The sequence below is a fragment of the Mesoplodon densirostris genome, chromosome 6 (genome assembly GCF_025265405.1).
Source record: "Mesoplodon densirostris isolate mMesDen1 chromosome 6, mMesDen1 primary haplotype, whole genome shotgun sequence".
Classification (NCBI taxonomy): domain Eukaryota; kingdom Metazoa; phylum Chordata; class Mammalia; order Artiodactyla; family Ziphiidae; genus Mesoplodon; species Mesoplodon densirostris.
The window spans coordinates 118,960,761-119,104,471 of NC_082666.1; the positions used below are offsets into that span (position 1 = coordinate 118,960,761).

A 143,711-nucleotide genomic window follows, 5' to 3' on the forward strand; every position below is an offset into this window, starting at 1 on the left:
CCGGGCTCAGGTCGCAGTTCTTGTAGGAGAGCTCTTTCCACCTTTTCCAATAAATGTTCCTGCTCCAGCTGAGGCCAGCGTTGGTGTGCCGGGCCCGCCAACACAGATGGACTCAGAGTTTCCCGGGTTGAGTGTCCTTTGGCGCAGCTGCCACAGTGACAGAGAGCTCCTGAGCTCACCACAAAGGCTCCGAAGTCTGGGTGGGCGTCCCGGTGACACGCGGGACCCAGCAGGGCAGAAGCACAATTATAGCTCCGTGGGCCTTCCAGAGCATCCAACAGAAATGCTTGCTGAACAGCAAATCCCAGCTTCACATACAGTCCCATGGGAAAACCTCTGACAAAGGCCTGGTTATGTAACTGAGACGGCAAATAATTAGCACAAATGCTCCCCAGCAGAAGCAGAAGCAACACCCTCTAAGGCCTGAGTCATTCTCCAGAAGGAGATTGCAGAGAAAGTGGCTTGCCTGTCCCAAGTATTCGGAAAGGACTTTGCTCCCGAGAACAGATTTAATTGAAAATCTTTGGAGGACACCCTGCCGAACCAAAGGCCTAGGGATCTACCCGGGGTGGGTGGGGGAGAAGGGGTGACAAGTCTTTCTTCACTTCCTGGGAAGGTGTGGGGAGACACAGGGGACAGGAGTTTATGGGCCCCAGGCACCCGCACACAGAAAGGGGACGCCCGTGCTGCTGGCTGGCCCATCAGGCACTTTTTACGGCAGGTCCTCCTTGGGCTCCCTGTGGTCAGCACATAGCCGGCTCTGGATAAATGGTGTAAAATGAATACATTTTTCCTGCATCTCAGGCTCCGGGCCCTCAGGGATTTCCAAAGGACTAGGGGAAGATGTGGGTCATCAGGACGGAGGGGAGGGGGGCAGGCAGACCACCTCCCCCTACGAGGTCCCACCTGCCTCCTTGAGTTAGCCACCACCCCCGGCTTCCTTTGTCTGAATCCAGGAGATGTATTTCTTCCAGCTAAGGGTTAAGCCCCAGCTCTCAGCCATGTGGAGTGAGTTCCCGCATAGATTATAAATCGGCGAGGGCTTCATAAAAAGCTGCTGAATAAATAGGCTATGCTTTAAAGGCCCTTAAATGTGAATTTAATTTTATTCTGCAATTCGCCTTTGGAAATTTGCTAAATGCCAATCCGTGCATGTGTACGGGTGGCCGCCCTGAATCGATGCATGTGTAGACATGATACAGCCTCAGGGCAAACTTCAGAGGCTTAACTCTGCACACGAGCCCCCATCCGCACCCTACCACATTATTCATGCTGTCTTTGGCAAGGCTGTCTGAGCATTTGACTTTGAACCCAGCCCGGAGATGAATCAAGGCCTTCAGAGTTACCCCTGGTCTGCTCCTGATGCCATCAGCCCATGTAAGCCACGGGCAAAGGAGGCCTCACTAAAAGACCAGGCCCCCTCAGCTTCCACAGGCTGGACCGGTGGGGATTCAGCCTCTGACCTTCTTCAGAGCAAACTTCAGGGACAGTGCCAACTGCTCGACACAGCCTCTGGCGCATTTCTACCAGGCACAGGGCAAAGAGCAGTGACCCAGGCTCCCAGGCTACAGTTCCTATCCCAGCGCAGTCGCTCATGGGCTGAGAGATCCCCACCTCATCACTAAACCTCTCTGGCCATCAAGCTTCTCTCAGAGAATCCATATGAAAACCACTGCCAGCCTACTTCACAGTCCTGAGACGATGAAACAAGATCACGGTTGTGAAGTAGCACTTTGGAAACACAAAGCTACATGCCTGCACCTCGGGTAACTACTGCAGCTTCAAGACAGCACGAAGCCCCGTGCTCGGAGGGCCCATAACCCCAGGCCAGGTTCAGTCTGTCCCCAACAAGGGTCTCTGCCTATGGCCAGGTGGAGCAACATGGTGACGGGGAAGGTGTCCTTGCCCGATGTCAGAAGTCCAGGGTGCCAGCCAGCCTGGCCACCCAGCACTTGCCTAGACCCCAATTTCTTGCACTGTAAAATGAAAGTCAGACCATCTGGCCTCAAAGGCCCCTCCCAGATCTCTGTGCTAAAGACACATGGAACCAGAGCAGTATTTGCCTGGACAGTTTTTCTAATGGTGTCAGAAGTTTATTTGGGGATTTGCAGAGCCAGTGAGCCCAGTCCTGAGCCAGGTGGTCAAGATAACCCAAGAGGAACATCAGGCAAGGCGCCTGGCTCCAGGGGCTAAAAGTCAAGTTAAAACACAGGACACATGGGGCACATCATTCACAGCACCGGAGACTTTTCTGCACTCATCATAAAAATTTGCTGAGCACTTCCATCGGGCCAGGTACTCTGTTACACACTTTACTTATGTGGTTTTGTTGCATCTTCCACAACCCCACGATGGAAATTCTATGACCTCCATTTTTATGAATCAGACAACAGAAGGTTAGATGCAAAGCAACTTGCCCAAGTTCACACAGCTGTTAAGGCACAGAGCCAGAAAATGCACATCCTGCTTCTCTCCAAAATCTATGGTCCTGAGCACAAGGCACTTGCCGGCTGGGGTTGGCAAAGAAGGCTTTGTGGAAGAGGAATGGCGTTACTTATTTGTTCATTGATTTATACCCCTCACCCCATGTAATTCCGAAAAGCTTTAAAGTTGTGTTTATAATAAAGGTGTGCAATAATCGTAAAAGATCAAACCCCAGAGAGTAGAAAGAGAAGATGATGTATCTGACATTTGAACTAAAATGTTCTACTTAATCATGTGTTCATTCATTCATCGCTCCATTCTATGAGCATTTATTGAGTATCTTGTAAGGTCCAGATCCAGATCCTGTGCAGGGCGTACTGAGCTGAAGGACACACTCTCTGACCTCAAGGAACTTAAAGGGGGATGAGTGTGTGTGTGTGTGTGTGTGTGTGCATGTTGAGAGAAAGGAAATGAGACAGTCAGCCTGATAATGTTCTGTAGAGAAAGCACAAACACCAGGAGCACTGAAGTCAGCCTCTTTCCCAGACTTGGGGAGTCAGAGAAGTTCTCCTAGAAGGATGTGTAAGAGAGGTTGGCTAGTCCAAGTATTTCAGACATTAGAGCTCCTAAGCACACAATTTAGTTGAGTTCTCTGGCAACCAAAGCAGAAAGGGGAACTACGATCCATTCCACAGTAGTCTAACATCAAGGGAGCCTTTATTTCCCTGTACTCAAGTCTAAGGTCGTATGTATCCATATTTCAGGGACATGGCCTATAATGGGCAGTGTCTTCCAGAATGGGTTTGCAGACAGTGCAAACCTCCATTAAGTGGCCGTGACTTACAGCAATCTCCCAAGAGAGCCGAGAGCAGGACGCTGGAACGTCACCCAGTGCACAGGGTTAAACAGGGAATCAAACTAACGCAGTGCCCCTATGTGGCTTTCCAGTTCCCAAACTTGGTGCTGCAATTGAGCACAAGAATGTCGGAGCAGGCAGTGAGAAAACCAGGAAATGAGAAGGGAACCTATTTTTTAAGAGCCTGCTATGTACCAACCCCTGCACTAGGCATTTCATCCAATACCTCCAACTCTTCAAAGTGGCTTCCCAAGGTCACAACGCTGGAGCTTACTGTTGAAGGCCTGGAAATTGAGCTGGCCCGGGTCGAGACAGCCCATCTTCTCAAGTTGGCCACCCACAGCTCTTACCCACTCCGCTCATTCTAGATTCTCTGACACCTGGTCCAAACCACTCACCTGATGGAAGAGGAAACTGGGGCTGACAGATGCAAGTGACCTAGACCAGGAGGGGGACCGCTTGCCTGACTCCCTAACACATTTTCCTCCCAGCCTTGCTCATCCTGGCAGATCAGCCAGGCTAGAGCCCCCACTAACTGCTACTTCTCAGCGATGAGGAGCTTTTTAGGACCCCTCTGCCCTTTGCCTGCCCTCCATCTCAAAGGCATGGCCACTTCTTACAGCTCTGAGGGCCAGACACAGAATTCTCCAAAGAAAGAACACATCCAGGACTCTATCCAAAGGAATGCACTGTCCCAAAATCCCATCCATCTTTTATTAGGAGAATGCAGTGTCCCAAAATCCCATCCATCTTTTATTAGGAGACAATATCCACCCAGCGCAGGGAAGCCAAGAAAAGTGAAAGGGGAAATCCTTCCACCAGCCTGCTCTGTGGATGCTCCTCTCTTCCCATGTACACTTCCTCTGATTTCTCTCTGAGTTCATGTGAAAATAGCTAATGACATTTTTTTTTAAACACAAGCTTTATTATTATTATTATATATATATTTTTTTGCAGTACGCGGCCTCTCACTGTTGTGGCCTCTCCCGTTGCAGAGCACAGGCTCCGGACATGCAGGCTCAGCGGCCATGACTCACGGGCCCAGTCACTGCACGGCATGTGGGATCTTCCCGGACTGGGGCACGAACCCGTGTCCCCTGCATTGGCAGGCGGACTCTCAACCACTGTGCCACCAGGGAAGCCGCTAATGACATTTTTAAAAGGCAATTGAGGGACTTAGCTAAATTCCTCACTAGTTGCAAATTATCGCAGGAAGAATACCTTCATTGGGGCCATGGAGGGAAATGGCCCTGGGCGGGAAGGCAGGCAGACAGACAGCAGGACCCACCGGCTGAGTGGGCTTTCTCCCAGCCACTGCTAGGACAAATCGTGGTCCCCGTGGTCACCTGAGACCACAAAAAGCTGCGTGGATGGAGGGCCAGGCCAAAGAGGCAGCGTTCCTACAGTCCGGTCATTTCTCTGTCCACTTCCTGTGATTTGCTAGTCAGTCGGCTTCCCACGAAGGAACTCAGGGTTTGGTTCAGAGAACTGTATAAGAGGAAAAAATTCCACCCACACTCTGTGTTCTGCCAGCAAGCAACTTCTACATGTGCGCACATATATATATATACCCACTTGTGTACACGTATCCCAGGGGACCTCACTGCAGCACGAGAGCATCAGAAATAGAAAACATGTGTGACCCCGCAGTCGTGACACCGCCAGAGCTGATCCACTGAGCTCCACTAAGCATCCTTTTAAGTACAAGATCGTCAGCAAATTTAGAAAACTTAAGACCCAGGGCTGGCCATTCCTGGTCCCTCCCTTTTCCTTTGTCTTCAAAAGTCAGCATCTTAACACATATATATGGAATCTAAAAAAAAAAAAAAAAAAAAAAAAATGGTGGTTCTGAAGAACCTAGAGGCAGGACAGGAATAAAGACACAGACGTAGAGCATGGACTTGAGGACACGGGGAGGGGGAAGGGTTAGCTGGGACAAAGTGAGAGAGTGGCATGGACATATATACACTACCAAATGTCAAATAGATAGCTAGTGGGAAGCAGCCGCATAGCACAGGGTGATCAGCTCGGTGCTTTGTGACCACCTAGAGGGGTGGGATAGGGAGGGTGGGAGGGAGGGAGACACAAGAGGGAAGGGATATGGGGATATATGTATATGTATAGCTGATTCACTTTGTTATAAAACAGAAACTAACACACCCTTGTAAAGCAATTATACTCCAATAAAGATGTTAAAAAAAAAGTTAGCATCTTTGTGACTCCTGACCACAGGGAGGTGGAGGAACTTTGGCCTCTGACCCCAGCCCTGGTCCCTGATCAATGTTCCTCCATTGGCCAGGAGGATGATTATCCCATAGAGGCCCTCACCCAAATGGACTTTTCATGAAGTTGTATTTGTCCACCAGAGCACATTGGAATCTTCCCATTTTATCGTTCTCCTGAGATTGTATGTTTCCTCCCCATTTCGAGAGGCAGCTGTTGGTCTCAGTTATAATGGCTTGGTGATTTTCAACAAGCTCCCTGTCCCTGGGCTAATGGCCTTTCTTAATCACATACCTGAACAAGCAAGACTGGGTTTCCCCTTTCCTTACCAGTAGTTCCCACTTAGTAAATAACAACCCCCCACCGGACCCCGCTCCCCTTTTCTCCCTCTCTAACCAGCCTCCTCCTTAACACTTCCACGCTCAGGCACGTGCCCTGGGTTGATTTTTCCTTACTAAATTCCCAGCATATTTACCAAGACATCTGGCCGCAGTGCAGAGCAAGCATGCACTCTTGGTGCAAATTCAGAAAGAGACTTGTAGAAGCCTGGCTTGTCATTTTTTTTTTCCCTAGGAGGTTGAGGCTGGGTAAACCAGGACATGAGGTTATTTAAAGGGACAGGATGCAGAAATCCAGATGACAGTCGGCTTCATTATAAGGTAAGCTTCCCGCAGAGGAACTCAGCTGAACTTGTTTAAACAGATGTCCGAGTCTCTCTCTGCTACCAAGAAGTTCTCCCCACAGGGTTCCCTTCAACATCCTCCTCAATTCCGACCAGGCTGAGATCCACGGTGCTTTGATGGCTGAACCAAAATTCTCTTTGTTCTACCCAACAGAACAGAGTTTGCTGAGCAAATTATTTCTTTTAAATGAGATTTCAGGGTATGTATGTAACCGCCTAAGAGAAGAAACCAAAGGAGGATCGGACTAGGAAATAGAGTCTGGATTTCTAGCCTCAGCCTTGCTGCTGAGGACACACTGTGTGGCCTGAGATACTATATAGTCTCTGGACTTGCTTCAACAAGGGAAAAGTTGTCCCAGACTCGCACTCTCTGGGCTTCTGCTTCAATATACTAATTCCAGATTTCTGTTCCTCATTTTTTCTCAGTGTTCCACCTGCACACTCTCCTGGGACCCATTGAAATTCCATATCTACTTTCTTTCAGTCAATCAACAAACACTCGCTGAAGTTCCTCTCTGCCAGGCACTGTAGTAGGTGCTAAGGACATGGTGCTGAAAACACAAAAGATGAAGATCCTGTCCTCTTGGAGTTTACATTGTAGTAGAAGGAAGTAGATAATAAATACCCAACACACACTCTGCACACACATGAACATATATGTGTATGTATGGTATAGTGGATCTGAAGGTGATAAGTGTGATAAGCTTTGAGAAAGTAAGTGTTCAAGATGGGAAGTCCTGAAGTAGGGGGCAAGGAAGCGTGCCTTGGACAAGGAAGATCTCTTTAATTAGCTGACATCTGAGCAGGGAACCTGACGGAAGGAAGGGAGGGAGGGAGATGGAACAGCCACTACAAAGACGCTAAGGTGGGAGCCAACCTGGTGTGTTCAAAGAACAGCAGGAGGCCAAGGTGGCTGGAGCAGAGTGGGGGCAGGAGGGAACAGTTGGACAGGAGGTGAGAAAGGCAGCCAGACCAGATCCTGGGGACCTCCCAGGCCATTTCAAGGCCGACTTTAGATATTAGACTATATTTGTTAAGCAAGATTCTATAGTTTCGATTTTTTATTCATTTAGATGAGTCTACCTTAACTCCCCAGTTAATTCAAATGAGAGGAACTTGGCCCCAGGTTGTAGAGGGATGCAAGAAAATGCACAGTGAAATCTGAAGAGGCTAAAACTAGGGGGGAAATGGTAATACTTGAACAAACCACAGGAGCAGACGAGGCTGCCTAAAATACTGATGTCAACCTCATAGTTTCTGCTCTCAACTCCATTCCCTGGGGAAGGGACAGTGCCCTACAAAGGGGCTGGACCAGACAATGGGGAGATGCAGACGCAATGATAGCGACACGGAGGCCAGTTCAGGGACTTTGGGTGGATGGTCCCCCGAGATGCTGCTCAGTTGGATCCAGCCTCTGAGAGGAAGAGCAGCCTGACCTGAAGCAGAAGACTTGGGGGGAGAAAGCCTCACTTCTCCAGGGCCTGCAAAGGCTGAACAAAAATGCCTGCACCAGGGCTTCCCTGGTGGCGCAGTGGTTGAGAGTCCTCCTGCCGATGCAGGGGACGCGGGTTCGTGCCCCAGTCCGGGAAGATCCCACATGCCGCGGAGCGGCTGGGCCCGTGAGCCATGGCTGCTGAGCCTGCGCGTCCGGAGCCTGTGCTCCACAACAGGAGAGGCCACAACAGTGAGAGGCCCGTGTAACACACACACACACACACACACACACACACACACAAAATGCCTGCACCAGAAGGTGACAAGGGAGAAAGCCAGCCAGGCAGAAGAAGGCTCAAAAGGAAGTGGATGAAAGACAGATTTCCTGGAAGAGAATGATTCCAAGTGTGCACCAAGCTGAATTCCTAACAGGACACAGCCATGGGGAGTCAGCTAACCTCGGGGCACAGCCAGGGCCATACCCAGAGCCCACCTGCCAAAGGTGGAGGCTCTGGAGTCACTTCAACAGTAAGGAAAGGTGTCTGAGGCCACAGCCCTGGCCTGACAAAGAGGATGAGCGGCAGGGGGGCAGGGGGGCGGGGGAGATGGCAAATTCTCTGGGGGAACAGCCCCCAGGGATAGAAGTCAGAGGTCCTGCAGATGATGAACAGAACCTAGGGGGTCTCCGGGAGCACCCATCTCCCACCGGAAATCAGTCACACGATCAGTTACAGTTATTCAGATGGAGGTGGCACCCCCAGTCCTCTCACTGTCCTGAGCGTATCAAATTTTATGCTGAGGATGTGGATTCCTGAGTCTACATGGAGATGCCCAGGACGGGGCCAGGCTGAGCTGTCCCCCTGATGCGTGGGGAAGAAAGCCCCACCCTGCTCTCTGAGTGGGGTCCCTTTCCCCCCGGCGGACTCGGGGCGGGTGATGGGGTGGAGTGGAGGAAGTCCTGCCAGCCGACGCCCACAGAGGAATGCGACCCATAGCGCTAGCTCAGCCCCACCTCCACTCGCGGCAGGGAGGGACCCAGCAACTGTAGCTGCTCCCCAGATTGCCCAGGCTTCTTCTAGGCCTGTCCTTCCACAGCTGCCCTAGGCTGGACAGAGAGGCATGGGTTTACGTGAGTTTGAGGGGTTAGCGAGGGGTCATCGCTGTCCCCTAGGATGATGGCATCTCTGGACCATTTCCAATCATCAATAAAGTCAAGTCTCCTCCATTTGGGAGAGAAGGTGATTTCAGCAGCCCCCCAGGTAGAAATGCTATAACTCTGCTTCTGGGAGGCAGGCGTTTTCATCCTTCATGTCACTGTGGCCTCACACTCACCCAGCTTTCTAACACAGTGAGAATTAAGAGTGATTTCAGGTGACTGGGGCCCCTGAAAAAAAGGCCTTTCGGGCTTCTCTGGTGGCATAGTGGTTGAGAGTCCGCCTGCCGATGCAGGGGACACGGGTTTGTGCCCCAGTCCGGGAAGATCCCACATGCCGCGGAGTGGCTGGGCCCGAGAGCCATGGCCGCTGAGCCTGTGCGTCCGGAGCCTGTGCTCTGCAACGGGAGAGGCCACAACAGTGAGAGGCCCGCGTACAGCAAAAAAAAAAAAAAAAAAAAAAAAGGCCTTTCATCTTCCACTGAGGATAAGAGTGAAGAATGGACTGGGCCAGTGGTTTTATCCCACAAGGATTTGTTTGGCCAACCAGGCCGGACTCTTGTTTTGAAATGGAGAAGAGTGTGAGCCTCGGGCCTGTATTTTAAACTGTCAAGTTCCCGCATGTGGGTGGGCGGGGGAGGAGAGGAGAGAGGTCAGTCCACCAGGCTCAGGAAAAATCAAGGGGGAGGTTTTCCTGGAAGCCTCTCTTCTGCCTGCAAGAGCTTCAGCACCCTGAATCATGCTCACGGTGGTAACTATGCAAACTCCTCCTATGGGGACGTTAGATGAGAATTAGTCACTTCTGCCTGGCGGGTCCCAGTGGAGGAGGCTCTGTGACCTCTGACTGCCCAGCAGGATCCAGGTTAAAGCAGTGACTAGAGAGCACCCTACCCAGGGAGGGAGGCCAGGGCCGGCTCGGTGGGTGCTCCATGTGGCCGACGGATATGAACTTTCTGGGAAACACTGTTGTCTGAAAAGAGGAAATGGGGCAAAGCACGAGGGGTACTACTGTCAGCCATACCCAGAATGAGACCCAAGGCAGCAGTCTGCAGTTCTGCATAAGATGGTGGGTGAAAAATTGGAGCAACCAAGCAGGGTGGCGGTGTTTATTGAAAGAGAGATGAATTCCGCCTCCTTCCAAGTTATTCTGTGCCGGGCTGGTGAGTCCAGAAATAACTGGAAGTCATAGAATCACAGAATCCTACTGTGGACGGGAACCTTGGAGATCAGCATCTCTGACCCTTCCCTTTGTAGACGGGGAAAGTGGGGGCCGGCCAGGTTAAGTGACTTGCCGACAGCCACGCAGGGGCTCTCAGAGCCCCACTGCCCTGCTGGACCCTCTCTGCATTCACATGTGAACTTCTCCCCTCACACCCCTGGAGCGGCAGCTTCCCTTGCCCTGGACCACAGGTCCTTCTGGCGCCTTCCTGCAAACCAGGGAATGGGACCCCCTCCTTACGGCTCAGGTGGATACACGGATGGATGAGTTGAGAGCAGCTGAATTGCAACCTCATATGCCCTCCTGGCCCGATGCCCCTGTACAGAGGACAACTTCAAAATCACCCGGGCAGCCCTCATGCTCCAGACCACACCTATGTTTGTATGGCCCACAGGCTACCTGGATTCTCCCTCACAGCCCCTGCCCAATGTGGGGCTTCTCCTCCCAGCATCCTCTTCCCCCATCTCATCTGCCTTTACCTCCCTGTAGCAATGGCAACCTGCCCTCTCTCTTCCTCCGACCCGTGGATGATTTCAGTCCCACAACCCGTCATCACTTCCTGCCACCAAAGCCCTATGGTCAGAGAGCCTGGGATTGAGAGCTTGGTCTCAGAGATCATCTAGAACAGGGGGGTCAACTCCAGCCTGGGCTTGTTTTTGTAAATCCAGTTTTATCAGAACACAGCCAGGTCCCATCACTTACGTATTGCCTCTGTTTTCAAGCTACAGTGGCCGAGTTGGTAGTTGCAACCAAGACGCCATGGCCCATGAAGCCTATCATATTTATTACCTGGCCCTTGAAAAAAAATGTTTGCCAATCCCCAATCTAGAGCAACATTTCCGAGGCTCAGGGAAGTTCTGTGACTTAGCTAGGGTCGCTAGCTGATGGGTGGCCAAGCCAGAGTTTGAGCCCAGGTCCCCTGACACCCTCTCCAGGTATACCCCAGACTTCAGGAGGAGAGAATATGGACTTGAATATGTCCTCAGACTCCCGCCTCATTGCCAGCCCTTTTTTCTATCGGGAAGTCACAGGGGAGGCGGTTCTGCTCACAAAGCATCAAGATGACTTAGAACTCATTCCCAAAAGCTTGGGTTGCGGACCTGGGGCTCCCTCCCTGCAGAGAGTTCCTCAAAACCCCTGGGGGTGAAGCTGCTCTGGTCTTGTCTTGGGCCCCACCAGGGATGCCACGCCAGCCTGCCTGCCCCAGCTCCCACGTCCAGTCAACGCGTCCTGGTCTCAGTTTTGAGCTGGCACACCCACGGCAAAGGCACACCTTCTGCCTTCCTGAGTGGAAAGGGGGTGGCGACTCAGACAGCGGACTCCAGGGAGCATGACATTTGGATGTTCTGTAGCCACTGTCCTCGGCGACTTGCAGATCAAATCAACTTTGCTTTACATATAGGAGGAAGTTTCCTTTTTTCCCTTGCCTCCCCCCAGCCCTCGTTTTTTTTTTTTTTGCGCTACGCAGGCCTCTCACTGTTGTGGCCTCTCCCGTTGCAGAGCACAGGCTCCGGACGCGCAGGCTCAGCAGTCATGGCTCACGGGCCCAGCCGCTCCATGGCATGTGGGATCTTTCCGGACCGGGGCATGAACCCGTGTCCCCTGCATCGGCAGGCGGACTCTCAACCACGGCGCCACCAGGGAAGCCTCCCCCACCTGCCCTCTTAACTCCACTTGGCAATGCTTCCAAGAGCAAAGTCCAGGGGCCTGATGGTGATCATTTCTTGTTTCTGCCACAGGAAATCGTAAAAACATCTCAGGACATAGAGAGGAGGAGGAAGAAGGGAGAAGCTCCAAGGGCAGACCCCAGCACAGCGCCTCCCGCGGCCAAGAGGAGGAAACCTGGCCGGCCAGGCAGGAGCTGAGAATCTACAGAGACCCAGCGTCATGTGGCCACTGGGCGAAGGTAGGGGCGTAGCTAAGTGCCAGGCACTTGGCAGGGTATCCCATTTAATCCCAACACCGTTCTCAGGAGGCAGGGCTGCAGCCCCATTTCACAGATGAGAAACTGAGGCTCAAATTGGACATGGTCACCCAGCTGGTGATCAGCAGATTTGGAATTCAACCCCAGGTCTTCCTCACCCCCAGATGTACCCTCTTTCCCTCCCTGGAGCTGCCACAGCCGGGCCCAGCTGGGGCTTGGGGATGAAATCCTTGGAAGGACTCATGAGAGCAGCGTTGGGCAGTCCTGGGAAACCTGTGTTGCCAAACAGGGCCTGGGGTGCAGGGAACTGAGATAACAACTCTGTGTCTGATCTCAGAACAAGGCAGGGAACCAGCCACGCAGCCCACACACCAGGGCCGCCCAGGGCCAGGGAGCGGCCCGCTGGATGCCAAGTCCCCTGAGCCCCTGAACCAGCCTCCTTGGATCCCCCACTGCCGCTGTGCGTCTCTTCTAGGCCTTTAGCCCAGTCGAGTGGTCCCAGCTGCATTGAGAGGAAGGTGGCAGGGCAAGAGCCAGGCAGGAAGCTGATGTCTGGGTTCTGGGCAGAACCACAATTGCCCCAGGCTGGAAGCTTCCCCAGGGAGGGCAGAAGTATCCCTATAGGGTTTCAGTCTTGACAACATACTAGAGCTTAGAAAACAGGATAAGACAGCCTTGTAGACAGATGCATATCCCAGATCAGCAGTCCCCATGGGGCTGGTGGCAAAAAGAAAATCTCATTTTACAGACTGCTGACTCTGCAGTAAAGGCACAGTGGGCCTATACTTCATGTGGATGACTCTTCCCGAAAGAAGGCGAAAGTAATTTCAGATCTCTGGTGGCCCCTACCAATCTTGTCTCAATTCCTTTCCTGCTTCTCGCCACTTATCTGTCCCCCTTAGCCTAATTTCAAAGTGTAGGCTCAAATGCCTTAATGTTACCAAGATTCATTCAAACCATTAAACTAACTAGCATTAAGATAGTGAAACTTTATTCTTCCCAGTTTTATTTACATATTTTGAGAGGATCATGGAGAACAGGAATCATCTCAACCAAAGGAATGAATATTTAATGGTAAAATTTCCTCTCTGTGATACCTGGGTGGGGAGATGTTTTAAGGCAGAGTAAAGCTGCCCAGCCTCTGTTCCTCCTTCATAATGCCACCTCCATTTCCTTTGGGGAAATTTTCTCTCCCCCATGATGCAAGCCAAGGGCTTATCTCCCATGAGGGAGGCCAGACGTGACATACAGCCTCCTCTCCCACCCAAGTGGGGCAGGAGGTAGGCACAAGGCCCCAGCTGAGCCAGCTGGATGACAATGGTTGGTTGTCGTTCATCACAGAGACAGTGGCACGCTGACCCTGTAGACTGTGCTTTCTGTCCCTTCAAATGTCCTTTGGTTCCTGCCCGAGCCTCCCTTGGTCTTCCCATCTCCCACTGACTCTATAAGCCAACTTCTCCCAAAGCCTTCTAAGTGAATCAGTCGTTGCTGTTTGCAAAGAACATGGATTGCCAGCTGAACGCCACAGCTGTTCTATGTTGCTCTACCCACGTAAGGCCAGCGGTGGCTGGGGAAGAGGGCGGGCTGGCTCACTGTCCCTCCATCAGAGGCTGGAACATAGCACACCAACCTCATCACCACCAGGGACCCATGTTCCTAGTGCGTGTGCAGCCAGGAACAAGAGCCACTGGGGGGACCCAGGATTGGGAGAGAGAAGCATCTCATCTCCCAGGGGTGACAGGATGGGATCATGTGCAGCCCTGAAGGTCATGCTGACACAAGGACCATCCCTTCTCCTGGCAGTCTTCCCTCCTCCCTCCTGCTGTGCGCATACTCACGCATACCCTGAACACACACGAGCCCACACTCGCCAGCACGCGGGCACGCACACACACGTGCACGTGCACACACACACACGGCCAGCAGGCATTCCCCTAGTGTTCTCTGAAGGAGAGCCTCTCCAAGAGAATATGGCAGGCCCAATGTCCGGGCAGAGCCTGGGTGGCAAACGGAGAAAAAGAGAAAAAGGATGGACCACAGTTGTCTTCCTTCTCTGCTGGGACCCAAGAGGCCAGGTCTCTGCCTTCACAATCACATACCTTAAAAAAACCAGGAGTCCCAGCAGGAAGATACCACCCACCCTACATAAGACAAACTGTGCCACCTCACAGGGCCACCCAGGCAGCCTTCTAACAAAAGCATCCGCAAGATGTGATGTCAGGTTGTCTCCACCCTCCCACCCCCACGGCTACGTTCATTCTCTTCCAGTTTGGGACCAACGGGGGGCATCGGTGCTAATTGGGAAGGGAGGGAGGCGATGACAGGTGAACAGCCCTCAGGCTCAGCACAGCTGGGACCTCAGCCCCACCGTCTCCTAACAGAGCTCTATCACCCACACCGAGGACACATGACAGACACACGTGTGCACACGCGGACACACACGCTCTCCCAAGGCCCACCAGGAGCCCCCGGGGAAGCAGCCAAGAGGTTGGCACTGGGCCAAGAACAAAATAGGGGCAAAGGCACAGCCAGAGTGAGGCAGAAGGCAGACTGCTTCCTAGTACGTTTATTGGAGCCTCTGCTAAGCGTGATATAGATCAGGAACCCTCTTCCGCTGCCCAGTCAACCCGACTGCGGCGGGGACCCAGGGAGCCAACCTCCTTTGTTTCCCATTATAGACAACATTATTAAAAAAAATAAACTTTACAATAATACATTTTCGCTCATCTGTGAGGGTACTGTTTCGTTAGTTTTGTTCCTTAAAAAAAGGAATGGAGGGGGAACCACACGATATATGTATACGGACGTGTATATACATATATGTTGAGAAAGGAGCCGTGTTATGTACATACAGTGTGTGTACGTCTCAGAAATGAGGAAAGAGGAGAGCGAGGCAGAGAGAAAAGAGTTGGAGAGAGTCGCAGAGACCAGAGTGTGGTGCAGGTAGACGGGCCACGGTGGTCTTCTCTGCCCCTCTCAGCGCCAGCCCCTCCCTCCCAAGGGAGAACCACCAAATGGACCCAAGAGAAACCAAGGGAGTGGACAAAAAATCATTTCTCTTTGATTTCAAAACTCCTGCCACCAAGCAGGAAGAATCAGCCTCGAGGTGGTATCCAAGTTTTGCTCCCAACCCCCAACGGGATATCCCAGGCAGGCTGGGCTCCCAAGCCCCCTGGAACTGCCCAGCCTTCCACCATGTGCTACAGTGGAGGTCAAGGGGGCTCAGCACCACAACCCTCCACAGGTCAGATCCAGCCCTCAGAGAAGGGAGGTGAAATAACCCCCATCCTTGAAGCCAACTGGAGGTGCTGAAGGTACCCAGCTGGACCCCAAGGGGGGCAGCCTCGCTGCTCTGCTGCCCGACGCCCCCTGCCGCCAGCCCCCGGCAGGCCCCCGGAGTGGGGAGCTTGAGAAGAGTGGCAGCCATCCTGCCCCAGCCCATGTCCCCTAGGCAGTGGGGATGTCATCCTGGTCTCTCATGTCAGCAGGGTCCAGAGAGGAAAACACCAGAAGAAAGTGAAGGGCTTCTCTAGACCCTTGTGCCCTCCTCAGCACTGGGTTTCCCCTGCCAGGGGACCTCTGGGCCAGCTCTTAGGCTGCCCGCCTGCTTGTCTGTTTGGTTTAGAAAAACTTCTCCAGAGAAGAAACCTGGGAGGAGACAGGTTCAGAGACAAGATGGGAAAAGACATTTTTTTTTTTGCAAGGTGTGTGTGTGTCTGTGTGTGTTTCCATTTTGTCAGGCGGGTGTTCTCGTCCGTGTAGCTTTCGGAAATCTCCCAATGCGATTCCCAGAGCCTACAAGGCCAGCTTCAGCATCAGGAAGGAGACAGCGGTCAAGGCAGCCGATGGTCTGGCTCTGCGGGGGCCTGAGTTAGGTTTGACCACCCTTTTACTCCCTGGGATGATATTGGTCGTGAGCTGTGGCCAGGCAGAAGCGGGAACAGAAGCAGAGAGAAGGACAAACGAGTCAGTAGGGCTGGGATCAGGCAAAAAAAAAAAAAAAAAAAAAAGACTCTGGAAGTGGAGCACTAAGGCCCCTGCCCTCCTGGTCACCCAGGGGACCCTCTTTCGCAGAGCCAGGCTTCCATGGAGCTGGGCTGTGCCTCAGCTGACTACTCGGGGAACAAGGCAGCAGCCCCCAGGGCAACCGGCGGCTCTCCCTGCCTGGCTGACGCAGACCAGCGAGGACGGGGATGGTATAAAGATCTAAAGGAAGAAAGTCCCGGGGTCCACAGGACCTGCTTCTGGAGAGGGGAAGGTGGGGGGGGGCGAGGGGGGAAGAGAGAAGCTCCGTTCTCTGGGTTCCTAAGTTTGTTGGAATCCCTCCTCCACTGTGGAGCCTCCGCTGCACACCCCTGTCTGAACTCTCTCTCCTTCTGCAGACTCTTACACTAACTTTACTTCTCCTCTAAGTTATCTGTATGCTATACATATACATAGTCACAGATCTACTCCTGTGCTGGGGTTCCTTCGAGGAAGGGCCCACGTCCTATGCCATGATTCCACCGCCTCAATGTCACAGAACCAGCACAGAACAGGCTGCTGCGGACACCTGTCTTAAAGAGTCAGGAAGCCTTGCCAGGACCCCTGCTCAGAGTAGCTTCTTGCGTCTCACCCAAGAGACAAGTAAGGGCCCTGGCTGCAACATCTACACCCACCCACCCTCACCCCCAGCAGAGTGAGCACCTACCCAGGTCCAGGTGGGCCAGAAGCTCAGCCAGCCCAGTCCATGCAATGGAATCTGGGAGCTTCAAGTCCAAGGCTCTCCTGGAAAACAACCCACTCTGGCCCAGCCCCCGGCACCCACCCCCACTCAGGCCCTCACTCACCTCTGTGAAGCACATGCTTAACTCTTTGGAGTTATTGGCCTTCAGTCCCTGCTCCTGTGGGAGAGAAGGCGCTAGTAAGGATGGATCACCCGGGCTGGGTCTCTGGCCGGGCTTTGTCCCATGACTCAGATGAGACGACACATTCCGTGGCCCTGCCATCCGCCCCTGACATCACAGTGTACATGCAAAGAGCACTGGCAGCACAGAGACCTTTGCCCTTCTCTGACACTCTCAGTGGTTAGGGCTCTTGAAGAAGAGAGTTCTAACTCTGCTCTCCAGCTTACAGCCTAATAGAGTAATAAGCTGCTCCCGGGTCTGTCTACTATACTCAGAGTTCCTCTTGATGAGGCAGGGACCATGTTTTCTTTCCTTGTATAACAGCAGCTCAATAAATGTTATACTCAGTTACTGTTTGTTAACCATGATTCATTAATATGTCTGTGAATGAATGAATGAATGAATGAATGAATGAATGCCACAGATCAGAACTAGCATCCCAGTGCCAGCTCCAGAAATATCATGAGTCCTCATTGGGCTCATGGGGAAGAGAGCTGTGATTGATTAGTGATGTCTGCCACTGGGGCAGGTTAGGCAGACATCTGGCCATGGTGCCAGGTGTTGGCTGTTCCATCCTAAACAGTTGTGTGGCACCTGGGAGCTCTGTGGTCCAGGTGAGGAATGAGGAAGGAAAGCTGGCTTGGTGATGACTCCAGGGTTTTCCACCCCTGGCACAGCCACCTGGATGAGGACCAGAGGGTATGTGTGATAAGCAGCCCTTTGTTGTCATCCTCATAATAGTGATCCATGGGAACCAGCTGGGAGATGCGATGTTTCTAAACTGGCCTCAAATGGCTCTGGCCACCAGAAGCAACTGGGAAGCCCAGGAAATTATGCCTAAACCACTGCTCTTGGCCAGAGGTATTAATGATGCCTTGAACATCACAGGCAATCTACCACCCAGGGCATCTGGTCAGCTAAACAAGGCCCCAGCTGTCACACAAAGGCCCCAGCCAAGAGCAGAGTCACTACCGAAGGTAGAAATGTGATCATGGGGACAATGAGTGCAGCCAAGACAGAATCAAGGACTCAACCAAGGAGGATCCTGTATAAGACCTCAGCACCAGTGACTCTGGGTGCCAAGATCTAGCCCGGCCAAGCCACCAGCCTGCATCCCTGCAGAAGGGTGTGTGCTCGGAGGCCCTTGTGGACCCAAGGACTGGATTCCACTGCCCAGGACCAAGTGCAGCTCCAGATAGGGCTGTGGGAGGTCACTGCCTGATGGAGCCTGCCCACCCCACCTCAGAGGCTGCGCTGTCACCATTAGCTTACACCTGACTGCCCCCCACCATCCTCACTCGGTCACATCCCTGAGCAACTCCCAGCCCCAGCTGGGTCCCCACCTATGACATCCTGTAGCCTGTCACGGTCTGTGCCACGCAGCCCAGCACCTACATTTCCTGGCAGGCTTTCCAGGTCTAACTGTTGCAGGTACAGCAGCTGTGTCTCCGCCCCCTCCAGGGTCCCTGTCTTCTCCCTGGCGCCCCCTCCCACAGTGCTCACTAAACAGGAGGCTGTGTGGAATCACAGGCAGACAGCTGGGGATCCCGGTCCTCACCCCCTTACCTCAACCAAGAAGCTCCATTTTGACTTGTTTTATATGTTGGAGTTATATACAGAATTATTTTTAAAAATAGTCTGTGCCTTAAAAATAAATAAGCTTTTGGGCCCGTGAGCCACGGCCACTGAGCCTGCGCGTCCGGAGCCTGTGCTCCGCAACGGGAGAGGCCACAACAGTGAGAGGCCCGCCTACCGCAAAAAATAAATAAATAAATAAATAAATAAATAAATAAATAAGCAAGCTTTGAGAAAATAGCTAAACTAGATGACCTGTTGGCCTGACCTTCTGTGACAGGATGCCAGCTCTCAGGGAACCCCGGGTCCTGGACACAGACCTGGACACAACTTAGCCTGGTCAACCACACAGAGAGGAGCCGTGGGGGGAGGAGGTGGGATCTGAACGCTCAGCTGTGGAACCGCCTGGGACTTGAAAGTCTCCTCTTAAGAGGGAAGACACAGGAGGGGGTGTTGGCAAATATTAGATGGGAAGCAGGAGGAAGAGGAGAAGGAGGAAAAGAATAGAAGTAAGAGGAAATGACAGGAGGGATGAAGTAGAGAAAAAAGGGAAAGACAGCACCCAAGGAGACAGGAGCACCAGGTAGGGGAGAGGGGGAGGGGAGGGAGGGGGGAGGGAGGGAGCATCGGGGGAGGGGAAGGAACAGGAGAGGACCCCTTCATCCTGTCCTCTGACCCATATTATCGTGAGAGAGGGATGCCACCTCCCAGGACCAGGGCCAAAGGAATCCGACCCACTGTGTGGTCTTTGACAGGCCACAGGGACCTGGTGGGGGAAAAGGACTGGGCTCCATGAAGATCAGGACAGGACCCCTCCCCATGCCCCTTTAGTGACCCACCTTGGATCCGTCATCCACAGCACTTGCCCAAGCCCTTCTGAACCAATGGCATTTCCATCTGGCAGGCTCCAGGGCTGACCTGCCACACACTAAACACGTGCTGAGTGGCCAGGTGACACACTGGGCTTCCTCTCACTGTCCTCAAGTACTTCCTTCAAGTGCTACAACATCCAGCTTACAGATTTTTGTCCTCAGAGACCCATCCCAGCCTTTCCTTTTTAGACTGCAGGGTCCTAAGCCTTGGTGCCCATCCCCGTGGAACAGCCCCCTTGATCCAAGGAAGGACCCCAGAGGCCAGAGCCCAGGGCTCCAGTCTTGGTTCAGCCACTGACCCCCGGCAAATCCCTTCATCTACTGGCACCTCGGTTTCCTCATCTATACAATAGCGATAGTCAAGCGAACCTGACAGATGCACCGTGAGATACATGAGACCATGCATGTGGCGCAGTAAAGCTCTGGACAAGTATAAACACCCCTTAATCCCCAAGCATGATGCAGAGCGAAGCAGAGTTTGCATCCAGTAAACTCCCAGGACTGGGGCTGCAGGGTGAGTGAGACCCAGGTCAGCTGGTAGCCTGGGGCTATCCTAGCTCTACCCTGAGAGCTCAGCAAGCAAAGCCAGGGAGAAGTCTGGGCCCCCAGTGGACCCCTCCACCTGACTTCCAGAAAACACAGAACAGACAGCGAAGGGTGAAGTCTGCAGTCATCTCTCCCAACAGCAAGCCCAAGACCTCTCCCCCAGTCCTGGGCACACAGAACAGTGTGGGTGTTTGCCAGTCAGCCAACCTTTTCTGAAAGTGGCAGATGGGGGAAGTGCATAGAGAAAGAGGTTCCACTACCTAATGCCCAGGCCTTAGGCTCCAATTCACCGTCTCCTTCACCATTAACTCCCCCACCCCACACCATTCCCCGCAGGGTGTTCCAAAGATGAATGAGTCACAGCCCTGCTCACACCCAGATGAGAGAAATAAACATCCACAAGGTCACCTCTACCCCGGTTCAGCAAATGGGAGGGGAAGAGGCTCTGTCTTCCCCAAGCCCCCCACGGTGCAGCTGTCCTCTGAGGTCACACAACCCCCAAGACCACCTTTGATGCCTATCTCACACGATTATCTTGGTGGCAGGAAGGGAGGATGGCAGCAAAGACAAGGTTCATCCTTCTAGAAAGTTCTCCCAGAGGGGCCCTTTGCTCAGAAACTTAGGAGGAAATTATCGTCTTCCTCCTCTTCCTTGCCACCTCTGTCCACACTCCCGAAACTGGGTCTGGCATGTCCAGGTGCCAGGGACCAAGTCCAGTGTTGTCTCTATGGGAAAACCTCTGGCCGGGGCTGGCAGGCCCTCTCCTGTGTCCCCTGCTTCTGTTCCGGGCCCCATCCCCAAATCTCAGTGGCCTGCACACACCCACCCCCCGTAACACACCTCGCCCTCCTCCACTCCTCACCATCCCCTAGTACAACCCCTCTTTTCTTACCTCTGATGACCATGGACTATCACTGACTATTGCAAAAATCTCCTAACAGGTCCCCCAGTCACTCTCCCTCGACAACCAATCTCCACCTGCTGTCAGATTATCTTCCCAAATCACACTTCTCATCACGACATCCCTGTTCCAAAGCCTTCAGCGGCCTCTCCACACTCACCAGTTCAACCTGAAAATTAGGTTTGACTCCCCACCCGCTCCTTCCCATATCAGAGCCCTGCGTTCTCCCAAACGCATGGCCTGTGCTCCTCTAGGTCAGGGGGAAGCAAACATTTTCTGCAAAGGGCCAGAGAGTAACAATTTTAGGCTCTGCCGGCCATAGCATCAGTCCCAACTTAACTGTGCCTGCAGCACGTGGACAATACATAACAATAGGGTGTGGCCCGTGTTCCAATAAAACTTAATTTCTTCAAACAGGCAGCAGGCCAGATTCAGCCGGCAGGACCCGCCCCCCTCCTCAGCGGCCCTGTGCTGTCCTGACTCCCCATCTCTGCTCCCTCCTCGCCCACCCCTCCCAGTTCTACATCTCTGCATCTCCGTGTCCTCAACTCTCCCTGTTCCTCCAGGCCCAGCAGCAGGGTACACCTGGTCCCTGAGTCCTGTGCTTCCACTGCCAACCCAAAGCCGCCTCTCCGCTCTGCGTCCATAACGCCTTATCCAGCCCCCTGGCGCACCCATCACCCCCTGCCCCGTAATTCTCTGAGCGTGCACCCTGTCCCTCCTGCTGGTATGAGGACCAAGGTACCGGCCTCATATGCTGGTCAGCCTCAGTGCCTGGAACAGAGTGACGTGTGGTAAGAATTTACGTTGAATAAATGAGGGAATGCACGGACGGATGAATAAATGAATGACTACAAGGGAGAGCCAGAGGGAGGGAAGAAAAGAAGGAATGCATCAGCCTCTCAAAGCTTTGAAACGAGCCGAATTTGTAAATCAGAAATGTATGCCTAATAGGCATACGGATACACTGACCAGCCTCTGGGTTGCATGCTCTGACAGCTACCGGCCTGCATGCTGAATAAGAGACCCATCCAAGGAACAGGCAGGGGGCTGAGGAGACGGACGTGGCTGCCGGCTGCTGAGCCTGTGGCCAGCATGTGGTGAGGAGGGTTCATGGCAAGCCCTCCAAACTCATTTTTAATTCCCCCAGATGTGATGGGCACTAGCAAGGGGGAGAGCAGAAATTGGCTGGTGGAGACAAGGAAAGCAAAGGAGATTGCGTTACTAGGGCCCCGCAGCACTGCAGAGGGTGATATGACAGGGTCCCGCAAACTGGTCCAGAGCCAGTTTTGGGTTTTTTTTCCCCCTATACAGGGGCCTCTCACCGTTGTGAGAGCACAGTTTTTTCTGTTGTTGTTGTTTTTTGGGGTTTTTTTTTTTTTTGCGATACACAGGCCTCTCACTGCTGTGGCCTCTCCCGTTGCAGAGCACAGGCTCCGGACGCGCAGGCTCAGCGGCCATGGCTCACGGGCCCAGCCGCTCCGCGGCATGTGGGATCTTCCTAGACCGGGGCACGAACCCATGTCCCCTGCATCGGCAGGCGCACTCCCAACCACTGCGCCACCAGGGAAGCCAAGGACACTGGAAACAAACCAAGTCCAGGGAAAGTGGGAAGCCACTGCCAGTCTGCCCCGCCCACGCTGCACTGCCCCGGTCCAGGCCCCATCTTATGACAGAAGAGCCTTCTAGACAATCCTCCAGCATCTTCACCTTCTTTACCTACTTCTTTACCTTCATACCTCACGGCACACAGAGGGCATCCATGAGAGGGAGGAAAGCTGAACAGAGTTGCCTGCGAGCCACAAAACAGACCGTTTTCTAGAACAAAAAGCAGGAAGTTCCCATAAATCCAGGAATCGGGAACTCTGGGCTCTTTCTCTTGACCTGTGTGGAGCACCCCCTCGCTGCCAGGCACTAAGCACTCGGTTATAAGGGCTCCCAAGGCGGGTGATGCGGCCCCTGCCCTCCAGGGATGCTTGTCTGGTGCGGGGAGCAGAACACGTTGTGATGGGGGCTGAAGGGAGGCAAGTGGGAGCCCTAAGCAGGGAGAAGGCAGTTCTGCCAGAGCAGAGTCAGGAGACCACCCAAGAGGTGACATCCGAGGAGGATTCAAAGGCAGAGAGCTGGAAGAGAAGGAAGAGAAGGGAAGGAGACGCCCTTTGCCCGGAGGAACTGGCGAGGCCGAGGGCCAGCATCTTGCTCAGCCTGGCCCTCGGGCCTACACCAGGGGTGCCTGATGGGCTTCAGAAACAAAGGACCTTGGATGAGGGCACAAGATTGATGGCCTCCTGTAGATGCCTCGCTTTAGGGACCACTGGGAAGGGGGGGCGGGATTCACACAAGGGGTGTGTGTGTGTGTGTGTGTGTGTGTGTGTGTGTGTGTGTGTGTGTGTGTGTGTGTGTGTGTGTGTGTAGCAGGGACAGAGGGAGACGCTGTTCTGCAGATTCTGCCACACTTTCTCCAAGTTCCAGAGAGCCCCAGGCTGGCAGGCCCACCCAGAGAGGGGACCACAGCCAGGACCGGAAGCATAGGAGAGCCAGACTCTAGGGAGCGTCAAGGACCACAGACACAGGGCCAACTCGGGGTCTGCCCAGCTCCCGGCTGCTCTCTGGTACCTAAGACACCCACATTTCTGCTCAGCAGCCCCTCGGTGGAGACAAGAGTCCCCCAATTCCAGGCCCCGCCCCACTGTGGGAAAGTCCTTTGGGGGAGCGGATTTGGAGGAAGAGTCAGCACAGCGCAGCCAGAAGAAAACTGTCCAGGAGCCGGGGGCCGGGGGTGCTGTGGACAAGTCACTGTCCTCACTGGCCTTCCATCCTTTGGGATTTGGGAAGGAGCTCTCAGAGGGCCCACGGATGCTAACATCCTGTCACTCATGTGAGGTCCCCACCTGGCTACCATCTCTGGGTCAGTGAAGGAGGTTCCTAAGGCTTCCCCCCGGGTCCACCTGTGGATAAGGAGGGCAGAGGAAAGTGATCTTGCCTCTCTCTCCAGGGGTGTCTGGGGTGTGCGGCCTTCCTCTCCCTCCCTCCCTCCCTCGCTCAGCTCCCTGTCTCTGCCCTCACTCGGAGACTCCCTTCTGTGGCCATGGGTTGCTGTCATTCCCAAGGGCCCCACAAGGGCCCCCACAGAGCCCTTCCAAGCTAGCAGAGCTGAGGGAGGGGGCACGGGCTGGGGAGGGACAGACCACCCACACCAGCCTCCAGCCAAGCTGAGGGCAGGGACGCGGGCTTATTCCCTCTGCATGCCCAGCACCTGGCACAGAGTAGTAGGTGCTCATTTAAAAGACCGCAATTAGGACTTCCCTGGTGGCGCAGTGGTTAAGAATCCACCTGCCAATGCAGGGGACACGGGTTCAAGCCCTGGTCCAGGAAGATCCCACATGCCACAGAGCAACTAAGCCTGTGCGCCACAACTACTGAGCCCACGAGCCACAACTACTGAGCCCATGAGCCACAACTACTGAAGCCCACGCATGCTCCGCAACAAGAGAAGCCACCGCAATGAGAAGCCCGCGCACCGCAAGGAAGAGTAGCCCCCGCTCCCCGCAACCAGAGAAAGCCCACGCACAGCAACGAAGACCCAACACTGCCAAAAATAAAATTAAAATAAAGAAATTTTTAAAAATGAAAGAATAAAAAAAATAGAGGACTGTAATTAAAACAGAATCAGAGGCACTTCCCTTTCAGTTTCTGTAAGAAAGAACAGGGGTATGAGGGTGATGGTGGGTGGGTCCCTCTGAGGGTCTGCTTCTCTTCCATTCCTCCTGGGAGGTCCGCCCCTGCTGTCCCACCAAGAGTGACTTAGTGATCACATCCGAGTGGACGGACCCTGGGGCCAGGCCTGGGGGAGCCCCCTGCCAGACAGCCCTCCAGGATTCAAAACACCTATCACGTGTGTAAGGTTCCTCACATAAGTCATCTCTCATACAGATCGTGTGTTAACCCCACTGGAATCAAACCAAGTGTAAGACAAGCCCCCAGATGGTGAGTCTACAGAAAGCCAGGCTGGGGCTGAAAGAAACCAGGCGATGGTTTAGCAAACCACTGAAGGGAAACAGCGGGGGGCAGGGGAAGGGAGTCTGAGTCATCAGGCACTAAGGGGGCTGCGGTGGGCATGAGACCAGGGCTTTGAACTTCTCCACGCCCACAGTGACTCTGTGGGAGTCTTAGGAAGGGTCCACAGCCCCTGCTGAGTGGGCATCTCCCCGGTGAGCCAGCCCCAAGGGGCTGGGGAGGAAGGTTGGCAGTGCCCAGAGGGACCACGCCAGAGCCTGCTCACCTGACAGGTGGCACAGCCCTGACCTGCCGAGCTGCCCGCCACTCTAGCATGAAATTGAGCTGGCAACCATCTGTGGAGTGGCCCCCGAGCCCCGCCAGCAGCCGCTGAAGCGAGTTGAGTGTAATTAGGAGCCACCCAGGGGTGACACGGGCACCTCAGCCCAAATCAGGAGGGGCGGCCTAATGGAGGGGAGCGGGGCATGGAGGGGCCCACGCTGGGCCTGACCTGAAGGCACTTGGAGGTCAGCTGTTACAGCACAGGGTGCCCACCGGGAAGGGAAGGGGGAGTGGGCTTCCCAGCCAGGACAGGCACCAGCAAGGGGTGCCCGGGGCGACCTGGACACCTCTGCCAGGCCCCATCCCTGCTCAGGTCTCATGCCAGCACTCTGAAAGCCCACTGCTCTTCATCTCTGGCTGTATTGAGGTTATATCGACCATCAAAAATTGTATCTATTTGTGAATTCCCTGGCGGTCCAGTGGTTAGGACTCTGCGCTTCCACTGCAGTTGCCCGGTTCGATCCCTGATTGGGGAATTAAGATCCCTCAAGCCGAGCGGTGCGGCCAAAAAAAAAAAAAAAAAATTGTATATTTTTAAGGTGCACAATCCAATATACATAAATATTGTAAAATACTCACCACGAGTCAATCAACACATCCATCACTTCACACTTCTACCGTCTTCATTTTTTTACTTTTTTTTTTTTTTGCACTGAGAACACTTAAGGTCTATACAAATTTCAAGTACACAGTACAACACTGTCAACTACAGTCACATCACTGTAACCAGTTCTCCAGGACTTACTCATCTTGCAAGACCGAAACTTCATAGTGAGTGCCCACTGGCGATCCCACGAGCCCGCCCCACTCAGACTGGCGTCTTCATTGCCACACGCAGCCGGGCCTGTTCCCCCGGCCCCCAAACCTATGCTCACGTTGTGCTCCCACCGGCTGGACTCCAGACCCCACCCCTCCTTGGCAATTCCAGCCCCAATTCCTGCCTGAAACATCCCCTTATCCCCACCTGCACACCCTCACTGTTTCCCCCCTCCTCTGGTTTCCCTGATATTCTGCACAAGGTCTTCTTTTAAACTCTTTGTTCTATAGTATGAGTGTGTATATGAGTGTGTGTGAGAGTGTGTGAGAGAGAGTGTGTATGAGTGTGTGGAGGGGGGCTGCGTTCTGATTAGAACCAACATCCTAAGCAAAGAATCTACTGTCGCAAATGGTGTAACAGCATGAGGATAGCTCAGCAGAGAGAAAGGCTGAGTGGGGAGCCCTGTGATGTGTCTCCACAATGCCACCCACGTGGTGTCCTCTTGTGGCACTGACCGCAGCCCACGTCTGGTGCTTGTTGAACTGTCTGACCCTCGACAAGACCACAAGGACCACAAAACACAGGACTGCATCAGCCTCATTCACCAGTGTCTCCCTAGCATCTCACATAAGACGTCGAACTCAGTGCATGCATGACACACGTTGGATGGATGGATGCATGCATGGATGGATGCATGGATGGACGGATGGACAAACAAATGAAAATCACAGGTTTTGGAATCAGATGTAGGTCTGAAATCTTATTCCACCACTAACCAGCTGTGTGACCTTGGGTGTGTCGCCTAACACCCCTGGGCTAGTTTCCTGCGTGTAAAACAAGAATCCTAACAGCGCATGGTGTGAGAATCAATGAACTAGGTAGAGTCTACTAGCGCAGTACCCAGTAATTAGTAGATGGTTAGTAAATGGTAACCATTCCATTTCTCCGGCACCCCCGTGGTATCTAGTACAATCCTGTGACAGAGTAGGTGTCTGATACTTGCAAGGTGATACTTAGTGAATTAATCATGAAAAACTAGCTCCCATCAGCTCTTCCTACCTCTTGGGTCCTGATCCAAAGGGAGGAACTTGAGTGCCCCATCCCTGGTCCCCAGGCTGTAATTTCCCACCTCGCCTCTGGCATCAGGTGCTTCTCTAAGCCCTCAGACTGCCCCGGCTCCATTTCCCCAGCGGCAGAGCTGCATCCCCTTACCTGGAGAGATGTGCAGGTAGTGATGACGCTGGTCCCCAGGCTGGTGCTATCACTGAGGTCATCTGGCAAAGAAGGCGTTTTCTCTACCCGAGGGGCCTGCGTGGCCTGGAACGAGGGGTTTTTAGGGGACAGGTTCACATCTGTGCCATTGCCAAAGGCCTGGATGGCGTTCCCTGTGGGGAAAGAGAGCAGGGAAGCACAGAGAAATCAGGGGCGCCTCCATCACTCTGCCCCTTGCCATCCCAAACTTGACCTTCCCTGTGACAGCCCAGAGCTGAGGGCGGGGTGGAACTCGTCCAAACTAACTTGGCTGAAGCTCCCTTTCAGATAGCTACCAAGGTCTCATATCGAGAGAAGAAAAGAGCAGGTAGTGTATATATGTCCATGCCACTCTCTCACACTACCAGATAGCTAGTGGGAAGCAGCCGCATAGCACAGGGAGATCAGCTCGGTGCTTTGTGACCACCTAGAGGGGTGGGATAGGGAGGGTGGGATAGGGAGGGTGGGAGGGAGACGCAAGAGAGAGGGGCTATGGGGATATATGTATACATATAATGGATTCACTATGTTATACAGCAGAAACTAACACATCATTGTAAAGCAATTATACTCCAATAAAGATGTTAAAAAGAAAAGAAAAGAAAAGAAAAGAGCAGGAAGGAAGTTGAAAAAGAGAAACCGGAATAAAGCAAATGTACTAGATGCAGAATGAAGAGGAAAACAGGAGAAGTGGGGTGTGGGGAGCCGGGAGGCGAGGGGCAGGCAGTGTCCACGCAGTGCCCACCTTCTCTGCAGCATTCAGTATTGCAGACCACCACACTCACGTGGCCCCCCGATGTAGTTCCCTCCTCAGGTGGCCTCATCCACCCCCCACTCAGTCAGTTACACTAATCCACTCAGGACCAACTAATGGGACCTCTTGGACAAAACTGCGTCCCCAAGCCAAGAGCCTACATGAAGCTCCACCTCCAAGTCCCAGGTGCAGCTCAAGCTCATCATGTCACCACCTGAACTAGGCACCACTCCTTCCACTGCAACATTGCCTCCCGCTGCATTTCCAGTCCTGACGGTGACATCTTTCTCCACCCAAGTCCCCCAAGTCAGAAACCTGGGTTACTCAGGACACTTCCCTGACCACCCGCTTGCCATCAACCAAGCCCACCTCCCCACTCTACCCACCGCCGCTGCTCTGGATCAGTGGGTGCTGTCCTCTCCCGAGAGCGCCTACGACAACCTCTAGCGGACTCTGTGTTGGGTCACCTGTGAGAAGCACATCCTTACCCCCACCCGCTCCACACCGGAACCAGAGAGTGAGCCTTCCGAAATCAGATCTGACCATGGCACCACCTGCCGACAACCCTTCAGCGAGCTTCACACCACCTCCACTACCTGCAGGACCCTAAGATCCAAACGCCTTCAGATCTGCAAGGGCCCTCACCAGGAGGACTCTCTCCACCTGTCCAGGTGACCCTGGGCATCCTTATGCTGTGTGGCAAGGCTAAGTGGTCTGCAGTTCCTGAAACCCACCTCTGCCCAGAGAGGACTAACAGGCCCTCCCTGCCCCTTCAGCTGACCGGTGGCCAGTGATCCCCACGTGGGTCAGCTTCTGAGATGCCTTCAGGGGGCCCCTCCTCCAGGCTGACTCGGGCAGCCCCACCCTGGGCTTCTGCAGACCCCTCTGCAGACCTCCACCCTAGCACGGTTCCTCCCCCACCGTACTGTGATGGCTGTGACCCCCTGACGGTGCACCTCCTTCAGAGGGTGGGTGAGCTGCTCAATGACAAGCACTGTGACTTCCATCTCTAACCCCCCAGTGCTGTCAGAAAGGCAGGATGGACAGGTGAACGGAAGGAAGAAAAGAGGGCAGGAAAGGGGGAGGAGATCTCCAGGTGGGTGTGGATAGCGAGGGTGTCAGTCTAGAAAGACCAGGCAGGCAGAGCTGTGGCTGACCTTTCCTTCTCTCTAGCCTTCAGATTAGGAGTTTGATGAAACTCCAATGCCAAGGGGAAATCGATCCTTAAAGGGAAAAGTGACAGATGCTAAGACCTCACCACAGGGCTGTGCCTGAAGGAACCTGGTTGAGACTGTCAGGATAACAGACCAGAAACCTTCGGCCTTGACTTGACATAGGTGGAAGGCCTCCAGTGGCCTCCGGGCAGCTCCGGGTGAGTCTCCAAGAGCACAAAACCCATGGTCTCCGCAGGCAACCCCCCTGCTGGAGAAGCCCCGCAGGCATCACTGGCCACCCCACAGGGAAGGAGGGAATGGTCAGGCAGAGCTCCAGGGCCCCCGGGGATAGGAGGGCTGGGGGTGGCTGCTGGCTGGGGAGGACGTGGCAGGACTCACGGAGGCACGGGTTCTCGGTGAAGTCCCTCAGGAACTTCTCACACTCCTCCTCCATGTTTCCGCTCCCACGACAACTGCACCAGGGGGACACCACGATGCCAGTGGGGCTGGAGTCCACGTAGTTGGGTGTTATATCGAACCCTAGGCAGGGAGAAAGGGAGGCAAAGGAGAGAGGAACAGTAAGGCTTCCCCTCGGGCCCCCAGACCCCAGGCCCATCAGAGAAGAGGCTTCGGACACCCCCCTCCCTCCCATCCACCTGCCCCTCAACACACATATATCCCAGCTCACATTCCAAACCACGGGGGTCAGCAGGGGCCATGACATAAAGGACAGACCAGGGCGGCAGAGGGGATACCCAGGAGCCCCCCACCCCCGCACCCGAGAGTACGGGCCCTCACTTTCTCTTTCGCCAACAAGCAGAGCTTGTGTCCTCCAGTCAGGGAGGCTAAGGCTCTCTCTTGGGTTTGGATCCCAGTGCCAACGTTGACCAGCAGGGTGAACCTGCACAAGTTACTTAGCTTCCCCAAGCCTCAGTTTTCCCATCTGTAAAATGGAGCCCCACCCCCTGCCTAGTAAGGGCTGCCGTGAGATTTAAATAAGACAGTCCACGTAAACTGCTTAGCACAGCGTCTGGATTGTTGCACAATGAATGTTACCCTTTCTTCTTATTTTGGAAGCTCCTAAGGCCCCTGGGGCCTCCTCCCCCATGATAAAGCTCCGGCTCCCATCACAGCAGAGAGGGGCCAGCTCAGGCTGTCCACTCGCCGGCCCTGAGCTGAGCCACGGTCCCTAACTGAGCTTGGGGCAGCCGGAAGCCACCGAGAGCCCGGGTGGGGGCGGCTTACCGATCATGCCAGCATAGGAGCCCAGACACGCCTGGTAATTGTCGGTGGGGCAGCCGGTGAGCGTCCGGTAGGAGGCACGACAGTTGGCGTGGAAGTCCGCCAGCCGGGACCTGGGGTCAAGAGAAGACCCATCGGACAGCAAGTTAGTCTGGCGGCCCTCCCGCTTCCCCGGCGGCAGAGCGGCTCCTCCACGGCCTCCCAGGGTGGGAAGAAGCCAGGAAGACAGAGAGGAGGAAGATGGAGGGAAAGAAGCTTGGAGGGCTTTAGGCTAGGAGCTCCTTGAGGACAGGACTTCCTGGAGACCCAGGCACCCAGGTTAGGCAAGGCCTGCTCTGAATGGGTCTCTCCGTCAGAGGAACACAGAGGGAAACCGGGTGGGTTTGCTGAGAATGCCTTGGACCCAGGCAGGAAGGCCAGGCCCTGCTTCCTGCTCAACCCACTGCTGGTGACCTTTCCCAAGTCCTCCAACACAGCACCACTGCCACTCACAGAATGAGTACAATAATCCCCGCCCAGCCACTTCATAGAATCCGTCTGGGGGTCAAAGGGGACAGCCCCCAGGGAGGTTAAAGAAAGAGTCCCCATAGGACGAGACATTCCCTGGGCATTCCTGACCCATCTCTTCTGCATCAAATCAGAGCAAAGCCTCCCCTGCCATCCCTCCACCAGCTTCCCCATCCTGCAAGGCAGAATCAGCCTTTTCTTCCTCTGGTGATGTAACCTGTCATCATCCGTTCCTCTCTGTCAGTGCAGATAAAGCTGCTTTGTAACCACCTGCACACAGCTCTGTGCTCCCCACTCGACCATGAGATGCCTAAAGGCAGCTGCTGTCTGACCCGGTCTGTCTCCAGCCCCCAGCACCTGGATGCAGAGGTCACAGGGAGCCCAGGGCACCCAAGTCCAACCTGCACAGCAACTCCCGTTCCTTCTTCTTCCTGCCCTAGCACCCTGGCCCCGGGCTGTTACCATCAATCAGCCCAGGCCACCGCCCACCTCCCCACCCACCGGGGCTTCCTATAGGCGAGTGCCCTTTGCCACAAGGTTCTCGCCATCATATCCCAAGTGTCTCACAGCAGCTGCAGGCAGCAAGTACCAAGGTCTTGTTCACTGGTGTTTTCCCAGTGATGGGCACATAGTAGGACCTCGACAATATGGGCTCGGTGAGAACACTACAGTAGCCACAGGAAGGACCAGAACCCAGGCCATCTGCCTCCCTGCCCAAGCCCTGTCCATACCGTGAGATACCTCACAAAGCCATCCCAAAGGTCACCCCGAATTCAGCTCGCCTGCTTCTCCACTGGAACTCTGTCCGTATCAGGAAGGAGCACATAGACAGAAAGACAAGAAGTTGAGAGAGACCAGGACAGCCTAAGAGGAACGCTCTCAACACAGAGGTGGCTCCTTGGGTCCCACCTGGTTTGCCTGGAGGCCCCACAGTCCCGGGAGAGGGTGTTTAGGAGAACGAGGAAGCTCTCCAGAGTGATTTGACCCCAAAGAGACCTTGAGTGTCCCTGGATCCCTGCCCGCAGAGGCAGCGAGGTGCTGGAGATGGAAGGTGAGCTCCCAGCTGAGAGCTGGGGGCAAGGTCTCACTTCAGCTCCGCCCCATCTTGCTGCGAGACCTCAGATGAGTCCTTGCTTCTTGGGGACTCATTTGCCTTATTTATCCAAGGAATAAAAAGTATTTTCACAGTCAGGGAAGATGAAAAAGTTCTGGAGACGGATGGTGGTAATGGCTGCACAACAATGGGAGTGCACTTAAAGCCACTGAGCTGTACATTTAAATATGGTGGAAACGGTCAACTTTATGTTGTGTGTAATTGACCACGATAAAAACGTGACTTAAGAAGAGGCCCTTTCACATCCACCTTTTTTTTTTTTTTTTTTTGCTGTACGCGGGCCTCTCACTGTTGTGGCCTCTCCCGTTGCGGAGCACAGGCTCCGGACGCACAGGCACAGCAGCCATGGCTCACGGGCCCAGCCGCTCCATGGCATGTGGGATCCTCCCGGACTGGGGCACAAACCCGTGTCCCCTGCATCGGCAGGCGGACTCTCAACCACTGCGCCACCAAGGAAGCCCCACATCCACCTTTTATCACGTAATCCTCACAGAAACTTTGCCAAGATCTGCCAAGCAGTTGTTATCACCATCCTCCTTCACAGAGGAGGAAGTTGAGCCTAAGAGAAGCTGAATAACTTGCCCAAGACCCCAGAGCTTCTGAGCAGCGGAGCCCAGACTCCAGCCCAGAACCTCAACGATAGGGCTACCCCTTCTGGCAGGTCCTCCACCCACATCCTGCTCCTCTATAAAAGTATCTTGTCCTCATAGGAAAAGAGAAGGAAAGTGTCTCCGCCCTCCCTCCTGCCTGTAAATCATACCCTCTATCTCCTCACCACCCAGTCCCCAAAACAGGGAAAAGCAGCATTTCCAACCTATCCCCCAGCCCCTGCAGAATGACACTTGGTCTTGAATGGCCAGACCGGAGTCTGTCCTGCTCCATGAACTAGCAAATGAATGAAGGTCAATGAGAGATGGTCTCTGCCCACACCCCGGACCTCCAGAGACCTGTCAGGGGGCCAGGAGGGGACACAGACTTAATAGGTAAAGGAGACTGGGAGGCCAACAAACCAAAATCTCTAAGCAGCTATCGTGGGTTGAATTGTGTCACCCAAAGAGCTAGGTCCGCATCCTTGGTACCCGTGAACGTGACCTTACTCAGAAATAAGCTCTTTGCAGATGTAACCAAGATGAGGTCACCGTGCATTAGGGTGGGCCCCCAATCCAGTGTCTTGTGTCCTTATAAGAAGAAGAGAAGAGACACAGACACAGAGTGAGAATGCATGTGAAGACCAAGGAAGCATTTGGAGTGAGGCGTCTACAAGTCCAGGAATGCCAAAGATTGCCAGCAACACCAGAAGCTAAGAGGAAGGCACAGAACAGATTCTCCCTTCAAGGCTTCACAGGGAGCACAGTCCTGCCAACACCTTGATTTTGGACTTCTGGCCTCCAGAATTGTGAAAAAATCAGTTTTCAGACTTCTGGCCTCCAGAATTGTGAAAAAATCAGTGCCACCCAGTTGTGGCACTCTGTTCCAGCAGCTAGGGAAATGAATACAGCACCTTCAAAGATTTCACTGTTTGTTCTGGCCAAATGTCTCCCTCCAGAAGGAGCCAAGGGGCTGTGGCCAGGCCCTGGAGTGAGGAGGACCGCAGAGGGGTCAGCGTGAAGCCACATCCGAGCTCCTGCAGGGTGTGGGGCTGCGAGATGACAAGCAGAGCTGCTAGGGACCATCTCCTCCCAACCAAAGAGACGTTCTAATAGGATCTCTTAGCCAAACTACAGGAGTCCATTCTAATGTCATTTGATCACACAGAGAGCCCAAGCCCCTCCTACCACCTCCCCAGTGCTAACAGTCAGTGCAGCCCGTGAAGCCCTGTCTGCCCCTCCAGCCACATGGACTTCATCTACCTCTGTATTCCAGCTACACATACAGTCTGGACCAGTCAATTGCATACTTAATTGCATACAGATTAACTGATATTGCCCTGTTTGCTCTCTCCAACTGGAGCACACATCCCCAAAGTGGCAGACTCTACTGATTTCTTCATCCATATCCTCCAAAACCCTTTGGGCAAGTGGTAGATATCCATTCATGTTTTCTCCAAATACGTATTGAGGCCCTGCCATGTGACTGACAGACCATGTGACTGACAGACTAAGGATGGGAACGGCACGCATGTCAGTGCCATGTCAGGAAGGTAATTCCAGCTGATGGGGTCAGGGCTCCACAGAGGTCAATGCCGGCTCACCATCCCAGAGGAGCGTGCCACCTGCTGCAGCAGACCTGAGAGCCCAGCTCCAACCTCCCGGAAGCTCCGCTCCCCACCCTGCACGCAGGGCCTTACCTCCCTTCTGCAAGGCCGGTTCTCCAATCGCTGACATTAAGAACCTCAAGGGTCTTGCTGTCCTCACCATCCATGAGGCATCTTAAAATATCACTGGAGGGCTTCCCTGGTGGCGCAGTGGTTGAGAGTCCGCCTGCCGATGCAGGGGACGCGGGTTCGTGCCCCATTCCGGGAAGTTCCCACATGTCACGGAGCGGCTGGGCCCGTGAGCCATGGCCACTGAGCCTGCGTGTCTGGAGCCTGTGCTCCACAACGGGAGAGGCCACAACAGTGAGAGGCCCGCGTACGGCAAAAAAAAAAAAAAAAAAAAAAAATCACTGGGTCCCAGGCTGGAGACGGAGGGAACGTGTGAAAATGGGAGTATGATGCCCGCCGAGAGAGACAAGGTCATCCAGAGAGAAGGGGTGGGTAAAGGAAGTAAGCCAGGACATGGAAAGTGAAAGAGTTCCAACACCAGGTGCAGTGGAACAGTGAGACCCCTCAGTGAGGAGGGGAGGGCAGATCCAGCTGCTGGGAGAGACGGGAGCAGCTGTCACACAACCGCATTCAGTCTACGGCTCGCCTGCTGTGTGACCTTGAGCAGGCCTGGTGTGTCTCTGTGCTCAGTGTCCCCAGTTATCAAAGGGGGTGGGCTGTGCCTGCCTACCTCCCTCACGGGATATGTGGGAGAGCTGGGGCACAGAGTGGAGACACCGTCCTTATCTTTCTTCTCTACCCAGATGTCTCATCCCCAGCACCATGCCTGCCACAGACAAACGGGGAGTAGCTTTTCCTGTGTCTGATGTAGAAGAAAAATACCTGTTCACCCCTCCGAGGCGGGTCTGGACCCCACACAAGGCAATGTGAGCCTATCGGGGAGAGACAGCTCCCTCTCTCTCCCCACCAGGCTCCAGAGTCACCCTGCCGGACCGAGGTGAACAATGGCCTCCCTGCCCCACGTCACTCTCCATGCCACGCCGAGGACACAGGAGGAGCAGCACAGGCCCCTTTGCCAGACCTTGGACGACCAATGGCCATGGCTCACGGGCCCAGCCGCTCCACGGCATGTGGGATCCTCCCGGACTAGGGCACGAACCCACGTCCCCTGCATCGGCAGGCGGACTCTCAACCACTGTGCCACCTGGGAAGCCCTCCTGCCCTTTCTATATTTTATTGGAAGCCAACAGATTCCTTTTTAATTTTTCTTAAGGTAGTTGGGTCTCTGTCACTTAAAACAGAAAAATTCTTGGGAATTCCCTGGCAGTCCAGTGGTTAGGACTCCGCGCTTCCAGTGCAGGGGGCCCAGGTTCTATCCCTGATCAGGGAACTAAGATCCTGCAAGCCACGTGGCACGGCCAAAAAAGAAAAAGAAAAAAAGAAAAATTCTTCACTACTGCTTAGCTTTGCTCTCTGATTTTATCTGATCTTCTTTGTCCAAGTTCAAAGCAAATAAAAAAGGCACACACTGAAAGGGACACACACCAAAAACCAAACCCACAAAGGGTCTATCTAATCCACGTGAAAGAGACAGGATCACAGGAACACTTCAGTGGGAGTAACTTGGAAAACCAATGACAGTACAATTCATGAAGGAAGACAGACCTGGCCTTGGATTCTTTCCTAGAGAGGAATGGTTCAGATGGGTAAGCCACAGAAAGCCACGTAGCTATTGAAAATGACAAGGACATAGAGGATACCAACATGTGAAAATTTAAACATGAAATCATGTTAAGGGATAAAATGCAGGAGACCAGATACTTTATGCACCCTGGTTGCGGAACAGGGGAACATGGTGAGTGTGTGAACTGACACGATCCAGAATTAAATTTCAAAAGATGCTAATAGAATACACTGTTTATTACGTGCTCTTTTAATAAAGCTGCTTTAAGATGGTAATTATTTCTTTACATTTAATGGAATGAGGCCCCAGGAATCCTGCATTTTTATGAACAATGATTTCTCGAAGGCTTTGGTTAGAGAAAATGTTATTGGTTCCAGAAGCATCAGCAAGTGCGACTGACCCTAGATCCCAAAAGAAAGAGGCTGAGAGAGAAAAGTTACCCATCTCAGAGCACTGGCCCCTCACTCCAGGGCAGCTCCGAGTCCTAGGAGCTTGCAGGTGAGAGAGCTTGACGCCACACTGGCAGATGCAGACCGATGCCACACTGGCAGATGCAGGTCAGAACCCTTCTGGACCTGACCAAGAGTTCAAGGCAGACTACTGCAAGGAGAAATGTTTGCTCCCTTTCCCCAGGAGGTCCTGAACTCTGAGAGAACCCCACCCCTCAACAGAAGGAGGGCCACCCGTGAGGTCCAATTTCTGACATCTTGTCATCCTGGTTGGATCTGAAAGTTGGCTCAGCTCTGTGGCCTGGACAAGGTCATTAAACCTCTCCAGGTTTCCTCATCTGCAAAACGGAGGTTATAATAGTACTTACCTCCTCGTACAGTGGGGACGAGGATTGTATGAGCAAATGGATGACGCTGCCCCCTCAACCCCTGCTACACTGTTATCGAGATTAGGGGACTGCTGAGCATGGGACACTGTGTAGAAGGCATAAGCTCTCCCTTCAGGCCAAAGGAGTATAATATCTGTGATCTATTAACAAGCATCTCCTGCATTTACCCCGAGTCACACAAAATACTTCCACTAACACCACCACACTTTACCCTGACAACAATTCTCTGAAGTTAGCATGATTATCCCTGTTTTACAGGTAAGGAAATAGAGGCATAGAGAGGTTAAGTAACTCACTTAATAACACAGCAGCAAGGCACAAGACTTTGCTTCAAATCTTAGCTCCAAAGCCAGTGGGTCTTCCCCGCCACCCCACTGCCCCCACCCTTACCCAGCCCTCTCTTTTCTCAACCCACTGCTCCCTCCCCTTCTCCCAGCATGTGGCAGCCGCAAAAGGAGAAAGGCTTATTTCTCTTCCGGTGTCATCCACGGGAATCAGTGAGGTGCTACTTTCCTCCTTGGCCCCCCTTTTCCATCCAGTCTGGAGCTCACTCAGCATCCCCTCTCTCCTCCCAGTGAGCTATGAGGGCATCCAGAGGAAATGACCTGGAGATGACTGTGGTTGGAGCCACTGGACCCCAGGTGACCAGAAGCAATCAATTAGACCCAGGCCACCATCAAAAGTCTGGCATGCAGGCTTCCCTAGTGGCGCAGTGGTTGAGAGTCCGCCTGCCAATGCAGGGGACACAGGTTCGTGCCCCGGTCCGGGAGCGCCCCACATGCCATGGAGCGGCTGGGCCCGTGAGCCATGGCCGCTGAGCTTGCGTGTCCGGAGCCTGTGCTCCGCAACGGGAGAGGCCACAACAGTGAGAGGCCCACGTACAGCAAAAAAAAAAAAAAAAAAAGACTGGCATGCCAACCAGAGTGGCCAACAGAAGCCTGCTTCAGGAGAGGATTGGGAGGGTCTGGATGGGACAGAAGCCAACCCGAGCCCACACGGATCTCCCACCCAAGTCCCAGAGATGGGAGCCAAGGCCACATCCTTCTTCTAGACACCACCATGGGATATAGCCCTTCGTGTTCTCTGAAAACACAGGCAGATGGGCAGATGCCCTTTTCCCCAATTTCCCCCCAATCCCTTCACCTAGGTTCCAAACCTATTATTAGCTGGTAAGAGGACAAAAGAATTAAACGTATGCATCATTTGATTTTAATTGAAGGACTGTTCTATTTCATTGAACTGCTAAGTAAGCTGAACAAGAGATTGTGTTTACATAAGCAAACTCAGAGTCACTATAGACTTGCTGTCACGTTAAGTCAATACTTATGAAGGCTCTCTATTTAATTATTCAGTGAGAATTGACTTATTATTGTGTTAAGAGTGTAGTTAGCCTTGAGCTAGGTAGCCAGCCAGCTGAAAGATTTCTTTCAACTTTCTCCAAATGCTGATATGGCTCCTGCTGGTGGTATGAGGTTAGTTTCTCCTCTCTCTCCCTCCCCACTGCCACCCTCCCTCCTGCTCCAGAGCAAAAAGCTCCAGGTCCACCTCCTTTAAGTCCTTTAAGTCAGGGGTAGCAGGTGATCCTGTGGCGGCCAGGAAGCAGGCAAGACCCCCATGGCCAGTGGTCGGCCTCTCACGTGGTCTTCCTAACCCCAGGGATTAGTCCTAAGATTCTGACACTTGAAGTCTCATGAGCTAAGTTCAAGCACTTTCAACCTTTATTCTTCCCATTCCAGAAGCTGAAGACCTCCCCCTCAAAGACCCAGATCACTCCCCACCTTTGCAATTCCCCTCTCTCCCACCTCCACAGAGTGTTTCTCAACCTTCACAATCCATCCAAACCCTACGATTTCACGGCATATTGTTACAGAGATTCAGATAGGCTCTGATATCAAATCATATTTCATAAAACATAACATACAGAGGAAAATCCAGCCTAAACTACAGACCAGTACGAGGGGCACAGTGACTAAAAGCAAAATCCCAGGCCTCAAACAACCTGGGTTCAAGCCCCAGTTCTGCAAATCACAAAGGGGACAAGCTTGGGCAAGTTACCCCACTGTGAGAACCCTCATCCAGAAGAAAGGTCTAGTTATTTCTGGGAAGTGTCACTGAGATTCCCGTACAGCACCTAGAACTGTGCCCAGCACGCTGGCCTCCGCTTTTTGAGGGACTTATTCTGACTCTGGTGACTATGGCCCCACTAATGCCCCCAAAGGAGGACTTCCTGGGTTTCAAGAGCCCGTCATTTGCCACCCTGACCCTCCCCCATAATCGGGAGCATGATGACCTCTCCATCTCATTTCTCCCCCTCTTCCTCCTCTCTCTCGCCCAAACCCTCGTAGCAACAGCATATGGCATGAGTTCCCCAACCGTGATGCTCCATAGAGCCTCACCCCACAGGCTCCTCCTGCCAGGACTGCCTTCCCCCGACCACACGCTCCTTATCTCCTCTTCCAGTTCACCCTTCCAAACCCAGTTCAGGAGGTGTCGGCGCTTCCAGAAAACTTTCTGAGAATGATGCCTTGCCCCAACTCTGAACGTATTTCACAAACACCAGTTATTATGTTTTCCCCACCAATCATATCATAACTTACATTTTTTGTATCTGTTTCTCCCATTAAAGTATGAAATCTTTCAGAACAGAAATGACTTTATTCATGTTTGAATCCTCAGTGTCCAGAGTAGTGCCCAACACTGAATACAGAGCCTTTTGGGTGGAAGGGGGAAGGGAGGGAAGGAAGAAAGAATGGATGGATGGATGGATGGATGGATGGATGAATGGATGGATGGATGGATGGATGGATGGATGAGTGGATGGATGGATGGATGAGTGGATGGATGGATGAGTGGATGGATGGATGGATGGATGAATGGATGGATGGATGGATGAGTGGATGGATGGATGAGTGGATGGGTGGATGGATGAGTGGATGGATGGATGAGTGGATGGGTGGATGGATGAGTGCATGAGTGGATGGATGGATGGATGGATGGATGGATGGATGAATGAGTGGATGGATGGATAAGTGGATGGATGGATGGATGAGTGGATGGATGGATGAGTGGATGGATGGATGGATGAGTGGATGGATGGATGAGTGGATGGATGGATGGATGGATGAGTGGATGGGTGGATGGATGGATGAGTGGATGGATGGATGGATGGGGACTATATCTGGAGGCACAGAAGATTTTCCGCTAAGCAGGAAAAGAATCAAGAACTCTCCAAACACCTCCCCTTGAAAACTAAAATTACAAGCAGATTTCCAGGTGGCTGCAGGGTAAAATACATCAGGGTCACGTTAACTTTGGCACTAAGATAGGTCAGCCCCCCAAAATGCCCTTGGGTGGGTCTGTCTCCCTCCCCTCCTCACACACTGCCTGGTGGTTGTTAGGAACTTGGAAAAGTATCTTTGCTATCTCTGATACCAGCCATTTGCTAAAGGAGGCCCCAGTGGCCTGCAAGAATTAACACAAATCCTTAAGCACCACTCTTAACATGAACAAGTGCCTTGGGGACCCACAGAGGAAAATCCAATGGGTCCCTGTGGAGAAAGCCTGGGTAAACTGTCCATTCTCAAACAAGCAGAAGGGCAAAAGGAATCAGTGTCAGGGTGGAGTATTTGGATCAAAACACCCGCTGCTTATAAGCCCTAAACCCTGGAAACATCACGGTTATTCTTAGTGCCTAAATGGCTCTGACACCTACACAGAAGAGTGTGGAAATGAAAGCACATATGCAAAAGTAAACAGTGAAATCACATATGCAAAAGTACTTCCATAAGATAGAATTCACTCTGTACATGTTTATTCTTTTCTCCCCAGGAATGATGCAAAGAGAATAAGTGCAGGGGGCCAGAGCAGGGACAGGAGGCTGATGTGGCAGAGAGGGAGAGAAGCCTGCATACCGCAGCCTGGCCCCAGCAGGACGCAGGAAGGACCGGGAGTCCGGGTCTGCTCTCACAGAGGACTGGGAGAACCCACACTCCCTCGGGGCCACAGAGGCTGCAGGGGACTTGGGCCTTCAGCCTGGCACCCCCGCGCCCTTCTTCCAGGCCTTCTAGAGCCCACTGCATAGACAAATATTTTTCCATTCAGGCAAATATCTGAGCAGCTGTGCCACCACTCGGAGTATTTCTCATTATATAGACTAATGAGAACGCTGTGCTTCCTGGGAGCCATTTATCAAGGCAACATCCATTATAAATGACATTTTCCCTCAACTAACAAAGGATATGAGGCCGGGGAAGCTGGTTAAAAGGAAATGTTTAGCTGATTCCAGAAACCATTCAGAAATTAATGACCCACCCCCTTGCTGGCCAGTGCTCCCTTCTGTGCTCTGCCTTCCACTTGGACCCCTGCCCCTGGCCGCCCACCTCCCACCACCCACCGGAGCCAGCAGGTTGGGGAAGGGGAGTGACGCTGGCTCCAAGGAATATACTGCCTTAGGAGGAGAGCCGAGTCTTAAGCAGCAGCATCACTGAAGCATATAAGACCAGATTATTTGTGGTCCCAACTTGCTGATGCAAGATGAAAACTACAGCAAACTACAGCTGCTGAACTCAGCTTTTTTTCTTTTTCTTCTTTCTCCTTCGCTGAGGTTAGTGTTTTACGAAAAAGGCTTTAAAAATAAAATCTATAAACTGAGGGACTCCAACCTGTCAGCTTAAGGTCAAGCACACAGAACACAGCATCCAGAGAGGAAAGAACTGAATCCGGGCCCTCTGTCTCACCTGCAAGCAGGATGCTCACTCACACGGGTCCCCACAGGCACGCCCATGTGAAGGCCCTGCCACCCTGACGGACGCAGCACACGCAAGGCCACACACACCTCCAGGCAGAAAGTCCGCATTCCTCCCAATCACAGGCCCTTCCCCTAAGCCTTGATTCTTGGGCAGGCCCTTCCTGCTTCTACCCTCCAATTCCACAACAGGTGACAACTCCAGGTTGACATCAGAGGGCTGGGAGCCATGCCCCTCCCGTGTGGGTGGTACTTGCAGCAACGCTGATTACAGGGAGCTGCAGTCCTGCAATGGGTCCAGTGCCTCCCGTGAGGAGTGGGCTGGATGGAAATCAGAGGGGACACGGCAAACCACTCAGGGAGAACAAGTGGTCACAAGGTCCCAATGGATTTGTCACCAGCTCTCCGAAAACTTCTACTGTAAATCAATGAAACATTAGAAACTTGGAGCTTCTGAGATTTGAACTGGAGTTTGGCTTCATCCAAGAAGACAAAGTGTGAAGGTAGACTGTTCCATGTGGCAGAAAAAAAGATGGTGACTTCTACGTGAAGACGTAACACCAGACAAGGAGTGAGAAGAATCTTAAGTGCTCATCAAGTGTTTGAATGCATTGATCTCAGAATAAGCAGTTCCTCACTGCTTCTACTGAATCTCTCACACATACCCTAAAGGGCTCTGCTAAGGCCGAGGTCCAAGAGATAGTAGACAGGACACAGGAGTACAAGGTACAAAGGGAAGAAAAGCCTGTAAGTGGAAATTGAGACAGGGAGGAGCAGACCCAGGAAGAGAGGAAAGGCCATCATGGCAACAGTGCAACAGAGAGGGGAGTGGACCCAGCAATGGGAAAGGATGAATGAGTAGGTTCTTGAGGCAGAAACAAGAGTAGCGTTTGTTCTGGATGCAAAGAACAGAAGCCTTTCCAGGACACCTGGGCAGCCCTGGGCAAAAAGATTTCCCTGAGGGGCCTGCTGTAGACTGAATGTCTGGTCCCCACAAAATGTATATATTGAAACGTAATCCCCAATATGATGGTTTTAGGAGGTGGGGCCTTTGGGAGGTGATTAGGTCATGATGGAAGAGCCCTTGTGAATAGGATTAGTGCCCTTATAAAAGAGATCCAGAGAGCTTGCCCCTTCCACTTTTGTTGTTATACCCCCTAGTAATATGGTATTTCTGTTATAGCAGCTCAAATGGGCTAGGACAGGGTTCACCACCAAGCCCTCATTCTCTCCCATGAGTATAAGGGGCAGGGCTCCCCAGGAGAATTCTGAAGTGAAGGTAGGTTCCCCCCAACTGCTCACTCTGTCCTCTTCCCAGTCGGCTGGAAAGTGGGTTGGCCATAACACCATTGGACATCCAGCACTTCCTGTAAAACACACTCCAGTTCCTGCATCCTGCTCCTGTGGTAGGCATCTGGGGTCAAGGTAGGGGGCAACATCTCGGTGTGTCAGCCAAGGTGGATCCCCACGGCAGCTGGCAGACGGCAGGGGTGACTCAACAGGTATGGCCCCAGTGCAGGGAGTCAAACAGGGCAGGAAAAATGGATGCTGATGGGCACAGTGGGTAGAAAGCTGCAAACTACAGCCCAGACCTACCAGGACACAACAGGGGCCATGTGCCATCAGGGTCTGCTCAAAGAAAGCTACCAGAGGACACCCCATGAGGCACAGAGCCTGAAGACATCAGTCAATCAGGCTGAGGATGTCTGAGCCCAGGCCCCAGGGAGCGGTCCTCCAGCTTCTGGCACAGGAAGGTAATGTGTCCCAGCAAGACAGCCTGACAGTGTCCCCCCATAGATGGTCTTCCATGGGGGCCTGGCATTTTGCAGTGGTCCTTCTTCTTGCCCCTTGGCCTACTAGACGTGTACTGGATGTCCTTACAGGCAACGTGAATTTCATTTGGGTATTGCTGGTGGTGATGTTGGTGTTCAAAAGAAAGAGTAGAACCTACCATTGCACTGGAATGGGGTAAAGTGGGTTTTAATATATGGAAATGAATGTGGCAAGAGGAAAGTAGACCAGTTGTATAGCTGATAGGAAGGCCATCCCTTGAATACCCAGCTGCACTCCTCTGAAGTAGTAGGTCTGCAAATAGTAGGTAGATAGACAGGCTGTTGGAAGGCCTAAAGCAGAACCCTTCCAAACCAGGAGGCAAACTGGGAATGGCAATTAGAGATCAGGTGGCTGGTGATCTGCAGGGAAAGGATCTGTAACGGGTGATGACTGACATTTTCATTAAGGTATCCAGGACCCCAAGACAGTGGTAAGTCCATGTGCATAGAACTGAACAGAAATGAAATAAAAAATAACTATGTTCCGGTGGACATTCAGAAGTTGGCAGAGGATACCCCTGACCCACCCTCTAGGCTCAAATCCAAATAGCACACCTAATGGCATCACACAGAGTGTCATTCCTGGTGGAAGTCTCTGTGGGACACACTCAATGTGTTGACCAGGCTACAATGGCCCGCTGCAAAGGAGCCACAGCCCAGGCACAATCTCTGGACACCAGCCTTCCAGGCTAGGACTTTCTCCCACTCACCCTCATACAGCTGACCTTCTCAAAACCCATCACGTTTGACCCCTCCTGCTCTGAAAGGAAGCAGAGGGCTGCAGCAACAGCCATGAGAGAACACAGGATGCCACCCAAGCTTCCACATTCAGAGCAGAGCCAGCCAGCTCGGAGAAGCTGGGGAGTCAACGATTAATATCCGTTAGTTCCTCCCAAAGGAGGTTTCTGAGTTTCTCCCCAAACTGAGACCTCAGAGCTGGGTCACTCCAATCCAGCTCCTGACACAGACCACGACCCGCAGCCTCGCTCCCACCACCAGGAAACAGGCTGCTGCCGCCAGCAACGACACACTCCAGAGGCCGAGAGGCTCCAAGGCAGGCGGCCGGGTGGAAACCTTCACGGAATTCCGATGCCCAGCCCGGGGAGAGCCACAGGGATGCTGAGCCAGCCCACACACTCAGGATCTGAAATCTGCACCATGGAAGCCTGGTTTTTTTTATGCAGTTTATGTTTCCTGTATTTTTATGCAGTTTATGTTTGCTCTAATTATTTCTATTTCAGTCCTGTCTTTGCAATTCCTGAGACCTACCCAACTAATAAAAAGTAATAATTGCTAACAATTTTGAGCATTTGCTGTGTGTCCGCTAAGCACCTCTCAAAGCATTAACGTGTTTAATCCTCACAAAATCCCCCACCAGACAGAGAAGGAAACCGAGGCTTGGAGAAAGGACTGTGACGTGCCTGGGAAGTGCTGCGGCTGGGACTTGAACACTGGCCCGCCTGGGCTGCAAGCCCAAGGCTGCCAGTCCTCTCAGAGCGGCAGAGGGACCTGGGCTACTGCTCCCACGTGGGAGGGACATCGCCCTCTGGGGTTGGGTACGACGGTGGCAGCAGAATCTAAGAGAGGCTCCAAGGTGCGGCCACAGCCACCAATGCTGCCTGACCTTCAACCCGCTCGGCCTTTTCTTCCTTCCCCCTCAAGAGTCACTGGGCTTTGTTGCCACGAGGAAGGCTCACCCCTTACAGGCCTACAGCACACCTGCTTTTTTTTTTTTTTTTTGAATTTTTATTTCTGGCTGCATTGGTTCCTCGTTGCTGCGTGCGGGCTTTCTCTAGTTGCGGCGAGCGGGGGCTACTCTTCGTTGCGGTGCGCAGGCTTCTCATTGCGGTGGCTTCTCTCGTTGTGGAGGACGGGCTCTAGGCACGCGGGCTCAGTAGTTGTGGCTTACAGGCTCTAGAGCGCAGGCTCAGTAGTCGTGGCACCTGGGCTTAGTTGCTCCGTGGCATGTGGGATCTTCCCGGACCAGGGCTCGAACCCGTGTCCCCTGCATTGGCAGGAGGATTCTTAACCACTGCACCACCAGGGAAGTCCCACACCTGCTTTTCTTGATCTCTGCTCTCAAACTCGTGTCTTTCCCCAGCTCCTGTCTCTGCCTAGGAAACCACAGAGCCCCTCACTCACCCCAGAACAGACCCCAGCCCATCCTCTCCCAACCAAGTGCCCGGGAACCCACCATCTTACATCCTCTCCCCTTCCTCAGAAAGCCCCCTCCCCTTAGCATTGTCCCACCTTTCCAAGCAGCACCTGCCCATTTGAGGTCCCTCCTACCCGCCTCTCATGGGAAATCAACTGTCATGAACTTTGCCAGGGCCCACCAGCCTTGGGGGTCACAGTCTTCCTCTAGCTAGGGACGCCCCTGGAGAAGTGTGGGAGACCCTGCCTCGGCGTGTTCATGTCCCATGGCCCCCACGGCAAGTCACCACAAATCGAGGGGCTTAAAATAAGAGAAATTAATTCTCTCTCAGTTCTGGAAGCTAGAAGCCTGAGATCAAGGTGTCAGCAGGGGCGTGCTCGCTCTGAAGGCAGCAGGAAAGGAGCCTTCCTTGCCTCTTCCCGCTGCTCATGGCTCCAGGCAATCCTCAGCGATTTTCGACACGAAGCTGCATCGCTCCAGTCTCTCTGCCTCTGTCTTCCTCCCTATATGTCTATGTCTTCTCTCTCCTTCTTACGAGGAAACCAGTCGCCGCATTTAGGGCCCACTCTAATCCAGCATGGCCTCATCTTAACTAATTACATCTGCCAAGACCCTATTCAAATAAGGCCACATTCTGGGGTTCCAGGTGGACCTTCTGGAATTTGGGAAGGGAGGCTCTTAACCCACTTGCACTCATCAATCCCGTCCCCTTTATAGCCGGCACTTGACCTTGCCGCCCCCGACCCCAGCTTGGTTCAGATGCAGGCTGAGACCCTCTGTGTCTGGCCTTAGCAGCCACTCCTCCAGGACCAGGCTTTTGCTCTCCAGGGTCTCAATCTCTGCACAGGAGAGAGGCAGGGCCTCCCCTGCCCATGCTGGGGGCCTTCTCTGGGTAGGTCCTGGGAGAGAGGATTGGGGCCGCTCCAGCACAGTCCCCAGGACCTGCACCGGCAGCCATGACGCCCTGGGGGAGCGATTCCCACTGTGCTCTCCCCCTGGCAAGGACAGCTGGGGGGCCTGGGCCTCACTTCCTCTGGTTCCCAGACCCCAAGCCTGCGTCCCCCAGGGCCAGGCATGCCCCAGCGTGGGAGAGGGCGAGGCCGTGCGGGGTGCTGCACTTGGCAGCAGACTCGCTGTGATGGGAGTCAGCCAGACCCACGCAGGGGTGTTGCCCATCCTTGTCTGGCCACAAGCACCAGCCTCCACGCTGGGCCGAACCCCATCTTCAAGGCTCAGGCCCACCCGTGCATTCCATTCCCACCACAGTGGTCTCTCTGCACTGGCATCCCACTTCCAGCGACTGTGTGGATTCACGGCAAATACTTTGATTGTTTTCCAAAGGATAAAGAGACAGGGGTCATTTTAATAGTAAAAAACGCCAGCTGGATATTAAAGCAAAAGTTTTTGGATGCTCCACACAAGCAAATGGCAGATGAGGGCTTCCCTGGTGGCGCAGTGGTTGAGAGTCCCCCTGTCGATGCAGGGGACGCGGGTTCGTGCCCCGGTCCGGGAAGACCCCACATGTCGCGGAGCGGCTGGGCCCGTGAGCCATGGCCGCTGAGCCTGCACGTCCAGAGCCTGTGCTCCGCAACGGGAGAGGCCACAACAGTGAGAGGCCCGTGTACCGCAAAAAAAAAAAAAAAAGAAAAAAGAAATGGCAGATGAATCTGGGCCACTCTCCAGTCCAGGCACACTCCTTCCACCATCAGAAGAATTCTAGAGAACACGGAGAAGGAGACACCAGCAAATAAACTCCTACTCACAGGTGAACCTAAAAAGTGGATTTGTTTGCCAGGCCGCACATCCAGGACCTTCTCTGCAGGCCCCCATACCAAACCGACTCCAGGCATGGGCCCCAGCAGCGGACCTGGCTCCAGGGTACCTGCAGGTGTCAGTTCTCAACCTTCACAGTGAAGATAATCATCCAGGGAGCTGGGGGAAATTGAATTCCTAGGCCCCAAACCCAGGAAGCTGTCTCAATAGGTTTTAGGGAGGACCTGGGAATCAGCATTTTAATAAGAGCCGCAATTGATGGAGATGGGGGCCCACGGGCCACATCTGGAGACACTGCAGAATAACTGTGAAAACACAGCCTCTGGAGCCAGCCCTGCTTCAGGGTCCGTCCTATAAGCTGTACAGTCTTGGGCAAGTCACTTAAAATCTCTGGCCCTCAGTGCTCTTATCTGAGCATAGAGAAATAATAGTAGGGTTGTAAAGAGCACTTGAGGCTGAGTGTGACAATTCCTCAGAGTGACAGGCACCTAACACACAAGCACTCCATCAGCGTCACCTGCCTTGCAAGGCCACATCCTTCTGGGCAAGCCTGGTCTCCCTAGGGAATGGCATTCCCAGCATTAGCGACAAGGGGAAGGGACAGGTCCCCTCCAGCAGCCTTGCCCTCTGGGATCTGGACAAGGAGTCAGGCCTGTGCCCAGGGAAGCAGATGCCAAATGGTGCCTACCACGCGGGCAGCCCAAGACCAGAGTACGATGGGGATGGGGGTGGGTAGCCACAGAGAGCGTGGCAGCCCTCGGAAAAACAGACAACCTGGGCTCTGGGTACCCTCCGTGCCTACCTCCCCTTGTCTCCCTTTATTTAAGTGTCATTAACAGCTGATCCCGGCTGTGCGTGAGGTTTTAGAAAGAGGACAGGCATCTCCACTGGAGCCTGAGTGTTAAAGGGGAGCAGGGCTGCCCCCACCCCTTCACACTCGGGAGGTGGCAGTGGTCATCCCTGAGAGAGCCCCAAGGGAAGGGGGCCCCAGGAGAGGACAGTGGAGCCCAGGAGATTTCCCCCTTTTCCTGTGGAGAGCCTGGGTTTCGTTATTATTAAAGCAGATGGCAATTTCTTTACAGCAGTAGCACCTACGGTGCAGAGACACTTTGAGGGAGCGTGCTGATAAAATCCACAGACCACCCATAGGACATCCCTCTCCCATAGGGACACACACTTTCATTCACTCGAGCACCCTCCTCTGAGTACACACTCATCCCCCAAAGAACACACACGCTCGCATCTGCCTTCCTCCCACTGCCATCACCAAAGGGCATCCTCTGGGTGGAATCACCAGAGAAGGACTCTCTCCTCTTTGCTCTTCCAGCCACCAGAATTAGGAGGACCCTGATCTATCTGGCCCCCGTGTTTCTGAGCCTGGGAAGCCCAAATGCCACACAGCACCGCCCACAGGCCTATGGACCTGCTCTCAGACCTGGAAAGCCTAGAATTAGAGATGCAGCATCCAGGATGCTCTGGAGAGCTGATCCGACATCTGCACCCCAACCAGAGAATCCAAGGAGGGGATGGGCCATTGGGCAGAACCCCCCACGTCCTCCCTTGCCAGGAAGAGGGGAGACTGTAAAGTGTTTCTCTGGTTTTCATTTTTTTGGGTGAAGAGGGACCTTCGAGACCAGTGAGCCCAACCGCCTCAGCCCAGAAATGAGGAAGCTGCTGTCCAGAGGCCCCTGTTTCAGCTCCTACCTGCACGGCAGAGAGGCAAGAGTCTGGCCTTGCACAGGCATCGAAGTGGAACGCGCTTCCCCCAACAGCTCCGCTGGTCAAGCTGCGCTTCCCTCGGTATTTCTGTCCCCGCACCTCCTCAGGCCACACACACACCGCCTGCATCTTCTCATGCAAACTTACGAATCATAAGACAAAGACACTTTTGACCTCACTGGGTGGCAGGAAGTGTATTGATGCCCTGAGCCCACGGTGCTCCTCTGTCACATACTCCCTCCTCTCCTGCCCAAATCCCAGAAATAAGGCAAGCCACAGTTGATGAAGCATAGAAGCTGGGATATCATTTCATTCACTCCCTTTGCTTTCAGATAAAGGAGCCAAGGTTGAGGGGGTACAGAGCACCTCTGAGGTTTCCCAGACAGATGGGGCCCGTTTGGGGGCAGGACCCTGGAATTCTGGCCCAGGCTCGTCCCTTCCATCAAACTGCTGACACCACCCCAGCTCACACATCCCTCGTATCTGAAAAGAGGCCCTCACGAATATAAACTGGTTCAGCTACTATGGAAAACATATGGAGGTTTCCTAAAAAGCTAAAAATAGAGTTGCCATATGATCCAGCAAGCCCACTCCTGGGCATAAACCTGGAGAAAACTATAATTTGAAAAAATACATGCACCCCAGGGTTCATTGCTGCACTGTTTACAATGGCCAGGACGTAGAAGCAACCTAAGTGTCCATTGACAGATGAATGGATAAAGAAAATATGGTGCATACACACAATGGAATATTACTCAGCCATAAAAAAGAATGAAATAATACCATTGGCAGCAACATGGATGGACCTAGAGATTATCATACCAAGTGAAGTAAGTCAGAAAGACAAATATCATACGATATCGCCTATACGTAGAATCTAAAATATGACACAAATGAACCCATTTACAAAATAGAAACAGACTCACAGACATAGAAAACAAACTTACAATTACCAAAGGGGAAAAGAGGGGAGGGATAAATTAGGAGTTTGGGAGTAACATATACACACTACTATATCTAAAATAGATAACCAAGGACCTACTGTGCGCAGAGGGAACTATAGTCAATATCCTGTGATAAACCATAATGGAAAAGAATATGAAAAAGAATATGTGTATATATATTCTGTGTACACCAGAAACTAACACAGCCTTGTAAGTCAACTATATTTCAATTAAAGTTTTTTTTTAATTTCTGAAAAGAGGCCCTCACCGTGCACTCTCTCTACCTGGTCCTCACAGCACCCTAACTGGGTCAGGCCTTACTGTCACCACCGCTGACTCGGGTGCTTGCAGTGAGACACAGTGCAGAGGCGACAGCTCCAGGATGAGACGATATCCCCTGCTGGTGTGACAACCCTCGCCCCTCCAAGGCCCAAACCTCCCTCAACCGAATCCCCAGGCCCGCCGTCAGTGATAAAAAAGGTGGAATTGTGCCGTTACCCAAGGTCATCAGGGAAAACTACAGATGATGAAGATTCAGGGATATTCTTTTCAGAAAAAACAGAGTTCGCCTCTCCTTATCCATCTACGTAGCCAACTCTAATTCCAAAAGGCCTTAATATGCTCTCATGTCCCTTTTCCAAAGTCATCTTAAAATATACTTTTTTAATCTGAAAGGTCCACCATAATAGCACTTTTGTAGGTCACTCCTCAGGCAGCCCGCCAAGAACAAGGAAGCCGCCTGCATGGGGAGTATGGAGTTTGTACACTAAAATAGATATTTTACTCCTAAGAAAATCCTTCATCTCTTTGCTTAAAGTCTAATGGTGCCTAGTGCAGAGATAATCTGAACACACAGGTAATCTGCTTTTCTGTTCCAGAGAAAACCAGTGAAAGAAAACGGATGACAGAGGGAAACTCCCAGGGGCAGACAGAACCTTCAGCGAGAAGTGACAGCAGACACAGTGAAGGAAACAGAAATACTAGAAAAGCAAAACACAATTACTCAAGATTCACGGTGCCTGAGGCTAATTAGTGTAGGGTCCAACAGTTCTCTGTAAGTCAGTAACACCTGAAGGCATCGCGGACGCCATCTGTGCGAATTAACCGGTAGTTAAGGAGAGAACTGTGTCAATAAAAAAAGGTTAAGTTACCTCCTACAATCTCTGTTTCAAAGGCAAGAAAGAGCATTCAAGAATTCAACAAGTGGGAAGATCCCACATGCCGCGGAGTGGCTGGGCCCGTGAGCCATGGCCGCTGAGCCTGCGCGTCCGGAGCCTGTGCTCCGCAACGCGAGAGGCCACAACAGTGAGAGGCCCGCGTACCACAAAAAAAAAAAAAAAAAAAAAATTCAACAAGTATTTCTTGCACCCTCCACTGTGCCAGCCCTAGGCTAGGTGCAGGGGTACGTGGACAGGCCACGTGGCAGCTGCATGCAGGATAACTTGGTGGAGAAGACACCGAAGAACGAGAATTGAAATGATAAAAGGTGCTTTCCCTTCCTCCCCCGACACCCATGTGTCCCTTCTAGAAGGAGAACAGGATTTTGAGGCCGGGAGGCCTGAGCGTGCCTGCCGCTAAGAAGAGGCCTTATCCTCAGAAGCCCCGTGAAAGCAGGCCAAGAGTGGGAGGTGCCAGGGCTGGGTGATGGAGAGGGCAGAGAAGCCCAGTGGGGCAGGAGAGAAAACCATTCCCCAAGCTAGAGGAAACCTGTGCCCCCTGCTCTAGGGCCCACATGAGGGACCCCGGGAGCTGCTGAACAGGGAGGCCCCATGGCCCTGAGGGAAGGCCCTGGTCGGAGGGCTCCCTCTGGGCAAGTCTGGGGTGAGTGGAGATTACAACTGTGGGGTCTCGGGGGTGCCCAGCAGATGCTGAAGGACCCAGCCCCACTGTAAGGCTGGCAGGGGGAGCAATGCCACAGGCGGGCAAGCAGCCTCCTCACCGCTGCAGGTTCCCATGCCCTGAGCCTGGATCCCGCATGCCACAGACAAGGGAAGCTCCATTAATGGTATTGCATTTCCTGCCGGCCAGGCTGGGGCAGGGAGAACCTGGAGCCAATTTAGAAAAATCAGGAAATGTGATCTGACCCCAGAGTGTGTTGTAGAGTGAAATCCACACATGTTACAGCTGCAATGCATCCTAAGAAGACCTCTGACAGGAGTCGGGACAAGCGGTGTAGGAGCACAGGGAACAGAAAACATAACCTCCAGGAAGACAGACACGCTTCAAAGAGATGGTGACCTCAAAGGGTCTCCTAAGATGAACGGGAACTTTCCATTTCATTAGGAGGACGGCCCAGGCAGGGGAGCCCGTCCCTGCAGGACCCCAGAGGCAGGAAAAGCAGAGGGAAGTTACACGTCCAGGGAGACTGGGGCACAGGCACCTGGAAGGAGGGCCAGGAAGAGGAGGCTGCGGGTGGGGGTCCGAGGCAGGCGGTCTCAGATCCCAGATTCTTCTGGAACCAGAGGCGGGAGGGCCCTGGGGTTTGAGTGCTTTGAAAAGTTCATTCTGAGGACTTATCTGATGGCTGCTCACTGCCGAACTATTTGCTTGCAAAATCCATTTCCAAATGGCCTGCTCATCTGTGAGAAGCTACAGGGACTGTATATCAGGAGCTGCCATCCTCCCGATGGTCCGCAGCTGTCTTGCAGCTTCCTTAGGCTGCAGCCCCTCCTATCCCACCAGACCCAGCCTGCAGGCCGTCACACCCACACCTCGAATCACCAGGCACGTACCCTGAGCCCAGCCCCCGGCCTGCCCGCAGCCCGAGATCGGGCAGAGGAGGGTCACTTCTCGTTAGAATGAGCAGACTACAACCCCTGCATTTATGTGCGGCCCCTGGTCAGAAACAAGGGAAGAAGCCCACGGTCCCACCACCACAGCACCCCCCGCCCCAGCATCCCACACCTGAGGATGTGCCCTTTCAATCCTAGGAGAGAGGAGACAAAGGGAGAGAAAGCCCTGGCCCCTCCCCCATTTCAACCACCACCTGGCAGGTTCTCCCGGGCCCAGCAGGACTCACAGCTGCTGAATTGGGGACCCACTGAAAACCCTGCTCTGGTTAAAATACATCTATCTGCAGCATTCAGAAAATAGCTATCTACAGTATTGCTTTCAGCTATAATGGAAAACTGATGGCTTTTATCTCCCCAACTTTATGACTATTGATGGGATAGAGGCTGAGGTTTGATGACCATTTAATAGCCGACCCTGTGCAGTTAGGAGAGCATCAGAAAGCAATGAAAGCGCTGAGATGATTGTCTGGCAGGGAATTCTCCGCTGAGGTCCAGGAAGCAAAACAACCACCCTCCCCAGGCTCCGACAGGAGAAGAAAATCAAAGTCATCATCATTTCTGTTTCTCCCCCCTCTTTTTTGCCATTGACCTCTGAGGTTGATCCAGGGGGGAGGGAGGGCAGTGGGGGACAGGAGCAATGCAGGTGTGAGCCCTTATGGAGAAAGGGAGGGTGGGAGGGGGGCTCTGGACTGCGGACTCCCAAGATGGGCACCCCACGCCCCACCCCTTCCAGCCCAGCCTTCACTGCGCCATGGACAATCCAAATGGGATTCTCACAGAACAACAGGGGCTCAGGACTGTCTAACGAGCTTCCTGCAAAGAGCTGGAAGGAAAAGGAAGGAAGTGGAGGTCCTGTCTAGCCCGTGACCCAAATGGTCTTAGACCTCCTGTCCACGGCCAGAAGCCAGAAGCCACCTCCAGGGCTCTGCATGGACTCAAGCATCAAGCCTTCTCTGACAGTCCGCCCCTTCCTGCTGTGTGGGGACCTACCCATCGCTGCCCGCCTCCCTTTCCATGGTACAGGCCAGCACCCTGTGCTGGGGAACACCACAGTTTTAAACATGGTGGGGAGGAGTGTAGGGGAGGGGGATTCTTTGTAGCATTCCAAGTACCATCACGGCGCTTCTCTCATTTTCTGTTCTACGACAGCCCCATGAGGTGGACAGGACAGATTTGATTCTATCTGTTCTTTTTTTTTTTTTTTTTTTTTTTTGCGGTACGCGGGCCTCTCACTGTTGTGGCCTCTCCTGTTGCGGAGCACAGGCTCCGGACGCGCAGGCTCAGCGGCCATGGCTCACGGGCCCAGCCACTCCGCAGCATGTGGGATCTTCCCGGACCTGGGCACGAACCCGCGTCCCCTGCATTGGCAGGCGGACTCCCAACCACTGCGCCACCAGGGAAGCCCCTGTCTGTTCTTTAAATAAGGAAACTCAGAGATGTTCCAAGTCCTGAGTCTGGGACCCCAGTGTCTGACGCCCTGTCCGGTTAGCCCTCCACCACGCCAAGCCTCCTCACAGGACAGGACACTGCCCAGGGAGGCCAGACCTGACCTCTTGCCTGAGTCCTGCCACTCCCTAGCTGTGTGACTGTGGGCAAATAACGCCACCTCTCTGGGCCTCAGCTTCTTCATCTCTAAAATGAAATTTTGTGGGGATGAGCTTCAAGCCTGCCTCTAGCTCTGTTTTGAGGTGGAATCATGGATTCCCCCAGGCTCCACCCAGAAACATTTTCAGACACAACGTTGTCCTGTTCTGCCCACAGCTGCCACCTCCTCAGACAGCACACCTTCCTCCCATCATGAATCAGGCTGAGGCACACTACAGACAGAGCAACCCAGGCCCACCCCCCCTGCTGCCAGCACCCCCGTTACACATCCTTGAACTAGCGGCCCTCCAAGCCACGCCTCCTTCAAGCAGTGCAGGAGGCGGGGTGCTCAGGCCAGTGGGAGGGGATCTCCAGGGCCCTCTCCTCCCCCATCTAGGACCAGTGCAGGTGTTCTGGTTGGTTCTCTCTGAGGCCCCCTTACCGGCTCCACCTCCTTAAAGACACAGGCCCTAATTAAAGCAACTAGAATACAATTGAGCCTGCAAAAGGAGAAACAGGCAGAAGAGGTAGCCAAGAGGTGGCCAAAGTGCCTCCTCCCCACCCCAGGCGTCTGTGGATGAGTTCCCAGCAGGGGAAAGGAGGAGGCGCGGGTTCCCCAGACCTGGGCACCTGCCCAGCTTTCTTCCCACCCTGTGCATCTTCCGGGAGGTAAGAGCCCACCTCTGCTCCAAGCACAGATCTCCACCTCCTTCCGAGAGCAGCAGGGAGAGCTGGCAGCTTAATGACCTCTGCTGCTGCAGCCCCCATCTTCTGAGCTCACTGGTTACCACCTGGTAGCTACTATTTTTTGATTTCTTAGGGATTTCCAATCGTCTCTGCTGTAACGAGGGGAGGATTAACAAGTTGCAGGCAATGACCCTTGCTTGGTTTACTTAAAACTCCCCCAGAGACACAAACACTTAGGAAAACCGGACGGAGAAAATACTCCACCACCCCAGACCCACCTTCCTTCCAGTCTTGGCCCACCAACCCTCTCCATCCCTCTCCAACGTGGCCCGCAGCCCTGCTCTTGACGTTATCAACCAGCTTATTTTTTTATGATGCCAACACACATACAGATTCCTAGAACGTTCCACCTTGGGCATCATCTTTCCTTGTCTTTGGATGGCTGCTAAAGAGGCCTCTGCTTTTTCCATTCTCAAATTCACTGCTTGGTACAGTCCTCACCCTGCACACCGCCCTGAGAAGTTAGAGGAAACAGACTATCCTCTCCTGAGTGGTCCCTCGGTGGAGAACAACCCAAACCCACACATGGCAACTACCCAGAAACACGCCCGCCCACTGTGAAGATCCCACTTCAGTCCAGTCCCCTGTCCTCCCCTTGACCTCGAGGAAGGCCCAAGTCAGGGATCCAAGAGCTCTCTTGTTGTCTAAGTATCCCCTTCCCTCTGAGGGCCCAGAATATCTGTCCCCTACCACGTGGCAGGCTCCGATCCAAACATGAGTTTCCTACATGACAGAGTGAATGTACACGTGTGACCACAGCAAGCTCTGCGTGTCACCCACAGGGGAAACGAGACCACCAACAAAACCAGTAAACCTGCATGTGCGGAGACATTAAGATTGAAACATTCATATATTTAGAGGAAGAAGAGCTAACAAAACAGCATGTACTACATGACATCATTGTTGTTAAAAATATGTGTATGCATATTTTAAAAGCCTGGAAGTACACATTCTCCTAAACGTTCACTTATTTCCGGGTTATTTCAGGGTGTTAGGGCTGCGGATGATCTCTGCTTTCTTGAGAGGACCTTCCTGTCTTGGCAGAATTATGTTTTCTAGCAAGCACATACAGCTTTTGTCATCAGCAAAAGAGGAAAGTGAATTTCATTTTGAAAATCAGGAGAAAAAGGAAGAGAGGAGAAGGAGAGGAGGGGGGCAGAGGGAGCCTCCTGGTACCCACAATGCACTGCCTTCACGTGACCCCAAGAGACAGGAAGTTCACGTTACAGCAGCTCAGACGGGACCTGAAAAGTCCCAAACCTGGCACGCATCTGAGGTCTGGCAAGGGGCCTCCAGCCTCTGCTCCATACCTCTTAGGATGGGGAACTCCCTACCTAACAAGGTGATTCATTCCAGTTTCCAACAAGATCACAGAGTTAGTTACAGGCCGAGGTAGTACTAGGACTGCGGCAGTATTAGGATGTAGTGTAACTCCTAATCCGGGACTCTTTTCACAGGCCTCTATTTCTTCCACTTATTGAGCAACAAGTTTGGAGAACCCAGAGTCTGCTGGAATCGGGGACCAACAGGTGGCAGGCTGGGACAGGTCGTCCCTATCTGCCCAGTGTCTCCTCAGGGCATCTCAAAGCTCCAATCTCTCTCTCTCTCTCTCTCTCTCTCTCTCTCTCACACACACACACACATACACATACATATACACACACATACACACAAACACACACATACACACAAACACACATACACACACAAACACACACACACATAAACACACACACACATAAACACACACAGACAGACAGACACATAAACACACACATACACACACACTCCTCCCACCACTGGCACCTGTGCTGCGAGCAGGACATCCCTCTCTCCTGGGAGGAGCCGTGCCCAGCCCTGCTTCCCCCTCCTGTCCCCTTCTGGAAGCCTCCTTCCCTCCCCAGCTGCGGGACCCCAACTCCACGCCGCCTTCCGTGGCTCTTCCGGCCACACCGCTCCCCTTTTCTGAATGGCTGCAGCACACAGTATAATCCTTACAATACTTAATTAAGCAGGGTCTCCTCTTCATATTCAATGTTTCCACAGGTGTGAGCCTTGTCTCCCCAAATGAGCTTACAAGCTCTTTGAAGGAACTAATGTTTACCGTGCGCCTGTGTGCCCGGCCCTAGGCTCACTGCTTTTCCTGCTTTATTTCTCTTAACCCCATAATCTCAATCTCAAGCCCCGGCCTCTCTCCCAAACTCCCACATACACAGTTCCACTTGCCTGTTCCAAAGGCTTCCCCACAAACAAGTTCGAAACCCAAACATCTCCCCTCTATGCCCAGACCTCCTCCTCCCTTCCCTCAGGTAACGGCTTCGCCAGCCGGCCAGCCACCAGACCAGAGACTGCGGTGTCCGCCTGGACTCCTCCCCACTCCCTCACTGTCCACATTCGGCAAGTCCCTGGGAACCGACCTCTGAAGGTCTCAGACCCAGCCCCTCCCCACCCACCCTCTGCCTCAGCCTCCTGATCTCAGGCCCCATCACAGTGGGTCCCCAGCAGGCCTCCAGCCTCTCCCTCCTCTGACCCATTGTACACACAGTGGCCAAAGAGATCTTTCTAAAGCACTAACTGTACTGTGTCACTCTATTGCCTAAAACATTTCATGGTTCCCATTGCCTTCTGGAGAAAATCAGACTCCTTGGCAAAATGCACAAAGGTTTTAGGAGCTGATTCTCCCTTGCCTGGCCGCCACTTTCAAGACACACATTCCCCCTGCGAGGACCAGAAGGGCTGCCTGCTAGAACAGGCCTGCCTCCTCCTCCTTCAAGCTCGGCTCAGATACCTCCTCCAAGCCTCCTTCCCCAAAAGCCCCTGCCAGCCTTGGGGGCCAGCCCCCCACCTCACAGCCAGCACAGCCTGGGGGCTGCTTGGGCAGGCCGGCAGTTTATCTCAGCATCCTGGCTGCTGAGCACCTACAAATGGAGCTCCACGGAAGTCCTGGGGAATGGGTGACTAAGCTTCCACGTGGGCGTAACTATCCTGATTTTGACAAGGAGCACAGAGGCTGCGTGACGTTAAAGAACCAGGCCGAGGTCTCACAACTGCCTATGCGAGGATCAGAAGCCGGGGCTGCGACTCCAGCCCCTCTGAAGAACATTTCTGGGGAATCTTTCCTTGAGCACGTCGCAGTGCTCAGAGAGCACCCCCGGTCCACCAAAGGCTGAGTGATGGAGAACTCACGCACTCAGGAGGACTCCTGTTGGACCAGCGCAAGGCACCTTGGGCCAGGCAGGGTATGAGCCGCTCTCCCCAAATTTCCCTCTCGCTCCGTTTGAGGATCTTACTGTTCCTTGGTGCTTTATTCAACGTCCTGGTTCTACTCTAGGTGGGAGGGCACCCATGGTGCTCCACTATGCTTACCCACCTCAGAGACCCTGGGATAACAGAGGCATGTGCAGGTCTCCGAGCATTCCAAGAGAGCCCCCAAAAGGGCCCTGAGGAGGACAGTTGGCCCCAGAATACCAGGCTAATGCTACTTAAGAAGCAGGGCAGGATTCCTCACCTCTGTGGGTACCGCCCCGGGAAGACAAAGACCACGTCCTGGCTGGCTACGGGAGAGGTCCCATCCCCCATCCAGCACAGAGAGGAGGCCCAGTGCAGGTAGCCTGGGGGCACCTCTCAGGCACCGCTCAGCCTGTTCTAGGAATCTCCTCAATGAAGAAGGCTGAAAAAGCAAGGCTCCTCCTGGCAGCCCCAGAGCCTTCTTCTCTGAGAGGGCGGGCCAGCTAGGTTGCTCAGAAGAGCCCAGAGCTTAGAGAAAGGTCTCTTCCCACATTGTAAAGAGTCTTTTGGCCATGGCTGGAGAAACCGAGTCTGCAGCATCCATATCGTGGTCCCTGAGAGCCCAGGGAGGACATGGGAGGAGGGGATGCTGAGGTCCTAATCCCACTGCAGTGAATTCACTAGCATCCAAGACCATCAGGCACGTGTGGCCCACACTATGGGCTGTCCCAAGGCTGCATGGCCTCAGGATCCAGACTGACCCTGGCCGAGGTGTGCTCCCAGGACCTGCAGAGTGCCATGACGGAGCCCCTGGATTGCCCATGCTGGCAGGACCCCCAGCCCACGCTTCCCAAAGCCAAGCCAGTGTTGAGTTTTCCTCAGCTATCTCTCCACTGAAGGGACAAATGAGCAACTTCCCCGCACTGGATGGTTCCCTTTCCATGAGGATGTTTCCCAGGAAGCTCTGACCAACCGACTTACAAACATTTCTTTAGCTCTGATCAGGTTTCTTTTTCTTTTTTTTTTTTTTTTGGCCATGCCACTTGTGGGATCTTAGTACCCCGACCAAGGGTTGAACACAGGCCCTCGGCAGTGAAAGCACAGAGTCCTAACCACTGGACAGTCAGGAAATTCCCTCTGGTCAGGTTTCTGTAATCACCACTTCATCAAAACTGCTTTTGAAGAGGTCACCAACGCCTTCCACTTTCCCAAATCCAACAGTTACAGATGCAGGGGACACGGGTTCGTGCCCCGGTCTGGGAAGATCCCACATGCCGCAGAGTGGCTGGGCCTGTGAGCCACGGCCGCTGAGCCTGTGCGTCCAGAGCCTGTGCTCCGCAACGGGAGAGGCCACAACAGTGAGAGGCCTGTGTACCGCAAAAAAAAAAAGAAATTTTTGACTCCTGGGGCGCCATAACAACACCCCCAAACCCTTACCGGGCATTTACAGGGGATCCAGGCACATTCTCAGGGCCTCCTCTCATGCTGGCCTCTCCCTAGGAGAACCTACATATTCCCCTGGCCTTAACCACCATATATATGTTAATGACCCCCAGAATTTATAACTCCAGTCAAGCTCCAGATAGGAATGTCTCAAAGGCATCTCAAAATTAACATGCCTAGAATGGAACTCCTGATTCACCTCCCCCTCCAAGCCTTCACCATCTCAGAAAGTGGCACCATTGCCCACCAAGTGGCTCAAGCCAGAAGTCTGTGAGCTCTCCTCGAGTTCCTCTGTCTCCCTCGCTCCCACATCAAGGTACATCATTTCCACCTCCAAAATATCTCAAATGTACCCACTTATCTCACTCCACACGGCCAACCCCCTGGCCTGGGCTGCCGTCATCTCTGATCTCATATACGAAAATAACCTCCTCCCTGGTCTCTCCAAGGTCATTCTTGCCTTATCCCTTAATTCTCCACCCAGTAGCCAGAGTCATCTTTTTATGTCACAACTTCCATGATGTCACTAGCTGGCTTCTAAGTGTACTCAGAAGAAATCCAAACTCCTTGCCCCGGGCTAGACGGTCCCGTGTGACCTGGCTCTGCCCGCATGTCTCTCCCGAGTCCCCTCTGCCTCAGCCACGCCAGCCCCGTCAATGCCAACGCCAAGGCCAAGTTCCTCTCCTCCCCCCAACTCTTGCGCATGCTCCCGCCTCTGAGTGAGATGTTCTTCCTTCTACCTGGCTTACTTCTGGCCCTCGTTCTTCAGGTCTCAGTTTAAATGTCTCTCCTCAGATACACTTCTCCTGACTGCTCTGCCCAAAGAGGTCCTCCCTCCTTCCCCCATTATACTCTCTTTCTACATCCTGCTCATTCCAAAGATGTTAACCATATACTTGTCTGTTTGCTTGATTATTGTCTATCTCCCCCATCAGACTATAAGATCCAAGGGGGCAAGGACCATTTCTACTGTGTTCTCCAGTAAGTATCTAAATCCAGTGTCTAGCACAGTGCCTGGTACACAATAAATATCTGTTAAATAAATTAATCAACATTATACATATATATGGCAGTACCTATACATATTATATACATATAAGAATATTAAAAACAGAGATCTAGTTGGGAAGATAAAGTATCAAAGGAAAGCCACATGATTAGCGCCACAGGAAGGATGCAGATGAGTTCTAGAAAGCATCATTGGAAGGAGAGGCTAAGAAAGGGCTCAGGGAGATGAGAACCAAACAGGCTTTGAATGAAGTGCAAGTCTAGGTGCTACAAACTGAGTGTGTCCCCCCACCCCAAATTGATATGTTGAAACCCTATCCCCCAATGCAATGGTATTTGAAGGTGGAGTCTTAGAGAAGTAATTAGGCCATGAGGGTACAGCCCCCGTGATGGGATTTGTGCCCTCATGAAAAGAGGAAGGAACACCCAATCCCTCTTGGCACACATACAACAAGGAAGCCACGTGAGGAAATTACCCCAAAGAGGGCCCTCGCTGAGACCCCAACCATGCTGGCACCCTGATCTTGAACTACTAGCCTCCAGAATTATGAGAATAACGTGTTTGTTGGTTAAGCCCTCTGGTCTATGGTATTTTTTCAAAGCAGCTCCAGGGGACAAAGACAGTAGCAAAGAGAAAGTCCAGGTCACTGAATGGAAGCAGAAATAATCAAGGAGCCTGGTGAATGAAGTAACATCTGGGTAGCTGAGAGCATGACCCACCCTGTGTGAGCAAAAACACACCCAACCCTGACCAACTTGAACTCTGATTCTCTCTGCATAAGCAGCATCCCCACGATGGGTCATTCCTCTTTCCAATCAGCCAGGGATGGAGTGGGTTCTCACACAGAACTCCACCAATGGGAGCTTTAGCTAGGCAAGGGTGCACCTCATCTCTCTGGGGTGTGAGCTTTATGGACCCCAGGTGCCCAGAGAGCGGCCTGGGTGGTAAAAGGTAAAGGCACTCTCTACCCAGCCGTGCTGACCTCCCTGTAGCAGCCAGAGCAGAAAGCCATATAAACCCTATCTTGCAAACTAACTATCTAGGTTGCAGCTTCTCTCTGTGTTTATTCTCCCAGAGCTTTTACTAATGTTCAACATTCCAGCCTTGTGTCAATTTGCCACGGAAAATTCCAAGAGGAAAAATCTAGGCACCCTTGGCACAGAGTTCAAGGGTAAACAGGGCCTCTACTGAGGCTAGTAGCAGAAGCCAACATGGGATCCTCAAGGGGAAGATGGGTCTCAGAGTCTCTGGCAGGGCCGAGGATCCCATGTCCCTCCCCACAGGGTCTCCCTCCACTGCAACCTGGTTAAGTCTTCTTCAGGAGGATGTGACTTCTTTACCCCATGGCACTCCTGGGCACAGCTCTGCTCTGAAGACAGATAGGGCTGCTGGGTTCTGAGCTCTGTTCGAGGCCGGACAGTCCCCTGAACAAAGTTCATCTGTCTGTGGCTCATCTCCCCCAAGAAACAGCTGCTCTCTGGGCCACCAGAGTGACCCAGGGAAGGCCTGGTAGGAAGCAGAGCAGAACTGGGATTTCAAGAGAACTTGAATGGAAATACTATCATCTAGTTCATTGTGTGGTTCCATTCCCATTGCAGAGGCAATCACCACAGTGTCCAGTCACTGGACTGTGAGTCCCCTGAGGGCAAGGGCCTCTGCCTACTTCATTAACTCTCTAATCTCAACACGAGGCCTGGCCCAGAGTGGATAATCCACAAACAGTGGTCAAATGAATAAAGGAATGGCCCCGAGACCCCCATTCCTCCTGCTACTGGTGAACCACTGGTCCCAGGAATGACTAGCTGGGTTCTAGCGGGGCATCCATTCTGCCCATTCCATGCCAGTGGCAGACATCATTAATCAATCACAGCTCTCTTTGCTATTGAGCCAGGAGGCAGATTCACAATCCTTCAGACAGCCAATCCAAGTTGGCCATCTAGAGATGGCAGAGATTCTTAAGTTTGGGGAGGTCAAAGAATGCTTCAAGAATCTAATGAAAGCAACAAGTTTCTCTTTAGAATATACACGCAAAACTTTACATCTGATTTCGAGATATTCAAGATCCTCTCCTTTAAAAGAAGTAAAGGCTTGGAAGCCCCAAGCCTGTACTCAAATAATCATTTGCTGCCATTTAGAGATAAGCTGCTGAAAACATCAGCCAACAGATTCTAGAGTCCAAAAGAAGCTGAGGCACAGCCCCCAGGAGCCAAGAATCAAACCCAGACCTGTCCACCCACACTGCCTACAGACACCAGACACGCCCCAAGCTAGGCAAGGGTGGGGAGGGGGCTTGCTGAAGGGATGCCTCCCCGCTCCCTGCAGACAGTTGAGAGGGGAGACACCAACCCCTCTGCCTTCCCATCAATCCTCTCCGACAAGGACAGTGTCCACGGCACAAAGGAGCCCAGGCAGCCAGGGTAGTCCCAGGCTGGAATCTATTTATGCACATCCTCGGTACCCAAAGGTTAACTTACAGCCCAAGATATGGCACACGGCCAGCACCAAGTTATTTATATCCTCTTGGCCGACCAAGAGGAACAGGGCATTTTAGGGGGCCTCTCCAAATGAGGCCTGGAGGGACACAGTTTACAATATAACACAATCATCACACACACACACACACAAGCTGGACCATCCTTGCAATGAGTGTAAGTTGAGAAAGTATAAACCAAAAGATTACATTTAAAAAACAAGTAGGTCATGGCCCACTGCAGGGCTGGGGTGAGAGAAATTAGCCAAATTCCATGGAATCATTCCAAGGGATTCTCCAGGCTTTCCAGACTCCATATCAGAAGGCTTTTAAAGGAAAAGCTTCTCCTGGTCCTAAACCCACAGCCCTAAAGGCCCGTGGGATGTGAACCAGACAAAGGCAGAAGGCAGGGCATGGGCTCCCAGAGTGCAGCTTCAAGAAGAGTCGGACCCACAGCTTGAGCAGGAAGCTTCCACTCTCAGAGGTTCCCTGCCTTGGTCACTGACCCCAAACTGATCCTGGTCCAAAGAGCAGGAGGAGGGTTCGGAAATGCTCCCAATACCCCCGAGCCCCAAAAGAAAACACCCTTGTTTAACCAAAGCTTCTTCAAACCCCTCTGCTTAGTGCTTAGTAACATTCGTAAGACAGCACAGCAGAGTCCGTTAAATATCCCACGGGGCTGTACAAGGCCTGCTGCTAGGTGCGCTGCACAGCACGTCTTGCTTTGATGTAGTGCCGTGTGGCGGAGGTCTGGCAGAGCTGTCCCCCAGGGAGTCCTGGGCCAAGATTCGTTCAGGTAGAAGCCTGGGCATAGCTGGGCCAACTCCCCAAGCTGAAGGGCAAGGGGGGCCAGGCAGGCCCAGTGAGGTGCAAACTGGGCACTATAGCCCTGGAGCGTGGAGCGTGTTCTAGGAGAGGCCTGCAGACAAGGGCCTCATACCCGAAGAGTCAGCCCAGAGAGGCTCTCCCGGGACCCCCATCAAGGCCAGCTCCATCCACTAAAGTATCCAGGACAGGAAGACTTGGGGGGTCCCCCGTTCCTGCTCCAAACACCATGGCACTGGGTCGTCCCATTTTCACAGTCAAGATTTCCACCTGTGGTGGCCACCCTGGTAGGCAGAAACCTGGAGGAAACCAAGGTCAGGAAGGAAGGGAGAGCGCCCCTTCCTGGGCATAGTGGAGAACTGCCTCCCCAGCCACCCATCACCTCCCGGGCTCCTCCATGGACCACAGAGACAGGGTCCAGGCGTCAGTAAGTCAAGCCCACAGGAGCATGAAGGAAGTCAGCTCCGCTCCTTCAAATCTGCCCTTCCACATCACCTACCCTCACGAGGGATCTCTGGTCATTTCCTCTTGTAGCAAGGGCTCACCTCTCTAGGAATATGACCTCAAGTGGAGGCGCAGGGGGAGAAGGCAGATGGGAAAGCTGCTTGTGATAGACTCAGATCCAAAGACTGGGAAGGGTCCTTGGAAAATGGGGAGCATCCTTGTTTGATCAGTGAAGAAGCAGCCTGGGCACGCAGAATGAAATGGTCCATCCAGGATCACGCGGAAGACCAGGGGCAGGGTGAACACAGAAGCCAGGTCTCGCAGCTGCGGGGTTACCATGGCAAACACCTCCACCCACCTGCCACTCTGCATCACAGGCAGAGCTTCCCAAGGACACTTGGCCACTCTGTAACAAACCCCCAGGTCCTGCCAGACTCACCCTACACTCGGGTTCTGCCCTCACCCCTCGTCTCCCCACTTGCAGGACCATACTTTAAATCTGCATGGGGATGGGAGCTGGGTGGGATGGGAGTTGGGGGAGATGCATTAGAGGAACTCCCTTGTTCTAGACCAGGAGCTCAGCCGGCCACATCCAGGAGCACCTGGAACTTCCTACGCGAGACCCAACTCAATAATCCAGACACAGCACTGTCCGTGAGTCCCATGGCTGCTGTTACTTTTTTTTTTAAGATTTTTTTGGATGTGGACCAATTTTAAAGACGTTATTGAATTTGTTACAATATTGCTTCTGTTTTATGTTTTGGTTTTTTTGGCCACGAGGCAAATGGGATCTTAGCTCCCCAACCAGGGATCGAACCCGCACCCCCTGCATTAGAAGGTGAAGTCTTAACCGCTGGACCACCAGGGAAGTCCCACTGTTGTTTAAATTTACATCAGGATGCATGGCACTCACAGGCTTGGCTCGGCGCCTCTCAGAAAACTGTCAGCCCTTAGGTCCTGGGACACCTCATTCTTGACCCTCCCATACTTAGTTTTGTTTAAACACCCTCTCTACCACGTGAAGCTTCTGCCCCAGCTCTCCTGTTCCAAACTCCGCCCCCCATCTCCAAACAAACAAAAACCCCTCTGGCTCTTTGAACAGACACAGATGTTCTACAGGCTCTTTGAACAGACACAGATGCTCCACAGGCCACCAAATCCACCCTGCTCCACGCTCTCCAATCTCCTTAGGAGCTGCACATGTTGTCCTCCCTTAAAACACCACTAATAACGGGTGTTCACAAGGCTGCTCTGGCTCAGGACCCCTGCAGAGACGTCCACCTGAGGTTTGATGCCGGGCAGTGGTGCACCTGGCCTTGGTCCTGACACCCTGGCTTGTGGTCACTGAGCCTAGACTCAGGCTGGCCCTCCAGCCCCTCCAGTCCCTCATCCATCCTGTCACCCCACATACACCGTTTGTTGTGCAGCCTGACCAGGTCAGTTTAGCATTTAGGACAAGGAGAAATGCATTTCCATCCAAGAACTAATAGGCTCCTTCCATCACGTTTAGGGAGTGACATGGCCCATCCAGTCTTGGCTTTCTCTCAACTCTTGGGAAGCTGAGCTCCAGCCCAGGAACCCCGCCAGACTCCTGACTTCCTTTTGTGGGCCCTCAGTTTCTCATTTTTTTTTTTTTTTTTTGCCTTTTTCTTTTGGCTGTGTTGGGTCTTCATTGCTGCATTCGGGCTTTCTCTAGTTGCGGCGAGTGGGGGCCACTTCGTTGTGGTGCACGGGCTTCTCATTGCAGTGGCTTATCTTTGTCGTGGAGCATGGGCTCTAGGCGAGCGGGCTTCAATAGTTGCAGCTCGCAGGCTCAGTAGTTGCAGCACGTGGGCTCAGTAGTTGTGGCACGCGGGCTCTAGAGCGCAGGCTCAGTAGTTGTGGCGCACGGGCTTAGCTGCTCTGTGGCATGTGGGATCTTCCCAGACCAGGGCTCAAACCCGTCCATGTCCCCTGCATTGGCAGGCGGATTCTTAACCACAGCACCACCAGGGAAGTCCCTGGGTTTCTACTTTTAACCATCCTCTTGTAGTGAGCATATTTTATTTGAAATCGTCCCCATTGTTTTTGTAAGCGATAAGGTATGTTTCTTTAAGTAAGCAAAAGAGAAAAGCCCACTTTCTTCAGGCTTTCCCAGCCCTGCAGGCATCAGCCCTTCTCCGAACTCCAGCTCATTTTCCAAACCAAGGTAGTGCCTCCCCTTCAGCCACACAGGCCCTGAGCTCCCTTCCCTCTGCAGCCCCATCCTCCAGTCCCCGCCACAACCCCCAATCCCATTTCTCCACTCCAACCTCTTCACTGAGCTCCAGGCCCACAGGTCCAAATGCCCCAGACATTGCAACGGGGGTGGCAATGGTCCCCCCTGCACCGCCATCTCAGATGCTGTGCACCCCCATTGCTGAATGATCCATCGCCCCACAATTATTCACCCAGTAAGCATGGTGGCCACCATCCATGTATCCATTCAAGTAATGTTCACGGAGCACTCGCCATGCGTCAGGCTCTATGTGCAGGACAGGTGCGAAGTAAACAAAACAGAAATGCCTCTCCCTCCAGGGAACTTTCAACCAGTCCCCAGTCCTGTCAAGTCTACTTACCAATCATCTCTGAACTGATACACTTCTCCCCGTGCTCACAGCCACTACCTTAGTCCAGGCCAGTGTGCTACACTGGGAGGAAAGCCCTGGAGATCGGATCCAGCTCTCAAATGCATGAGCTGTGTGACCTTGGGCAAGTTACTTTCTACGACTCTGATCATTTGACAGATACAGACGATAACAGTACCTACCTCGTAGCCTTGTTGCAAGGATTAATGAGATAAACCATATAATAGACCAGTGTCTGGGGTACAGTAAGCAATCTCTGCTTATCTGTGTGATTGCAATCCCTGTCTCCCTAGCAGCCTCACCTCTGGCCTTCCCACCCCGTGGCCCACACTCCACGTGCACCCACCACCTGCAGGTGCCCATAACCACCGGCTCTCTCCTACCCTCCAGCCTTTGCGTATTCTTTCCCCACATACAAATAACACAACAAATAATTCTGTGCAAAAGATGTTTCTCCCTCATCCATACATCCATCTAACAGCTGCCCTCCAACAACATGTGGCCCCATTACATGTCCCTTTTATTTGCATGCCACACTCATTCCCTGGCTTTCTCCTTCTCATGTTCCAAGGTTCAGCTCAAGGCCCCATCCTCTGGAGCCCCAGGCTGAGGCAGATGTCCTTCTCCTGTGCACCCTCCTCTGGGAGCCCACAGCCCTCAGCCCACTGCATTGGGATCCCTGCTCCCCTTGTCTGTCTCCCTTCTGGGTGCTCCTCGGAGAGCGTCGTGTTCACCTCTGCATGCCTAAGCCTTAGAACCATGCACTGGATGCAAGAGAGGTTCAATAAATGGTTAATAACAAACGAGAAAAACAGAAGAATCACAGAGGCAAATTTCAACTCACTGTAACAAAACAAACCTTCCAAACAATTAGGCACTTATTAAGCAATTACTTTATGCCAAACTCTGTGCTAAGCTTTAACACACATGTCGTCTAATCCTCACAATAATGCTGTGCCTTTTTATTCCCATTTCATGGGTAAAGGGATGGACACTCAGGACATTTAAAAAAACCTGCTCCATATCACACAGCTAGTAAGTGGAAAAGTCAGGATTCAAACCCAGGACCGTGAGTCCCCATGCTCCACCCAGCACTAGACGAGCTCAGCTATCAGTGTGGAAGGAGCTGCCTCTGGGATGTGCAAGAGCCCTTCCATGACGGCCACAGGACCTCACTGGGATAAGGGGTGGGCTTCCTTTAGAAGTGGACCTAAAGTAGGCTTCCCTGGTGGCGCAGTGGTTGAGAATCCGCCTGCCGATGCAGGGGACGCGGGTTCGTGCCCCGGTCCGGGAAGATCCCACATGCCACGGAGCGGCTGGGCCCGTGAGCCATGGCTGCTGAGCCTGCGCGTCCGGAGCCTGTGCTCCGCAACGGGAGAGGCCACAACAGTGAGAAGCCTGCGTACCGCAAAAAAAAAAAAAAAAAAAGTGGACCTAAAGTCACTGAAGGTCCCTTCTTACTCCAGGCTCTAGGGTCTATGATGTTAAATTAGGAGCTCCTAGGGTGGTTCATCTTGGTTTCCCCCATGGTGCTTAGCCTGAAGCTGGGCACAGAGCGGGCAAATGATAAACCTGTACTGAATAAATGAATGGACAGCTGAATGAACGGATGAATAGATGGATGGATGGATGGATGGATGAAGGAAGGAAGGGAAGGACGCATGAATGAATGAATGACAATTCGTTTTGCACATGTCCGAGTCACCCTCTCTTCCGGGCTCAAGATCCTAACCCAGCGAACTCGGGAATGTCGAGCAGGCAGAGTACCCCAGCCGACTCCCCTTGGAGCTGCGGCGGCCCCTACCTGCAGAGGTGGTCCGTCCGGCACAGGCTGCGGAGGTCCAGGCAGTTGGGCTTCTCCTTGTCCTCGTAGGAGCAGCTGGGCAGGATGGTCTGGCGGCGGCGCTCGGCGCACGCCTGGTCCTGGCAGGAGCAAAAGAGCATGCGGTAGGTATACTCGCTGGGCACACGGTCAAAGAACTGGCGCAGGGCCTTGTGGCACTTGCGGCGGTTGCAGCGCTCGGTGGGCGAGATCTCGCGGTTGCAGATGGAGATGTAGGAGGAGCGCAGCTTCTTGCAGTTGTCGTTCAGGTTGCAGGCTTTGGCGGCATCCAGGCAGTGGTTGCTCTTGGCGCTGACTGCCGGGTCTGCCCCTGTCCCTGGAGGGAAGGAAGGCGGCAGTCAGCCCATGCTGGGGACACCCCCCAGGGTCACTGTGCTCTCTGACTCGGCTTGCTCATCTGTGAGATGGGGATCACTTAGCAGCCCTCCAGCCTAAGGCTGTGATGAAGATCAAGTGAGTTAACATGCGGGTCCGCTGGGCAAGCCGTACGTACGGTGCGCTTTTAGGATGACAACTATTAAACCAAAGACTTAGTTAAAACTTATTTCAAAAACAGTATGAAGATTCCTTTAAAAAGCTAAAAATAGAGCTACCAAATGATCCAGCTATCCCACTCCTGGGCATATAACCAGAGAAGACGAAAACTCTAATTTGAAAAGATACATGCACCCTAATGTTCAGAGCAGCGCTATTTACAATAGCCAAGACATGGAAACAACCTAAGTGTCCATCAACAGATGACTGGATAAAGAAGATGTGGTGTATATATACAATGGAATACTACCCAGCCATAAAAAAGAATGAAATAATGCCATTTGCAGGAACATGGATGGACCTACAGATTATCATACTAAGTGACGAAAGTCAGAGGAAGACAAATATTATATGATATCACTTATATGTGGAATCTAAAAAATAATACAAATGGGCTTCCCTGGTGGCGCAGTGGTTGAGAGTCCGCCAGCTGATGCAGGGGACACGGGTTCGTGCCCCGGTCCGGGAAGATCCCACATGCCGCGGAGCGGCTGGGACCGTGAGCCATGGCCGCTGAGCCTGCACGTCCGGAGCCTGTGCTCCGCAACAGGAGAGGCCACAGCAGTGAGAGGCCCGCATACCACACACACACAAAAAAAAACCAAGACCTCACAAATCTAGCTAGGAAACGAAGAGGCAGAACAGCAGAACAATTAAGACTGGGTGTCCTACAACGGAGGCATCTGCATCGATTACTCATCCTGCTGCTTCTCAGCTGTGTGGCCGTGGGCAAGTGGCTGGACTTTCCTTCGCCTCAGTCTCCCTGTCTGGAAAATAGTACCTACTTCATAGCGCTGCTGTGAGCATGAATGAGCTCATTTTTCTCTCTCTCTCCCTCGTGATAATTTTGCCCTACTAGATCATCCCCATCTGCTATTACATTGCCCATCTTTAAGGGAAAAAATGAACTTCTTGTGACCACACGCCCACTGCGAAACTACCACCCTATCTTTCTGCTCCTCTTTAAAGCAGAACCCCTCAAACGAGTCATCTATACCAGTAGTCACTTTCTCCCCTCCTGTTCTCTCCTGGACCCACGGCAGCCTGGCATTTGCCTCCTTCCTTGGCAGTGATCAGAGACCCTGGGGGTTCCTCCTCCCCTGCCCATCGTCACACTGGACACAACTGGTGGCTCCCTCAGCCCCTCTTTTCTCACAGCCTTCCTGTTGCCTCCCTGGGCTCTCCCTCCAGGCCCGCTTCGCTGGTTCCATCTTCTCCACCAGGGCTCAGCCCCCTTTCCTCTATATGCACCCACTCCCCAGGGCCCTCCACTCATGCATGGCCTTACACACCATCAATACGCTGTCTACTCCCAAATTTATATCCCCAGCCAGCGCAAGGACCTCCGCTCTGAACCCCAGACTCATGTTCAGCTGCCTGCCCACCAACTCTACCTGAAAGGCTGTCACTCGCGTCTCAAACCACACCCCACGTTCCCCCAAGGCTGCCCCTCACCCCGGGTCTTCCTCATCCCTCTGAAAATAACTCCAGCCTTCCGGTAGCTCAGGCCAAAAATCTTGGCCCTCCCTTGACTGCTCTCTTATCCACAGCAGAAAGAACTGGGAGAACACACCCAGAATCCAGCCACTCTCACCACCACCACTGCCCCCACCTCGGTCCAAGCCATTGTCACTGTGTACTGGTAAAGGCCTCCTTCCCAGTCTCCCTGCTCTGTCCTTTTGCCTCCCACCCACAGCAATCTTCTCTCATCACAGCTGGAGTGAACCTTCTAGAACCTAAGGCAGAGATAATGCACCTGGGCCCCAAAGCTTCCAGTGGCTTCCCCATCTCATTCAGAGGCCTTGGCAGGGTCCACAAGGCTCTTTATGTGTGCTGTCCAATATGGCAGCCATTACCTCATGTGGCTATTGAACTTGAAATGGAGCTAGCCCGAAAAGAGATGTGCACACCAGATTTTGAAATCTTAATAAGAAAAAATAATAATGTAAAGCATTTCATTTCAAACAATGTTTTATCTGATTACACGTTGAAGTGATAATATTTTAGATATATTGTGTTAAACAAAAGTATTATTAATTTCACTTGCCTCTTTTTAACTTTTTTAATGCACCTATCAGAAATTTTAGAATTGGTGGGGGGGGATAAATTGAGAGACTGGTACTGACTTATACACACTACTATATATAAAATAGATAACTAATAAGGACCTAATGTGTAGCACAGGGAACTCTGCTCAATAGTCTCTAATGACCGATATGGGACAAGAATCTAAAAAACAGTATGAGATTGGTTCAAGATGGAGGAGTAGAAGGACGTGCACTCACTCCCTCTTGCGAGAGCACCGGAATCACAACTAACTGCTGAACAATCATCAACAGAAAGACTCTAGAACTCACCAAAAAAGATACCCCACATCCAAAGACAAAGGAGAAGCCACAATGAGATGGTAAGAGGGGCACAATCACAATAAAATCAAATCCCATAACTGCTGGGTGGGTGACTCACAAACTGGAGAACTCTTATACCACAGAATTCCATCCACTGGAGTGAAGGTTCTGAGCCCTACGTGAGGCTTCCGAACCTGGGGTCTGGCAGCAGGAGGAGGAATTCCTAGAAAATCAGACTTTGAAGGCTAGTGGGATTTGACTGCAGGACTCCGACAGGACTGGGGCAAACAGACACTCCACTCTTGGAGGCCCACACAAAGTACTGTGCGCACTGGGACCCAGGGGAAGCAGCAGTGACCCCATAGGAGACTGAACCAGACCTACCTTCTAGTGTTGGAAGGTCTCCTGCAGAGGCAGGCGGTGGCTGTGTCTCACCGTGAGGACAAGGACACTGGCAGCAGAAAGTCTCAGAAGTACTCCTTGATGGGAGCTCTCCCAGAGTCCACCAGTAGCCCCACCAAAGAGCCAGGTAGGCTCCAGTGTTGGGTTGCCTCAGGCCAAACAACCAACAGGGAGGGAACCCAGCCTCAACCATCAGCAAACAAGCAGATTAAAGTTCTACTGAGCTCTGCCCACCAGAGCAACACCTAGCTCTACCCACCACCAGTCCCTCCCATCAGGAAACTTGCACAAACCTCTTAGATAGCCTCATCCACCAGAGGGCAGACAACAGAAGTAAGAAGAACTACAATCCCGCAGCCTGTGGAACAAAAATCACATTCACAGAAAGATAGACAAGATGAAAAGGCAGAGGGCTATGTACCTGATGAAGCAACAAGATAAAACCCCAGAAAAACAACTAAATGAAGTGGAGATAGGCAACCTTCCAGAAAAAGAATTCAGAATAATAGTAGTGAAGGTGATCCAGGACCTCAGAAAAAGAATGGAGGCAAAGATCGAGAAGATGCAAGAAATGTTTAACAAAGATCTAGAAGAATTAAAGAACAAACAAACAGAGATGAACAATACAATAACTGAAATGAAAAATACACTAGAAGGAATCAATAACAGAATAACTGAGGCAGAAGAATGGACAAGTGACCTGGAAGACAGGATGGTGGAATTCACTGCCACAGAACAGAATAAAGAAAAAAGAATGAAGAGAATGAAGACAGCCTAAGAGACCTCTGGGACAACATTAAACGCAAGAACATTTGCATTATAGGGGTCCCAGAAGGAGAAGAGAGAGAGAAAGGACCTGAGAAAATATTTGAAGAGATTATAGTCAAAAACTTCCCTAACATGGGAAAGGAAATAGACACCCAAGTCCAGGAAGCACAGAGAGTCCCATACAGGATAAACCCAAGGAGAAACACACCAAGACAAATGGTAATCAAATTGACAAAACTTAAAGACAAAGAAAAATATTGAAAACAACAAGGGAAAAATGACAAATAACATACAAGGGAACTCCCATAGATTAAAAGCTGATTTCTCAGTAGACACTCTACAAGCCAGAAGGGAGTGGCATGATATATTTAAAGTGATGAAAGGGAGCAACCTACAACCAAGATTACTCTACCCGGCAAGGATCTCATTCAGATTCGACACAGAAATCAAAAGCTTTACAGACGAGCAAAAGCAAAGAGAATTCAGCACCACCAAACCAGCTCTTCAGCAAATGTTAAAGGAACTTCTCTAAGTGGGAAACACAAGAGAAGAAAAGGACTTACAAAAACAAACCCAAAACAATTCAGAAAATGGTAATAGGAACATACGTATCGATAATTACCTTAAACGTGAATGGATTAAATGCTCCAACCAAAAGACACAGGCTCACTGAATGGATACAGAAACAAGACCCATATATATGCTGTCTACAAGAGACCCACTTCAGACCTAGGGACACATACAGACTGAAAGTGAGGGGATGGAAAAGGATATTCCATGCAAATGGAAATCAAAAGCAAGCTGGAGTAGCAATACTCATATCAGATAAAATAGAGAATAAAAATTTTTAAATGTTTAAAATAAAGAATGTTACAAAGACAAGGAAGGACACTACATAATGATCAAGGGATCAATCCAAGAAGAAGATATAACAATTATAAGTATATATGCACCCAACATAGGAGTACCTTAATACATAAGGCAACAGCAAATAGCTATAAAAGAGGAAATCAACAGTAACACAATAATACTGGGGGAATTTAACACCTCACTTACACCAATGGACAGATCATCCAAACAGAAAATTAATAAGGAAACACAGTTTTAAATGACACCATAGACCAGATAGATTTAATTGATATTTATAAGACATTCCATCCAAAAACAGCAGATTACACTTTCTTCTCAAGTGCACACGGAACATTCTCCAAGGTAGATCACATCTTGGGTCACAAATCAAGCCTCAATAACTTTAAGAAAGTTGAAATCATATCAAGCATCTTTTCTGACCACAATGCTATGAGATTAGAAATCAATTACAGGGGAAAAAATGTAAAAAATGCAAACACATGGAGGCTAAACAATACATTACTAAATAATGAAGAGATCACTGAAGAAATCAAAGAGGAAATCAAAAAATACCTTGAGACAAATTACAATGAAAACACGATGATCCAAAACCTATGGGATGCAGCAAAAGCAGTTCTAAGAGGGAAGTTTATAGCAATACAAGCCTACCTCAAGAAACAAGAAAAATCTCAAATAAACAATTGAACCTTATACCTAAAGGAACTAGAGAAAGAAGAACAAACAAAACCCAAAGTTGGTACAAGGAAAGAAATCATAAAGATCAGAGCAGAAATAAATGAAATAGAAACAAAGAAAACAATAGCAAAGATCAATAAAACTAAAAGCTGGTTCTTTGAGAAGATAAACAAAATTGATAAACCATTAGCCAGACTCATCAAGAAAAAGAGGAAGAGGACCCAAATCCATAAAATTAGAAATGAAAAAGGAGAAGTTACAGCAGACACCACAGAAATATAAAGCATCCTAAGAGACTACTACAAGCAACTCTATGCCAATAAAATGGACAACCTGGAAGAAATGGATGAATTCTTAGAAAGGTATAAACTTCCAAGACTGAACCAGGAAGAAATAGAAAATATGAACAGACCAATCACAAGTATTGAAATTGAAACTGTGATTTAAAATCTCCCAACAAACAAAAGTCCAGGACCAGATGGCTTCACAGGTGAATTCTATCAAACATTTAGAGAAGAGCTAACACCCATCCGTCTCAAACTTCCAAAAAATTGCAGAGGAAGGAACACTCCCAAACTCATTCTATGAGGCCACCATCACCCTGATACCAAAATCAGACAAAGACACTACAAAAAAAGAAAATTGCAGACCAATATCACTGATGAATATAGATGAAAAAATCCTCAACAAAATACTACAAACAGAATCCAACAGCACATTAAAAGGATCATACACCGTGATCAAGTGGGATTTATCCCAGGGATGCAAGGATTCTTCAATATATACAAATCAATCAATGTGATACACCATATTAACAAACTGAAGAATAAAAACCATATGATCATCTCAATAGATGCAGAAAAAGCTTTTGACAAAATTCAACACCCATTTATGATAAAAACTCTCCAGAAAGTGGGCATAGAGGGAACCTACCTCAACATAATAAAGGCCATATATGACAAACCCACAGCAAACACCCTTCTCAATGGTGAAAAATTGAAAGCATTTCCTCTAAGATCAGGAACAAGACAAGGATGTCCATTCTCAGCACTATTATTCAACATAGTTTTGGAAGTCCTAGCCATGGCAATCAGAGAAGAAAAAGAAATAAAAGGAATCCCAATCAGAAATGAAGAAGTAAAGCTGTCACTCTTTGCAGATGACATGATACTATACACAGAAAATCCTAAAGATGCCACCAGAAAACCACTAGAGCTAATCAGTGAATTTGGTAAAGTTGCAGGATACGAAATTAATGCACAAAAATCTCTTGCATTCCTATACACTAATGATGAAAAATCTGAAAGAGAAATTAAGGAAACACTCCCATTTACCATTGCAACAAAAATACCTAGGAATAAACCTACCTAGGGAGACAAAAGACCTGTATGCAGAAAACTATAAGACACTGTTGAAAGAAATTAAAGATGATACAAACAGATGGAGAGAGATACCATGTTCTTGGATTGGAAGAATGAATATTGTGAAAATGACTATACTACCCAAAGCAATCTACAGATTCAATGCAATCCCTATCAAATTACCAATGGCATTCTTTACAGAACTAGAACAAAAAATCTTAAAATTTGTATGGAGACACAAAAGACCCTGAATAGCCAAAGCAGTCTTGAGGGAAAAAAACGGAGCTGGAGGAATCAGACTCCCTGACTTCAGACTATACTACAAAGCTACAGTAAACAAGACAATATGGTACTGGCACAAAAACAGAAATATAGATCAATGGAACAGGATAGAAAGCCCAGAGATAAGCCCACGCACCTATGGTCAACTAATCTATGACAAAGGAGGCAAGGATATACAATGGAGAAAAGACAGTCTCTTCAATAAGTGGTGCTGGGAAAACTGGACAGCTACATGTAAAAGAATGAAATTAGAACATGCCCTAACACCATACACAAAAATAAACTCAAAATGGATTAGAGACCTAACTGTAAGACCGGACACTATAAAACTCTTAGAGGAAAACATAGGAAGAACACTCTTTGACATAAATCACAGCAAGATCTTTTTTGATCCACCTCCTAGAGTAATGGAAATAAAAACAAAAATAAACAAATGGGACCTAATGAAACTTCAAAGCTTTTGCAAAGCAAAGGAAACTCCAAACAAGACGAAAAGACAACCCTCAGAATGGGGGAAAATATTTGTAAATGAATCAATGGACAAAGGATTAATCTTCAAAATATATAAACAGCTCATGTAGCTCAATATTTAAAAAACAAACAACCCAATCCAAAAATGGGCAGAAGACCTAAATAGACATTTCTCCACAGAAGACATACAGATGGCCAAGAAGCACATAAAAAGCTGCTCAACATCACTAATTATTAGAGAAATTTAAATCAAGACTACAATGAGGTATCACCGCACACCGGTGAGAATGGGCATCATCAGAAAATCTACAAACAACAAATGCTGGAGAGGGTGTGGAGAAAAGGGAACCCTCTTGCACTGTTGGTGGGAATGTAAATTGATACAGCCACTATGGAGAACAGTATGGAGGTTCCTTAAAAAACTAAAAATAGAACTACCATATGACCCAGCAATCCCACTACTGGGTATATACCCAGAGAAAACCATAATTCAAAAAGACACTTGCACCCCAATGTTCACTGCAGCAGTATTTACAATAGCCAGGTCATGGAAGCAACCTAAATGCCCATTGACAGATGAATGGATAAAGAAGATGTGGTATATATATACAATGGAATATTACTCAGCCATAAAAAGGAACAAAACTGGGTCATTTGTAGAGATGTGGATGAATCTAGAGACTGTCATACAGAGTGAAGTAATTCAGAAAGAGAAAAACAAATATCGTATATTAACGCATATATTTGGAACCTAGAAAAATGGTACAGATGAACCGGTTTGCAGGGCAGAAATAGAGACACAGATGTAGAGAAAAAAACGTATGGACACCAAGGGGGAAAAGTGGCGGGGGAGGGGTGTGTGTGATGAGTTGGGAGATTGGGATTGACCTACAGACACTCATATGTATAAAATGGATAACTAATAAGAACCTGCTGTATAAAAAAATAAATAAGATTCTAAAATTCAAAAAACATAAAGTAAAAAAGAGTAGGTACATGTATATGTATAACTGATTCACTTTGCAGTACACCTGAAACTAACACAACACTGTAAATCAACTCTAATAAAAATTTTAGAAAAGGAAAGAAATTTTAGAATTGCATGTATGTGACTCATAACATACTTCCATTAGCCAGCACTGCCATATACGACCTCACTTCCTACTCATCCCCCCTGTTCACTTACTCCCTTCCAGCCACACTGGCCTCCTTACTCTTCCTGGAGCATGCCAATCATGACCCGACCTCTGGGCCTTCGCACTTGCTGATTTCTGCCTAGAAAGCTCTCCCCCACCCCCATGACCACACAGCTCCTTTCCTCAACTTCTTTCAGGTCTCTGCTCAGTGTTACCTCATCTGTGAGTCCTTCCTGACCACCCTCTACATAATAACAAGTCACTCCCTTCACCCCCTACTCTGATCTCTTTTCCCCAGATTACACATCACCATCTGCCATCGTATACACTTATTTAGTCATTTGTATTTTTCTACCAAATATAAGCTCCATGAAAGCAAGGGTTTTGTCAGTTGTACTCACTGCTGATTCCATAGGTGCCAGTGTCTGATACATAGTGAATGCTGTATCCATATTTGATGAGTGAAAAAATAAATGTATTTAGTACAGTATCTAGTTCATAATAAGTGTTCAAAAAATGTTGGCTAATATTATTAAGGAAGCCAAAAATGACACAGGGCCAGCAACATCAGTCAGTACAAGACCACGTGCACTCAAGCATCAATGTGGGGTCCAGCCCGGAAGTGTTCAGAAGTGAAACTAGGGGGGCGATCATCGAAGACTGAACCATCACCCCAATATCCTACCCAGACAACAACAGCCCTATGAAGGCAGAAAGAGAGAAGTTCCCTCCCTTCTTATAAAAATAAAAGGGGAATCAGGGCAGAAAGGGAATCAAGGTTCGTTTTCCTACCCATTCAATTAACAAATCTTTGAGGGTCCACCATGTGCCAGACACTTCCCCAGACACGTGGCTGGGGTCAAGGCTGAGGTGATGCTGATGTGCTGGGGAGGTCAGGGCACTGCCTGTAGGAGCCAAGAGGAAAGCTATCTGCCCAGACCAGGGGGTCCCAGAAGCAGCAACAGCTGTCCTGCAACCTACATGATGAGGGAGAGGAAGCAAAAAGAGTGGAAAGGGGGTCCCAGGCAGAGAGAAAAACAGCAAGGTCAGAGGCTGGAAGGAGTCGACAGCAATCCAGCGTGCCTGGATATGCAGCCTGGAAGAGGGACCACCAGAGACGATGCTGGGGAGCCATGCAAGAGCTTTCAGCCATGGGGCAGGGTGGGGGGCGAGGCACGTGGCCTCCCAAGGGGTTCTCTGAGCAGCTGCCAAGCCACTCTGCCCGGGCCAGGCGAGGACCCAAGGACGCCTGTCTACACGAAGGCTATTCTGAGTCGCCACTTCCATGGGAGGCTCTCCCGGACCAGCCAGGGTGTTCTTTCCCATTCAGTGCACCTGTCAGGACGCTGGCTGGTGGAAGCGATCAGTCAAGCAGCCTGGGGCTGAGGTGGAGGAGAGCAAGGACATGAGGGGCCCCAGAGAGGAGCAGGGTGACAACCGCCAATGAACAGCAGCTAATTTAGGCCCACGGCGGCTCTCAGGTTCCCAGGTGCACCTTCCCGCTCCCCTCAGTATGTTCCCGAGCTAATGTGGCGTAATTACAGCCTCAGCGGCTTCCATTTGGAACTTGAATAGTGAAAGCTTTTGCTAAGGGGGTGGGAAATGTAAACCCCTGGGCCAAAACTTGGTAAATTTCCTAGGAAATACACACACACACACGCACACGCACACGCACACACACACACACAAAAGGTGGCGAAAGTAACAGCAATTGCCTACTTACGAGGAAGATGCCCCTTCTGATCCTCCCGGAGTGGGTAGAGAGGCCAGTGGGCCGATGATGGGGCCCCGCTCCACCGTGGAAAAAGGCCCAGGACTGGCCTGCTCTGGCTCCCCCAGTAAGTGAGGAAGCCCGTGCTGGGGCAGGCAGGCCTGGGACAGCCTCTTCCCAGCCCATCCACTGCCTCTGCATCTGCACTAAGGCGCCTCTCCCTCGGGTCCAGAAGGCTTTGTTATCCTTTTCAAGAGTCCCCACTGGGGAGGAAAAAGGATGTGCTGGATTGCAAACACCAGCCCAGTGTGGGCTGCAGCCCCTGAACTAAAATATCCAAGCAGCAGGGAGGGAGGCCCCTGCTAGCCCACCGCCACCCTGCCCCATCCCTACACAGACCACACAGCACCTTTGAGGGATTCAGGAGCAAGGAATTCCTCCCAGGCCTCGGCCAGCCCGCTCTCCAGGCCTGCTGAGAAGAGCGCAGATGGGCCAAGGAGTAAATGGTAACAGCTGCTCAAAGGAGAGGGAGGTGGGATTTAACCATGCTTGGCACCTCCCAAAACCTCCGTGGACTCATCCTCCCAGCTCCAGCCCCTGGGGACAAGGAGGGGCCAGCTGTAGAGGGACTGCCTCACCCCAGCCAAGCCTCACCCCCCTCCCCCCTTCCCTCCTGGGGTGCCACCCCAAGCCAATGACCATCTGTCTTTAAATCTTCAAAATGATATCCTTGAATCTTTTCTTTTATAGAGCTAGGTTTACCAAACCACAGTCACCTGGGTACCACCTATATCGTTTTGGCCATATTACCAGTACCACCTGTGCCAATATTTAATTAATTTTTTCTTTAAATCCCTTAATTCTTATATTAAATGAAATGTTTAAATTTCTTCAACAGACTCACTTTTTTTTTTTTTTTTTTTTTGTGGTATGTGGGCCTCTCACTGCCGCGGCCTCTCCCGCTGTGGAGCACAGGCTCTGGACGCGCAGGCTCAGCGGCCATGGCCCACGGGCCCAGCCGCTCCGCGGCATGTGGGATCCTCCCGGACCAGGGCACGAACCCGTGTCCTCTGCATCAGCAGGCGGACTCCCAACCACTGCACCACCTGGGAAGCCCCAGACTCACTTTTTAAATTTTTCAGTACCTACCTAGATTTGTCCTGGCTGATAACACCCATGTTAGTTCTGAATTTTTCCAAGATGTGTTAAAATGCACTACTGTTCAAATTCAAATATTTATTCCTATGCCCATCTCCCATTCTGGCAACAGTGTACATGCCCTTGAAGGGAAGTAACTGATTTAGACGTGAAGTTCTTAAACTTTGGTGCATTTGTGACTCGCTCGAACTGCCTGTTACCCACAGATGCTCAGTCCCACCCACACCCTCTCAGTCGAGAGCTCTGTGGCTGGCACCCAGGAATCTGGATTTCACAAGCTCCCCATGATTCTGAGGGTGCCTTCCAAAGCTGGAGAACCAGAGGCTCAGAGGAGAAGCAGAGGTGCCCCTGGCCTGGTCCCCCAACACGCACACACCCCATCCAGCCCACAGTCAATCGACCAAGCCCATCCTCAGCAGAAGGGAGTTGACGGGCCTCTGCTGTCACCAGAGCAGGTCCCCTGGGGGCTTCACTACCCCACCGCCCGCCCCGAACTGAGAGGCCCATCAAGGTAGACCTTCCAACCACAAAGCAGGCCTTTCCCTGGAGGAGCAAATATAAGATGCTCACCTTTCCACAAGGCTTCCAAAGCAATAGGACTTGAATTTTTCATCTCTTCCTTCTGGCCTTCCAGGAAACTGCCACGCTTGTCACTTGTCCCTAATCCTGCTTCTGGCCATGTCCACCCTCAAGCTGACCCTGGGCCCCTAGGCCATGCTCTGCAGCTTGGCCACTAAAGTGGAAGTCAGAAACCTGGGCCCTAATTCTGTTTCTACCTCTCCCAAGTGTGTGAAACCCCCAACAAAGCCTGACCCTCTCTGGGTCTCATTTCCTCACCTGAAAAATGACAGGTTTTTTTAAAAAATAAATTTATTTATTTTATTTATTTATTTTTGGCTACGTTGGGTCTTCGTTGCTGTGCACGGGCTTTCTCTAGCTGTGGCGAGTGGGGGCTACTCTTCATTGTGGTGCGCGGGCTTCTCATTGCAGTGGCTTGTCTTGTTGCGGAGCACGGGCTCTAGGCGTGCGGCCTTCAGTAGTTGTGGCTCATGGTCTCCAGAGCACAGGCTCAGTAGTTGTGGCACATGGGCTCAGTAGTTGTGGCACGCGGGCTCTAGAGCACAGGCTCAGTAGTTGTGGCACACAGGCTTAGTTGCTCCGCGGCACATGGGATCTTCCTGGACCAGGGCTCGAACCCGTGTCCCCTGCATTGGCAGGCGGATTCTTAACCACTGGGCCACCAGGGAAGCCCAAAATGACAGGTTTTGAACTATATGGCTTTCTAGGAAGTTCTGTGACTCTCCTGTCTACTCCCATCCCCCCACACGCCACTGCAGGACTCTGAGAGCTGGAGGGAATAAGGGAGCTCCCCCGTCCCACCCTGCAAACTCAACAGTGCATGTGCACACCTCAACACGCACACACACACCAGGGCTCACAAGGCACAGCTCCACATCCCTGTCGGTCAAACAGCTGTCAGCCAACAGCTATTTTCACGTGCTGACCACATGCCCCAGAAATCCAGCCGTGAGCTGAAAAGACAGAGTCCCTGCTCTCCAGGGGCTTTTATTCTATTGAGAGAAAGACTGGTAATAAACACACGAACAAATAAATAAGGCAATTTAAAGTGCTATGAAGAAAATCAAATAAGCGGAATTCAGAAGAGAATGAGGGATGAGGGAGGCCCTGTCCTAGGAGGTGACATCCAAGCTGAGAAAGAATGATGGGCAGAAGTGAAACATGCAAAAAAAAAAAAAAAATTCCAAGGTAAGGGAATCCCAAGCAAAAGGAAGAGCAGGTACAGAGGTCCTGAGACAGACATGAGCTCGGTGTGTTTATAGGCAAAAGGAAGGGGAAGTGGCTGGAGTTTCCGAAACGAAATGAAAGTAAGAGGGAGAGGAAGCCAGAGGGACAGTCAGCAGAGATCATGTGGGACCTCACAGAGCAGGGTAAGAACTTCAGAGTTTATTCTAAGACGCAAAGCACTTAGAGGGTTTCAAGGATGGGAGTCACCTGACCTCATGTACTTTGGCTGACAGATGGAAGATCGAGTTCCCATGAAGGGGAGGGGGCTAAAAAGGAGACCAGTTACAGGCTGTTGCCATAGCAGGCTTGGGGAGAATGGTGACTGCAAAGATGTCCAAAAACGAGTGTATTCTGCATATAATTTAGAGATAAAGCCAACAGGATGGGTTGGATACTGAATGGAAAGAAGGAGAGAAATCAAGGAACATGCCTAGGTTTTTGGCCTGAGCACCCAGCGGATGGTGGAATCATTTTGTGAAACAGGCAAAACTTAGAGAGAAAAAGGAGAGGCAGAAAAAAATGTTTTCAACTGAAGTTTGAGATGCCTATGAGATGTCCACATGGACATGTTGAAAGGCAAGAGGATAAATGAGTCTGGAGTTCAGAAGAGAGGTCTGAGCTAGTGATAAAACAGCATGACTGACATTGGAGGCTATTTAAAGCCACATAACTACATGAGGTAGTTGAGGTTGAGGATGAAAATAAAGAAGAAGAAGTGGGTCAGGCCAGAGCTCCAGGTGCCATCATTTAGTGGAGACTGGGGAGGAGCGGACCGTGAGTGGTGGACAATCGGGAGATGCTGGTGTCATGGAAACCAAGACAAGAGTTTCAAAAAGGAGGACAGTCAACTGAGTCCAGATAATTAGGGGCACAAGCGTGAGCAGAGAGGCACTCAACAATGAGATGTAGACTAAACAAACTCTAAACAGGGCTGGATGGAAGGCAGGAAGGGTGAGGAGGAGGAGGGAGGGGCAAGGAGAAGAGATTCCACGTGGGGGCCCGTCTTCCCTGCTGGGTTGCAGCCACCCTGACCATTACCTCCATGCTTCTTGCCCTGTGGGGCCACGCATGACCAGCTCTCCCTCGAGATTCATTAACTTTTACAACAGTCAATTACTGAGCACCCACTACATGTGGAACACTGCTGGAGAAATGAACAAAACTGACAAAACTCCTCTCTTCCTAGAGCTTACATTCCGGTGTGAACATGAGATTATAATCAAGTTAACAAAGGGAAACTTTCCCTTTGGCCTGAGGCTTACCCTGCAGGCTGCACGAGCAGCCCTGCCCATCTTGCGTGGGGCTGCGCTGGTGATGAAGAGCAGGGACTCCCAGCCATGTCTGGGGAGTTAGAGGACCCGGCTGGGCCACTGACTAGCAGAGCAAGCGTGCACAGGTAACGCAACCTCTTTCAGCCTCATTTAACTCATCTGCAAAATGAAGATGCAACACCCACCCTGCCTACACACAGGACTGCGCTAAAGATTACAAGGGATAATGTGGACACAAATGCCACAAGCGGTTTCCAGCCCCTAGCACATGTGCAATAAATGCTTGTTTAAGAATGTGGTCCCTGCTGTTGGTGGGAATGTAAATTGGTGCAGCCACTGTGGAAAATAGTATGGAGGTTTCTCAAAAAACTGAAAATAGAACTACCATATGATCCAGTAATTCCACTCCTGGGTATATGTCCAAAAAAAAAGTAAAAACGCTAATTCAAAAAGATATATGCACCAATGTTCATAGCAGCATTGTTTGTGATTGCCAAGATATGGAAGCAACCTAAGTGTCCATCGACATATGAGTGGCTAAAGAAGATGTGGGGTGTGTGTGTGTGTGTGTGTGTGTGTATACATACATACATACATACATATATACAATGGAATACTACTCAGCCATAAAAAAGAATGAAATTTTGCCATTTGCAGTAACATGGATGGACTTGGAGGACATTAAGCCAAGTGAAATAAGTCAGACAGAAAGACAAACACTGTATAATATCACTTATATGTAGAATCTTAAAAATACAGCAAACTAGTGAATATAACAAATAAGAAGCAGACTCACAGATATAGAGAACAAACTAGTGGTTATCGGGGGAGGGGCAATAGAAGGATAGGGGAGTGAGAGGTACAAACTGTTGTGTATGAGATAGGCTCAAGGGCTTCCCTCGTGGCGCAGTGGTTGAGAGTCCACCTGCCAATGCAGGGGACGCGGGTTCGTGCCCTGGTCCAGGAAGATCCCACATGCCACGGAGCGGCTAGGCCCGTGAGCCATGGCCGCTGAGCCTGCGCGTCCGGAGCCTGTGCCCCACAACGGGGGAGGCCACAACAGTGAGAGGCCCGCATACCGCAAAAAAAAAAAAAAAAAAAGATAGGCTCAAGAATGTATTGTACAACATGGGGAATATAGCCAATATTATATAATAACTGTAAATGGAAACTAACCTTTAAAATTTGTACAAAATATTTTTTTTGATTTTTTTTAAAAGAATGTGTTCCCTGGCTAGAAAGACCCTCCCCTCCACCTCTCCGTTTTCATGCGGCCCGGCTAGAATTGGCCTGTCCCATGTGCCTGTCACTCCAGCCACACGCATCACATACCAAGAGCCAAAAGGGTTCCCAGTCTCCCTGTAGGTGAGCAAGAGAAGGGCTTCAGAGCTCCCTCTGCTTATCCAAGAAGCCTAAGAGAGCAGGACCTCAAAGATCTTTCTCACTTCTGGGCCCCTGCACCACCAGGAGCTGTGGCTGGTGGCCGGAAGCCCCACGCCATCCAGCATGAGGTGAAAGCTCAACTTCCCCGAGAGATGACCAGCCAAGCCCAAAATGCCCTCCTGCCAGGGCTCTGCTATCACTCAAGGCCCATGGACCCAATGGGAGCCCAGCCTTTATCCCCACTGCTCTGGTGCCTGCCCTCCTCAAACCGGCCCCAGCAGTCTTAGTCCAGGCTCCCTAATGTCCTCAACTTTCTGTCAGAACTTTCCCCTAACCTCCACCCCACGTAGCACGCGGCCACCCCAACACTCTCTGGGGCCCCTGCATTTTTGGAAGCAGGCCAACCCACCAAAAGTCAATTTGATGAATGGCAAATTCACTGCAAATCAATTCAAAAAAATCAGTTGCTGGGCTTCCCTGGTGGCGTAGTGGTTGAGAGTGCGCCTGCCGATGCAGAGGACGTGGGTTCGTGCCCCAGCCCGGGAAGATCCCACATGCCGCAGAGCGGCTGGGCCCGTGAGCCATGGCCGCTGGGCCTGCGCGTCCAGAGCCTGTGCTCCGCAACGGGAGAGGCCACAACAGTGAAAGGTCTGCGTACAGCAAAAAAAAAACAAAAGAAAACAATTGCTTTTGAATATCATTTTATATTTTGACAAATTTTAAGCACTTTCAGAATTTTCTCCAATTTTGCAAAAGGCATATGCGTCTTGATTTTGTGTTTCTAGCAATTAAAAATTAAAACTTCATTCAGTATTTCACATTTGAAGGGACTTTGTAAGCCACTTTTGAAGGCTCTCTGTACTTTTAAATATAGTCTTGGTGTGTGTTTTTTTTTTTAATATTTAAGATTTTTACCATTCTCATACCAATTCCCACAATGGCTTATCAGCTTTAATTCTGAATTTATAACAATTAAAAACCAAAATTGAGGCATTTCATATTGATGTGGTTCACCTTAATCCTTCGTCAGCCTTTTTGTGTGGGTGTGTGATGAACGAAGGTAGGACTGGAAGCCCCAATCGTAAGCCAAATTTTTTTACTGATTACAAAATATACTTTATTGCTCTAAGAAGTCTACATCAACTCCTGATGCTTAAATTCCAAAAAACTGAATATATCTTAAAATACAGCAATGAAGACCATTTGCAAGAATCTTCGGAAGCCATGAAAACCATTCAAATGTGAATTTCTAAAAGCTTTACAAATGATAAAAAGAAACAAGTTTGGGCAGATTCATAAATCCGGTAAAATCAGAGATTTGGTCATTTAGCACACTGATTTTGGAAGAAGTGACCATTGGGCAGCTCCGGGCCCAGAGGTGGTGGGAGTCCTGCTTCCTCCGCAGGGTCATTTCTGGGCCATTTCTCCTCCTGTGGGACTCGTGACACCAGTCCACCCCCTACTCCTCCTTGGCACTGTCATCTACGGACCCCATCGCTCCCCGCTGCCCTCTCTCAAGAATGATCTCCCATCCAGCTCACTGTCCTCCCTTCCTCCTCTTCCCAAGCATCCCGCACAGGGGCTCCCCCTCCACACTCGCCTCCCTGCCTGCGGAGCTCCCCTCCCCCACCTGACTTGGCTCCCCTTTCCTCACTGGCCCTGGTCTCAGCCTCCTTTGCTAGCGCTTCCTCGCTGCGTGAAGAGCCCCAGCCTCCCCCTCTGTCTATCCTCTCCCTAGGTGACCTCATGGTTCCATGGCTGTAAATACCATCTATATGCTAACGATTCTCAACCTATATATCAACCCTGACCTCTCCCAGGGCTCCAGGCTTACATCCGACTGCCTACCTGGCATTTCCAGGTGGAGGTTTAACTAGCATCTCAAGACCCACGTGGTTGAAAGAGAACTCTGGAGCTCAGCTCCCACCCCCAACCTGCTCCTTCCCTCATCTTCTCCATCCTAGTAAACAGTGGCACCATTGTGTTCAAGCCTAAATTAACAAGAGTCATCCTTAACTCCAGCCCCACAACAGATCCCAGCTCCTCGCATCCTCTCCTCTCCTGCCGTCGTAGGACGTGGACCACTGTCACAGTTCTTAGCCACTCTCCCGGCCCCTGATCCACTCCCCCACAGCACAAGAGCAATCTTTTCCAAAGCATAAATCACACAGGGCTACTCTAGTATCTAAAATCCTCAAAGGTTTCTCATTACTCTTAAAAAGAAACCCAAACCCCTTAACTCGCCTGCAGCATCTCAGGGATCTGGCCCCTGCCTGCATCTGTGGCCACCTCCTAAATCATTACCTCCACCTCATCACTGTCCCAGCCTGTGGCCTTCCCTAAGCCCCGCCCTCCACCACCCGCATCCCCACCTAAGGGCCTTTCCCCAGCTGTTCCCTCTGCCATTCCCAGGCCTTCCCATGGCTGGATCCTTCCCGGGAGTCATACTTTGGCATTTCCAATCCAGAGTAGCCACCAGGCACCTCTGCCCATCGTGCTATTTTAATCCTTGTTTAGCATTCATCACTATCTTGCTTTTTATTTTTGAGTATTTGTTGGCTTGTTTGGTTTTTCTGTCTTAGGCTAATCGAACGTAAGCTCCACTAGAGCAACAAGACTCCTCTGTCTTGTCCACTGAGGTATCCTCAGCACCTAGATCAGGGGATGGCATGCAAGGGATGCTTCGTGAATCTGAGGGATGGACTCACACACACGCTGTTTCTGCAGAGAGAGTACCTAAGCGTCCAGAGTCCAATGACGTAACCTCCAGACTGTAGGAGGCCGAGAAACACACACATAAGGTTCAGTCTGCTATTTTTTGTTGATCAGGAGAAGGACGGCCTTCCATCCCTCAGTATTCACCCCTGGCCACTGTTTCCAGGGCTTCCCTAAGAGGTCAGAAAGAGGCCGAGGTCAGCGCTTGTTCCCCGAGGGAAGGGCCACACACACCCCACTTTCCCACTCAGGCCTCTCCATCCCTGCCTCCTTCCCCTCCTTCCCTCTCCACATGCAGAAGGAGGTCACTGCCAAAAACCCATAAACACACATCACCCGACACACACACACACCACACACACACACACACATCACCCGAAACACACACACCACACACACACATACACACCACCCATGTGTGTACCACACACACTTATACTCCCCCACGTATACACTACACACACATACACACTTGACCCCAGTCAGATCTGTTCCTTTCTCTACACACTCATGGGCTTAAAAGAACATGGTGACAGAAAGAGAAGAATAAATACCGTATGCTAACACTTATATATGGAATCTAAAAAAAAAAAGGTTCTGAAGAACCTAGGGGCAGGACAGGAATAAAGATGCAGACAGAGAATGGACTTGAGGACATAGGGAGGGGGAAGGGTAAGCTGGGAGGAAGTGAGAGAGTGGCATGGACATATATACACTACAAAATGTAAAACCGATAGCTAGTGGGAAGCAGCCTCATAGCACAGGGAGATCAGCTCAGTGCTTTACGACCACCTAGAGGGGTGGGATAGGGAGGGTGGGAGGGAGATGCAAGAGGGAGGCAATACGGGGATATGTGTATACGTATAGCTGATTCACTTTGTTATGCAGCAGAAACTAACACACCATTGTAAAGCAATTATACTCCAATAAAGACGTTAAAAAAAAAAAAAGAACACGCTGACAGATCTGTTGGGAGGAGCATTCCCAGAACAGTTACTCAAATCCTACCTTCCACCCAGATAAATAAGGTGAGCATGGCTCCTGGCTAAGCCAGGAGGAGCATGCCTGGGCCGGGCCAGGATGGGGATGGGGTGGGCGGGCCAGAGCCACCTCAGGGGCCATGAAAGAGCTGGTAGACCCAGCCCAGAACTGCCCCCACACACACATAGACCCCCGCTGCTGGCAGAGCCTGTCCATCCGCCCAAGGGGAAGCAAGTAGGTGCCCCTAGGAGATGCTATTTGAAGGGAACCAGAAATACCTTGCCCGCCCCCAATACCTCACCCCAACCGTGGCACCTAAACTTCTACCATTAAAGAGCCTCTCTTTGGGGTTAAATTTTGTTCTCTCCTGGTTGTTGTTTTTTTTAATTGCAATTTCTTCCTTGGACATGAAGACAACCAAACATGAAGCCACCGACACCCTGCTCACACCTTCTGCGAGCAAATCCTTCTCCTGGCTGGGGGAGCCCGGGGAGGGGGGCACGGAGAAGAGGAAATGAAAGGGAAGAGGGGAAGCGCTTGGCGCCCCTGATGGAGCAGCTGGCGTCCTCCTGTGGGTCCCCACTGCTGACCAGCGCGGCCAGGGTCACGGGTCACCTGGCCTGCCCTCCCCACTTCTCCCTGTCCCCATAGTCCCTCCCCCCGCCCCACACCCTCTCCTGGGCCATCCGACAATTCCTCCCTGAAAGGGGGGTGTAAGAGGTAACAGCGCTGCAGCTAAGGCCCAGTTTTCACTGACACTCAGAGTCTCTGACAGCTGTTAGAAGAAGAATGTGATTTTGAAATTTAAATAACATGCTTCTGCATTCAGCTCAAGGAGACAACCTGAGGATAAGCAGTTTATCGCCCAAGCCACCATGCAGGTGGCAGGAAGACAGGCTGCCTGCTTCCTCCGCGCCTCCCCTGCCTCTGTCCCCAAAGCCCCACCGCGCCTCATCACAGGGGCCGCCTCAGAGTGGGGTCTCTGAGAGGCACCAGCCGACCTGCTGGACCTTGCTCGCCATCTTCTGCTCAGCAACCCCAGGGAAGGAGGGGCTGGGGGCACAAAGGCTCGGCAGCCGCTCAGCGGAGCCAGGGAAGGGAGGGGGGGCTCCCTGGGCACCCAGCGGAGTTAAGCCAAGCCCAACCCTCTCCCGGCCCCTACATGGCCACTCAGGCAACCTTCACAGGGGACTGACTCTTGAGCCTGGGGCTAAGCTCCTCCCCGACCCAAGGGCAGCTCAGCCCCTCTCCATAGACCCAGCCCCAGAGCCAGGCTGTCACACTGAGCCCTGTCCGGGAGACTTCCTGGGCAGGACTCCCAAGGGAGGAGACCCCAGAGACGCCAATCTCCCATCTGCCACAAGGTCTCTAGTCACTGTCATCTGAGCCCACCAGGCCCAGAAGGTATGCGGTTCCTGCTGAGCCTGGCCGGGCCTCTGAGCCATGATGCTATGATGCTGCCGGGGATGTCATTCCCAGATCCCACTCTCTCCTCTTCCGAGACTTTGCTGATTTTCCCCAGGCACCGCCTATTGTTGCCTCCCTTGAGCTCTCAGGGTTACTCTACCACCATTGACAAACCACCCAGTGGGCGTCTAAGTGGTGTCCGCCCGCCCCACAAGCCAGTAAGGACACGGTCTGGTGCCTTTCAAAGCAGCACCTTAGGTAGCGTCTGCACCACGTGGAGATCCGGCCCCAGCCCTACCTCTTCCACGAAGCCCTCGTGAGCTTTCCTTTCCTTCTCTAAACCTCAGGGCCACCTGACAGGCGGCCCGCACAGGATGCCTCAGTCTTGCCTGGACCTCTTAGCCACCCTCCCTTGTACCGCGCTAACGGCTCACACTAAACCACTAGCTCCCCCAGCCCCTGACAGCGTCACCTGTGGCCACCACCTAGGGTGCTCCTGGGCTCCGGCGCCCTGTGGGGAGCCATGCACACGTCATCACCCATCCTTGCAGGGCTCCATTTTACAGATGAGGAAAATGAGGTTCAGAGTCAAGTGACCCATCCTGTGGTCAACCAGCTGGTAGGGCAGGACCAGGATTCAAACTAGGACCAGCAGGCCTCCAAGTCCACAACCGCCCTCTAGCCCAGGATCCTCCATGGATGGGGTCAGGAGCACAGCACAGCACTCGACACCCAGGGGAACACAGAGAGAGGCGTGGGTGCAGTAACACAGAGACCAATGTCCACAATCAGAGGGTGGGCGCTGTAATAAGAACCAAGTGCAAGGGCACAGAGTGGGAGGGTGGTGTCCCTCAGGGGCCGTCTGCAAGGCTTCTTGGCAGGGGTAGGGTTCCCTCCTCTCCTGAACCCCCAAAAAGGGGACCACTGGAGCCTCCAACTAGAACATCCCCGGGCCTCTCCTGGCTCCATCCAAGCAAGATGGCCCACCCCAGAGGCTTGCGGCCAACTGAGGCTGTTGCCACCCATCGCTTCTTCCTCCAACCCACAAAAGGCCCGAGCCCAGGCCTCTCGCCAGCCTCCCTGTGTCCCCACCCAGTCGCAATGCAGCTAAGGCCACAGAGGCTCAGCAGTAGCCCCAGGGACCTACTGTCCCCTGCAAATCACCCCGTCACCTCCCACTGCAGCCCCCACCCAACACTAGCATGGGTGGAAGGCAGCCTCACGTCACCAAAAGCCATGCAACCATCTCCCAGATGCAGGCTCCAGGCCGGCCCTACCCCAGCCAGCCAATGGCCTTTGGAGAAATCACTGCACAGTCAGTTCTAAGAAGTTGCATGTTTTAGTGCAACGTGCCAGGCACTGGACCAGGCACCTACCTGCATCTTCTCATTTAGTCCTTACAAGACCCAAGCAGGTAGGTTTTGCTATCAGTCCCGTGTTGTATAAGAAGAAACCCGGGCTTGGAGGTGAGGCCCCTGCCTGAGGTACACACTGGGCAGCAATAGAAGCAGGACTGAATCCCAGTCTAGTCCATCCCTTCCCTTGGGGCCTCAGTTTCCCTTTTTGTCAGGTAAGGGGTGAGCTCAGATGATCTCCAAGTTCCCCTCCAGCTAGAAAAGACAAGACGTGTTTGCATAAATATGCTCCATACCCATGTATCTCCAATGCCTGCATCGGATGCCCAAGGCCCTGGAGGCCCCCAGCCTCACCAGAAATGCAGAGGCAGCGCTCGCTGACAGCCCGGCCCACACCACCTGCCTGCCGCTTCTCCCAGTCCCTGAGGCGCAGCCCAGCGGGAAGGGAAACCACTGTCTGGCCCTCCCAGACCTTTCATCCTCACTCTGATGGTTTCACCCCACATGGATGGAGCAGTTCCCTTCCCTCGCTGTCCACATCACCCCTCACAACCTCTCTCTGCCTGAATCATCTCTTCTTTCCCTAAGAAGCCTTTCTCTGCTCTCTCCACTTTGTTCCATCCTCTCCTGCCTCCCAGATGGGACCAGCTGGGATTCAGTATTCACAGGGTCACAGGCGCTTGGGGAGGGAGGGACTCCACCCAAGGGACCCCTCTAGAGGAGCATCCTCGGCAGAGAGAATGGCTGTCACTTTGCCTGCATCCATCCTCATGGACTCCTCTGTATCAACCAGACCAGTAGCCATCCCCTTCTCCTTTTACAAATGTAGGCACTATAACTCAAAAAGGCCCAACAGGGCTTCCCTGGTGGCGCAGTGGTTGAGAGTCCGCCTGCTGATGCAGGAGACACGGGTTCGTGCCCCCGTCCGGGAAGATCCCACATGCCGAGGAGCGGCTGGGCCCATGAGCCATGACCGCTGAGCCTGCGCGTCCGGAGCCTGTGCTCCACAACGGGAGAGGCCACAACAGTGAGAGGCCCACATGCTGCAAAAAAAAAAAAAAAAAGGCCCAACAAGGCCTCCAGAAACACTCCGTTTCCTGTTTCCAAGGTCAGTTTGAATTGCTACAAACAGGACAAACCTCATTACAAACTTCATTTCTTCTCCGTGAAATCTCCCTTCCCGTCTACAAGGCTAGGGCAGGATCTGTATCCTTCCAACAACCCTGTCCCCTCTGTTCAGGGCAGAGCCAGACTGCTCCCCTCCCGGCCTTGGACTTGGGATTAACTGGACACCAGGAATCCCAGACCCAGTCACTGATCTCAGCGCCTGTCTCTGAACTGGGCAGACAAGAGGGGAGGACTCGCCCTTTCCCCACGGCCTCGGCATCAGAGGGTGTTGGGGGAATCCGGGCAGCTTTCTTTGCCAACAGAATCCCAGCTGGGCTTTCGAAGAAGCCCAACAGAGAGAGCAGGCCAGAGGGAAAGAAGAACACACGTTCCAGGAGGCCCCGAATTCTCAGACAGTAGCAACTCGGCCCCAAAGATACAAGGGCACCCTTCTCCAAGTCCCTGGGCCCCGACTGGGGGTAGTGTGGCCTAGAGGAGCCTCCGTGGCCCACACCACAGCCTTTCCACACAGAGATGGTGGGGAGGACATCATACAGCCACATGTAAGTGTGTAGAAGTGGGGAGGGACTCCATACAATCCTGCAGGACAGATTGCTATCGTCCTGGAGCATCAGGGCAGGACCTGGGGTCCCCCAGACCAGGCTTTCCCAGGCAGCGAGCCACAAGTGGGTGATACATGTGCCCAGATACTGACCCCTCAGCCCGCAGGGCAGCCAGGCAAGGGCCTGTGACCACCTGAGCTCCAAGCTGGTCTGCTCTTCCTAGATACCAAACAACACGGCCGCTGTCTGTGCGCCTCGATGGGGAAAAGGCTGCTCTAAGCTCACCTCTTCCTTCTTCAGAAAAGAAGTGTAAGGTCTGGAGCAGGGAAGTCACCTGCCCAAGCCTATCAGCTCATCTGTGGCAGAGAATGAGCTGGAATCAGGGTCCCGGCTCCCCATCCAGCCTTCTTTCAGCTGCGTGCTCCCCACCATGGCCCACTTGGTTTCTTGGTGGCTGGGCCAGGGCCTCCCCACCCAGCTATGTACCAGAGTTTCCTCAGATAGAGCCGCCCATGCAGCAACTCGAGGGCTGCTCTGGGTGGAGTGGGGTCAGCAGGGGCAATGAGAGGGAGCCTTGCTCTCACAGTGGGGAGTGGTCCCCAGAGCCCAGGGATCTATGGTCATGTGGGGCCCAGTTCCATCTGAGCAGCAGGTAAAGGATGCTGATTCAATGAGCTGCAGACCAGTAATCTCCTCATTTGTCTTGTCAACATCCTTGTCCCACAGAGTGTCGAGTCCATTATGGAAAGATTTTCTGCCAGGAAGATACTTAGTGTCAGTCCAGGAAGCAGCAGGGGCCTGAGCTCAGGTGCGGACCTCTGACCTTCAACCTTCAGGGGGCAAACCAAAGCCATTTCTTCACTGGAGGTAAACCCAGTGGCTCCCGTCCAGGCAGTAGCACCTGAGCTCATGGTAGGGTGGGAAATGGGTATGTCGGGCCGCTGGGATTTCCCCATCACAGCGTCCACGCGCAAACCATCTCCTCAATCGGCTGGAGCCCCCTAGCACTGTCTCAAAAGGAGTGGCCCAAAACTAATCAGGAAATGTGAGAATCAGAATGTCTGTGCCAGGAGGGGCCTCAGTCAGTCAGTCACCCAGTTCAGCCCTGTGGGATGGGCAAGGCTTATCACTGCGTCATCACAGTGCCACAAGCAGAGGCAGGATGGGAACCTCGGCCATCACCCCACTGCGGGGTATGATGATGAGAGCCCAGGGCAGGCCACTCAATGCACAGACCATCTTCGAAGTCACCATTCCATCCACCACTAACCCTGCCCACCACCAGGGCCCAAGGGTATGTCCAGATGGTCACCCTTTGGCCAGTGCCTCCCTTCTCATGGGGCCCAGGATTTCTCCCACCAGTACATGTGTATCATCCTATCTCAATCCCTGAAAGCATGCTTTCTCAATGGGAGAGGAAGGTATCGCCCCCAAGGGAGCAAAAACGGGCTCCTGGGTAGGCAAAAAAAAAGTAGATATTACAATGGTTTGTGGCCCTCCAAAACTCAACCCTATCTGACAAAATTTTAATACTTGGCATTTACTATGGACTAAATTGTGTCCCCTCCCCAAACTCATATGCTGAAGCTCTAAACCCCCAATGTGACTGTATTTGAAGATAGGGCTTTTAGGAGGTAATTAAGGTTAAATCAGGTCATAAGGGTGGGGCCATAATCCAGTAGGACTGGTGTCCTTATAAGAAGAGGAAGAGACCTTTCTCTCTCTCTCTCTCTCTCTCTCTCTCTCTCTCTCTCTCTCTCTCTCTCTCCCCCTCTCTCTCTCTCTCCCTCTCTCTCTCTCTCTCTCTCTCTCTCTCTCTCTCTCTCCACCCCCTCTCTCTTCTCTCTCTTCTCTCTATCTCCCCACTCCAATCCCCCACTTCCTTCCCACCCACTCCCATCCCTACCCTGTGAGGACACAGTGAGAAGGCTGATGTCTGCAAACCAGGAAGAGAGCCCTCACCAGAAACCAAACCTTCCAGACCTTGATCTTGGACTTCCAGTCTCCAGAACTGTGAGATAATAGACTCTGTCATTTAAGCCATCCAGTCTATGGTATTTTGTTATGGCAGCCCAAGCAGACTAAGACAGTATTTCTCTAGTTAGAGAGAATTAACTTTTCTCCTTAGAGGGGCAACAAAGAAAACAAAGAAAATGTTTGAGAACCATTGTTCTAGAGAGTCCTTCATTTGAAAGGGCTTAAGGTCTCACTGGAGAATCTTTCATTTCACAGTCTAGAGTAGTTCTTCTCAACTGGCAGCGACTGTGCCCCAGGGGACATTTGGCAGTATCTGGAGACACACTGCATTGTCACAACTTGGGGGACTGCTACTAGTGTCCAGTAGGTAGAGGCCAGGGATGCTGCTAAACATCTTACAGTGCACAAGACGGCTCCTGCCACGGAGAGAATTACCCAGGTCAATGTCAATAATGTTGCTGTTGAGAAACCCTGGCTTAGAGCAAAAGAAACTTCGGAAGGTTTTACATATTGCCACAAAGTGCCTGGAAGCCTGAGGTCTGGGGCCCGTGAGCAAGCCCACCCTGGCCCCCTTTAAGCAGCACTGGTGATTCCAGGAAGCTCATCCCAGCCCCAAGAGTTCCCAAAACTGGAAGGTCCTCCCTAGTGCCCGAGCAGGGGCAGGCTGCCCTGGGTCACCCAAAGGCCAGAGGGAAGAAGACCAAGAAGAAAGAAGGAAAAAACTCACTGGGCTCCTATACACACACCAGAGCAAGCAAAGCTAGAGCTCATATGGGTCTTCTCACTCCCCAGGCAGGCCAAGGCGGGAGTGGCCAGAGAGCAGAGGCTTTCCTCAGCGGGATTCAAGAAGCAGAACCAGGGCTTCCCTGGTGGCGCAGCGGGTGAGAGTCCGCCTGCCGATGCAGGGCACACGGGTTCGTGCCCCGGTCCGGGAAGATCCCACGTGCCACGGAGCGGCTGGGCCCGTGAGCCATGGCCGCTGAGCCTGTGCGTCCGGAGCCTGTGCTCCGCAACGGGAGAGGCCACAACAGTGAGAGGCCCGCGTACCGCAAAAAAAAAAAAAAAAAAAAAAAGAAGCAGAACCCCCAGGGGAGAGGGGGATTTCAGAGCAGAATGGACGATGATGATGATGGGAACGCCGACAACCACGGCTAACGGCTCCCACGCACTCAGCAGCATGCTGAGCCCTGGACAGCCATTGGTTCACTCTGACCTCATGACCATCCAGCGAGGTAGGTACTCTCCCCTCTGCACCAGAGAGGAAACTGAGGCATAGAGAGGTCAAGTAACTTGCCCAAAGTAGAACAGCTGGAAAGGACCCAGCCAGGCAGGACAGGTGACGAAATGGGGGAGCAAGACCACGTTTCAGATTCAAGATCTCCTGCACGGCAAGCTCATTCTAGGCAATCCCCGTAAATGCTTTATGCCACACACAACCTTGTGGGTAGGTGTTACAGTTCCCTCTTTACAGATGAAGACCCCAGGCTCAGAGGCATTCAGGTGCCTGCTGGCGAGCAGACACCTAAGCCAAGCCCCAAGGCCTGATCCACCAGCCACGGGGACCGGAGCAGATCTGGCGAGGCCCCAGCATGAGCCCACTCACCTGAGAAGATTGAAGCAAGCCTGAAGATGTCCGAGAGGCGGGCGGTCACTGGCTCGTAGGGTGAGGCTTCATAAAACTCCTCACCTAGAAGAGAGAACCGTGTCAGGCCCAGGCTCACATCCTGCCCAAAGTGCTGTAGAGGGCAGGTTAGGAATGAAATGCTGCACATTTCACATGAGAAAGGTACTTCTCTCCAACCAGAGCAGGTCAGAACTGCCAGTACATCTCCCTCAGGACCTCTCTTCATGTCCCGGCCTCTTCTAAGGACTCCCGAATGCTTCTGGAAAGAAGGCACAAGGGGAGCTGGAACCCTGTGGAAGGCCAGGTACAAATCCCAGGATCTGAAGCCAAAGGACCCTCCACAGTCTTTCAGTACAACTTCCTCATTTCACAGGGGAGGGCTCTGAGGTGGCCCAGAGAGGCGAAGCAACCTGCCTGAGATCACACAGCTACTCACGGCGGAGCCTGAGCTGGACTCCAGCCTCACACCAGCATTCTCTCCCATCACACCAGGCTGGCTCTGCCCAGACTTAAGGGGACAGGATTTCCCCTTTGCTTCCCACCATGCCACCAGGAAATCTGACTGGCTGAAGGTCCGCTGGGTGGGGGCCTGACTGCGGCTCCTGTCTGCCTGACTCCCGACCCATCTTCCCCTCCACCTGCTGCTTCTCAGCCCTCTCCTCCAGGCTCCGGGATGCACCAGAGGCTCGGGGAACAGAAAAGCAAGCGAGTGACAGGAGATAAATGACACAAGGCTGCCCTGGAGACCCACCAACACCTCAGCGGGACTCCAGCCTCCTCTGCCAATGCCTCGGCAGCAAAGGAAATATCCTCTTGAGACATGACGGCGAGGAGAAATCAATGGATAATCACTCAGACTGTGTGTGTGTGTGTTGAGCGGGCGGGGGAGACAGATGATGACCACAGCCTCACACACTGATTTCCCGTCCACCCAGGGCCCAGCGCCACGGGCAAGTACCCCCACCTAAAGAGGAGCACGTGGGGCAGCGCCCCTGGGGGCCACCTGCAGGAAGGAGCCAGCCTCCAGAAGAGGAGCCTTGGAATCTGCTTGCAAGGGGCTCGTTCAGCCAGGCCCCCAACGTCACCCATAGGCTAGCCCTCAGGGCTTAACCAGCCCTCCGCTGGGCCACGGACCAGGCATCTGTCTGCTATACCAGGCAGACCCCCCAGAGAAGGGTACAGACCCCCAGAGGACGTGGAGGAAGAGCATGCGCCCTGGAGAAGCAGCCCCACCCTTCACTGTACCTCACAGGAGCACCTTAGGCCCTGCCACACCCAGCACACAGGGCACCTTCCGCACAGGCGGTGCCCACTGGTACCGGCCAACGGACCTAATCCAAAGGTTAGTCTTTCCTTCAGGCCTGTCTCCAATCCCACCTACCCCCGGGGCATGCAGGGTCATCTCAGGCCTGCATGATCTCAGCATCCTCCACTCTACCCACCGGCACAGGAGAAACTCCCTGTGGTGGGGTTACCAGCCATGCTATCTGCTGCAGCCAAACAACACCAGAGTTTAGGAAGCACTTTTGTAATAAAGATGATGTTGTATTGTGCTGCCTTCGTGCCAGCACTATTAGAAGTGCTTTAGATGTCCTGACTCATTTAATCCTCTTAATTTCTCTAGGGGGTAGGCACTATTATTCTCCCTATTTTACTGATAAGGAACTGGGGCACAGAGACACTGAGGTACTTGCTCGAGGTCACACAGCTGGTAAGTGGCAAAGCCTGGTTTCAAACCCAGGAAGTTGGCTCCAGAGTCCAAGTTCTTAACCATTATGAATAGTGTCTCCAAAAATAAAAAGTGTTATTGAAACCAAATTGTTCTTCAACAAGTACGACTGTTGCTTAACTTTTCACAGAGCAGTCTTCTGTGGGCTGGACTGCTCCCCCAGAGCAGGGTCTGTCTGTCCCTATAGCATCTGGCATAGCACCGTGCCTGGGTATGGCTAGGCTAGTACGATTGACTAGGAGGGGACAGGGGATGGATCTCTGGGGGAAAAGAGCCTCTTCCATGACCGGGTGGGAGGGGCCCGTCCTATTTAACTCAACTTCCGTCTCCTGCTCCTGCAGCGGAATTCACCAGCAGGAAATCTGAGAACTGCCTGGCAGCCAGACTGAAGCCAAATCCAGGATGTCAGATTCCAGGGCCACGACCTGGGAGACGACAAGTAGGAGCGGCCTCGGCACTTCACGTTTGCAGGACCAGGATGACCCTGAACTTCAGCATCACCTTTGGGGAAGGCAAGAAGCCTGGTCCCCTGTGCAGCCAACAGTGACAGCCCCACCGTGGAAATACTGGTGGTTACGGGGGTGGTGATGGCAGAGAGGAAGCCGGGCTCAAGGCCACAGCTCTCCCCCAGGGCAGTGGAAAGGGGTCCGGATAAGGAGTTGGGGGCCTGGTCCCACCAGCTGCTTGCTGTGTGCCCTGGGAAGCCCCCGACTCGCCTCCCTGCATCTCAGCTTCCCCGCCAGAATGATCTCGAGGCCCTTTGCGGTTGGGACTGTCCAGGAGCTCAGCAGAGCCGAGAGTCCTGCCACCGCCAGCTCTGGCCACACGCTGAGAGCCTCAGTCTGCACGGCGAGCTCAGCCTCAGGTAGAGGCAGAAGGTGGAGCCGAGTCTCCGGGGAATCGCAGCAGGAGAAGCCAGAAGCTAAGTGCAAACCCACATGGGTCTCTCCTCTCCGTGATCCCCCCACCCCGGTCCAAGCCAGGTTATTAAGAGTCTTAAGGAATAGGGAGGGTGTGCCTGTAGCCTCCCCGGGAGACCACTCAGCCCACACCAGGAATAGCCCCCTCTCAGGAAGATCCTGTCCCTCAGAGGAACACCACCTGCTGTTAAAAGGCCTCTGGGTTCCTCTGGTCAGCCCTGGATGGAAACCACCTCTGGCCCCAAGACCCAGGGGGAGGGGACTGTGCAGTCTGCAAGGGGTGGGGGGCAGGGTTCTGAGGAAGGAGAAAAGCAGGGGTCTGCCTTTCTAGAGTGGGACCAGGGGAAGGGTCCCCCAGCCTGTACACGCCAGCACAGGGACTACGGCTTCCCCAGTGCTTTCACCCTCTGAAGCACACAGTAGGTGCTTAACAGATATTTCTTGAGTAAAGGAACCAACAAACCATCTCAAGCCTTGGAACGGGGAGAGTTTACAGTCAGGCCCTCCTGGGCTGAAAGGGCCTTGAAGACACAGCAGAAGGCAGCATAAAATGCACATTATGCTTCTTCTTGTCATCAAACTGCCTCATCGTCCCGGCTCCGAGCAAGGTCCCCGGAGCCCTGATGCGGTGATGCCCACAGAGCCAGTCCCATGGGAAGGTTCTAAGGCGGCCCACCCAACTCTCTAGCCGGCAGCTCTTCCATCCCTTTCCTGTCCATTCTGCACCCACAGCAAGCCCACCCACCTTCTGCCCAGTTTCCCTTGGGTTGAAACTGAAGGCTGTCGGAAAGAAAGCAAGACCCTAAACAACCCAGCTGGCTGAATCGGGGCCTTTAATGTTCTGGGCACAGAGTCAGCCGATGTGGCGGGCGGGGACACAGCTCCTTGTCTCACGGAGAACAGAGGGCCCGTCTCTGTGGCCGGCTCCCTCTCTTTGCTAACTTCTAGTTCTAGGACTCCAGCATTGCTAGCAACGGAAGAAGTGACTGCCCGATTCATGAGCAATTCCTTTGTTACCAGTGGTGGTAATGCTATTAATAATTCCATGCCCGTTTATTCCTATTTTCAGGGCACATTTGAACCCTCGGGGCCACTGCTCAGGAACCTCCCGATATCCAGGCCCCACCCCTGGGCCAAGTTTTCTCCTCCCCCTCCAGCAGCTGGAGGTGGGGCTGCCCCTCAGATCCTAGGCTGACGCCTCCCCTCACCCAAGGGCACAGATCCCCAGAGCACCCCTCTCTCTTCTTCACCTCAGCCTCTCCATCGCTACTATCCTACCTTAGAATTTAAACTGCTCGACTCTCTCACATCTTTAAAAAAAAAAAAAAAAGTCAGCCTTTGTTCTTCTCCCATCTTCACACCAAACTTCAAGAAGTTGGCCACACTCATCATTCTCCTCTCCCCGGCTCCCAGGCACCCCCTAAGCAGGCTTCTGCTCCCAGCAGCCACCTAAGGCGCTCACCCCAAGAGCATCAGGGACCCTTTCCACCCCTCTCCTGCTGGGCCTAAAGTCTTAGAGGCTGGTGACCCTCCTTCCTCTGAGAGTGAGCCCCTCCCGAGGTACCCTACTGTTCTTCTTACCTCACCCCCAGAGCCTCCTTAGTCATCTTTGCAGCCCATCTTTAAATGGCAGTGGTCCTGGGAGCTCTGTCCCTGACCTCCTCCCAATGTGACTGCACCCACTCCCTCGGCCCCAGTTACCATCTGCAGTCTGCTGGAGACTTCTAAATCCCTATGTCCAGTCGCCCTTCCTCACGTGCCCCCCAGCCCTGCGTGCCCAGCTGTCTGTAAGGCGGGGCCGATGAGAGGCCCACACCCCAGAACAAATTCACATCGCCCAGCCCTCCCCCCACTCACTACCTTCACTGTGATCAGCCACATCACCCACCCAGCTGCCCAAGACCGAAAACTGGGGGCCCCCTGACCCCTCTGACCCTTCACCAAGACCTGTGGATTCTACCTCCTGACGGCTCTTAGATCCGTCTTTCCTGCCACTGTCCTCATTCAGCCACCATCATTCCTGGCCTGTAGCACAGCAGTGGCCTCCGAACAGTCGCTCCAATCTACTCTGTTCATTGGAACCACATGAACTTTGTCCTGAAGCACATATCCATCGTGTAAAACCTTCCAAGGGATCCGTACCCCTCCCATCTCTCCTCCCCCATCCCCACTCCCACCCGCCTCTACCACACTGAGTTACCCGCAGGTCTGTAAGCGAGTTCCACTAACCTGAGTTACCCGCAGGCCTTTGCCCAAGCTCTCCCTCCACCTCCCATACTCCCCCCACACACCTTCACCAGGTAACTGCAGCTCGTTCTTGAATCTCAGCTTGGAGGCTGCCTCTTCCAGGAAGGCGCTTTAGATTTTGTAAGAAGGGGTTTGATGCCCCTGCTCGGTGCTGCCGCAGCACCCAGTGCCTTCCACTCACATCACCAAATGACAGATAACTGTCACCAAATAACTTCTCTGCATCCCCCCGCCCCCGACCATGAGCTCCACGAAGGCAGAGGCTGCCTCAGCTGTTCTCAACTGTTGCCACAATGCCTAGCAGCCGGTAAACTCTCAACAAACAGTTGCTGAATTAATAAGTGAATGCCTGACCCCGGTGGCCAGCAAATCCTCCACACCCCAGTCTGGAGGGGGAGGAAATGGGGAAGGTGGCTGTCCGGGGAAAGGCTTACAGGTTCTGCCTTGGGCCTTGGAGGCGGGCTTGCCCAGAGCTGTGGGACCTGCCGCCCACACGCCGCTCAGAGCTCTGTTGAAGGTGCCTAGGCCAGGCCTGGGGTCAGGAAGCCACCTGAAGGGCAGGCCTCCTGGGAGCAGGAAGGCAGGAGGGGGCAGCGGGGAGCGTCAAGGGCTGGTTTGGTCTCGTGCAGACCTCACAGCTCCGCCTTCACGCCGCCTGCGCCTTCTCACTCCTCTGTTCTCACCTGTCCATCCACCTGGGCACCCTCGCCTCACCTTCTCTCGTCACCACTGCACACGGCCGTCCAACCAGCCCCGGTTCACCTCCCCTCCCACCACCCCACCGTCTCTCCTCCCCACCTCCTCCTTCGTCTCTCTCTCCAACAACAGCTGCCCTCCTAGGCTGGGCAGCTACCTCCTCTGGGTTCTAGGCTCCCTGGAAGGTGGAGAGAGAGAGAGAGCTGTGGCCACTCTGCCCCGTTACCAAGCCCTCCCGCTGAACCTGGGCCCCAGGAGGCCCTCCCGTCACCCCATCCCCAGCGTGCCTCCCATTGAGGCGGGCGGACTTACCCTCGGCCAGCCCCAGGTGGATGCTCCAGTAGATCTGCAAGCACTGCAGCTCCTTCTTCATGCCCCGCTTGCAGCGGCAGTCGTACAGCGGGCTCTCCTGCAGCACCTCCAGGGCCGCCTGGCACTCCTTGTTGGCCAGCATGGTGTTGCGGTCCCGGCCGGCCAGGCACTGGCGCAGCGTGCGGTAGCGGGAGCTGCAGTTGGATTCGGCCGCGCACAGCTCATTGGCCCGGACACAGTCCACTGGGGGGCGCCAGCCGTGGAGCTCGGGGCCCTGCGGGGAGGAAGGGCTGGCCAAAGAGCGGAGGGTCTCGTCTGGGTGGTGGGGAGGGAAGACAAGCACGAATGAGGGCCGCAGTCTCCGACCCCAGAGGCAGGCCTGGGGGCTTGGGCCCTTCTGAGAAAGTCACACCCATTCTACTCGGCACAGCAAGGCCGACTCAAGGCTGCCTTCCCCAACAGACAGCAGGTCGGAGGAAGGGCTGCTAAAGCGTCCCAGGAGTCCACCATCTCTCCTCAGACCCAAAGGAGAAAAGCTGCCCAATGCCCTGGTCCTACCAGACTCTCTTCTGGTTCCACTCCGTGGCCCTGGGCCCAGGAGCACAGAAAAGCCAGAGGCCCCAGCAAGACCACAGACAGTCTAAGATGCCAGGAGTTGGCGGCTGCAGGGCCTCCTGGGGTGGGCCGAGGGGGCATCTCACTTCCAGAGCACCCAGACCTCCTCCCAGCAACCTCGAGTCCAGCCAGAGTTCCATCCAAGACACCAGACTAAACCTTGAAAGCAGCAGCAGGTGCTTTAACTCTCACAGCCTCTTAGAGGCCAGAGTCAGCCCCTGCATTCTACCCTGGGGAAACTGAGGCCCAAAGAAGGGAGATGAAAACTCGAGGTCACACGCAGGCCGAAAAGACCCCTTTAACCCCCCCGCCCAGTCTATCCATTCTGAGTCCCCAGACTTCCCGAGGAGACAGGGAGAGACAAGCATGACCCCCTGGTCTGAGCCCAGAGGGAGGCGCTCCTCCAGGGGGGGCTCAGCCCTCCACACCTCCCTGTCCCACAGTGCAGCCAGAGACAGAAAACGTCCCCTGCGGACAAGTTCCACCCCAGACCCCGCCAAAGTAAGTGCTGCAGACCCAGGAGCTCCATCCCACCACACCCCCCACCCACACACACCTCCCTCTCTCTCCATCGGGCTGTCTCTCTCCCTTTCTCTCCCCTATTTCTTTCTCTCTTTCTTTCGTCTCCTCCCCACCCTCCCCTGAAACCCTCTCCCCTCTGTCTCCCCTTTTTTTTCTTCTTTCCAGAAGCCAAATAACAAGTCAATTGCAAGCTGACCCTGGCCTCACACACAGCCCCTCGCCTCCCCAATGATGAACAAGCAGGAATCAGTCCACCCTCCTCATCCACGGCCTCAAGGGTCCAAACCCACGGTCCTCGGAAGGGAAGAGGTCAAGGAAGGAGATTCGGAGGGGAAGGGCAGGGAAAGAAAGGGCCGCTTGGTCCTTTCAAAAGCAAGCTCCCGGGCTTCCCTGGTGGCACAGTGGTTGGGAGTCCACCTGCCGATGCAGGGGACACGGCTTCGTGCCCCGGTCCGGGAGGATCCCACATGCCGCGGAGCGGCTGGGCCCGTGAGCCATGGCCGCTGAGCCTGCGCGTGCGGAGCCTGTGCTCCGCAGCGGGAGAGGCCACAACAGTGAGAGGCCCGCGTAACCCCCCCCCAAAAAAAAGCAAGCTCCCAAAACGGCTTCCTCTGGCCACAGACCTCCTCCCGGTCTCCAGGTCCTCTCCAAGCCCCTCACTCAGATCCTGCCCCACAGAAAACCATACCATGGCCCAAAGCCAACACTGGCTTTTCCAAGACCTGAGGAGTGATCTGGGGGGGGGGCTTCCTCCACTCCATCCTGCCCCAAAACATAAAAAGATCCTAGGGAGAAGTCCCCCACCCCCCACCCCCGTCCCCAACCCCACAGAATCCCCTCCATCCCTACCCAGAACTGCCACTTCTCACTCCTTTCCCCAGGGAGGCCCTGCTCAGGGGGCAGCTACCACAGGGAGACAGCGACACCTAGAGGCAGAGTGCTGCACCGCGAGCCTGTCACTCCTGACTGAGTGCCGAGGGGAAAGGAATCAAGGAATGGACTCCTGGAGCGCCAGGCCTACCCCACTAGGAGAGCAAGGGGTGGGCCTGGGTTGGAGAAGCCCTCAGGGTCCAGAGCAAAAGACTTCCGTTCTCCTCCTGACCACACCTCTGCCTCAGGACAGGAGGAGCTGAAGGCTGTGGCCAGGCTGAGACAAGACCATTGAAGAAACCAGCATGGAATGTGGTCATGGACAGTGGGGCATCTGCCCAGGTATGGGTGGAGAAGTGTCCTCCGACCGAGCCCAGGAAGCAGCTTTACTGCCCGGCTTCAGCAAATTCCTGGGTCTCTGAGCAGGACTCAGCTGTATCTGGGCCACCCAGGAGCAGCTGCGTTGACCCAGCCTCACTGGTACCTGCTGCCCCACCTAGCCAGCCAGGTAGCCAGCCTGCTGGAGCCTCAAGACCGGCCCAGCCCTGGGCCTTCCACTGACTCCGCTCACCCCAGCATCCCAGCAGGCATTTCCCCTTCCCCATTGGCATCACCTGAGGCTGCAATGTCAGAGGTAAAATGAGAAAGGGGCATCCTACCCAGGCTTAAAGGTCAGGACCTTAGCCTAGGGAACTGGGGCAATAAGGAGACTTCCTCCCTGCCCTACAGGTGAGGTCTAGAGCCCCAAGGGATGATCCTTATGGAATCCTGGGCTTCCCTCATCCTGCCAGCTCCCAGGCAGGGAGATGCTCTGTAGGAGGGCCGGTGCATCTTCCGACCAAACTCCCTGACTCTTCTAGTCGGAGTCATGACCCCCAGAACCAATCAAGCCCAGCCAGAGAAAGAAGTCATGGCACCTCGGTGCCTTTGGCCAAGAATTCTAGGAGAGTAAAGGTTGGAAGGTATCCTGCTGATGTTTCCAAATTCTAGATCAGGAGAAAACTCAGATCCCTCAAGGAAAGCAAAGACATGTAGAAGAGCTTTTAAAGACACAGAAGGACTGAGAAACCACACAGAACTACAGCCACCCTCGTGCATCAAATGCCCCACAAGAGCTAGAATGCCAGTGAGAGGTGGGCCCTCTGACCAGCCCTGATCCCCACCCCCATCTCATTTTCTCTCTGAGCTTGTCAACACTGGAGGTCAGGTAGGCTGGGCCAGAAAGGCCTCTCCAGCCCCAGACCTCACTAGAACCTTGGAAGGGGCACACCAAAGGCCCCTGCTCCTAGGAACATGCTTCACTCTACCCGCCCCCAACACTGAAAATGCCCACCACCTCTCAAGCTCCAGACAAGCCTCTCCCCCAAGTGGAATTTCCAACGAACTCCCAACTATGGGTTCCTTGCCAGGAAAGGGCCCTGGGGCTGAAATGTCCTTAGCACCAACCTATCCCTTGTTCTCGACTGGCCTAACCCAGAGCCTTTCAATGTCCTGTGGTCACTCAGTTAACCCCACACCCCAGCTTTGGAAAGGGGCTTCTCATGGGAAGAGAACTGAAAGGCTGTGACCAAAGAGGATGCCGACAGCACCCTGCTCTCAACTCCCCACACACTAGGGTCACAGACACCTGGGAGGACATCTCTGAACGGGCCCCCTACACATGCACAGGAGAACAGTCTCTCCTCAGGCTACTCAGCTGGGACAAGCCTGCCTGCAGCCTGTGGGGGGCTGGGCCTGGAGGTGACTGACAGGCTGGCACTGCTCTCCTCCACTGGGGGACGGAGACCTCAGAAGGTGCCCACATCTGGAAGACCTGCCGGCCCAGGGTGTGTGCAGCTCAGGAGCAAGCAATCTGGCTGCTTTTCCTGAAATACAATTTTCTTTTCTTCTTAGCCCTGCTCATTCTTGGCCCCAAAAAGCTGCGTTTTTTAACCAGCAGTAGGAGAAAAGGTCAGGTTTTGTAATAGCCCCTTCAGAGAAAGAGGGTTGCTGGGAAAGGCCACAGGAGCACAGTAGGCCAGGAGCACCGACCCAGCCTCCTCCCTCAGCCCCTCCCACCCCGAGAAAGCTGCCTGGAGAAAAGTGAAGGCCACACCCTAGAGCTCGGCCTGGCCCCCTGGGGAACTCATGCCTGTGGGAGGGGGAAGAGGAGGGAACCGGCAAAGGGCCCAGGCCCCAACCAACATCGATGGGACTGGAAGCCCCCGTCCTAGTCCGGACAGTTCTTAGACACCCCCCACAAGTGTTTCCGGGATCAGCACCTACGTCCCCAGGCCTTCCCCTCTCCCTTCCTCCAGGAGGGAAAGGGTGCCCTCGTGACCCATCTGGGCAACCTGGCTCACCGCTGGCTTCACAGCAGACCAGGGTGGCAGGAGCAGCAACCACAATGAAGCAGATGTGTGCTCCTTCAGAGCGCGCGGGCACACACACACACACACACACACACACACACACACACACACACACCGTTAGCCTGCTCCCTCTCTGGAGCACCTACTGGGGCAGCAGCCTTGCCTGGGACTCCTGGTTAGCACACAGCCTTGCAAAACCCACTTTTCCTCACCTCCACCCCCAAGAAGGCTCCCTCTATACCCCTGTTTCCCAAGATTTTGTGTAGCATAAAAAGGGGACGAGGGGTTGGTAATTCGGGGTGCGAAAGACACTGCCGGGGTTCAGGGGCACCAGGCAGCCCCTGCTCGCTGCCCTTGGGGGAGTGGGCTTACAGAATGAGCAGTGGTCTTTGTTCAGTCCAGGATTCTCCCCTCACCCCTCTCCTTCTTCACCCAAGGAAGCAAACTTTGGCCTCCCTCCCATCTCTTCCCACCAGCCATGGGGTCCCCTGCCCCAGAGGTGGCAAAGGGAAGGCACTGAACAGCGGCTAGAAACACTCCACTCCCGCCCACCCACCTGGCTCGGGTCTGGGCGCGAGGGAGGGCAAACGGTGGGGAGAAACTTGAAAAGTGTTCCAGGGAGTGGAGCCGCTAGGAAGGGATTCAGAGAGTGGGAAGCGGGGTGCATTTTCCAGAGGTTGATTGGCAGGTGGGGGATGGCTGCCAGGGCTGCCCCCACAGATGTCCAACCGGGAGATCCTGGAGAAACCCATGCCCTCTATCACGATCGACTCAGGGAGCCGCCGGGAAAGGTGCGACTGGCATGATTTTCCTTTCCACGACACTGAGCCTCTCCCCTCCCTTCTCTCTTCCAGATCAAGAGTTGGATTTTTTTTTTCCTTAAGTTGCCGCAATTTGAACCCATTATTTTGAGGGAAATGAGCGCTATCACTGCGTGTGAGTGAGCGAGTGTGTGTCTGCGTGCGTGTGCGCGGGGATGCTCTGGGTGTTCTAAGTCTCCTTGCCAATCCCCCGCGTAACCAGCCAGCCGCGGCTCCCGTCCCTCCGCCCGCATCCTCGCCGCCGGCCCTGCCCGGTTCCTCTACGCCCGGGCCCGGCTCGCCCCGCCGCGCGCTCTCCCCGCCTCTCCGTCCCCCGCCAGCGCCCCGCTCGCCCCCCGCGTTCACGGCTGCTCGCCAGCGCTCGAACGCACTGCCCGCGCAGCCCCCGAGGCTCCGGCGGACACGCTGCCCTCGCCACCCGCAGATACTCACCTAAAAAGAAGAAGAGGCAGAAGGCGTTTGCCAAGATCATGTTAAATAAATCCCACAGTTTTTTGTTTTTCTTTCTCCCTTGGATTAAAAAATAACAACAACAACAATAATAATAATAGCCAAGCAGTGATAATCAGCCCCAAATCCAATGCGGAGATCCCAGCTAGTCCACCCGATGAAGATCCTGAGTCCTGCGATGCTCGCCCCTGGCTGGAGGGGGTAGTGGAATAGAGGGCGGCGGGCGGCCTCTCGACGCCCCCTTTGCCCACTAAAATCAAATGTACACGTATTCGGATGTGTGTCTGCTTTCCAAGCCCACAGCCGGTCCTCAGGTCTGCCCTCCCCTCAGCTCATCCGGAAAGGCGCGAGTCCCCACGGGTCCGATTCCCCTGCGCTTCCCAGGAGGGGACTGGGGAGGTGGGGGAGAAGCGATCTGAGAGCGAAGGGCTGGAAGGAAGCGGCGAGGGTGGGGGCCAGAATAAAGCGCAAATAAGAAAGAAATCCACCGACGGGTGTAAGCGCCTAGGAACAAACCAGCGGGAGCTTCGAGGACCAGAGACCGGAGTCGCTTCTTTCGCACAAGACGACGGAATGATTTTTTAAAATCTTCTCCCGCTAACCCTTGCTCGTGTCACTTTTTTCTAATGTAATTCCAGCGACCGTGTGTCTCTGCGTGCGTGTGTCTTTCTCTCTCCTCTCCCTCCCTCTCCTCTCCCCGGCTCTCGCTCTTTTTGCTCCCGCTCTCTCCGGCTCTCCCTCGCTCTCCTCTCCCTCCCCCTTCTCCCTCTCCCTGCTCCTCCCTCCGCCCGCCCCCTTCCCCCTTTGCGGCTCCTTCGCCGGGGCTGTCGCGCCCGCGCCCCTCTTCTCCGCCCGGGGCTCGGCGCTCGGGCTCCCAGGCGCTGGCGGCGCGAGGCGCGGGCGCGCAGCGGAGCAGCGACACTCTGCAGCGGCGGCGGCGACAAGGCGGTGGCGGTGGCGCCGGGGAACGAGGGCCGAGAGGAGAGCTCCGCCGCTGTCTCCCTCTGGTCTGCCGCCCGCCCTTCCCCGGGTTGACCTGCAGCCTTGCCGGAAACTGACCGGCTCCCCCGGCAAAGGCTCGGGCTCCAACCCAAACCCACCAAAGCCTCCGCATCCTCCTCCTCCCCCCGCCGCGCGCCAATCCCCCACTGCCCCCGCGCCCCGGCCACCGGCTCACGGAGGCCTGGAGAGGCTCAGCGGAGGCCCGAGAGCGTGGAGTGCCGGGCGCCCGAGCCATCCCGGGGGTGTGGGGGGAAGGGCGCTAGAAAAAAAAAAAACCTCGCTTGGTGGCTAGGGTCTGGGCAGGGGGCTGCACCAGCCGCGGGGGTATGCGTCCTTCGGCCAGCGAGCCGAGGCAGAGCGTCTTCCCGAAAGCGCTAGGGAGAAGGATCCCCTCCGGAGCCAGCCCCCAGCGTCCCGGCGCAGCCTGCCTGCCCCGGTCGAGCCCCGCGTACGCATACACGTGTGCTCTCCGCGCGGAGCTCGAGAACTTTCCCCGCACGCCCGCGGCGCGCTCGCCCCCTATACGCCCCAGCGTCGCGGCCCTTCGAGACTGCCCTTCCCCACTGGTCTCCCTCCTCCGGTGCGGGAAGAAGTCTGCCGAGCCGGGGCGGCCTGACCCCCTCATCGGAGGCCGGCGAACCTCCCCGAACTGCGCTGGAGGGACTGGGGAGGCGGACTCGCACCCCACCCCGGCGGGAGCGCCCTGGGACCGACCCTCCGCGCCAGGCTCGGCGGCCGGCGCTAGGCTGCGAGCTGGGCTCCGGGGAGTTCTCCCGAGGCAGCAGGCAGCTCCCCGCTTCCGAGGCTCTGGGTGGGGTCCCCTCCCCCTTCCGGGAAGGGGGCGATTGATCCATCTGTCCACGGGCCGGGCTCACGGGCGTGCGTTAGTAACGGCATTTACAGTAAACGCTCAGAAGCACCAAAAAGGAAGCATCTGGCTGGGATAGGGCTGAAGGAGAGGTGAGACTGCTGACACGTTCCGACAAGAGGGGGCGAGACGGTGGGCTGTGGACACGCGCGGGCACACCCACGCACCCCGGGCACCCCAGTTTCACGCTGCCATCTGACACATCCTCAGCTGCGTTAGAGCTGCCCAGCATCCCTCGGCTCCCGCGCACGCATTAGCTCTGCGCGCGCACCCGAAGTGTCGGGGCGTGGTACACACAGTGCCTCGTAAAGTTTCCGCGCTACCCAAAACCGGATCTGGGCTGGATCGAAGGTGTAGGTGTTAGTGCATTTTAAGATGCGTTTTTAAATGAACAAGACTCTGGAAAAGAGTAAATGCTAGAAATGGACCTGGGCGCGAAGGCAGGGGTCACTTACAAAACCTGCAGCCTAGCCTTCGCTAGTGGAAAAGCTAGAGGGAGCAACTTCCATCTTGCGGACTCAGGCGGGAACGCGGCTTCTCCAGCCTTGGAAGCGCAGAGCTGAGGGTCTCCTCCGAACGCCTCACATATGCCCCATCCTGGGGCATCAGCGCTCACTCCATCCTGTCACCCTGCCACTGAGTGGTGCCCGCTTGGAGGCGTGGCCCTAGAGGGTGAGTGGAGAACCTGGGCCAGGAAGGCTTGGGGATTGGAGCTGGGGAAAAGTCCCCTCGGGCTGTCCTCCCTGCCATTCCTCTGGGCCTCTTCAGTTCTAGGAAAGGACTTCACATTTTCACTCCGAAAGCTGGGAGACTTAAGGAACCGGCTTCAGAAAAGTTTAGGTTAAGGGTTGAAAACCTGATAGGAATTATACTCTTGGATCAGAGGCTGGAGGCTGGGAGACTGGTGTGAATAAATTTTCCCCCTCTCCTCTCCTACTTCCTGGGCCTTCTGGCTGCGCAAAGGCCCTCCACCACTCCCACATTTCCGTATCCCTCTTCGGATTTTTCCTCTCCCAAGGCCCTACTCCAGGCTCCAAAATTGCTGCTAGGCACATCTCTCTACCTCCCCCACCTCAAAAACAATCTCTATAACTTTCTTTTAATTCTGGCTGGACATAAGAAGGAAAATTCTCTGAAGCATATATGGGAGCTTTCCTGAGAAAGCAGTGATGAACACCCAAGGTGGGGTGCCCACTGATTTCCCATGGTGGCAGGGGGGGAATCTAGTAGCAGGAGGTGAGTGCCTGAGATCCTTCAGGGACTCCAGATCACAGAGTCGTCACAAGGACAGTGGACAACACCAGCCAGGCCAACATTCACCTTGTTGTGGCCATGAGGCCCTCTGACCTTGGGCCCTTTCTTCCCTCCAGTCTATACAAGCATCTCCCACTACACCTCACTCTCTGCTGACCCACCTTCCACCTGAACTGCCCTTAGATATGGCAGAGTCCAAGTGTCACCCCATGATTTCCCAAGAATCTCCCATATGCATGCACCCCTGCCCCATGCCAGGTTCTGCAGAGGAAACGCAGATGGACATGTGCTAGCCATAGGCAATTTAATCTCTCTGAACCTCAGTTATCTCATCTATAAAATGGGGATTTTTTTAAAAAACCCAACCTTGTCTAGATGAGTTGAGATACTGTACACAGAGCAGCTACTCAAATGCCTGACTCTTAGAAAGTTGTTCGTAAAATGTCACCCCTTTCCTCCAGGATCCAGAAGAATTCAGAACCTATAGACAAGCCATAAACACCAAAGTGGCAAATGAAAACCAGAAATAAAAGGCTATGGGGGGCCTCCCTGGTGGCGCAGTGGTTGAGAGTCCGCCTGCCGATGCAGGGGATACGGGTTCGTGCCCCGGTCTGGGAGGATCCCATATGCCGCGGAGCGGCTGGGCCCGTGAGCCATGGCCGCTGGGCCTGCGCATCCGGAGCCTGTGCTCCGCAACGGGAGAGGCCACAACAGTGAGAGGCCCGCATACCACAAAAAAAAAAAAAAAAAAAAAAAAAAGGCTATGGGGCTTCAAGGGAAATAGAGACAGCTTTGTAGAGGGTCAAGAGAGAGACTCTCAGGAGGTGTAAACAGCTGCCCTTAGGTTCACGGATACACGTTCACACACCCTTCCTCAGACTTTAAAGGTCCATCCCAGGTGAGCTCATGGGTAGATGAGTCTCCTGCCCACCCAAGATGGCCCCTCCGCCATCACAGATCCGGAAGTTATAATGTGCAGGGAGAGGGAGAAAGGACACTCGGGCCGTTAGTTTCTTCCCCTTCCCTCTTCTCTCTAGGTCTAGTCCTCTGGTGGAGTGGATTCTCTGGAGGGGAAGAACAGTAGGGAAGCAGAAGGACTAGTGGAAGGGGGGAGGGTTGCAAGCCTACCCGAGGATGCACGCATGCGCACACGCACTCTCATTAGCCACAGGGTTCAACGGACCAGACTTGTGCTACTCCCAGCAGAATCTCATCCCCTCTTTTCCTTCTGTGGAGCAAAGAACGCTGAGGATTCCCTTGCCCCAGAGAGAAAAATCCAACCAGGAATAAAAAGAAGGAGGTGCAACTAAGATGTGTCAGAAACCATGGAGCTGGCAAGCAGAGGTGCCCTCAGCCATGGGACAGCAGCTGACCCAGGGCCTCCCACAAGCCATCAACCAGCACAAACTTACTGGATTACAAGGGCTGTGGGGAATACGGTCCTGAGCAGGACTGCCCCTGCCATGGAAGCGTGCACAGGTAGAGTTAGATCGGGTACCCATGAAAAGAGCGAGCAGCCCAAAGGCACATTGGAGCCAAGTGAGAGAAAGGAGAGGTTAGTACCCGTGGGCTTCAGGAGGACTCACAGGGGGACGTAGGATTCGAGATGGACCTGGAAGGATGGTAGAGTTTGGCAGAGCACAGAGGAGGGCACGCTGGGGAGGGGACAGCATAGGTCAAGCACAGGGGTAAGAAAGGTTTGAGGAACAGTCCAAGCATTGGGAGGAACAAAGGGCACAGGTGGGGAGGGGCCTGACAGAGAAGATCTGGAGGGTCCGATCGGGAGGTGCGGTGGAGGACAAGCATTGAAGGCTTAGCCCTTGTTCCCCTAGGAGCCACTGAAGGTGTTCGAACAGGCCAGTGGCATGAGAACAGTGTTTTAGAAGATTGATTTGACAACTCCATGAAGGTTGGAGACAAGAGACGAGTTAGGAAGCGATTTTAACAGCCTCAGCCTGAAATAATGAGGGTCCAAAAAACAGGAAGTAGTGGTGGGCCTGAACACAAGGAGAGGGTGGTCAGAGGCGCTATAAAGATGAATTGGCAAGATGTGATAGATTCAACACAGGGGACAAGGAAGAGGGGAATTACCTTCTACTCACACAGTGACCAGCCAGGGGACAGCCCTGACTTCTCAGACTTTGTCATTGGAAAAAATAATTAAGGTAGCCAACTTTATGGCAAGATACATGTTGATATTCCTTTAATTTTTAGAATAACTCTATGGGGTAGTTACTGTTAATAGCCCTAATTTACAAATGAGAAAACTAAGGCAAAAAAAAAAAAAAAAGGTGATATAACTTGCCTAAGGTCATATTTTTTTTAATTTAATTTAATTTATTTTATTTATTTATTTTTGGCTGTGTTGGGTCTTCATTTCTGTGCGAGGGCTTTCTCCAGTTGCGGCGAGCGGGGGCCACTCCTCATCACGGTGCGCGGGCCTCTCACTGTCGCGGCCTCTCTTGTTGCGGAGCACAAGCTCCAGACGCGCAGGCTCAGTAGTTGTGACTCATGGGCCCAGCCGCTCCGCGGCATGTGGGATCCTCCCAGACCAGGGCTCGAACCCGTGTCCCCTGCATTGGCAGGCAGATTCTCAACCACTGCGCCACCAGGGAAGCCCCTAAGGTCATATTTTAAGTGGCAGAACCAGGATTTGAACTCTGGCAGTTAGGATCCAAGGCCCCACCCTGCTAACCTCTATGCCCTGAATAAATAAGCAAAGTAACAGCTCTCCAGGCTATAAATTTTCATGTCCCAATTCAGAACATCTTAAATACCCCCCTTTCTCCCTGCCCTGTCCAGCAACAGAGTAAAGAAATCATGAGAATTGAAATTTCTTTTTTATCTTTCCCGTGGCCTCGTCTGGCCTAATCCTTGGAGTTCAAATCTAAAGCTTAGAAAGGATCCTGTCTTACCATGGCACATGCCACAGTGTCCAACTTAGCGCCCTGGGCCTGAGTCATGATCATCCATGAGCTTTCCCAGGCCCGTTCCAGCCCCGTCCCTTCTCCTAATGGCAGGCTGACCCACTCACCAACCTTCCCTCCCCAGAGGCCACTCCAGATCCCTGAGGCCCAGCCTGGCCAGAGTGAACTAGTCTGGGAATGGAGACCAGCAGGGATTTAACTAAAGCTTCTGATTCCCAAAGAGTGAGCAGGGCTGCTGGGGCAGGGTGGGTGGGACCAGACTAGGAGGAAAGAAATGCATACTGCAGTCAGAGGCATTGATTTCTCTAATTGATTTCGGTCTGTGTTCCCGTGCTTCATCATTCTCTTTAGAGGTAGGCACCAGCAAGAGGTGGGAATCTAGCTTTACTTAGCCTCTCCCCAGGGCCTCAGAGACCTCTCTGCAGCTGCACCCATGCCAGAGAGGCCCCCCTAGCCCCAGGGTAGCCCATTAGAAGGGGAGAAAGCTGCTGCTGCTGCAGCGGGGATGCAGGGATGCAGATGGGGAGTCACTCGGTCAGGAAGCTGTCAATACCACCTTATGCAGATATAGCACCTCAGAGTTTCACAACTTCTTTCTCCCAGATCTTGAAGCCCTTACACCATCCCCCCTCCCTCTGGGAAGAAGGCGTGGCCAAATCAGCATCCCTTCCAAGTGAACAAACTCAGGCTTGAAGATGGCCTATGACGTGGCCCAGGTTACAGTGCAGCCAGCCAAGTGGCAGAGCCAGGACTGGAAAGGAGGTCCTCCCACACCCTGGTCTCGTAAGCTTTCACCTTCGGACAGAGAAACCAAGCATCCAGCCAGCCGGGGCTCCAGGGCTCTCTGCTGCTTTCTCCCATGCAGGAGATCATGGAGGAAAGGGAGAGGCACCCAGCAGTTTTTGGCTCTTCTTTTCATCTGGGACAAGTCTGGGAATGGCTTTTTCTCTAAACTCCTCTTTCCCCAAAAGTCACAGGCATCCTGAGAAAACTGAAGCCCCACGCCTCCCCTGCCACCTTCACAACTCCCCAGTGGCAGCAGGAGCTGAGCTGGTAAACAGCCCTTCTGATGAGCTACTGTCAGCTTAAAATATCCCAGCTACTGTCGAAGCCTCCTCCCCACTGGCCCTGGCTACGCTGCCCTCAGCTGATGCTGGCCCCATCCCGGCCGTGCCCCAGCGTTTCTCCTCATGCCAGCACTGCACTTGGCAGACCCCAACTGCCTTCTCTCCTGAGCATGCCACCCCCCCCCAGCTCTGAGGCGCTGGTGATCTGCCAGGTTACCCAAGGTCAGAGGCAGAAGCCAGGGAGAGGGGCAGTGATTGCTTCTGCTAAGCTGTGGGGAGCCGGCTCCTGCTGGCTGGAGCCCCCCAGGAGAGCTCTCAGCCCCAGCGGCTCCCCACAGGGACAGTGTCTCTATTTACCTAAGCCTGGCAAGGTGGGTGGAGCATCAGAGCTGGGTCTGAGATGGACTGTCACTTGAAGGGCCCAGCTTGGTCTCCAGGGACTGGAAGGCAGCTCACAAGGGGCTCTGGACAGAAAATGGGGACCAGAATGTCCCTCTTGGAGCAGATATGGCTTCCTTAGGCCCAACCTAGAGTTTGGTCAGATGAGCACGTTTACCTGCGTGCCCACCTCCCTCACCCCAATCTCTTGTCCTGGGAATTTCTTTTCCCATCATCCAGAAGGTTGTTTCCTTATCCTCACTGCCCCCAGGTACTAGTGCTTTCCTGTTATCCTATCTCTCTTACTGCTCCCAGGGGGAGGGGTAATGTTTAACCAGAAAGAATGAATTCCAATCATCATCAGCCCTCAGGCTCTTAGGGTTGGAAGGAAACTTCCTTGACAACAGTAATAAACAGCCAACAAGTGCATAGCACTCAACAACTCACAAAGCTTTTTTCTATAAATTCATCTCTCTTAGGCCTCCCAAACAGCCTCCTGAGGTGGGCATTTTTCAGACGAGAAAACCTAAAGTCAAGGCACCCAGTGACTTGTCCGTGATCACGGTGAGTGGCTGACCTAGGACTTGAACCCAGTCCTGACGGATTTCAAACTCCCTTATCTGGGAAGTGGTCTTTGCTTAAATGCTTCAGTAAAGTAAAATCAAAATAAAATCCTTTTAATTATAAAAACTAAGACAATTTCACAGAAACACTTCCCAGGACAGGGTACTCCCGGGGCCCCCATTCCCTGATTCCAGACAGCTTGGATATTTGAGTTGTTCCTTTGCCTCCCATAACTCCACCTCCACGCAGATGGGAAGCGTGAGGGAGTCTCCCAGAAATCCCTCAGACCGCACACATCCCTGGACAGCCAGCAGCCCATCGGCCTCCCTGGTGGCAGGCCTGCGTGGATGGCGTCTGCCTGCAGCAGAGCAGGCCAAGTCCGCTTCTGTCAAAGCCATCAGGTGCAGTCCCCACCTCCTACTCCACAGCCCAAGTCATCACACCCCCAAAGCAGGCTCCGTGGGGAGTGGGCCACTCCCCGGGGTCCAGGCACCCGCTGCCTCCCTATTCCAAAATGGGTGAGTCCCTGCTCCTTGGAGAGTCTGGGGCTGGCTTCACTAGAGGGTCTGCACTGCTGATAGCAGTGTGCGCTTCAGGATTCTGCAATCGTCCTGGCCCTAGGGTGGGTCCCACTTCTTCATATTCTTGCTACCTGACTCCTGGGATGACACCCCAACTGGCAAATGTGGCATTTTGTTTTTTGGGGGGATTTTGGGGGCTTTGGGGGTTTTTTTAACATCTTTTTTGGAGTATAATTGCTTCACAATGGTGTGTTAGTTTCTGCTTTATAACAAAGTGAATCAGTTATACATATACATATGTCCCCATATCTCTTCCCTCTTGCATCTCCCTCCCTCCCACCCTCCCTATCCCACCCCTCTAGGTGATCACAAAGCACCAAGCTGATCTCCCTGTGCTATGCGGCTGCTTCCCACTAGCTATCTATTTTACGTTTGGTAGTGTATATATGTCCATGCCACTCTCTCACTTTGTCACAGCTTACCCTTCCCCCTCCCCGTGTCCTCAAGTCCATTCTCTAGTAGGTCTGTGTCTTTATTCCCGTCTTGCCCCTAGGTTCTTCTGACCTTTTTTTTTTCTTTTTCTAGATTCCATATATATGTGTTAGCATACAGTATTTGTTTTTCTCTTTCTGACTTACTTCACTCTGCATGACAGTCTCTAGGTCCATCCACCTCACTACAAATAACTCAGTTTCGTTTCTTTTTATGGCTGAGTAATATTCCATTGTATATATGTGCCACGTCTTCTTTATCCATTCATCTGTTGATGGACACTTAGGCTGTTTCCATGTCCTGGCTACTGTAAATAGAGCTGCAATGAACATTTTGGTACATGACTCTTTTTGAATTATGGTTTTCTCAGGGTATATGCCCAGTAGTGGGATTGCTGGGTCGTATGGTAGTTCTATTTTCAGTTTTTTAAGGAACCTCCATACTGTTCTCCATAGTGGCTGTATCGATTTACATTCCCACCAACAGTGCAAGAGGGTTCCCTTTTCTAAGTGTGGCATTTTGGAATGAGGGTCCAACTAGGGTTCAAGTTCCACTTTTGACCTGGGCTTGCTGGCAGCCCAGGAAGGAGTTCAGTACTGTAGCACCATGCACGTAGTCAGTGCTCAGTATGGGTTTCCACATTGAAAGAAAGAACAAAAGGAAGAGGAAGGCTGAGCTATGTGCTATTGGAATCTCTGTCCTCTCCTTGTCTCTGTCTCCATGCTAACTCCCCAACTCATCTTCCACCAGTGCACCCCATGGATTGAGGGAGCAAAGTGTCCTCGAGGTCTAGCCTCCAGCTCTGCCCCCAGCTACACATGTGACCTTAGGTCCCCTGGAATGATGATTCCCACACCCTGCCAGCCTCACAAGGAAGAAGGAAGATCAAATGAGACGCTGAACAAGGCAGTGCTTGGAAATGTATGCGGTGCAGCGCTCTGCAGATGCAGGCAGCAGCCATTCTGTTTGGGGGCAGCCCACACCCCAGGGAGATGTCTGGGGTCACTCTCTCCCACCTGCTTCAGGGACGAGCAGCCCATGCCCCAAGCACTGCTGCGACAGCTCTTGCTGCGCTAGTGACTTGGAAACAAGGTAAAGAGGAACATTCCCATTTCACAGATGGGAAAACTGAGGCCTCCAGAACTCGGCACCTACCACACACTGTCAAAAATGCCTACTTCTTGTCTATACTCCTCATTGACCCAAAGCTCTATGTAGACAGGACCTATGTCTTCTTCATCCATATATCATCAGAGGCTGGCACAGTAAGTGCTTGTTGAATGAATGAATGGGTGGATGAACCAATGATTCCTCTCACCTGACATAGCCTTACTACAGAGACTTGGGCCAGCATCGCTGACCCGGTTCAAAGCACTTATCCCCTGTCACTGGACTCACTGGAGTAAATGACCCATATATGAATATTTCTCTTTCCTCCTATTCTGTTCTTCTTAGAAAAAATTGATAAATCTGACCAGAGGATATTTTGGCCATTTAAGTTCTTTTCATTCACACTAGATTGGCTTATACTCTTCAAAGTCTAATTCTGCCAAGACTTAGTGCATTAACGGAAGTAGGACTCGTTAGAATTCCCGGTCTACACAGTGAACTGCCTGGCTCTTACTTGAGGGCGTGTGAGTCCCCCACCCCCTGACACGCTGCCCAGTGATCCCAGTAATTGTTCAGTCTGAAAACTAAACCTTGGTCCTCCCCCAGCCTGACCCCACTGAAGCGGGTGGCAGGGGTACAGCCCACAGAGAACAGACCACAGTGCTGGGAACATGGAGCTCCCCCAAGAAGGAGTTTCTGAACAGAAGAAAGAGTAAAGCTGAGCTCGTGTGCCCACACCCCAGGTGGTCAGTGCCCCTGGTCACCTCTGGCCCCCTGGTGTCCCTGTTGCAGGGTGACCCCTGATGGGGGAACCCCAGTGTCCAAGCTTGCCTTCCGCCACATCCAACTAGTTTCCCATTTCCTCTCAGCCGGCTGCCACTTTGCAAGGCAGTCTGATAACCCATCCAGAGCCAAAAGATAATCTATGTATTTGAAGAGTTGCCAGTGCATCATTGCATTTTCCAGAACTAGCAAAACTGATAATGATCTGTTTTGGTCATCAGTCCCAATCAATCAATCACTGAATTCTTTAATACCTTCTTGGTACTCCTCTCTGACGCATATGCATTTTAAAGAAATATGAACAGAGAGACAGGCCTTAACGCGAAGTAAAGGCTCTCTAATAGCAGAAATGAGGCACCAGGAGAAGGAGATTCAAATGAGAATCCGAGAAGATGAATCTGCATCTGTGGCATGTCAGCCACGCCCCTCTCTTCACTGGGACAGATGCTGTTAATTGATTGCAGCTAAGACTTCTCAATGCAACGCACCAGGCAGCCATAACCAGTCACTTGAGTCGGCACATGAGTTCAGCTAATCCACTTGCAAATGTGGCTCCATGAATTCTGAATGCCCTCCGGTTCTAAGATCTGGGGTTTGGGCAGGTACCTGGGAAGCTGCTCCCTCCACCCCTCAAATCACACTCGGGGCTGACCCCCATGTATGCCCAGCCATGCCAGGAGTGTCCCATGGGGGTGTCCAAAAGGCTTTTCAAAAGAGAGAAAACTTCCTACTCCCTGAAGGAGGACAGGGAAGGGGTGTGTTGGAGCAGACCTACTGTGCCGAGAAAAACCATCAGTCCCCGTTGGAATCTGAACCCTGCCTCAAAAGCGCTTCCAGGGGCTTCCCTGGTGGCGTAGTGGTTGAGAGTCTGCCTGCTGATGCAGGGGACATGGGTTCGTGCCCCGGTCCGGGAAGATCCCACATGCCGCGGAGCAGCTGGGCCCGTGAGCCATGGCCGCTGAGCCTGCGTGTCTGGAGCCTGTGCTCCGCAACGGGAGAGGCCACAACGGTGAGAGGCCCGCGTACCGCAAAAAAAAAAAAAAAAAAAAAAAAAAAAAAGCGCTTCCAACCTCCCATCAGTCCTGAGGGAGGGGGCATTTCTCCCTGAGGTGCTGCTCGGTCCCTACCGGACCACCACACCCAGAAGCTCCATCCCTCTCTCTCTTGGCTCCTGGGTCTGACTCAGGCCACCTGAGGATGAGAAAGGGCCTCCCCTCCGGCCTCCCCCACAGGAGAAGCCAGGAGTCGGGGAGGCCACAGGGCGTGCCTGATGTTGTGTCCGTTAACAACACGACGAAAGCACTTAAATGGGCTGCACAAATGCCACACCAAGCCAGCCGCCCCAGCCCCAGGGCAGGAGACAGGGGATGCAGGCAGCCAGAGGGCACACGTTCCCCACTTCACACACTCCATCCCAGACCCCTGCTTTCAGAATTCAAGTTACAGTTTCCTTTCCTGCCTCCCCACACATGCTTCTTCCTTCCCGTTGGTTCAAGAGGACGCTGTATTGAGCACCTGCTATGCTCCCGGTACCATCCTGCTGCTGAGGGTACAGCAGACAAGGCTCCTCCCACAGGAGCCCCACCCAGTCCTCTCCTGGACACACTACCTTGGGCCAGCCAGGCCCTTCTCCAGTTAGGACACCACCACGTGGGCCTCCTTACTGGCCTTTGGAAATAGGAAATGCAAAAGTAGTGGAATGCCTCACCCTGGCCCATACGATCTCACTTGATCCTCAAAAGAGCCTGTGCACAAACAGGCAGGTCAGGCTCTCCAGTCAGAAGGAGGCTGGTTGGCTCTGCCACTTACCAGCTGTGTGACCTTGGGAAAGTCCTTTAACCGAGATGCGCCTCCAGAGGGGAACAGTAGGCCTCCCTGTCTCCCTCACACAACCGGTGGTCCATGAGCCATCATTAAAGCACCTGCTGCAATAGACACAGACAAACCAAATCGACGAGGCGCTGCCTCTGTCTTAGATAAGACGGTATCAAAGAGCTTCCAGCCTGGCTGGGGGAGGCAGATGGACAAGCAAATAAGTGCAACAGAGTTTGGAAGCTACGGTGTAGAATTAGGGTATAATGGGGAGAGGGGTTGATTTAAAACTGGATATGTATAGAAATGGGGATTTTAGAGCCGTCAATGCATAAAGAAATAACACTAAGCTCTTAGCAGGGGCATTCCCATCTATGTAATTGTTCCAAGGATCAAAAACGATGGTTGGTGTGAGCCTGCTCTGTAATAAACTGTGGAAAGCTGTCCAGGGCAAGGTATTATACTATTAATGTAAAATGTCATACTTCACCCAACCAAGATGGGTCGTATTGGTTAAGCGAGGCTATGCTACAGCCAAAAAACAGCTGCAGAGTCTCTGAGGGTTACGCCACCAAGGTTTATTTCTTCTTCATGCAACGTGCTCCGTGTAGGTTGGCAGGGGGTTCTGCTCCACACAGCTGCTCAGGGATCCAGGCTGACTGACGGGCTGTCATCTTCCATCTCCCGGAACACAAGGCCTTCTCAGTCACGGAGGCTGGAGGAGAGAGAGCTGGAGTGTGGAGAGCCAGGAAGAGTGATGGGTGTCCCTTTCACCCACAACCCATTGGCCAGAACCAATTACGTGGTACTGTCTAACAGCACTGGGACTGGTCGATGTGGGGGAACAGATGGGATGTCTAGTGGGCATCAATGTCTTTATCACAGGGGCCAAAGGAAACCTCTCTCCATCTTGGGTGTTGGGTTAATCAGGGAGTCCTTTAGGGAACTCTGTGTCTGGTCCCCTAGGGGCCAAGCAGTCTCAGGGGGATGGGACTGGACCTGAATTCTACCCATCTCCAGAGTGACTAGCCATGGCAGAGAACTCAGGGACAACCACAATATTTGACTTATGTCGGTGACTCAGATAAGCCCAGAGTTAATAATAATCATAGTTAACATTTATTGAGCACCTACTATGCGCTAAGTCTAGAGCACCTAAGTTGTTTCATTTAAGCCACACGATAACCCAGGAAAGTAAATGGTATTGTTAGCCCCACTTGATATATGAAGATAATAGAGGAGTCCAGAGCTCTTCATACTCTTCAGTGAGTAAAATAACAGAGCAGGAGAACTACCCTGTCTCCAAAAACCATTCACTTTACCACCAAGCTATACTGTCTCCCACTGTAGTCCCAAGATCTGGATTCTCCCTGGGTATATGACCTCTGGTAAGTCAGCTCACCTCTCTGAACCTCAACTTCCTCATCTGTAAAATGGGATTAATAGAAATACATTATCTCATGGGATTGTTGAGAGAATCAAAAGATTATCTCTTAATTATCTTAGAGAAAAGAGTTTTTGTCAACTATACACTTCTCTGCTGTTACATGACCAAAAAATAGCTGTGGATTAGACACCTCTGCGGGACCAGGCAAGAGTCTGAAGAAAGATCACACCTGCTGGATGGGGTTAAAGCAGGACGGATCCCTTATTCCCCGAGGAATCTTGCTGACACACTCGAAACAGCCCCAGCCAACCAGCCAACTACAACTAGGTATAGACCTTCCTTGCCTCTTCCTCTGGCCCCAGGCTCCCTTTGGCAACTCTGCTACAGCTTCATATTTGTTTATCTTTCCTGCAGAGGTTTCTGCAATATTTCTCCCAAGAGGGACAGCTACATCAATAAGTTCCACTGCATCAGGAATGTAATGAAGAGCAGAGTGTCTGGCTTGCTGGCTGGGGCTTCTGGTCCAGTGCACAAGGCACTGTGTCACACACACACACCCCTCCCCCCTCGACAGTTTGGCCCCTTATGCCCTCGCCAGCCCTTTTCCCCTTCTCCAGCCTCTAATTCCATTCTGCCCCAGGACCCCGGCTCCAGCCTGCTTGGTCCGCACATCCATCCCCCAAAGTGCTGACCAGAGATCCTACCCTTCCCCAGCCTGGAGCTTTCTGTCAAGACATTTCCTCCACCTAGAATATCCTCCCATCATCTCTGCCTGTCAGATTCTCTCCGATAACACACAAAAGAGTCAACAACAACAACAAAAAAAGAGTCAACAGCGGTTATCTCTGGCTGATGAGATTACAGATTATCTTTATATTTTTCTTTCCAATTTTCTCTCTTCAGAGATTTGGGGGAATGAGCACATGTTATTTTTACACTCAGAAGAGCACAAAGAAGTCATGCTTCAAGTCCCTGCCCTCCTGCAAGGCACACCCCTCACCCTAGCACACAGCTATCTTTCTCCCCTGAAATCCTATAGCTCTCAGCCCTATCACAAATTGTTTTGTACTCGAGTTAATTTACTGCCTGTGAATGTCTGATACCCACAACCAAATCGTAAACGCCGTGAAGGCAGGGACACGTCATCCGCATCTGCCCTCCCCTGCATAGCCCTTTGCATACATCAGGGCCCCAGGCACACACGAAGTTGTGAATGAGACTTAGCGATTTTCAGGGACCGCCTGGAAAAGTATACCAGGGACGGCTCTGGTATACTTTACATTGGCTTGGGCTTGTTGGGGGAGGCGGGTGAGATCATTGGAAGTTAGAATGAAGGGGCATTGGAGTGTGTATAACCCAATGGCCTGAATTTATACAGACTTTCTGACAGTGAATTTGCCCACTAATAGGACTTTATTACTCCCACCACATGAGCAGCCAAATTAAGGCCTGGAGAGGTAAAGCCATTTGGCTCAAGGGTCTAGAACCCACATATCCTGTCGCCCAGCCCACGCCTTAACCACTAAACAACAGCTGCCGCTCCAAGATCTTATTAATAGCCATTTCTCCCCCCAGTCAGCAGCTGGACATGGCTTGCCAGGTTAATAATTTGCTCATTAGGCGCCTAATGAATTACTTGTTAATTGCTAACTTGATGCACAGCCAGCAGTCCCCATCTGCCTGGAGAAATGGCAGCAAATAACCATAGAAGGGCCGGCCAAGCTCCGGCCTCTGGAGAGCAGGAGTTTTCAGCCTGAGAGGCTGGTGGCAGTGGTTCCCAGGGGAAAAGCCTGTCTTGGCCAGTCGCCTGGAGCATTGAGAAGTCCCCAGGGAGTGGCACTCTCCGGGTAAGCCAGCACAGACAGGGCACCTCTTGCTGGACCGATAAGTTCCCTACAAATGTTCAGGGCTGCCCAGATCTTCATCCCCCATCTTTCAAGCCTCCTCTCCACAAGACTTCCCCTAATGATTTTCTTATATTTTCATTTTCTCTGAGCTTCCACCACTTGAAGTCAGCACTATTCAATTTAAACGTCACATCATGTTTTGTCTGAGTATCGGTCTTGTCACCCCATCTTGAAGGCTGCTGCAATATCCCTATTGGACTTCAAGCTTCCTGAGAGCAGAAACCACATCTTTCTTGTTCATCTTCGTATCTCCTGTACGAATAGTGACCAACTTAATAAGTATTTATTAAAGGAGTGAATAATTTACACTTTCCTGGATAAATGTGTACTAGTCTGCTAAGGCTGCCATGACTAAATACCACACACTGGGTGGCTTCAATAACAGAAATTTATTGTCTCACAAATCTGGAGGCTGGAGGTCCACGATCAAGGTGTTGGCAGGTTTGGTTCTCCTGGGGCCCCTCTCTTTGGCTTGTAAACGGCCGCCTTCTCACTGTGTCCTCACGTGGCCTTTCCTCTGAGTGTGAGCATCCCTGGTGTCTCTCTGTGTGTCCAAATTTCTTCTTATAAGGGCACCCTTCCAAGATTGGATTAAGGCCCACCCTAACAGCCTCATTTTAACTTAATCACCTCTTTGAAGGTAATTATCTCCAAACACAGTCACATTCTGAGACAGTGGGGGTCAGGACTCCAACACAGGAATTTGGAGATGGACACAATTCAGCCCCAAACAATTTCCCACCCCATAATGCCTACCTCAGTGCTAGGCATGTATTAAAGAGTCGTTACATGCTCCAAAGTTGATAGGCCTTCCATTTTCTCTGCAGGAAGGGCTCACCTCTGTGACCTAGGTTCGCAGTCCTGCTCAGATGCCAGAAAAACTCCATGGTGGAATATCGAAGGCAAACCCTCTTGGTCATGTTGGCTCCCAAATCCTCATAGCTCTGTTATTTTTGAAATTATTTTAGAGCAGCACTGAATAAAGATGATGATTTTTCACATTTGCATAGCAATTTTTTCTTATCAGAGCACGTACTCGTGTGATCCTCCCAGCATTGCTATGAGGAAGAAGAGGGTTATGACATCCAACTTACTGGCAAATAATTGAAATAGGAAGGAATTAATAAACTTTCCCAAGGCATGACTTTCACTCCCAGGTCCCTTCCTAGGAACCCCTGTAGGATGGGCCTCGGTCATTTCCTTCTCTGTGTCTCAACACCCGGCCTGGTGCCAGGCACGGAGAGGATGCTCAGGGGATGTTTGCCATTAACAACAGTGGAGCTGCTGGTAGAGCCTTGATCCACAGCGGAAAGAGGCTGACGAATCAGTACTGACTACCACCACCCACCCCCGCCCAAACACCCTCAAGAGAAACCAGCTCGAGGGCCAAGTAGATGGCCAGCTTCAGTGTCTGAGGTTCCCATGCCAGCCTGCTTTTCAGATAAGACCCTGAAGGCCAAGGTTAAATCGAACATGATTCTGGGAAATAATATATCTATTATCACTTTCACACTGCTCCCAGCGACGATAAGGAAAATGTGTTTATGGTACAATTGCAAAATGATTTCACATATTATTTATTTTTATCCCTTTATATCGCAGGTGCTTTTAGAAGCTCTCTCAAATTCATTGCAGAGTGAAGCAGGGGATACATTTTAAAAATGCACTATTGCATTTCGTCCTCAGAACAAAGCTTCAAAGAGGATGAGAAGGATATTACACCCATTTGGCAGAGAAGTAAAGCAAGGCAGAGAGAGGTCAAGTATTTGCCCAAAGTTGAACAAGGAGCAGCGGGCCTGATTCAGACTATCTGTCCTTTCCTTGGTATCACTGGATCGATGTGGGAAGAACTCTGAGGAATTGGACCAGGAGAGGTCCCTTCTGAGGGCAGGAGGCAAAGAGAAAACTTTGCACCAGCAGGAACCAGATTCTATCTGCAGATGTATCATCTTTGGCAGACATAGAGTTTTTAAACACTTTGAATGATTTCAACTGAGGTGCAGACTCCCCAGCCCCACACAGGCCGCACCACATCAATCCCCACTGTCCACAGTTATGTTGCCATCCGGATGCTAATGGCTTTTGAGTTTGTACCCCGTTTAGCCTGTGAACAGCAGCCTTGCAGGGGGCTTCCTTGGGCAGCCCAGTGGATGTTTGGGATGGGAGACATCTTTAGGTACGAGACTCAGGGAGGGGAGTAGGGGAACAGCCAATGCAAACCGCACCCCCCGTCACCCAGCAACAGAATTCTGCCACAGTCAGGCAGACCCTGAACCAGGTGATGGGATCTGGCGCCTTAAAGCCTCCAGAGGCTGCTTACCCTACAGTCCTGGGCATAACTGGACCACATTTTTTACCCTCTGTGATCATCCTCCAACACATGGTGTGACATAGTCAACAAAATAAACCAGCCGAGGTCTCTCATCAGCTCAGCCAACCAGGAGAAGTTGTGAGCCTCACAATCTCCATTAAAAAACCAATACAACGGGCTTCCCTGGTGGTGCAGTGGTTGAGAGTCCGCCTGCCGATGCAGGGGACGTGGGTTCGTGCCCCGGTCCGGGAAGATCCCACGTGCCGCGGAGCGGCTGGGCCCGTGAGCCATGGCCGCTGAGCCTGCGCGTCCGGAGCCTGTGCTCCGCAATGGGAGAGGCCACAACAGTGAGAGGTCCGCGTACCGCAAAAAAAAAAAAAAAAAAAAAAAAACCAACACAAGAAGCACATAGCCGATGACACAACAGTCCCACTGCTGCTTCCCTGCTGGCTTTTTCTCTGATGAACACAGGTGCCCCAAACCCAAACAGGCTCCCTGCTGCGGTGTAAAACTCTGGACTCCTGTGTAAATGACCTAAAACATACAGTCCTTCTCCACCCCTCTTCACCAGGTACGTCTGTCTCTAGCTTGGGTGTGGTCAGCCTCCCTCCCTCTCCCCTCCTCCCTTAATTGGTCTGGAGCTTTAGAGTTGCTCTTTTGTGTCATACTGATGTCCCCACTCTCTTCAAGTCCTTCCCTTCCCCAGGCAGAGTCCATCCTAAGCATTTGCTGCCAACATAGATCAAAATCTACGACCACTTGGTGCCAACTCCTTGGCACACTGAGGATGCAAAAGGAGTGGCCTGGGCGTGGGGCAGGAGCATGACAGGTCCCAGTGGGATGGGGGGAAAGGGAGGCATCCAAGGGGCTGCCGCTCAGAGACCCCCTCTCAGCAGCCCTGCAGCACTGCCAAGGACCCAGGAGAATGCCATCAGGAGAGTGGGCTGTGGGCATTCAGTGGAGCCAATGGTGTTGGTGGGAATGTCAGCTACAGAGGCCGAATTCTCTGGGACTCTGTGGCACAAAAAGGAGGCGGTGCAGGACCAAGGCCCGGCTCCTGGAAAGGGGTCCCAGGAATGAGGTGAGACAGGCACTCAGACACGCCTAGTACATCTTGTGCCCTGGGTACCAGTCTTGGTGGGACGGGGGGGATCTCCCAGCAACCAGGCAACCCCCGTGGAGCAGGGAAACCTGGAAAGCACCTGCCTCTGCCAGGACCTCAGGGGAGGGGGCTGCCTCTTGATGGCCTTGCAGAAATATTTGACACTCCTGCCCTTTCCAGAAAATCCATTTTCAAATCCCACTGTCTTGGGAACAGGACAGTGGCTGGACTGGCCTCTCAAGCCCCCAGGAGAGAGGGGGAGATGCGTGCAGAGAGCAGGACAGACCCAAACCCCCAAGCTGGGCCAGAACGGAACATACACTTGCAGCCACCTCCTTGGAGGCCACCAGGGCCCCTGTGGAGTGTCCCTCTGCTCTCTCGGCCTCATGTCTGCCCTGGAACAGAAGGCAGAGCTGGCCTCCCTCTGAAGCAGCATCACAGCTGGTCCACAGCTCAGCCAGTGCTGCAGGAGGCCCCAGCCGAGGCAGGGTCTTCCCTGCAGCTATAACCCCTTCTAAACTCCCAAGCCAGGAGACCTTAACTGTCCACTTTTCCCGCTGTTAGAGAACTTGGGGCGGGTTTCCCCAGGCTGGATCAGCCAGATAACTGAGTGTTCTTCCCAGGACTAAACCCCAAAGAATGTCTCCACAGGGCTTCCCTGGTGGCGCAGTGGTTGAGAATCTGCCTGCTAATGCAGGGGACATGGGTTCGAGCCCTGGTCTGGGAAGATCCCACATGCCGCAGAGCAACTGGGCCCGTGAGCCACAACTACTGAGGCTGCGCGTCTGGAGCCTGTGCTCCGCAACAAGAGAGGCCACGACAGTGAGAGGCCCGCGCACCGCGATGAAGAGTGGCCCCTGCTTGCCGCAACTAGAGAAAGCCCTCGCACAGAAACGAAGACCCAACACAGCCAAAAATAAAAATAAATAAATTAAAAGGAGGCTCAACATTAAAAAAAAAAAAAAAGACTGTCTCCACTAACCAAACTCTAAGCAAACTCATGGGCAGGGCCCGAGCGTGTGGAGTCTCCCCAGTCCCCTGTCCACCTGGGGTGATTGGTGGGCTCAGGGAGCGGCCCTTAATATTCCCAAAGTCCTGGGCCCCTTGTCACAGGTTCTTCAGATGCCAGAAACCCTGGGGTCCTCCTGCGTACAAAGCCTCCCCCTCCACACGCCCCCAAAGGCTGTCCTAACAGCTGCATTCCAGGAGTGAACGGAGATCTGCCCCTCCACTCCCACCCCTAGGACACTCATTGCAGAGTCTGCCTTAGCTTCTTTTGTTTTCTTTAACTTTTAAAAAAATTAATTACAGATTCACAGGAAGTTGTAAAAAATAGCACAGATGCGTCTCATAGACCCTTCATGCAGTTTCCCCTAACGATTACCATTTACATAACTCTCTTACAGTATCCAAACCAGGAAACTGACTCAGTACAACTACAGTGCATGCCATTTTCTCACAGGTGCAGATTCACACAACCACCACTGCAACCAAGATACAGAACCGTTCTGTTGCCACAAAGGCCCTGCCTCTTCCTCCTCCCCCTCACCTCCCCAGCCCCAGGTTGTCACTGATGGTTTTCTATCTCTGTTAAGTGTATCACTTCCGGTCTTTGCCCCACTGAGCTAGTGCCCGTTGGGAAACACCTCAGACACCAGGTAGACCCCAGCTGAGAAGAGGACTGACCAGAGCAGGCAGGCCCAGGAGAGAAGTGGCCCAAGGCATCGGGAGCCCAGCCTCACTTGGATTCAGACACCCCACAGACCTGGAGCCTGTGTGCCACAAACCAGTCCTCACCTGCCCGTGTTGGGCCTGCCCAGTCACTCCTGTCCCATTCTGCCTCCAGGCCTCTTGCTGCCCTAGACAGGGTCCCTCACCTGCCTGGTCCACTCCCCCACAGATGAGTTCTCCAAAGCAGCTGCTCTCTGCTGCCCCCATCAGGCAGTCTGCCACTCAAGTGTCCCAGCCCCAGGATTTTAATTTGAAATTCTCCCAAGTCATGCTTCTCCATACTGTACCGACATAATTCATTTTTATTACCTAAATATAGAGCTTAATATTTGTCCCTGTTAAATTTCATCTTGTTTGTTTCAGGCATCATTTAAGCCTATCAGGATGTTTTCAAACCCTCAGCTATCTCTCTGGACCTCAATTATCCCTTCTAACTGTCATCTAAAAATTTAATAATCCTGCTCTCTGTGTCTTCACCCACGTCATAGATGAAGTGGTTGAACTGAACAGGGTTTAGAACTGAGTTTTGTGGCACAATACTAGAAACCCCCTTCTAAACTGAGACTTGAGATTTAATCAATCCCCTTTAGGGAACAATTTTTCAGCATCTGTAGGTCCCCCCAAGTGCATATCAACTGGACTTCATTTTTTCATTTATTCACAAGGCTGCCATGGATGATTTTACACTGTCTGCTCAAGGGTTGACCAACCCAAGTAGCTAAGCCTCATCAGCCCCTCAGTATAAAATGTGTGCTCACATTTCCTTTCATACCCAAGTTACGACACCTTTTGAGTCCTTACTCACTTAACTAAGGTTCTGATTCCCAAATATTCCCAAGAATACCCAGGATTGTGTACATTTATCTAAAACACAGCCCTCCTCAAGGCTACCTGGCTGCTTTACCTGCAAAGAAACTGGAAACCCAGGGACCAGTTCTGCTCCCTGGCCTTGTTGTAGACCTCTGCCTGATTTGTGGAGGCAAAGATGGCTTTCTAAGGTGAGAGGGAGGACATCAAATCTGCTCAGGACCCAAGTTTTGCACCTGTAATTGGAAGTATGCAGCTTTTCCCCAGAATCACCAGGGTCCTGGGCCACTAGGGCTCCAGAGCTGTCTCCCACATCCCTGACTGATGGTCCTGGAGGCCTGGCCCCAGGCCCGATTCCCCCTGCCTTACCGGTGAGTTTCCACCCGTGGAGCCATGCTATTCTTTCCTGCCTGCTGGCCTCAGCGGCAGCCATCCAATACATCAATGTGGACATGGGGTCCCATTCCCCATCTCTGTGAGGACCCCTCCGCTCCTGTGTATGTTCAGGATAAAAATAGAGACTTAAGAGAGGTACCATCAACAAGGCCACCCCATACCTAAGACCCAGGTGCACATGGACAATATCAGGAGAAGGGTGACCCCCACCCATCACCCTCGGCTGAGCAGAAGCGCCCTGTGCCACACTGACGATCAATCTAACAGCTGTCAAAAAGCGGAAAGAAGGTGGGTTGATCTACTTTGTTCTAAGTGAACTCAGGCTGGCTTTTAGCAATCACCTTTCTTTTCTAAGAACTCACAAATCAAAAATTTCAGGTATCTGTTTTAGAATTTTGCCAAGAATCCACACTGAAAATACTGAATAATCATTTCCAGAATCAGGAAAGGTTTCAGGGTATCTGGGGCCTGATGAATGAGATCCTTAAGTGGAAGCCAGGCTTCCCCAAGCCCTGCCAGCTGTTCCTTCCCCTCTCACTCACCATCATGATCACACACACGCACACGTGCACACACGCATGCGCACACATGCACATGCACCCGTGAGGCACCCACACACACACACCAGACTACACTCAGAGGACAGACAGCCTCTCTAACACAGACGTGCCATCTGGCACAAAGACACCCAAAGTCAACGTTCCTGATTCTTCCCCATCTTTTCATCTCATTCAGAATTGCTCTGTCTTCTGTCCATCACTCTTGCCCTCCCCCACAGGTGGTAATAAACATCTTCATATCTCTATAATTGTGACTGTGGCTGAGGAGCTGCGTGATGGCAGGGAAAGGGGAACCAGGTGCACGGGAAAGTGCTCAGGCGGGCTCTGACCCATGCCGCGCACACACCTCCATCTGGCAGTGGCCGCCCTCCCTGCGTGGGGAGTTGGTGGAGCGTTGGGGAATTGATGGAGCGTTGACTGCCAGTTCACTAATGTCCTTGTCTGCGGACGCTGCAAAGACACAGTTTTCCGTGGAGGAATTCTAAGTCTTAGACTCAAGTTTTCTCAGAAGTATAGTACTTAAAGTTGAGAAGAGCAGCATGCCAGGGGCCCTCCTTAACCTGTCATTTCTGGGCTGATGAAGGGGATCCGACTTCAAGGTCACTCTGTCCTCCTCCCAGATGTCCTCTCTCTTTCCTTCCTGCCCCTCTGTCCTCTCCAAGCCAGGCCTCAGACAGCCAAGGGCCCAGCCTTCCCCGGTCACCAATGACAGGCCAACCAGGTCCCCTAGAATGGCAGGAGCCTTCAAAAAGCAGCTCTTGGGAGGCCGCTGAGTCTTCCTGGGCTGGTCGTCTAGGTCTCTTGGGGTCTGGGGCTGTGTCAGAGACAATGTCAGAACTGGAAGAGACCTCAACACCATCAGAACCTGCTAATTCCACAAAGGAGGAAACTGAGGCTCCAAAGAGAGAAGTAACTTGCTCAAGTTCAGCTGGAGAGTCACAGGGTCAGAAGGAGGGCTCAAGTCTCCTGACTCCTGGTTTATTCCACTACCTCAGGGCCATTGATTGAAGCCAGGCACTGTGCTAGGTGCTTTAGATAAATTATTTCTAATTTTGAGAAAATGGAGTGATTTGCCCAAGGTCACATAGATCGAAAATGGTAGGTGAGAAATTCAAGCTCATTACCCCATTCTTTCTCATAAATAGCTATCAAGGGAAGACAGTAGCAAGTCTAAGTAGGTTTGTGAACATAAGAGTGTTTCTCTCTCTCCAATGGGAGAAGTCCCGAAAGCTATGCCCTGACTATGAGGCTCCACTGATAACATTCAACTCAACATGTCCCTCATAGTAAGGACCACATGTGGCCAAATGTCATCAGAGGTGGGGTCAGGAAGGAGAGATGCACCTGAATACAAGAGACGAGAAAGGACGCATGGGAGAAGGTGTGCCCGGAGGTTGACCTTCCACGAGGAGGATCTGGAATGTCAGATGGAAGCAGGAAGATCCCTGGAATTGATGGAATCTCAAGGCAGGCCTAGTAAGACCATAAGCCTCCCTTGGGTATGGTGGCTATTCGTAAAGGAAACAGAAGGAACACAGATTCCCAGTCTAGCTCCCAGACGTCTGCCCACTCCATCCCCGTTTTCCATCCCCTGCCTCCTGGATTGACAGGAGGATTGCTCAGACCTCAGAGAAAGTGCTGGGATCGTTTTGCTGCTGGGGCACTGGCTCTGTACACCACACACCTACCCAAGCTCTTGGGAAGTTAAGAGGTTTTGCAGAAAGAAGTCAGAGGAGAGGTAGTAGAGGGGAGGGAGCAGAAAGTGGCTGTCTGTGAGCCCGACACAACCTGGGAATGGCCCGAGGGGATGACCACTCCCGCCATGGACTTAGGCACGTCCCGGAAACTCTCGCGGGTGGTGGGGCACTGCTTTCTTAGCTCTCTCCATGAGGTGAAACAATTGCCATGTCATCATCAGTTGAGTTATACCAACTTTCTCATCGTTTTTCTTTGCAAAACGTGGATGATAATAGCATGCACCACACAGGTTGGTTGTGAGGATTAAATAAGACACAAAGCACCAGCTATAGTGGCTGGCACATAATGAGCACACAATAAATGTTAGATTTGTATTATTGTTTTTATTTCTAGCTTGATGAAAAGTGTATTATTTTTACACTGTTATAAAACTAAGAAAACCACAAGTTAGGTCCCACAAATTCATTGCCAAAATCATGTATTTGGACAGTTCTATTACATTTGTGTTATTTAAACAAAAATTTACCTTCTCGAGCAAGTGGAGAGGAAAGTGTTCCCTCTACCACCCCAGGGCAGTGCTCATGCTCATAAAATACACTTCTTCATTTCAAGGTGATTTCTGACTGCTCCTCGTCATATGCTCACAGTACAATTCTGAGGTCAGTGGGGCAGACATTGTTACACTTCCTTTATTAGATGCTGAAACTCATGGTAAAGAGAGTTTGTTGCTGGACCTAAAGCCAGGTCCCTGATGTCCCGCTCAGCCCACAGTCCCAAAACACTGACCACAGATAGCTCAGCAGACTGCTTGCCTGTCTACCGCAGCAGGCACAGGGGGTTCTATTTATGACCTGCCCCTGCCCTTTGCTGAGTCCTGCAGCTGTCCCAGGCTTCAGCCCAATCCGACGGGACCCTCACCTGGAAATGAAATGTTCAGAGTCTTGAGGAGTCTGGAATCGTACGCAAAGATGCTAAGACTGCTCTTTTAAAAGGAGCATAATACAGATCCCACAGGGGCTTCTGGTTCCAACCCTGCCATTGCCAGCTCCACCACCAGCCCCTACCCCTGTTCACAACTAATCCTTTTCCTTGCCTAGCCTGTTTCCAGAAAGATGGCCAGGCTTACACTGGTATTATTGCTTTGAGGGGGGGGTCACAGCTGGTACATGTTCTGATTGGTCAAAGCCCATGTTCCTCCAGGTATCAGAGCTATTCTAGGTATTAGCTATTTTGAATATCACCCCTGCCTGCTTCCATATTTCCCATTATTCCCTTTTGCCCACTCTCCAACAGGTAGGCTGACCACCATTCACCAAACATCTAGGCTCATCCTCCAAGGCTTTGCTCAACCTTCTTTCCTAGAAAGGCCTTCCTTTACTAATCCAGCTCCTGCCCACCCTCATGGATTCTGGTCAAGGGCCTTTCCCTACAGGAAGCCCTCCTAGACCACCTCAGCCCACAGTATTTACCACCACTTTCTAGCTCCCTAAAGGCTCTATTGCATAGGCTGGGTTTTTTTTTTCAAACTGCAGGTGGTATATCCTTAAGGGTCATGGAAATCAATTCTGTGGGTCACAATGAGCATTCTTTAACAAAATTGAAAAGAATACAAAATATCAGAATATATTGCCAGTGATAGGTATTGAAGCTGGCATACCCATGCACGTATACATATATATATGTGTGTTGCATACGGATGTTATGTAAGATCTGTTTCTCAGGGGAAGGTGCAGGTGAGGACACGGCGCCCGGGGACACTGCCCAGCTGCCCCTGCCCAAAAGCGTGCTCCCCAGCCTGGGCTCACAGGCTCCAGGACCCCGGTGGAGGCGACAGCAGAAAAAAAAAAATGTTTCACTCTGAGTTGCAGTCAAAACTTTTTTTAAAATATTGGCTATTAATGCTTTTCATCCTCAATAGAACCATGAACCTAGAATCTGCCTAACTTCTCCACCAAAGATGCCAGGAGTGAGGCCGTCAAGAAGGGAAGCGGGGGAGCTAAGCTGGAGCCTCTCCCACCCGGGAGAGAAAACGTGAACTGGCAAAACACGGTCAGAACTGTCCACCACCTGGCCTGAGTGACCCGACGACACGCTAAAGAGGGTAGGGCCTCGGAACCCCCAACTTACCTCCCTCCCTAGCGCCTAGAACCAAATAGCAGGAGTTCAAAAGTAAGCGTTCATGAATAGATGGTACAGGTCAGGCTAGATTACTCTGATAACAAAAGAAGAAACTCCATGGCTTGATGTGGTTTGTTTCCCACTCATGAAAAGTCTGTTCTGGGTAGCTGTCCTCCAAACAGGAGCTCAGATATCTGGGCTGCTTGCATCATATCACACTGCCTGCTGCATCAACGCATGGATTCCAGGTAACTGCGGCAGGAAAGAGAGAGCTGGAGGGCTGCACACAGTGACACGTCACTTCCCCCCTCCCAGCCATTGGCTGGGCCTTGTCATATAGCTCCCACCGAACTGCCAGGAGGATGGGAAACACAGAGAAGCACACAGATACCTGGTGAGCAGTCGTCTCTACCACGACACCGTGTGACCCCCTTTGCCTTGTTGCTTAACTACGCTTCCCCATCTGTCCCGTTATTCATTCCACTGGGCTCTGGACGTCTGCTCTCAAGTAAGCACTGTGCCGACCTCTGGAAACACAGAGATGACTAAGATGATGCTCTAGTTTGGATCACCCCAGAAGCAGACCCTGAGCCAGGGACCAGAGCACACTTGGCCAACTTGAGGGAATGCAGGAAACACCAGCTGCGAAGAGGGAAGTGACGCAGGAGATGCATTTTATTAAGCCAGCTACCTGGGTGGGTGTCTGAGATCAACTCCATGGAGAAGCTCTAGAAAACAGAGTGACGCACATCTCAAAACGATCCCCACTTGAGGGTTAGGGAGCTCAGCTACTTCTCAACCCATTCCCATAAGCCAGTTATGAAATCCTCATCCCCTTGCTGGATGCTTGGTCTTCCAGGCTCTCCTGCACCTAGCAGTGGTCGTGTAACCCCGTTCTGGCCAGTGGGAAGTAAAAGGAGATCTGCGGGCAAGGGTTCCGGGGTGGCATGTGCTCTCTTGCACCAAAGGGCAGATGCATGTGCTTCTGGCCCTTCCTCTCCTCTTGCCCTGAAGGCAAATGTGATGCCTTAAGCCACCATAGGCATCTTGCGACCATCAGGTGTTGAGGAGGAAGACAAAACGCTGACAAGCAAAGCATGGCGGTGTGGAAAGGGAGAAGAGACTTGGAACTCGGACAGCATCACTGAACAGCCAAACAGTGTCTGGCAACTGCCTGTCTTCTTGTCATGTGAGAAGTATAAGGTCCTCCAGACTTAAGCCCCATCTATCCCAGCACCCTCTACTTGCAGCCCAACGCAATCCTAACCAACCCAAGTGGGAGACTTCAGACAGAGGGAACTTTGTGCACACCTAAGTCACGCGTGGGGCTGGTGAGAGGTCTGGTTTGGCTGGAGGATGGCGTGTGTGTTACAGACTGGAGGGAAAGAGGCTGCAGAGGAAGGTTAAGAATAGCATATCAAAGGTCCACGTTGCCATGCAAAGGGATTCAGTGGAGAGGTTTACGGAGCCCCGCACAAAGACGTTAGATGATCATTTGTGGTTTAGAAAATAACTGTATCGATCATACAAAGGGGAAAGGAATAAATTAGGAGTTTGGGATTAAGGTATACACACTACTATATATAAAATACATAATCTACAAGGACCTATGTAGAGCACAGGGAACTCTACTCAATATTCTGCAATAACCTATATGGGAAAAGAATCTGAAAAAGAATGGATATATGTATATGTATAGCTGAATCACTTTGCTGTACACCTGAAACAAACACAACATTGTAAATCGACTATACTCCAATATAAAATAGAAATTAAATTTAAAAAAATTTTTAATCATACAGAGGAAGAACTCTCAGCCCCTTAAAGACATAGATGATCTCCTGTGGGTGGCGTCCAGTACTGTCTTGCATTCTCTGCAATTTCTGATACAGTTGTCACTTAATACTTACTGAATTGAATTGAAATGAAGTTACCCTAATTACTTTCCTGCGACACATTGCTTCCATCAATTGCTAAAGCCATTCAGGCAGGTTTCAGGTGTGTTTCTGGCCCTGCCATTAACCCAGTTTTAGAGGCAGTTTAAGACCTTGGCCGTGTCACTTCCTGCTCCAGGCCTCAGCATCCTCACCTGGAAAGGAAAGTGTAGAACTTAGTCTCACTTTCTTGAATAATCCTGGGGACCTTGACAGACTGCATGCAGCAACCAGGACAGGTGTCTGAGCTTCCCCCTCTTTATTTCCACAGAACAGTCAGGAGAGGTTGGTGGGACAGCTTTATCAAGGTCCTTAGCCACCGAGTGTTGAGCAGAGAAAATAGGTCAATAGCTATGCCATTCCAAACCTGATTTATGAAAGAAAAACTACAGATCGAATACACATATTTCTATAAGTCTCTGATCCCAGTTTGGTTTTTTATATATAACATATATCCAAGTTCTGGGGGGGGGTTGTTTTTTCACTCTTCCAACTATTATTTCAAAACCAAAGATGAAGGGAGGGAGAAAATCAAATATTTTCTCATGTGGCGTTCAAACAGTGATCAATTAACCCCCCAAATTAGGTTTGTACCAGGGAGACCCACAAAGATAAGGCGTTAGACTTCATGCTCACACACCTATCAGCACTCCAGTCCTAAATTATATTTGACATTTAATTAAAACCCCAAGGCAGTGAAGTCAAGAGCTGAACTACTACATTTCTAGAAAAGGAGCTGCTCTTTAGGATGGATTCATTTATCTCCTGTCACCAAAGGCATCAACATCCCACCATCACCACCACCACACCCCGCCCCCGACCACTACGGGAGAAATACAGTGACAGGAGGAAGGGACCTCCCCCCTCCCTTCACCTCCCCCACACACTCCCTCAGACTCTGCACCTGTAAGGATAGAGCTGGTCCTTCCCAGGTCCCTGGCCATCTAGAGCCGACGTCCCTCCTGGACACTCACCCACACTCCAGCCCCAATTCTCCACTCATTTCCTTTCCTAGAGACAGCATTTCTGCCTGTCCAAGGACGTGAAGGTTTTCAGCATTGAGCATTTTTCCTTTTCCCCTTCCCTCTCTCCCTCCTTCCTTTCCTCCCTTCCTCCCTCCCCCCTCCCTCCTTCCTCCTTCCTTCTTTCCTGGCTCCACATTCTAGGGCTGTGCTAAATGTGATGGAGACAAAGACCCATAAGACTCAACTCCTGATCTTTTGTCCCTGGAAATTTTTTTTTTTTTTTTGGTTGCACTGGGTCTTAGTTGCGGCAGGCGGGCTCCTTAGTTGTGGCGTGTGAACTCTTAGTTGCGGCATGCATGTGGGATCTAGTTCCCTGAGCAGGGATCAAACCCAGGCTCCCTGCATCGGGATCGTGCAATCTTAACCACTGCACCGCCAGGGAAGTCGCTCAACTCCCGATCTTTTGGTGGAAGCAAGGGAACTCAGGGCATGCTGAGGGTCTGCACTGCACAGAATGAGACAATGTGTAGTTCATGTCAATGGTCAGCAAGGGCTTTGAGTCGGAGGGGAGGAAGGGGAGACTCAGGCGGGCAGGAAGGTCTTCTTCTTGGAGGAGCCCGGGCTTGTGCTGGGCCTTAAATACGATGACATCTAGGAAGACAGCAGGAAGAGGAGGGGCATTCCAAGCAGAGAGGACAGCACATGCAGAGGTCTGGACACAAGAAATAGTGAGAATGCCTTTCTGCCTAAAGAGAAAAGAGGGTCCGTGAAAGGGGTAGAGAAGATGGGGTGGGAGAAGCCTGTTGATAATAGGAAGGGTGGGCGTGGGGTCTGGACTTCCTCTGGAATCCGATAGGCCCTGCAGGGACTCCGTGTTGGAATGCTACGGCAGGCTGAGACTGTGCTGCTTTCCGACTTTGCTGGGGATTGTCTGTGTAGCCTTGGGCAGGATGCTTCCTCTCTGAGCAGAATTTTCTTCTCTCTGTGAAGTGAGGAACATCACCCTCATCCCTGTTTCCTCCCAACCTACCTTTCGGGACCAGGTCAATGACAAATGGTATCACGTGCCAGGGTGGGGACATAGGGAGGGTCCCCGGACTCTTCTTCCACAGGTTTAGGTATCAGACCAAATGGTGCTTCCCTAAATCAGATCACAAACCCAGCACGGGAACAGGACACATTAGCAATGATTCAAATGCACAGAAATCTCACTCTGCTAACAACAAAGCATTCCATAACCTCTTGACTCGCCTGGCTCACAACTTCATCCTCAGAAGCTTTAGGAGGTAACAAAGGCAGCAGCCCTCTCAGACTTAATTCTGATCCACCGAGAAGAAATTACTGAGTAGTGGAAATGACAGAAGCCATGAACAGAGGCACAGAAGCTTAGAGGAAAGTAAACGTGTCATCTTAGCATTCAGAGCAGCCCAGAAAGAGAACACTGGTGCAGAGACTTTTGGAAAGTCTTTGGTGCAAAGAGAACACTGCTGCAGACTTTTGGAAGTTGAATTTCAAGTCATTCAGAGAAAAGGTGGCTATAATTCTGTGACCAGAGACTCCAAAGGGGGAGACAGCTCAAGAAAGATGGGAAACAATTCCTGGAGACAAGATGCTCACTACGTGACTGCGAAATATTCCAGTGGGCAAGAGAGGAGAGAGAAATCTAAAGAACACAATAAGAATTTGGGGTGCACTAGAAGCTCTCTGGCTTCAGCAAGAAAGCAGAATTACTAAGCTCCTACCTCCTTCTACATCAAGGAGGATGATCTTTGCCCTGAAAATCCAGCTTTAGGGTTTCCCTGGTGGCGCAGTGGTTGATAGTCCGCCTGCCGATGCAGGGGACATGGGTTCGTGCCCCAGTCCAGGAAGATCCCATATGCCGCGGAGCGGCTGGGCCCGTGAGCCATGGCCGCTGAGCCTGCGCGTCCGGAGCCTGCGCTCTGCAACGGGAGAGGCCACAACAGTGAGAGGCACACGTACCACACAAAAAAAAGAAAATCCAGTTTTAGTCACATCACTCCTGGCTCTACAATGTTCCGTGACCCCCTCTTTCACTGTGAACGGCCTACCTGAAGTGGACCTGGCTTCCCCTCCCAGCCTCAGCTCCACCCCACCACCTCACTGCCACATCCGATGCCCTGGCCAAGGGTCAGCAGGCTACAGCCCACAGGCCAAACAAAGCTCACTGCCCGTTTTTGTACATCCCACAAGCTAAGAATGGTTTTCACATTTTTTTAATGGTGTGGAAAAATTGAAAAAAAAAATACTTCCTGTTGGTGGGAATGTAAATTGGTACAGCCACTATGGAAAACAGTATGGAGGTTCCTTAAAAAACTAAAAATAGAGTTATCATATGATCCAGCAATCCCACTCCTGAGCATATACCCAAAAAAGACAAAAACTCTAATTTGAAAAGATGCATGCACCCCAATGTTCATAGCAGCACTATTTACAGTAGTCAAGATATGGAAGCAACCTAGTATCCATCAACAGATGAATGGATAAAGAAGATGTATATATTCTATATATATATACAATGGAATATTACTTAGCCATAAAAAAGAATGAAATAATGCCATTTGCAGCAACATGGATGGGCCTAGAGATTATCATACTAAGTGAAGAAAAGTCGGACAGAGGAAGACAGATATCATATGATATCACTTATATGTGGAATCTAAAAAAATGATATAAGTGAACTTATTTACAAAGCAGAAACAGACTCACAGACATAGTAAATAAGCTTATGGTTACCAAAGGGGAAAGAGGAGGGAGGGGTAAATTAGGAGTTTGGGATTAACAGATACACACTACTATATGTAAAATAGGTAAACAACAAAGGCCTACTTTAAAGCACAGGGAACTATATTCAGTATCTTGTAATAACCTATAATGGAGCAGAATCTGAAATAGAACATATATATATATATAAAATTGAATCACTTTGCTGTACACCTAAAACTAGCACATTATAAATCAACTATACTTCAATAAAAAAGAATAATACTTCATGACATGTGAAAATTATACAAAATTCAAATTTCAATATTAATAAATAAAGTTGTATTGGCACACAGTCACACTCATTCGTGTACAGACTGCTTGTATCGGTTTGCTAGGGCTGCCAAAACCACAAACTGTACCACAGACTGGGGAGCTTAAACAGCAGACATTTATTATCTCACAGTTCTGGAGGCTGGAGGTCTGGGATCAAGGTGTCAACAGGACTGGTTTCTCCTGAGGCCTCTCTCCTTGGCTTGTGGACAGCCGTCTTCTCCCTGTGTCCTCACATTGCCTTCCCTCTGAACACATCCGTGTCCTAATCTCCTCTTCTTATAAAAACACCAGTCATATTGGATCAAGCCCCACCCAGGGACCTCATTTTAACTTAATCATGGCTTAAAGACCCCATCTCCAAATACATTCACCTTCTGAGATACTGGGTGTTAGGACTTCAACAAATAGATCTCGGGGGACACAAGTCAGCCTATAACTCTGCCTGTGGCTGCTTTTGCGCTACAACAGAATTAGTTGTGACAGAGACCATGTGGTCCCCAAAGACTATTCCAGGTAGACTTTTACTGTCTGTGGATTATTTGCTATACAGCCCTCTACAGAAAAAGATTACCAATAGCCCCCAAGACAATCTGTGCTTGCTAAAGATCCTCCCAATACCACACCTCCCTTTCTTATTGCTGATCTGAGCTCCTGCTGAAACTTACACGCCCTCTCATTTTCACTGATAAAGCCCTTCCTATTCTTCAGGACACCGGCACCTGGCAATGAGTTTGTGTGTGACCACTCCTGGGGGCATCTGCATTCAAGCCAAAGAAATGAATCCCTCATGAGATAACTTTCAGGTAGTCAGACACACTGAACAGAAGAACAGCAGCACCACCCACGTTCCACCCGTTCCACACGAGGGTGGGTGTGAGGGCTGGAGGTCTGGCACCAGAGAGTCTGCATGAGGAACAGGAGACATGGCTGGGACTTAGATGTGGATGCAGCTGTCATCACTCTGGAAATGGGTGGGTCTGAGGAATGAGCTTTAGAGACACAGTGGGAAGAAAAGGTAGCAGAAGATTCTAGGCCAGAGAGCTCTAAAAGGTTAGGTATCAGAGGAGAGAAGAGGGGCAGCTGGAAGAGGAGGAGAGCCAGGTGACAGGGACTGGGAAGGGGGCTTGGAGAGAGCACAGGGGCACCTTGGCATCCCCTGGAGACAGGTTCCTGCAGCACAGAGTTTCCCGGCGCCCTGAGGGAGATGCTGGCATGGAAGGGAAGTGGCATGGAGAAATGAGTCAGGGACCTGGGGTTCTCATGCCACCAGGTTGTGTCACAGGGCAGGTTGACTGGGCACGAGTCTGTAAAGGACACAAAAACGTCAATGGGATAAAGAAGTAAATTAGTACCAAATAACTCGGGTCTCTCCACATGGCTTCTTCAGTAACCTGGTCCCCACTCCCAGTGAAACAGACAGTCTTGGGTAGGAACCCCCAAACACTCCTCTCGGGCACCAACTCCAACCCCACTAAAAAAGGGTGGGATGGATATTTCCCAAAGCCTGTCTGTAGCACACCAAACATATAACCTCCCTGGATATGTACATAAGTGGTCCAGGCCCAGGCTCCAGCTCTACCAAGCATTAGTGTGTGACCTCAGACAGCTGCATCCCTCCCTCAGCCTCAGCATCCTCATCAGAAACACAAAGGGCTGGGTCAGGCCCTTCCAGCAGTAATATTCTGGGAGGGGAAGGCTGAGAGAGATTGGACATAATGGGGGCCCTGTGGCGGCCTGACAGGTGTGGGGAGGGCTGGGGGGAGCAAGAGAGAGTGCCAGTTGGATGCAGCCCAGAAACCCTCACTGTGGCTTGTTTGCTTTGAAAGCTTGATACGGGAGTGATGCTGAGGGGAAAGACAGTGACTTTGCAAATGGGGCTACTGGCAGACAGAGGGTGCGCTTAGCAGGCTGAGCTCACTTGTATGTGTGCGCGTGCGCACACACACACACACACACACACACACTCAGCTGGTGCACACTTGTCTTGAATGTGCCATCCCAGCTGAGGGGGAAGGAAGGGGCTTGGCAAGGAGCTGTGGAGAAGGAAACGACAGAGGGAGATCAGGAGAGCCGGTTCTGCTTCAGTCCTGCACAAAGCCATGTAACTTTCCCCATTTTACAGAGCGAGAAACTGAGGCAGCCCTCAGGAGACTAGCCTCTTACAGAAGAAGGCGGACGAAGGACGGAAGCCTCAGGCACTGACAGTCGTCTGGGTGGGTCTCACTTGGACTGAAAGGCAGTCCTCCCTCGGAAACACAAAGGGCTGGGTCAGGAGATTGGTAAATGAAGATGGCTCAGATGGAGGGTGTGATGGAAAACATCTCACCCTTTCTAGAGGAAAAAGCCACAACGAAAGAGAGCTGCCATCAGCAGGGAGGAAAGAGCAACATTCTGGGCACTGAGGCCTGCGGTCAAGTAAATGGTCCCACAGCTTCATCTCCTGGCCCCTCCTTGGTGTCTGCTTCCATGGGCCCAATTTCTAGGAGGCGCCTTCCAGGGTGACTCAAGCCCTCATCTCTGTATTCCTACTCCTCAATTTACGGCACTATTCTCTTGACTCCCAGACGTACTCCAGGCCTCACTCGCCGAAGTCCCCCTCCACAGGGATGTCTCAGTCCCTCACAAACTTCTCTCAAAATGAGACTCATGCCCATCTTGTTAATTCTGCTCCTTCCGTGCCATGGAATGGAGTCCAGGAGCCGCTGGGGGTTTGGAGGGGACCAGCCTTCTTGCTTGTAGACGTTGAGTCCTGTCCTAAGTTAGGACCACAGGGAGGAAGTAAGGGTGGAAATCACACAACTAATTCTTACAGAACAACTGGCCTGGG

At 52.2% G+C, this 143,711-nt stretch overlaps 1 protein-coding gene across 1 annotated transcript; it reads right to left on the bottom strand.

Annotated features, from left to right (window-relative positions):
- Nucleotides 1–15,710: 15,710 nt before the first annotated feature.
- GFRA2 (GDNF family receptor alpha 2) lies at nucleotides 15,711–108,155 on the bottom strand. Its single transcript, XM_060101309.1, has 9 exons — nucleotides 108,116–108,155; nucleotides 102,505–102,819; nucleotides 96,580–96,663; nucleotides 68,657–69,011; nucleotides 30,195–30,304; nucleotides 29,349–29,489; nucleotides 27,003–27,175; nucleotides 16,745–16,798; nucleotides 15,711–15,833 (listed from the first exon to the last, which is right to left on the bottom strand). The coding sequence occupies exons 1-9, from the start codon at nucleotides 108,153–108,155 to the stop codon at nucleotides 15,711–15,713; spliced, it is 1,395 nt and encodes a 464-aa protein (XP_059957292.1).
- Between the last annotated feature and the right edge of the window lie 35,556 nt (nucleotides 108,156–143,711).

Excerpts from the sequence above, each read along its gene's own strand:
- GFRA2 (XM_060101309.1), bottom strand. The coding sequence starts at position 108,155 with ATGATCTTGGCAAACGCCTTCTGCCTCTTCTTCTTTTTAG. Across the intron at positions 29,490-30,194 it reads CTCCTATGCTGGCATGATCG|GGTTCGATATAACACCCAAC; the intron begins GTAAGCCGCCCC and ends CTCCCTGCCTAG. Across the intron at positions 16,799-27,002 it reads CTACCTGCACATCTCTCCAG|GAGCAGGGACTGAAGGCCAA; the intron begins GTAAGGGGATGC and ends TCTCTCCCACAG.